Genomic DNA, 139313 nt, shown 5'->3' on the forward strand with positions numbered 1-139313 from the left:
AACCAGTCCTGTTTTGGGGGTTGTCTCATTGTTACTCCTCTAGTGCGTCTGTTGTTAATTTTATGAACACCAAAGCAGCTGAAACTGACTAAAAAGCCCCTCAGTTACTTACTTGACCAGATCAGTATCCCACATGTTTCACTGATTTGATGCAATACTTAGATTAAAAAGTGTTCCTTTATTTTTTTGAGCAGTGTAGTATCATGTATGTATACACACACACACACACACACACACACACACACACACACACACACACACACACACATTATATGGATTAATACTTTGGAGGTGAAAATAAGACATCCACAACGTATTGCACATGTAAATTATGTGTTATATGAAGATATTAAACTGAAAAACTATTTGGGTTAGTATATTAAATAGAAAACATGTTCTTTGTTTCTGGTGTTGGTTTGTTCCTGTGATTGGTGTAAGTTGTAAGAGACCCCAACCCAATTCCAGGTTGAAGTCTTTTCAAAAGCTTCTTTTGATATTGCTATAAAGAATTACACTCTCATTTCCTTTCAAGGATCTTTGGTTCTGAAATAGACCTCTCATAGGAGCTGGTCACGTGGCATTTAGTTGGCCTAATATCTACTTGGTGTCTTGGGATGAGGTATGATCTCTGCCTTATTATGGTCTGCTGCCAAGGGCAGAAACTTCACTTGTCTTTGAATTGTAGTCATTCAATGCCCTAATGAATACTGTCAATCACACATGTGATAAAAGATTAATATGACAAAAACATTTCTTTATTGCATAAATGTTCTGTACTATTTACAGAAAACAAAATAAACTGATATTGAAAATGTACTTATTTGTTACAGAATACCATATTGAGGGCATTCCAAGGGCAGTTCACTCAATGGATGAATGCAAAATCCATACTAGGTCACGCTAGTAAACAAGTTAGTTTAAAATTTCATGACTTGACCACTCCTCGACCCATGATTGCTTTCTTTGTGTTCCTCTCTGGTCTCAGCAGAATTATGTAACATTTGGGTCCAAACAGGGCTACCAGGAGGCCAAAACTGGAGGCCAGGATGGCAAATACTTCCACTGCATCTGAATATTTTCCTGGGGAGTTGACATAAGCAGGAACAAAGGCCACCCACACAGCACAGAAGATCAGCATGCTGAAAGTGATGAGCTTGGCCTCATTGAAGTTGTCGGGAAGATTCCTGGCCAGAAATGCTAACAGGAAGCTAATGATGGCCAGAAATCCAATATAACCCAATAGCACAGCAAAACCAACAGTGGAACCAACCACACACTCATAAACTATCTTGTCACTGTGATACTGAGTGTTTTTGTGAGGCAGTGGTGATGCCGAGACAATCCACACAACACAGATGGCTGCCTGAATGCAAGTAAGAACTAAAACTGTTCCTCTCTGCTGCACAGCACCAAACCACTTGAGACTGGCTCCACCTCCTGGCTTGGAGGCCTTGAAAACAGCCAGAACCACCATGGTCTTGACCAGGATGCATGAGACACAAAGCACAAAGCTGATCCCAAACGCTGCATGTCTCAGTTGGCATGTCCACAGTCTGGGTCGTCCAATGAACAGCAGCGAACACAGGAAGCATAGTTTCAGTGACACCAAAATCAGAAAGCTCAGTTCTGAGTTGTTGGCACGTACCACAGGTGTGCTGCGATGATGGATGAAAATACCCAGGACAACAGCACAAATAAATGTGCCCAATAATGAGGTACTTGTCAGGCAGACACCCAGAGGCTCATGGTAGGAGAGGAACTCGATTTTCTTCGGAACACAGTGGTCACGCTGAGGACTGGATGCAAAATCCTCTGGACAACTGGTGCACTTCATGGAGTCTAAGACAAAGAGTTGAAGAAAGTGTGAGGCATTCTTTCTATTCAGAATAAAATCTGTGCGCCACACGCTCGTCCCGTCTGGGCTACCTGGTTGATCGTGCCAGTAGCATATGCTTGTCTCAAAGATTAAGCCATGCAAGTCTAAGTGCACAGGGCCGGTACAGTGAAACTGCGAATGGCTCATTAAATTACCTACTGGTCTTATTGCTGATCTCTCCGTCAGAACAAGGGATGCAGTCAAAACAGCATTCAGGTTTCCCCTTCTTTCTGACCATACGGGTACCTGGAGGACAGCTCTCACTGCACACTGATCGAGGTGGCTGTAGGAAAAACTGCATATTGTTATACACTGTCAAGATGCTTATATCCAACCAAGAAAGAGGTGTCGAAAAAGTATAAACAACCTCTCCAAAGCTCCAGAAGATTTTGTCCTCAAAAAGTGTGAGTTCTTCCCCTTTGGAGGCTGACCTCTTGACCTCACCCACATTCTGAACTTTAGCTCGTCCATCAGGGAGCCACAACCAGTTCATGATGTCATATATTGGCAGGGCATCACCATTCTCATCAAATATCACTTGATCACCAAATGACGTGGTGAAGTTGACCATTTGCAAATAATGTACGAGCTACAGATAGGTGATAGAAAAAAAAGAATGTGACAGACTAGAAGTTTATGTTGTTAATAAAATCAGGGCTATTTTGCTTTTTGCACTCTGTAACTGTGAACACATTAAAAACAAGTGTGTGAACAGCTTCAAATGATGAGTCAAATGGCGATAAAATGCCTTGAAGTCCAACTTGTCTTTATCCAAGTTGATATCACACCTGCCATAACATGAACAGATGGAGTATAAACTGATATCACACCTGCCAGGGCTCCATTGTTTGTAAAGTGGCACAGCTGTGCTCACTGAAAGGCCCTCTCCCTGGTGTGCACTGCAGCATGTCATCAAGGGCATATGCCAGAGCATACACAGCCTTGTAGATATTGTACTCAGGCCTGAGGTTAGAAAGGTCCAAGAACTCCGTCTCCACATTTTCAATATTTTCTTCTCCAGTGCAAAGTGATCCTCCAGCTTCCATCCAACCTGCTGGAGGTGGAGCAAATCTACACAGAAATATGAACTCCCAATACTGTCTCACCTGAAACATTAAAAAGCAAAAAGCATCCAGTGATTACAATGCATTTTTATGTATCACTCATGCAAATGACTGTCAGGTTGAAGTCCTACCATGTTATTTTCATAGTTGTTACTTTGGTCGGGACGTATTTGTAAGAGGAACTCCCTGAGTCCTGGCATTTCTCCTCGACGGATGGCGATTCCCAGTGTGCCGCTGAGGTACGGCATCAGACGAGGAGTTTGGAGCACAGCAGCTGCAGTCCAGGCTTCACTAGCAATCCACTGCAGGCCTGTTGCATTCTGTTTCACCACCTGTGTATTGCATTACATATTACATATTTGTTGACAAAACTATAGTTTAATTTGCTGCAAATATTTATTTTTCTGCAACATTTCTGTTCTCTGTAATGTGTTTTTTGGCACATAGGTACAGAAAAAAGAAAAGAGAAAGAGAACTTTTGCAAGACACAACATTTATGAGTTGTAGAAATGCAAAAATCTAAATTACAACAAGATAAAGTTTATTGCAAGCTTTTCTGTGTAAACTAATCAATTGAATGCAATTATTAGAATAGTTTCATCATATACTCTATTTTTGGGAATGATGATTTTTTGTTCACACACTGCTTGAACACTATATATACAGAGGATTACATGTGATAATTATCAACAGGGAACAGAAACTTGTTTCTGAAAACTGATATGACATGATTTTAGTCAGAGAAATTTGACTAATACAAATACATAAACAAAATACATTAGTTGTACATCTCAAAATCCCTTGATTGTATATAATATTTTATTTGAACTCTAACCTCTTCCATTAGTGGTATCATTTGGCCCTCATGTACAAATGCCATGACCACACGAGCTGTTGATGTCTTTATCAAATGCACAATCTTCCTGAGTTCATTTGGGTCACTGTCCCAGGGCAAAACCTGCAGGTAGGCCAGACAACCTCCACCAGACTGAGCCAGGTCAGACTGGAAGGACTGGGCAACATGAAGTCCATAATCATCATCAGTGACCAGCAGCCCTACCCACGTCCAGTGAAAGTGTTTTAGAATCTGAATCATAGCACGGACCTGAGGAGACAAATTGGCATGTAGGGATGAGTGTGTAGGTTAGAATAGTCTTTAAATATACAACTGGGTTCAATGATGGTAAAATACACATTCATTCTGTAAATGCTCTAAGTAAATCAGTCTCAATTAAGCTTACTGATCAGAAAAAGCAAAGAAAACTTAACTAAAACAGATGTATTTACCAAATCTCAACAAGTGTTTCACCTGGAAAGCATCACTCGGGATGGTTCTAAAGAAAGACGGAAACCGCTGTCGATCACTTAGACAGGAACAAGTGGCAAAATAACTCACCTGTAAACAAACTTAGAGTCAGAACGGTTTCATATTTCAACAACATATCACATTTAAAGATAGATAAAATAAAATGCAACACTAACAAGATTGATGAAACTCACAATAGGCATTTTGAATAAACCCAGCACATTAGAGGTGGCAATTGTAAATGTGGAGAAGGAGTCACCCACTATCCCTAGGACTGGATGTGTCCCTAAACACTTGTCCTGAAGTGGAAACTGCTCTTCTTGACCGCTTGCCAGTGACAAAGCACCGCTGAACCCGATGACAAGTGCACCACAGTTATCGTACATACTGTATCCCAGAGTCACATTAGGCAGCAGGTTGGAGTTCTTGTTGATCTCATCAACAGCAAAGGCCATGGTCATTGCTTGCCTGAACCCTAAAATATCAAAGCTAACACACAAAATGCCACTATCAACTATTGAAAAGTAACATGTCATAATCATTTCGAAAAAAGACAATAATAATACATCACACAATATACATATGCAGCTGTATTATAATATTTAATATTAAGAGAATTGCTAAAACATTCACAATTTCCAGATAATATTCATATTTCAGCTTCACTTCTTCATCTGCACAGTGTGCTGCACTCTGAATGCTCTGAGCATTAACCCTAGTCTGCACACATCCATGCTGTGTGCTGCTTGTGTCAGATACTCACCCTTTGCAGCGGGGATCTTCTGCCTCTGAGGAAAATGTCAGCTCAGGAAAAACAGAGGTGAAGTGGACTTCAAACAGCCCACCCAGAACCACATCACCGGCCTTGTGCACTTCATTAAGATAAAACTTTCTCCGTAATTTACAAAATGAGGCAAAAGAACAAGGCACAGAACAGACAAGAGAGACACTCAACAGCAAATATGTATGAAGTAAAGAACCCATAACTGTCCTCCTCCCTTTGCACATGTTTTTATTCTTCACTTCAGGTTGCTTAATTTTATATGCACGACTACGTCATCACATTCATGCACGTTTTCCATCAGTGCTTATTCTTTCACGCAGCCAATCAGGGCAAGAGCTGTGAGGGAAGGACACAATGCATCCAATAACTTTATTATCTTAATATTCAACATAATCAAATATAAAGATTCTAAATATTACTATGTTGTGTAATTACTTGTAATTGTAATTATCCCTTGTTTGCATCTTGTAAAATTAAAGCCCATATTAGGCGTATTTGGATATATTTTAGAAATGGCCAAAAGATTGAAAACAATATAACCTTGATAATACTGAAGCTGATTTTGAGCTGATTCAATTTAAAAATAATCCTCTCTGTCGATTTTAAAATATGAGTGAAGGGAATGTGTTTTTAAGTTTTCCTGCAGGCTTTTAAAATTATGAGTCATTTTGACTGAGTTAGTACACAGACAATACTAGCTCCCAAATATTTTTAGCTTTAAGCAACAAAAGTTGTCTTGTTATGGTGCAGTGCTTCCAGTAGAAAACACAGCTAGAAAAGCTTTGCACAATTGTTACAATGAATGCATGGGATTCAAGCTGCTTTTCTGATGTCACAGACTGATGGAAACTGAGAAAAAGCTTTTCAAATTTTATCACGAGGCACAAAAGGTAGAGATAAAGCAAGAAACCCTTTATTACAAACATTTCTCCATTTCTTTCACTCACTCCCAGATGTATTCTTTGTAGACAGACATTTTGAAACTTGGTAAAAATATTACTAATTGTTGTACATTGATGAATGGACAGGACTCAACTGAAATAATTCAAACTACATCTACCATTTAACTGCTACTGCTACTTCATGACTGAGAGGTGGCTCGACCCATGATTGCTTTCTTTGTGTTCCTCTCTGGTCTCAGCAGAATTATGTAACATTTGGGTCCAAACAGGGCCACCAGGAGGCCAAAACTGGAGGCCAGGATGGCAAATACTTCCACTGCATCTGCATATTTTCCTGGGGAGTTGACATAAGCAGGAACAAAGGCCACCCACACAGCACAGAAGATCAGCATGCTGAAAGTGATGAGCTTGGCCTCATTGAAGTTGTCGGGAAGATTCCTGGCCAGAAATGCTAACAGGAAGCTGAGGATGGCCAGAAATCCAATATAACCCAATAACACAGCAAAACCAACAGTGGAACCAACCACACACTCATAAACTATCTTGTCACTGTGATACTGAGTGTTTTTGTGAGGCAGTGGAGATGCCGAGACAATCCACACAACACAGATGGCTGCCTGAATGCAAGTAAGAACTAAAACTGTTCCTCTCTGCTGCACAGCACCAAACCACTTGAGACTGGCTCCACCTCCTGGCTTGGAGGCCTTGAAAACAGCCAGAACCACCATGGTCTTGACCAGGATGCATGAGACACAAAGCACAAAGCTGATCCCAAACGCTGCATGTCTCAGTTGGCATGTCCACAGTCTGGGTCGTCCAATGAACAGCAGCGAGCACAGGAAGCATAGTTTCAGTGACACCAAAATCAGAAAGCTCAGTTCTGAGTTGTTGGCGCGTACCACAGGTGTGCTGCGATGATGGATGAAAATACCCAGGACAACAGCACAAATAAATGTGCCCAATAATGAGGTACTTGTCAGGCAGACACCCAGAGGCTCATGGTAGGAGAGGAACTCGATTTTCTTCGGAACACAGTGGTCACGCTGAGGACTGGATGCAAAATCCTCTGGACAACTGGTGCACTTCATGGAGTCTAAGACAAAGAGTTGAAGACAATGAGATCCATTCTTGTTATTCAGAATTCACTCTATCTTAAAGAAAATGTAAAACAGTGAATCATGACCACCCACTGGTCTTATTGCTGATCTCTCCGTCAGAACAAGGGATGCAGTCAAAACAGCATTCAGGTTTCCCCTTCTTTCTGACCATACGGGTACCTGGAGGACAGCTCTCACTGCACACTGATCGAGGTGGCTGTAGGAAAAACTGCATATTGTTATACACTGTCAAGATGCTTATATCCAACCAAGAAAGAGGTGTCGAAAAAGTATAAACAACCTCTCCAAAGCTCCAGAAGATTTTGTCCTCAAAAGTGTGAGTTCTTCCCCTTTGGAGGCTGACCTCTTGACCTCACCCACATTCTGAACTTTAGTTCGTCCATCAGGGAGCCACAACCAGTTCATGATGTCATATATTGGCAGGGCATCACCATTCTCATCAAATATCACTTGATCACCAAATGATGTGGTGAAATTGACCATTTGCAAATAATGTACGAGCTACAAATAGGTGATTGAAAACAAATCAGAAAACAAATGTGACTAAACCCATCCAAAAACAAATTTATGTGACTGTCAATGAAATCATGATTTGCTCTCTCTGTCACATTCTGAACACATTAAAAGAACACTTGAACAACTTGACATGATGTGTAAATGGTGTTAAAATGGCTCGAAGTCCAACTTGTCTTCATCCAAGTTGATATCACACCTGCCATAACATGAACAGATGGAGTATAAACTGATATCACACCTGCCAGGGCTCCATTGTTTGTAAAGTGGCACAGCTGTGCTCACTGAAAGGCCCTCTCCCTGGTGTGCACTGCAGCATGTCATCAAGGGCATATGCCAGAGCATACACAGCCTTGTAGACATTATACTCAGCACTGAGGTTGGAAAGATCCAAGAACTCCGTCTCCACATTTTCAATATTTTCTTCTCCAGTGCAAAGTGATCCTCCAGCTTCCATCCAACCTGCTGGAGGTGGAGCAAATCTACACTGAAATGTGAACTCCCAATACTGTCTCACCTGAAACATTAAAAAGCAAAAAGCATCCAGGAATTACAATGTATTTTTATGTATCACTCATGCAAATGACTGTCAGGTTGAAGTCCTACCATGTTATTTTCATAGTTGTTACTTTGGTCGGGACGTATTTGTAAGAGGAACTCCCTGAGTCCTGGCATTTCTCCTCGACGGATGGCGATTCCCAGTGTGCCGCTGAGGTACGGCATCAGACGAGGAGTTTGGAGCACAGCAGCTGCAGTCCAGGCTTCACTAGCAATCCACTGCAGGCCTGTTACATTCTGTTTCACCACCTGCTGATCACAAGACAAAACATATATGTATCAATTATACATTTGTTTAAAAAACTATAGTTTATAGCATATATTAAATTGTCTGACACATTTCTGCTCTCTGTAATGTGTTTTTTTTTACAGATGTCTCCCCCTTTCTTTTGTTTTAAGAGAATATCTTTCCAAGACAGAATATTTTACAAACCTAATCTGAATCTATATTTTAAGAAAGTGATCAATGTAAAATGAATTAAATAAGAGACACTTTTTTGTGTGCATTAAATTATGCATAATTTATGAGTTGTAGAAATGCAAAACTAAAAATTAAAAGATGTTTGTGATAAAAGTCTTAAATCTTTATTCTTGAACCAACATGATTTTAGTCTGTGAAAATTGATTTACACAAATACAGTGCCTATCATAAGTATTCAGCCCCTTGATGTTTTACCCTTTTATTGCTTTCATAAATCAATCATAGTCAATGAAATTTAGCTTTTTTAACAAAAAAAACATTGTAAAAACTCTTTAATGTCAAAGTGAAAACAGATTTCTATAAAGTAATGTTAATGAAAGAAGATTATATAAATAAAAATAATTGTTTGCATAATTATTCACCCCCTTTTTAATGTAATGGTCTAATTCAATAGAGGTCCATCAAATTGTTGCCAGTAGTCTCACAATTAGTGAAATGAAGATCACCTGAGTGGTGTGGGTGTGTTTCAAGTGATTGAGTTGTAAAACATCTGTGTCTGAAGGGTCCAGAGAGTGGTTGGTCAGTATTCCTGGCTACCATTACACCATGAAGACAGAAGAACACTCTAAGCAACTCAGGGAAAGGGTTATTGAGAAGTACAATTCAGGGGATGGTTACAAAAAAATTTCCAAGGCACTGAACATCCCCCAGAGTTCAGTGAAATCAATTATCAAGAAATGGAAGGAATATGGCACTTGTGTGAATCTGCCTAGATCAGGCCGCCCTCGTAAACTGAGTGACCGTGCAAGTAGGAGACTAGCGAGAGAAGCCACCAAGACCCCTACAACTACTCTGAAGGAGTTACAAGCTTCAGCTGCTGAGATGGGAGAGACTGTACATTTAGCAACTGCTGTCCGGGTTCTTCACTGGTCAAAGCTTTATGGGAGAGTGGCAATGAGAAAGCCACTGTTGAAGAAAGTCATATTGGATCTCGACTAGAGTTTGCCAAAAAAGCACGTGGAAGACTCCATGGTCAAGTGGAAGAAGATTCTTTGGTCTGATGAGACCAAAATTGAGCTTTATGGCCATCAGACAAGACGTCACATTTGGCGGAAACCAAACACTGCACATCACCAAAAACACACCATCCCCACTGTGCAGCATGGTGGTGGCAGCATCATGCTGTGGGGATGTTTCTCAGCAACTGGACCTGGAAGGCTTGTAAAGATAGAGGGCAGAATGAATGCTGCAAAATACACTGAAATCCTGGGGGACAATCTTTTTCAGTCTGCAAGAGAACTACATCTTGGGAGAAGATTTATTTTCCAGCAAGACAATGATCCAAAACATACTGCAAAAGCTACACAGGAATGGTTAAAAAAGACCCAGGTAAATGTTCTGGAGTGGCCCAGTCAAAGCCCAGACCTCAATCCTATAGAGAATTTGTGGCTGGACTTGAAAAGGGCTGGTCATGCTCGATACCCGCGCAACCTGACAGAGCTGGAGCAGTTTTGCAAAGACGAATGGAGCAAAATTGCAGTGGGCAGATGTGCAAGACTGATTGAGACCAATCCACACAGACTCACTGCTGTGATTGCAGCCAAAGGTGCATCTACTAAATACTGACTTGAAGAGGGTGAGTAATTATGCAAACAATTATTTTAATTTATATAATTTTCTTTCATTAACATTACGTTATAGAAATCTGTTTTCACTTTGACATTAAAGAGGGTTTCTTTTTTTACAATAAAATTCTTTGTTTAAAAAGCTAAATTTTATTGACCATGATTGATTTATGAAAGCAATAAAAGGGTAAAACATCAAAGGGGGTGAATACATATGATAGGCACTGTATATGAACAAAATAATGTTTGTTGTACAGCTCAACATCCTTGATTTGTATATGATATTATATATATTTTTTAAAGTTATTTGTTGGCCTTTGTAGCTTTATTTGATTGGTCAGTGAAGAGACAGACAGGAAAGTGGGGAGAAGACATGCAATAAAGGGCCATGAGCAGGAATCAAATCCAGGCCAATGCATGAGAAACTATAGCCCCTATTCATTGGTCACCTGCTCAACCAGTTGAGCTATCTGGATGCCAAGTAAATGATATTTCATTTTAACTCGAACCTCTTCCATTAGTGGTATCATTTGGCCCTCGTGTACAAATGCTATGACCACACGAGCTGTTGATGTCTTTATCAAATGCACAATCTTCCTGAGTTCATTTGGGTCACCGTCCCAGGGCAAAACCTGCAGGTAGGCCAGACAACCTCCACCAGATTGAGCCAGGTCAGACTGGAAGGACTGGGCAGCGTGGAATCCATAATCATCATCCGAGACCAGCAGCCCTACCCACGTCCAGTGAAAGTGTTTTAGAATCTGAATCATAGCACGGACCTGAGGAGACAAATTGGCATGTAGGGATGAGTGTGTAGGTTAGAATAGTCTTTAAATATACAACTGGGTTCAATGATGGTAAAATACACATTCATTCTGTAGATGCTCTCAGTAAATCAGTCTTAATTAAGCTTACTGATCAGAAAAAGCAAAGAAAACTTAACTAAAACAGATGCATTTACCAAATCTCAACAAGTGTTTCACCTGGAAAGCATCACTCGGGATGGTTCTAAAGAAAGACGGAAACCGCTGTCGATCACTTAGACAGGAACAAGTGGCAAAATAACTCACCTGTAAACAAACTTAGAGTCAGACTCAATCAGAACGGTTTTATATTTCAACAACATATCACGTTTGAGGACATACAAAATAAAATACAACAATACACAAGATTGATGAAACTCACAATAGGCATTTTGAATAAACCCAGCACATTAGAGGTGGCAATTGTAAATGTGGAGAAGGGGTCACCCACTATCCCCAGCACTGGAAGTGTCCCTAAACACTTGTCCTGAAGTGGAAACTGCTCCTCTTGACCGCTTGCCAGTGACAAAGCACCGCTGAACCCGATGACAAGTGCACCACAGTTATCGTACATACTGTATCCCAGAGTCACATTAGGCAGCAGGTTGGAGTTCTTGTTGATCTCATCAACAGCAAAGGCCATGGTCATTGCTTGCCTGAACCCTAAAATATCAAAGCTAACACACAAAATGCCACTATCAACTATTGAAAAGTAACATGTCAATCATTTAGGAAAAAAAGACAATAATAATACATCACACAATATACATATGCAGCTGTATTATAATATTTAATATTAAGAGAATTGCTAAAACATTCACAATTTCCAGATAATATTCATATTTCAGCTTCACTTCTTCATCTGCACAGTGTGCTGCACTCTGAACGCTCTGAGCATTAACCCTAGTCTGCACACATCCATGCTGTGTGCTGCTTGTGTCAGATACTCACCCTTTGCAGCGGGGATCTTCTGCCTCTGAGGAAAATGTCAGCTCAGGAAAAACAGAGGTGAAGTGGACTTCAAACAGCCCACCCAGAACCACATCACCGGCCTTGTGCACTTCATTAAGATAAAACTTTCTCCGTAATTTACAAAATGAGGCAAAAGAACAAGGCACAGAACAGACAAGAGAGACACTCAACAGCAAATATGTATGAAGTAAAGAACCCATAACTGTCCTCCTCCCTTTGCACATGTTTTTATTCTTCACTTCAGGTTGCTTAATTTTATATGCACGACTACGTCATCACATTCATGCACGTTTTCCATCAGTGCTTATTCTTTCACGCAGCCAATCAGGGCAAGAGCTGTGAGGGAAGGACACAATGCATCCAATAACTTTATTATCTTAATATTCAACATAATCAAATATAAAGATTCTAAATATTACTATGTTGTGTAATTACTTGTAATTGTAATTATCCCTTGTTTGCATCTTGTAAAATTAAAGCCCTTATTAGGCGTATTTGGATATATTTTAGAAATGGCCAAAAGATTGAAAACAATATAACCTTGATAATACTGAAGCTGATTTTGAGCTGATTCAATTTAAAAATATAATCCTCTCTATCGATTTTAAAATGTGAGTGAAGGGAATGTGTTTTTAAGTTTTCCTGCAGGCTTTTCAAATTATGAGTCATTTTTGACTGAGTTAGTACACAGACAATACTAGCTCCCAAATATCTTTAGCTTTAAGCAACAAAAGTTGTCTTGTTATGGTGCAGTGCTTCCAGTAGAAAACACAGCTAGAAAGCTTTGCACAATTGTTACAATGAATGCATGGGATTCAAGCTGCTTTTCTGATGTCACAGACTGATGGAAACTGAGAAAAAGCTTTTCAAATTTTATCACGAGGCACAAAAGGTAGAGATAAAGCAAGAAACCCTTTATTACAAACATTTCTCCATTTCTTTCACTCACTCCCAGATGTATTCTTTGTAGACAGACATTTTGAAACTTGATAAAAAAGATTACTAATTGTTGTACATTGATGAATGGACAGGTCTCAACTGAAATAATTCAAACTACATCTACCATTTAACTGCTACTGCTACTTCATGACTGAGAGGTGGCTCGACCCATGATTGCTTTCTTTGTGTTCCTCTCTGGTCTCAGCAGAATTATGTAACATTTGGGTCCAAACAGGGCCACCAGGAGGCCAAAACTGGAGGCCAGGATGGCAAATACTTCCACTGCATCTGCATATTTTCCTGGGGAGTTGACATAAGCAGGAACAAAGGCCACCCACACAGCACAGAAGATCAGCATGCTGAAAGTGATGAGCTTGGCCTCATTGAAGTTGTCGGGAAGATTCCTGGCCAGAAATGCTAACAGGAAGCTGAGGATGGCCAGGAATCCAATATAACCCAATAGCACAGCAAAACCAACAGTGGAACCAACCACACACTCATAAACTATCTTGTCATTGTGGTACTGAGTGTTTTTGTGAGGCAGTGGAGATGCCGAGACAATCCACACAACACAGATGGCTGCCTGAATGCAAGTAAGAACTAAAACTGTTCCTCTCTGCTGCACAGCACCAAACCACTTGAGACTGGCTTCACCTCCTGGTTTGGAGGCCTTGAAAACAGCCAGAACCACCATGGTCTTGACCAGGATGCATGAGACACAAAGCACAAAGCTGATCCCAAACACTGCATGTCTCAGTTGGCATGTCCACAGTCTGGGTCGTCCAATGAACAGCAGCGAGCACAGGAAGCATAGTTTCAGCGACACCAAAATCAGAAAGCTCAGTTCTGAGTTGTTGGCGCGTACCACAGGTGTGCTGCGATAATAACTGAAGACCCCCAGGACAACAGCACAGATAAATGTGCCCAGCAATGAAGCACTTGTCAAACAGATACCCAGAGGATCATGGTAGGAGAGGAACTCTGTCTTCTTCGGAACACAGTGGTCACGCTGAGGACTGGACCAGAAGTCCTCTGGACAACTGATGCACTCCATGGAGTCTAAGATATATAGGAAAATACTGTTTGTTTTTGCAATCATTAACCATTTTTTAAATCTGTAATGACAGTTTTGCATGGCACATGTTCCTCTTTTTGCTACTAAAATGTAATCTTGGACTGGAGAAAATGTACACAAGCAGCACAGAGATTCATACTGTTACTGAACATCAATTTCACACAGCCACCCAGCCAGCCATATTGATTGTTTGTGCAGTTCCAAGGAACTTGTCTTTTAAGTCTGAATATATTCATGTCTTAGAGGCCACTGATTCCTGATATCACTCATGATTCTGCAGTGGTGGCCACCAACGCCTGTATACAAATGTGATGATGAAAAATATGCTATTATACCAACCTGGCTTGTTGCTGAACTTTCCTTCAGAACAGGGGACACAGTCAAAACAGCACACAGGTTCTCCATTTTTTCTGGCCAGGCGGGTACCTGGAGGGCAGCTCTCACTGCACACAGACCGTGGTGCCTGCAGGGATGCAAATTATTCAACAACACTTCGTGCTATTCATGTTTGTCATAGACAACCAACACCAAACGACAAATATAAGCAACCTGTTTGGAGTCAAAGTTCCAGAAGATTTTTCCTTCATCAAGTGTGAGTTCTTCACCTGCGAAAGTGGTCTTTTTAACAACTCCCACATTCTGAACTTTTGTTCGTCCATCAGGGAGCCACAGCCAGTTCATGACATCGTAGATTGGTAAGGCATCACCATTCTCATCAAATGACACCTGATCACCAAAGGGTGTGGTGAAGTTGACCTTTTCCAAGTAATACAAAAACTACAAAGGGACGAGATGAATTAACAGGTAAATATTGGGACAGGGAAAATCCCAAGATGAACTTTTCTTGATTAGATATATGCTTTCAGATGCTTCTGTATTTGGTCAAGCTAATGCTCAAATTCTGTTCACTGACATTTAAATCAAGTCTCTCTAAATGTGATCAATCCCTGTTGCTCTTAATTCATTGTCACAGCAGGGGTTTTGTCTTGGATTAAAAGTTTCATATTCTGCTCATATTCATTCAGGAGAATCTGGTGCATGTTATGCCTAATGATGTCTCATTTTCCAAAACCTATTTTAACATCACCTCAAGACATTATGGCTGATTTAATCAACAGTGCAAACAGCGGTCATGTGAAAACTGATATCACACCTGCCAGGGCTCCATTGTTGGCAAAGTGGCACAGCTGTGCTCACTGAAAGGCCCTCTGCCTGGAACACACTGCAGCATGTCATCAAGGGCATATGCCAGAGCATACACAGCCTTGTAAATATTGTACTCAGGCCTGAGATTGGAAACATCCAAAAACTCTGTCTCCACAGTCTCCAGATCTTCTTCTCCAGTGCATATTGCTCCTCCATCATCCACCCAGCCTGCCGGAGGTGGAGCAAATCTACACTGAAATGTGTGTTCCCAAAACATCCTTACCTGAAATGTATATCAAACAAAATCTTCACAAAGATGACAAGATTTCATGTTGCAATCACAGATCTGACTTAGGTTACATTATAGCTTACCATGCTATTTCCATGGTTATTGTTGTCATATAGGTCAGGATGTGTTCTTAGCAGAAAATCCCTGAGTCCTGGGATTTCTCCTCGACGGATGGCAATGCCCAGTGTGCCACCCAGATATGGCATGAGGTGGGGAGTTTGGAGCACCGCTGCTGTTGTCCAGGCTTCACTGGCCATCCACTGCAGGCCCGTCACATTCTGCCTCACCACCTGTTGATTGCATTTTATTAAAAATTTATTATACAGTATTTCTTATTTTGTGACATGTTGTAACAATTATAGTCACCGGTGTATAACTGATCCAATATAAAATGTAAAACTAAAATAATAATCCTCCAGCCCACGCAATTCAGGCATCAAAAAACAATAATTCAGAAAAATATGTGTTACCATTCAAGTTTTTGTTCTAATCATCTGAGTTGTAGTGACAGATAGATACCTCCTTCATTAGCTGAATCATGGTAATCTGATGTGCAAACACGATAACCACACGAGCTGTGGATTTCTTCATCACTTCCACAATCCTCCGTAGTTCAGCTGTGTTTTTGCCCCAGGGCAAAATCTCTGTGTACGCCAGACAACCTCCACCAGACTGAACCAGCTCAGTTTGAAAGGACTGGGCAGCGTGGTGTCCATAATCATCATCACTGATCAACAGACCTGCCCATGTCCAACTGAAGTGCTTTAGAATCTCAATCATTGCATGCACCTAATACAGATTAGAGGGATTAGTGCACAGGCTAGAATTACATTTCAGCAGCATGTACACCTTTTCATGTCTCACAATAAAGTCACGGTTATTTGAGCCAGTCATTATCTTTCTTCAAAGTCTATATACAGTACTACGTGAGCCACAAAGCCAATGCAGCACTTCGTTTGACTGGAGGACTGTACACCTTTAGATATTGCATTTGTTGTCTTCAGAACAGAATTTCACCTGGAAAGCATCACTCGGGATGGTTCTAAAGAAGGATGGAAACCTGTGACGGTCACTCAGGCAAGAACATGTGGCATAATAACTCACCTACCAAGAAACACACAGTTAAAATCTAAAACAAAGGGTTTTCAAGAAGATGAACCTAACATGAAATGCATATTTTCAATCCTGTCATCTAAAAATATGTCACATCAAAAGCACAATGAAGATTGAGGAAATGAAACTTACAATGGGCAGGTTGAATAAACCTATTACATCAGAGGTGGCAATAGAAAATGTGGAGAAGGAATCACCAACAATCCCCAGCACTGGAGGGGTCCCCGAACAGTTCTCTTGACGTAGAAACTGCTCCTCTCGACCGCTGACCAAAGACAACGCAGCACTGAACCCAATTACAAGTGTAGCACAGTTGTCATACAGACTGTATCCCAGAGTCACATTAGGCAGCAGGTTGGAGTTTCTGTTGATCTTATCAATGGCAAAGGCCATGGTCATTGCATGCCTGAACCCTGGAGGGTCAAAGCTAACACATACATGCCACAATTAAACACTAAATGCAACAAACTGTGTGAGCAATCTGCTGCATGAATGCCACACTTACCCCTGGCAGCTGAGCTTATTTGGTTCTGAGGTGAACGTTAGCTCAGGGAAGATGGAGGTGTAATGGACTTCAAACAGCCCACCTAAAATCACATCACCAGGCTTGTGCATCCCATTGAGATAAAACTGTCTTCTTAACCTGCATGACGAGAGAACAGAAGAAGGCTCTGACAAGAAACATGCGGAAAAGAATAAAACTAGGATCAAGTCAACATACAAAAGCATAAAAGTGTCAAGAAATGTCCCCATAACTGAACCTCCTCCTGATTTACTGTCTTGATGAATGGCCAATTCATTTTATAAGCAGGGTGATGTCCTTTGATGTTTTTCAGAGTTTCACACCACCCACTGACACATTAAGGGGCAGGGCACAAACATGCCAAATTAGCTCTGTAGAAACACAATAATATAATTACATCACCCATGTATTTCCTGTTCAACTTACTCCTCACATTAAGATCTTAAGTCTTTTGCTTTTGTAAAGCTAAAGCTCATCTTGATTATTGTCTCTTTCAGTTTTTCTCAGTCGCTTTGGTACATTTCTCAGATCAGAATTGAAATTCTCAAAGCTACTTGTTCAATCTTCACATCACTGTGTCACTTGTGCACATCAAAAAAGCAGTTTCTCATTTCTTTGAACAAGTTGCAAATGCTTTGGTACATCCATGCAAATGATGATGTACAATTCTCTGCTCTTTCCTACATTATCAACTGCTTATGTCATGTTGATTAAAATGTGTTATAATGGGTCTCTGTGGAATAGTCCAACACGGTCTCACGGGGATTCGTGAAACTGTCACGTCAGTTTTTGTTTCGGTTTCGTGCGCACCAACACGATGTCGTCATGTTTTTCGTGCAGCTCACCACGAGCGAAACCCGCTGTGGTAATCACATCTGAAAGTGGTTTATACCGGCGGATTCATGACGATCTAAGCTGTCCATCGGCGTTTGCGGCCGCCGGACATCTGGCCTCAACAGCGGCCGCAACAGAGGCCGGATCACATCTGAAAGTGGTTTATACCGGCGGATTCATGACGATTTAAGCTGTCCATCGGCGTTTGCGGCCGCCGCCGCGGCCGCTGCTGTGGCCGGATGTCTGGCGGCCGCAAACGCCGATGGACAGCTTAAATCATCATGAATCCGCCGAATTTGCATAGGAATTTAAAGAATGTCCGGCGGCCGAAGCGGCGGCCGCAAACGCCGATGGACAGCTTAGATCGTCATGAATCCGCCGGTATAAACCACTTTCAGATGTGATTACCACAGCGGGTTTCGCTCGTGGTGAGCGGCACGAAAAACATGACGACATCGTGTTGGTGCGCACGAAACCGAAACAAAAACTGACGTGACAGTTTCACGAATCCCCGTGAGACCGGGCTGAATAGTCTCACCCCCAACAGCATTTAGGCATTAGTTCATCACATAAGTTTTTACATGCAAAATAGTTGAACAACTTGTCATAATATGTCAAGGATATTTCTACACATTTCCATTAGACTCTTTTTTCTAAATCTGTCTTGAATTGGTAAATTGCTTCCAGGTGAATCGCGACTTTCTCTATGGAGGGAAATGTGTGAAGGGTTAGGGTTTTCTGAACTCAAAGACACAAAAGAAGATATTCATGATGTGGATGAGAATTTGTGACCCAACAGACAGGAACGCCAGGAGGCGTAAGGAGACTGCACTGTAAATACTACAGCACTGCATGTACAGTTTTCCCTAAGGAGATTGTCCTATGTTCACCTTTCTACTTTTGCTTTTTATCGCCGTTTTCCTTTCTGTATCACAATGATGTGGTCTATCAACAAGTTACTGTCACGAACTGAGCTGGTGGACCCGAGCAGAGAGCCACACTACCAAGGCTGGTTGAAATGAAAGTGTTTAATTGTTAGGGGTGAAATGGTGGCGAGGTGGGGGAAAACCAGGGTACAGGAGCGGGGGGTTCCAGGCAGGAGTGGGGTTCCAGGCAGGAGTGGGGGTCCAGGCAGGAGTGGGGGTCCAGGCAGGAGTGGGGGTCCAGGTAGAACCGGGGGGTTTGGGCCGGGCACGGGGGGAGTCCAGGCAGGGAAGAACCAGTGATAAGAGGTCTGGGGAGAGCCGGAGGGGAAGGAGGATGGCGGAGATCCCGGACAGCTGAATCTGAGGGGAAGCAGGAGAAAACAAAGTAAGAGAAACAAGGCAGGAACTGAAACTGGTTGTACTCGAGGCTAGAGAGCAAACTGAACTGTGTGGTTCTGGTTCAACACTCTGGCAGGGAGTGGAAGGCTGAGCCGGTACTTATTGTTGAGGTGAGTCATTAGTGAGATGATCGTCAGCTGTCCGGGAGCCGTGGAGGTGGTTGATTGCCTGAGTGGAGTCAGCTGAGAAGCGAGACTCCACTCAAGCATCGAGCTGTAAGGGAAGATACAGGGCAGAGGAGTGGATGGGAGACAGGCAAGACAGACAGGGCAGAGGAGCGGATGGGAGACAGGCAAGGCAGAGGAGAAGGGAGCTGTGACAGTTACAGTACAAACAGTAAAAATGTCAATTTGAATCTTGGCCAGTGTCTTGCAATCAATCTCCCACATACACTAAGGTGTAACTTACAATTTACAATAGTTGTCATCAAAATTTTAGCCATAGTTTCCATCAGAACATCCCTCCAGAGTACACTGCAGGGTTCTCGCCAGCGCATTTCACGGCCCGTAACACTGTCTAACGGGCCGTTACGCAGTCTTAACGGCCCGTTACGTTCAGTTTAAAAGATTACGCTGTGATTAGGGCCGCTACGCCAGCGCATTTCAAAGATTACGCTGTTATGAGAGTGTGGGGCTCCGTCATGAGAGTGGGAGAGAGAGCAGCATGTGTGTGTGGGAGGGAGGGGGAGGGAGGGGGAGAGCGAGTGAGAGAGACGGGCAGTCGGTGCAGTCGGTAGAGGTGGAGAGGTGTGTAGTTGCTGGGTTGGAGGTACTGTGCGGTTCAGCCACTGTTTATACACAATAAAGGCTGCAGTGTTCTTCGATGCGACTGGGCTCCTGTGTCTTTGCCACTACAGCTGCTGATGAAGTGAAGGGGGTTAACCCCGGGCTTCCTGACCATGGTCGGGGCCGAACAGGAAGGGTTAACACTGTGATTAGGGCCGCTGCGCTGTTATTTTGACAGATAAACGCCATGTGCGTTTGTTTTTATCAAGTGGGTGCCTATCTAGGTTAATTTATGTCTCCCCACCTCAGCCGTACTTTCCTGTCGATTGACCCGTTCCCGTCTATTGCGCATGTGCGCATGCGCGTTCTCGTTTATTGCGTGCGCGTTCATTTGGGTCACCGTCCCAGGGCAAAACCTGCAGGTAGGCCAGACAACCTCCACCAGACTGAGCCAGGTCAAACTGGAAGGACTGGGCAGCATGGAATCCATAATCATCATCCGATACTAGCAGTCCTACCCACGTCCAGTGAAAGTGTTTCAGAATCTGAATCATAGCACGGACCTGAGGAGACAAATTGACATGTAAGAATTAGTGTGTAGGTTAGAATAGTCTTTAAACATACAACTGGGTTCAATGATGGTAAAATACACATTCATTCTGTAGATGCTCTCAGTAAATCAGTCTCAATTAAGCTTACTGATCAGAAAAAGCAAAGAAAACTTAACTAAAACAGATGCATTTATCAAATCTCAACAAGTGTTTCACCTGGAAAGCATCACTCGGGATGGTTCTAAAGAAAGACGGAAACCGCTGTCGATCACTTAGACAGGAACAAGTGGCAAAATAACTCACCTGTAAACAAACTTAGAGTCATTCAGAATGGTTTACATATCACATTTAAGGATATATCAAATAAAATACAACAAAGCACAAGATTGATGAAACTCACAATAGGCATTTTGAATAAACCCAGCACATCAGAGGTGGCAATCAAAAATGTGGAGAAGGAGTCACCCACTATCCCCAGCACTGGAAGTGTTCTTAAACACTTGTCCTGGAGTGGAAACTGCTCTTCTTGACCGCTTGCCAGTGACAAAGCACCGCTGAACCCGATGACAAGTGCACCACAGTTATCGTACATACTGTATCCCAGAGTCACATTAGGCAGCAGGTTGGAGTTCTTGTTGATCTCATCAACAGCAAAGGCCATGGTCATTGCTTGCCTGAACCCTAAAATATCAAAGCTAACACACAAAATGCCACTATCAACTATTGAAAAGTAACATGTCAATCATTTAGGAAAAAAAGACAATAATAATACATCACACAATATACATATGCAGCTGTATTATAATATTTAATATTAAGAGAATTGCTAAAACATTCACAATTTCCAGATAATATTCATATTTCAGCTTCACTTCTTCATCTGCACAGTGTGCTGCACTCTGAACGCTCTGAGCATTAACCCTAGTCTGCACACATCCATGCTGTGTGCTGCTTGTGTCAGATACTCACCCTTTGCAGCGGGGATCTTCTGCCTCTGAGGAAAATGTCAGCTCAGGAAAAACAGAGGTGAAGTGGACTTCAAACAGCCCACCCAGAACCACATCACCGGCCTTGTGCACTTCATTAAGATAAAACTTTCTCCGCAATTTACAAAATGAGGCAAGAGAACAAGGCACAGAACAGACAAGAGAGACACTCAACAGCAAATATGTATGAAGTAAAGAACCCATAACTGTCCTCCTCCCTTTGCACATGTTTTTATTCTTCACTTCAGATTACTTAATTTTATATGCACGACTACGTCATCACATTCATGCACGTTTTCCATCAGTGCTTATTCTTTCACGCAGCCAATCAGGGCAAGAGCTGTGAGGGAAGGACACAATGCATCCAATAACTTTATTATCTTAATATTCAACATAATCAAATATAAAGATTCTAAATATTACTATGTTGTGTAATTACTTGTAATTGTAATTATCCCTTGTTTGCATCTTGTAAAATTAAAGCCCTTATTAGGCGTATTTGGATATATTTTAGAAATGGCCAAAAGATTGAAAACAATATAACCTTGATAATACTGAAGCTGATTTTGAGCTGATTCAATTTAAAAATAATCCTCTCTGTCGATTTTAAAATATGAGTGAAGGGAATGTGTTTTTAAGTTTTCCTGCAGGCTTTTAAAATTATGAGTCATTTTTGACTGAGTTAGTACACAGACAATACGAGCTCCCAAATATTTTTAGCTTTAAGCAACAAAAGTTGTCTTGTTATGGTGCAGTGCTTCCAGTAGAAAACACAGCTAGAAAAGCTTTGCACAATTGTTACAATGAATGCATGGGATTCAAGCTGCTTTTCTGATGTCACAGACTGATGGAAACTGAGAAAAAGCTTTTCAAATTTTATCACGAGGCACAAAAGGTAGAGATAAAGCAAGAAACCCTTTATTACAAACATTTCTCCATTTCTTTCACTCACTCCCAGATGTATTCTTTGTAGACAGACATTTTGAAACTTGGTAAAAATATTACTAATTGTTGTACATTGATGAATGGACAGGACTCAACTGAAATAATTCAAACTACATCTACCATTTAACTGCTACTGCTACTTCATGACTGAGAGGTGGCTCGACCCATGATTGCTTTCTTTGTGTTCCTCTCTGGTCTCAGCAGAATTATGTAACATTTGGGTCCAAACAGGGCCACCAGGAGGCCAAAACTGGAGGCCAGGATGGCAAATACTTCCACTGCATCTGCATATTTTCCTGGGGAGTTGACATAAGCAGGAACAAAGGCCACCCACACAGCACAGAAGATCAGCATGCTGAAAGTGATGAGCTTGGCCTCATTGAAGTTGTCGGGAAGATTCCTGGCCAGAAATGCTAACAGGAAGCTGAGGATGGCCAGAAATCCAATATAACCCAATAGCACAGCAAAACCAACAGTGGAACCAACCACACACTCATAAACTATCTTGTCACTGTGATACTGAGTGTTTTTGTGAGGCAGTGGAGATGCCGAGACAATCCACACAACACAGATGGCTGCCTGAATGCAAGTAAGAACTAAAACTGTTCCTCTCTGCTGCACAGCACCAAACCACTTGAGACTGGCTCCACCTCCTGGCTTGGAGGCCTTGAAAACAGCCAGAACCACCATGGTCTTGACCAGGATGCATGAGACACAAAGCACAAAGCTGATCCCAAACGCTGCATGTCTCAGTTGGCATGTCCACAGTCTGGGTCGTCCAATGAACAGCAGCGAACACAGGAAGCATAGTTTCAGTGACACCAAAATCAGAAAGCTCAGTTCTGAGTTGTTGGCACGTACCACAGGTGTGCTGCGATGATGGATGAAAATACCCAGGACAGCAGCACAGATAAATGTGCCCAATAATGAGGTACTTGTCAGGCAGATACCCAGAGGCTCATGGTAGGAGAGGAACTCGATTTTCTTCGGAACACAGTGGTCACGCTGAGGACTGGATGCAAAATCCTCTGGACAACTGGTGCACTTCATGGAGTCTAAGGCAAAGAGTTGAAGACAATGAGATCCATTCTTGTTATTCAGAATTCACTCTATCTTAAAGAAAATGTAAAACAGTGAATCATGACCACTTACTGGTCTTATTGCTGATCTCTCCGTCAGAACAAGGGATGCAGTCAAAACAGCATTCAGGTTTCCCCTTCTTTCTGACCGTACGGGTACCTGGAGGACAGCTCTCACTGCACACTGATCGAGGTGGCTGTAGGAAAAACTGCATATTGTTATACACTGTCAAGATGCTTATATCCAACCAAGAAAGAGATGTCGAAAAAGTATAAACAACCTCTCCAAAGCTCCAGAAGATTTTGTCCTCAAAAAGTGTGAGTTCTTCCCCTTTGGAGGCTGACCTCTTGACCTCACCCACATTCTGAACTTTAGCTCGTCCATCAGGGAGCCACAACCAGTTCATGATGTCATATATTGGCAGGGCATCACCATTCTCATCAAATATCACTTGATCACCAAATGATGTGGTGAAATTGACCATTTGCAAATAATGTACGAGCTACAGATAGGTGATTGAAAAAAAAAGAATGTGACAGACTAGAAGTTTATGTCGTGAATGAAATCATTTTTCTTTTTGCACTGTGTGTAACTCTGAATACATTAAAAACAAGTGTGTGAACAGCTTCAAATGATGTGTCAGTGGCGATAAAATGCCCCGAACTCTAACTTGTCTTTATCCAAGTTGATATCACACCTGACGTAACATGAACAGATGGAGTATAAACTGATATCACACCTGCCAGGGCTCCATTGTTTGTAAAGTGGCACAGCTGTGCTCACTGAAAGGCCCTCTCCCTGGTGTGCACTGCAGCATGTCATCAAGGGCATATGCCAGAGCATACACAGCCTTGTAGATATTGTACTCAGGCCTGAGGTTGGAAAGATCCAAGAACTCCGTCTCCACATTTTCAATATTTTCTTCTCCAGTGCAAAGTGATCCTCCAGCTTCCATCCAACCTGCTGGAGGTGGAGCAAATCTACACTGAAATATGAACTCCCAATACTGTCTCACCTGAAACATTAAAAAGCAAAAAGCATCCAGTAATTACAATGCATTTTTATGTATCACTCATGCAAATGACTGTCAGGTTGAAGTCCTACCATGTTATTTTCATAGTTGTTACTTTGGTCGGGACGTATTTGTAAGAGGAACTCCCTGAGTCCTGGCATTTCTCCTCGACGAATGGCGATTCCCAGTGTGCCGCTGAGGTACGGCATCAGACGAGGAGTTTGGAGCACAGCAGCTGCAGTCCAGGCTTCACTAGCAATCCACTGCAGGCCTGTTACATTCTGTTTCACCACCTGTGTATTGCATTACATATTACATATATCTATTACATATTTGTTGACAGAGCTATAGTTCAATTTGCTGCAAAAATTGATTTATCTGCAACATTTCTACTCTCTTTAATGTGTTCTTTTCATATGCATACCCATTTTTTTGACGAGAGTATCTTTCCAAGACACATCATTTTACAAAAGTACATCTGAATCTATATTTCAAAAAAGTGATCACTGTAAAATGAATTAAATAAGAGACACTGTTTTTGTGTGAATGATTTATCAGTGGTAGAAATGCAAAACTCAACGTGAAAACAAGATTAAAGGGGAACTTCATTTTTTTTCAACCTGGGGTCTGTTTTCATATGTCATTTCATACATGTGAGTGATGGACAAATGAATTTTTGACATAGCTCCAGTATTTAGCCAGGCAGGCAGCTTCGCATCTTATCAACCTTGATTTGTGTATGATATTATATTTCAACTCTAACCTCTTCCATTAGTGGTATCATTTGGCTCTCATGTACAAATGCTATGACCACACGAGCTGTTGATGTCTTTATCAAATGCACAATCTTCCTGAGTTCATTTGGGTCACCGTCCCAGGGCAAAACCTGCAGGTAGGCCAGACAACCTCCACCAGACTGAGCCAGGTCAGACTGGAAGGACTGGGCAGCATGGAATCCATAATCATCATCCGATACTAGCAGTCCTACCCACGTCCAGTGAAAGTGTTTCAGAATCTGAATCATAGCACGGACCTGAGGAGACAAATTGACATGTAAGAATTAGTGTGTAGGTTAGAATAGTCTTTAAATATACAACTGGGTTCAATGATGGTAAAATACACATTCATTCTGTAGATGCTCTCAGTAAATCAGTCTCAATTAAGCTTACTGATCAGAAAAAGCAAAGAAAACTTAAGTAAAACAGATGTATTTATCAAATCTCAACAAGTGTTTCACCTGGAAAGCATCACTCGGGATGGTTCTAAAGAAAGACGGAAACCGCTGTCGATCACTTAGACAGGAACAAGTGGCAAAATAACTCACCTGTAAACAAACTTAGAGTCATTCAGAATGGTTTACATATCACATTTAAGGATATATCAAACAAAATACAACAAAGCACAAGATTGATGAAACTCACAATAGGCATTTTGAATAAACCCAGCACATCAGAGGTGGCAATCGAAAATGTGGAGAAGGAGTCACCCACTATCCCCAGGACTGGAAGTGTCCCTAAACACTTGTCCTGGAGTGGAAACTGCTCCTCTTGACCGCTTGCCAGTGACAAAGCACCGCTGAACCCGATGACAAGTGCACCACAGTTATCGTACATACTGTATCCCAGAGTCACATTAGGCAGCAGGTTGGAGTTCTTGTTGATCTCATCAACAGCAAAGGCCATGGTCATTGCTTGCCTGAACCCTAAAATATCAAAGCTAACACACAAAATGCCACTATCAACTATTGAAAAGTAACATATCAATCAATTAGAAAAAAAGACAATAATAATACATCACACAATATACATATGCAGCTGTATTATAATATTTAATATTAAGAGAATTGCTAAAACATTCACAATTTCCAGATAATATTCATATTTCAGCTTCACTTCTTCATCTGCACAGTGTGCTGCACTCTGAATGCTCTGAGCATTAACCCTAGTCTGCACACATCCATGCTGTGTGCTGCTTGTGTCAGATACTCACCCTTTGCAGCGGGGATCTTCTGCCTCTGAGGAAAATGTCAGCTCAGGAAAAACAGAGGTGAAGTGGACTTCAAACAGCCCACCCAGAACCACATCACCGGCCTTGTGCACTTCATTAAGATAAAACTTTCTCCGTAATTTACAAAATGAGGCAAGAGAACAAGGCACAGAACAGACAAGAGAGACACTCAACAGCAAATATGTATGAAGTAAAGAACCCATAACTGTTCTCCTCCCTTTGTACATGTTTATATCCTTCTCTTGAGGTTACTTAATTTTATATGCACGACTACGTCATCACATTCATGCACGTTTTCCATCAGTGCTTATTCTTTCACGCAGCCAATCAGGGCAAGAGCTGGGAGGGAAGGACATTATGTTCTTAATTTTATTTTTACTCACATACCAAAATGTTTGCACTCTCCCCTTCACTGCTATCATAATGTATATTCCCTTTTTTGGGATTAATAAATGTTTATCTTATCATTAAATGCACTAAGCATTACCTGGTCCATTTTTTTTTTTCAGAAATCAAGCATTTGACTGAACCACCTGCCTATCAAGTATGAGATTTAATGGGCCTTTCAGACATTTATATTTACCTTCAGGTGGTTGTAAATAGTATATTTTCAGAAGCTGGAGAGATGATCTTGATGAGGTTGGAACATCTATCCTGTTTGTTCATGAAAATTAGCCATTTACAACAGCTTGAACCCTCAACAGCAAATCAAAGCTCCCTGTATCAATCCAGCAGCAATTTCACGATATAACATTGTACTGTTTGTTTCAAATCAAAAGCTTTGCACAATATTTTTCAATAAATGTTTGAGGTTCAAGCTGCTTTTTCAGTGTCACAGACTGGTAGAAACTGAGAAAAAACTTTTCAAAAATTATCATCAGTCACAATTGCTGATAATAAAACAAGAAAGCCTTTGACACAAACATTTATTTATTGCTATTACTTACTCCCAGATGTATTCTTTGTAGACAGACATTTTGAAACTTGATAAAAAAGATTACTAATTGTTGTACATTGATGAATGGACAGGACTCAACTGAAATAATAACTACATCTACCATTTAACTGCTACTGCTACTTCATGACTGAGAGGTGACTCGACCCATGATTGCTTTCTTTGTGTTCCTCTCTGGCCTCAGCAGAATTATGTAACATTTGGGTCCAAACAGGGCCACCAGGAGGCCAAAACTGGAGGCCAGGATGGCAAATACTTCCACTGCATCTGCATATTTTCCTGGGGAGTTGACATAAGCAGGAACAAAGGCCACCCACACAGCACAGAAGATCAGCATGCTGAAAGTGATGAGCTTGGCCTCATTGAAGTTGTCGGGAAGATTCCTGGCCAGAAATGCTAACAGGAAGCTGAGGATGGCCAGGAATCCAATATAACCCAATAGCACAGCAAAACCAACAGTGGAACCAACCACACACTCATAAACTATCTTGTCATTGTGGTACTGAGTGTTTTTGTGAGGCAGTGGAGATGCCGAGACAATCCACACAACACAGATGGCTGCCTGAATGCAAGTAAGAACTAAAACTGTTCCTCTCTGCTGCACAGCACCAAACCACTTGAGACTGGCTTCACCTCCTGGTTTGGAGGCCTTGAAAACAGCCAGAACCACCATGGTCTTGACCAGGATGCATGAGACACAAAGCACAAAGCTGATCCCAAACGCTGCATGTCTCAGTTGGCATGTCCACACTCTGGGTCGTCCAATGAACAGCAGCGAACACAGGAAGCATAGTTTCAGCGACACCAAAATCAGAAAGCTCAGTTCTGAGTTGTTGGCGCGTACCACAGGTGTGCTGCGATAATAACTGAAGACCCCCAGGACAACAGCACAGATAAATGTGCCCAATAATGAAGCACTTGTCAAACAGATACCCAGAGGATCATGGTAGGAGAGGAACTCTGTCTTCTTCGGAACACAGTGGTCACGCTGAGGACTGGACCAGAAGTCCTCTGGACAACTGATGCACTCCATGGAGTCTAAGATATATAGGAAAATACTGTTTGTTTTTGCAATCATTAACCATTTTTTAAATCTGTAATGACAGTTTTGCATGGCACATGTTCCTCTTTTTGCTACTAAAATGTAATCTTGGACTGGAGAAAATGTACACAAGCAGCACAGAGATTCATACTGTTACTGAACATCATTTTCACACAGCCACCCAGCCAGCCATATTGATTGTTTGTGCAGTTCCAAGGAACTTGTCTTTTAAGTCTGAATATATTCATGTCTTAGAGGCCACTGATTCCTGATATCACTCATGATTCTGCAGTGGTGGCCACCAACGCCTGTATACAAATGTGATGATGAAAAATATGCTATTTTACCAACCTGGCTTGTTGCTGAACTTTCCTTCAGAACAGGGGACACAGTCAAAACAGCACACAGGTTCTCCATTTTTTCTGGCCAGGCGGGTACCTGGAGGGCAGCTCTCACTGCACACAGACCGTGGTGCCTGCAGGGATGCAAATTATTCAACAACACTTCGTGCTATTCATGTTTGTCATAGACAACCAACACCAAACGACAAATATAAGCAACCTGTTTGGAGTCAAAGTTCCAGAAGATTTTTCCTTCATCAAGTGTGAGTTCTTCACCTGCGAAAGTGGTCTTTTTAACAACTCCCACATTCTGAACTTTTGTTCGTCCATCAGGGAGCCACTGCCAGTTCATGACATCGTAGATTGGTAAGGCATCACCATTCTCATCAAATGACACCTGATCACCAAAGGGTGTGGTGAAGTTGACCTTTTCCAAGTAATACAAAAACTACAAAGGGACGAGATGAATTAACAGGTAAATATTGGGACAGGGAAAATCCGAAGATGAACTTTTCTTGATTAGATATATGCTTTCAGATGCTTCTGTATTTGGTCAAGCTAATGCTCAAATTCTGTTCACTGACATTTAAATCAAGTCTCTCTAAATGTGATCAATCCCTGTTGCTCTTAATTCATTGTCACAGCAGGGGTTTTGTCTTGGATTAAAAGTTTCATATTCTGCTCATATTCATTCAGGAGAATCTGGTGCATGTTATACCTAATGATGTCTCATTTTCCAAAACCTATTTTAACATCACCTCAAGACATTATGGCTGATTTCATCAACAGTGCAAACAGCGGTCATGTGAAAACTGATATCACACCTGCCAGGGCTCCATTGTTGGCAAAGTGGCACAGCTGTGCTCACTGAAAGGCCCTCTGCCTGGAACACACTGCAGCATGTCATCAAGGGCATATGCCAGAGCATACACAGCCTTGTAGATATTGTACTCAGGCCTGAGATTGGAAACATCCAAAAACTCTGTCTCCACAGTCTCCAGATCTTCTTCTCCAGTGCATATTGCTCCTCCATCATCCACCCAGCCTGCCGGAGGTGGAGCAAATCTACACTGAAATGTGTGTTCCCAAAACATCCTTACCTGAAATGTATATCAAACAAAATCTTCACAAAGATGACAAGATTTCATGTTGCAATCACAGATCTGACTTAGGTTACATTATAGCTTACCATGCTATTTCCATGGTTATTGTTGTCATATAGGTCAGGATGTGTTCTTAGCAGAAAATCCCTGAGTCCTGGGATTTCTCCTCGACGGATGGCAATGCCCAGTGTGCCACCCAGATATGGCATGAGGTGGGGAGTTTGGAGCACCGCTGCTGTTGTCCAGGCTTCACTGGCCATCCACTGCAGGCCCGTCACATTCTGCCTCACCACCTGTTGATTGCATTTTATTAAAATTTATTATACAGTATTTCTTATTTTGTGACATGTTGTAACAATTATAGTCACCGGTGTATAACTGACCCAATATATAATGTAAAACTAAAATAATAATCCTCCAGCCCACGCAATTCAGGTATCAAAAAAACAATAATTCAGAAAATATGTGTTACCATTCAAGTTTTTGTTCTAATCATCTGAGTTGTAGTGACAGATAGATACCTCCTTCATTAGCTGAATCATGGTAATCCGATGTGCAAACACGATAACCACACGAGCTGTGGATTTCTTCATCACTTCCACAATCCTCCGTAGTTCAGCTGTGTTTTTGCCCCAGGACAAAATCTCTGTGTACGCCAGACAACCTCCACCAGACTGAACCAGCTCAGTTTGAAAGGACTGGGCAGCGTGGTGTCCATAATCATCATCACTGATCAACAGACCTGCCCATGTCCAACTGAAGTGCTTTAGAATCTGAATCATTGCATGCACCTAATACAGATTAGAGGGATTAGTGCACAGGCTAGAATTACATTTCAGCAGCATGTACACCTTTTCATGTCTCACAATAAAGTCACGGTTATTTGAGCCAGTCATTATCTTTCTTCAAAGTCTATATAAAGTACTACGTGAGCCACAAAGCCAATGCAGCACTTCGTTTGACTGGAGGACTGTACACCTTTAGACATTGCATTTGTTGTCTTCAGAACAGAATTTCACCTGGAAAGCATCACTCGGGATGGTTCTAAAGAAGGATGGAAACCTGTGACGGTCACTCAGGCAAGAACATGTGGCATAATAACTCACCTACCAAGAAACACACAGTTAAAATCTAAAACAAAGGGTTTTCAAGAAGATGAACCTAACATGAAATGCATATTTTCAATCCTGTCATCTAAAAATATGTCACATCAAAAGCACAATGAAGATTGAGGAAATGAAACTTACAATGGGCAGGTTGAATAAACCTATTACATCAGAGGTGGCAATAGAAAATGTGGAGAAGGAATCACCAACAATCCCCAGCACTGGAGGGGTCCCCGAACAGTTCTCTTGACGTAGAAACTGCTCCTCTCGACCGCTGACCAAAGACAACGCAGCACTGAACCCAATTACAAGTGTAGCACAGTTGTCATACAGACTGTATCCCAGAGTCACATTAGGCAGCAGGTTGGAGTTTCTGTTGATCTTATCAATGGCAAAGGCCATGGTCAATGCATGCCTGAACCCTGGAGGGTCAAAGCTAACACATACATGCCACAATTAAACACTAAATGCAACAAACTGTGTGAGCAATCTGCTGCATGAATGCCACACTTACCCCTGGCAGCTGAGCTTATTTGGTTCTGAGGTGAACGTTAGCTCAGGGAAGATGGAGGTGTAATGGACTTCAAACAGCCCACCTAAAATCACATCACCAGGCTTGTGCATCCCATTGAGATAAAACTGTCTTCTTAACCTGCATGACGAGAGAACAGAAGAAGGCTCTGACAAGAAACATGCGGAAAAGAATAAAACTAGGATCAAGTCAACATACAAAAGCATGAAAGTGTCAAGAAATGTCCCCATAACTGAACCTCCTCCTGATTTACTGACTTGATGAATGGCCAATTCATTTTATAAGCAGGGTGATGTCCTTTGATGTTTTTCAGAGTTTCACACCACCCACTGACACATTAAGGGGCAGGGCACAAACATGCCAAATTAGCTCTGTAGAAACACAATAATATAATTACATCACCCATGTATTTCCTGTTCAACTTACTCCGCACATTAAGATCTTAAGTCTTTTGCTTTTGTAAAGCTAAAGCTCATCTTGATTGTCTCTTTCAGTTTTTCTCAGTCGCTTTGGTACATTTCTCAGATCAGAATTGAAATTCTCAAAGCTACTTGTTCAATCTTCACATCACTGTGTCACTTGTGCACATCAAAAAAGCAGTTTCTCATTTCTTTGAACAAGTTGCAAATGCTTTGGTACATCCATGCAAATGATGATGTACAATTCTCTGCTCTTTCCTACATTATCAACTGCTTATGTCATGTTGATTAAAATGTGTTATAATGGATCTCTGTGGAATAGTCTCACCCCAACAGCATTTAGGCATTAGTTCATCACATAAGTTTTTACATGCAAAATAGTTGAACAACTTGTCATAATATGTCAAGGATATTTCTACACATTTCCATTAGACTCTTTTTTCTAAATCTGTCTTGAATTGGTAAATTGCTTCCAGGTGAATCGCGACTTTCTCTATGGAGGGAAATGTGTGAAGGGTTAGGGTTTTCTGAACTCACTCAAAGACACAAGAGAAGATATTCATGATGTGGATGAGAATTTGTGACCCAACAGACAGGAACGCCAGGAGGCGTAAGAAGACTGCACTGTAAATACTACAGCACTGCATGTACAGTTTTCCCTAAGGAGATTGTCCTATGTTCACATTTCTACTTTTGCTTTTTGCTTTGCACCACCGTTTTCCTTTCTGTATCACAATGATGTGGTCTATCAACAAGTTACAGTACAAACAGTAAAAATGTCAATTTGAATCTTGGCCAGTGTCTTGCAATCAATCTCCCACATACACTAAGGTGTAACTTACAATTTATAATAGTTGTCATCAAAATTTTAGCCATAGTTTCCATCAGAACATCCCTCCAGAGTACACCGTTATAATGACAACATGACTAAGCTATTTGACTGTCTTATCCATACACAATGACACAAAGACTTGTCATTCTGATGGCACTGACATGTTCTGTGAAGCAGATAATTTACTTTTGAGAGATAAACTCAGGATTTTGAACAAGAGACTGGCTTTTGCAGGTAATCCATGGTGTTTTGCACTTACTGTTTTGCAAATGTCGAAGATGATTCAAGGAATGCCCCAAAGCGACTGAAAACAACAACAACATAACACTGTGTAGAAAAACAAACAAAAAAAACTTCTGATGAGAGAAACCCATGTAAACCAAGCAATACAGCAGAGATAGCAATTATCTTTACACTGTGCACACCTTTTGTAAAATTAAATGAATTGTTAATTTACATTCAGTGTTAAATTTGCTTAACGGATTTATTCAGGCTGTAGAAAACGCTGCACTTTGAATATCAATGCCTGTGATTTGATGTGAGTAAAGTTACCTGCTTTGGAATGCATTTACATATTTTTAGCTCTCATCTTTAACAGAATGAGTGGTGTACAGTGCCTAAATGTGATATACTGCCACTGAAACTGAAAATTTCCAGGATTATGGTACAAAAAAAATACAAGAGCTGGTTTAATAGATTAGGGTATGTCAAAAAAAAAAGTAGAAAAATGACGAAAGACTCTTGTGGAAAAATTTTGTTTCCTCTCATTTTGTTACGCTTGTGTCATACATTTAATGCTAAAAGAATTGAACTTTAGTGGATCAATTGGGAGCTGATCAATCTTGAATGAACGTAAAGTAGGACAGTATGTGATGCTTAATGACTTAGAGGTGCCTCAGCAACGATTACTTTCTGTTTTCTTTTCTATTTTGTCTTACTCACTGGCCTTAGCAGAATGACGTAACATTTGGGTCTGAACAGGGCCACCAACAGGCCAAAACTGGAGGCCAGAATGGCGAATACCTCCACAGCATCTGCATAAGCATGAACAAAGGCCATTCACACAGCACAGAAGATCAGCATGTAGAAAGCGGTGAGCTTGTCGCAAATGTTCCTCACCAGAAATGCTAAAAGGAAGCCAAGGATGGCCAGTAATCCAATATAACCCAGTAACACAGGAAAAAAACAAAAAAAAACAATTGCAGAATCAGCAACACACTCATGAACTAGCTTGTCACTGTGGAAGTATTTTATGAGGAACTGCTGAGGAGGAATGAAGCCTGGCACTTCAGATGGCTACCCGAAAGGTAGTGACAATCATAACTAATCCTATCTGCAGTGCAGCAACAAATTACTACATTGGTATTACCTCCTAGAAGCTTCGGAAATTATCAGAATCACTGGGGTTTTCACAAAGTTCAAAGCTGATCTCAAATGCTGCATGCCTCAATTGGTATGTCCACAGCTTGGGTCAACCAATAAGCAGGAAGAAGGAAACTCAGTTCTGAATTTATTGGGCATATCACGTATGTGCTGTGATGGTAGGCAAAGGCCCCCAGGACAGCAGTACAGATAAATGTGTCCAGCAGTGAGGCAGTTGAGGCAACAGATACCCAGAGGCTCATGGTAGGAGAGGAACTCTGTTTTGTTAGGAACGCAGTGGTCATGCTGGGGGCTGGAGCAGAAGCCCTCTGGACAACTGATGCATTCCATGGAGTATGAAAAAAATGAAGAAAATCAGTAAACTTTTTTTTAACAGAAATTCATGGACAAAATTGTGGGTTAAATACAAGCTCCTGCATTAGTTGTTAAATGTGGATTTTATGTGCAAACATAACGACCATGCTAGACAACCCACGGCAATGAATTTAATTCTCTGCCAGGGTGGGTCTCGTGACTGCCTCCAAGTGAATCAGGTAAAGCAACCTTAAAGTTCATTTTTATGTACTTCTGAAATACGCTGAGGGGAAATAAAGCCCAAGTAGTTACAACAAAAGGAATTAGAGAAAATTATAATCCAATTTTGTTCAAATTTAAACCAGTACATCGATTTCTGTCAAATATTTTCTAAAGGAGACCAAAGTGTGTTCTATGGATCAGTGCAGAGATGTAAAATAAATGTAAAAATGCTAAAAAATAAAAGCGTCTGAACGTGTACAAGTTGTGACGGCAGCATTTTAATAAAATAATCACTAAAAACAGCTCCTGCAACTCCATGTGGCGCTATTTCTTGAGGTCAGGTGCAAATTCTGAGAGCAGCTCCTCTCCTTTGTGTCAAGGATGATTCCTGTTTAGTGGATTGGTTTGCCAGTATGTGGGTCATGCAAACTTTAACTATTCATTTCCAATGAATGGATTTGTGAGCAGGAGAAGTCATTCTGAACAACAAAGCAATTTTTTAAAACATGATTCATTTTAAATATCTGATCAAAAGTATAGAACTCAGCCACATGCAATTACCTAGATGGTAACTGCAGGCTATTAGGGATCTCCATTTGGGAATATTCTGACTAAATCATCCTGCAAATACTTCAATTTGGTGGTTGGGCATATTCGTTGAACTTGAGTAGAAAGGAGAGGAGTGAAATCCAATGGAAGAGACACAGAGGATAAAGGCAGAGGCAGAAAAACATCACACGATGGGAAACTAATGGTGTTTCTGTGGACACTGCTCTGCTATACTGACTGTGGAGGACAACTTTTGCTGAAAAGATGTAAACATAGACTTTGAATATGTTGTGTCAGTTTGATCAGAATAGTCTAAAGTGTGTAACGACACTGTCCTAGAGATTGTGTTTGATCTCTCCAAATATCAGGTGGGAGAAAAGTCCAATTAAATCCATTTCCTGATTATCTTGTTTGTTGCAACCTCTCCAGCATGAACGCACACATGTAGAACGCTATCAATAGCCTCAGACATGTAAACAAAGCAGCATCTGTGGATGAATGTGCAGCACGATAATTTTCTGTTTAATTTCAATCAGAAATGAAAATGGTTCACGTAAAAATGAGGTTTCTTGGTGAAGCTGCAGGAAGCTCACACCTTTAACATGAGCCTTCCTCTCCTATCTCTACAACAGAGATGGAGAGTACAAACTTAGTGGGACTCATAGACTCATTTTTTTCTTTTCATTACATATACTAATGACTGTGTTTTGTTATGTTTACGAAGTATGTGAGACTGTCATGTTTCTCTATGGTATGATACTGCTACTGTTATGAAGACGATATGCTAATTTTTCATACCTTATTAGTTACATCATTTTAAAACACACCACACATAAAATAAAGCCCAGCTCTCAACTGCCACACATTTTCTGAGTTTGACTGATGTCCACTAGGTGGTGGTAGCAGAGTAAGTCTTTGCATTCGGTTCTTTGTAGATTGTCAGTATTCCTGTATTGGAACTTTGTGTTTGGATAAAGGTAGCCAGAATGATCGGCCACGACAGATGAAGTGAAAAACACTGACCATCTTGCTACAATGCAATAACCTGTTGGAAACCTAGACTTCTGACATTCATGTGGATGTCAGTTTGAGATGCATCACGGACCTGAATGGTGCTGCAGAACAAGCACACACATCCCAGACAGCAGTGGCCTCCCACCAGGGAATTGCATCAGAATGGTGGTTTAATACAAAAATATCTTACAACAAACTGTTAAAGAGACATTCGATAAGTATCAAACCAAAGTGTACTAAAAGTAAGCAAACTTTCTAAACAACCAGGAAATAAAGGAAGGCTGTATTGTCAACTTTAGCACAACTTTGCATCGGCTCATCATGGACAGGGCTTTAGATTATGTTTTATTATTTTTTTAATCTAATCAAATTCACCTGAGAGGCAAAATATCCAATCCTCTGTTGCTTGGTCTTAGATAAATGTAATCTAGCAAATGAGGGGTTGTTGAAAAATGCAAATATATCTCAGCAAAAGTAATTATTTGCAGTTAAACCAGATTATTGAGCAGCTGAGCTAAAAGGGAACTCCAGGGCAAGATTTATTATAACATTAGATTTCACACAATATGACCTTTAAATATGGTGTATTGAAACAATAAATCATGTGATTTATTTATCTTACAAACACCTAATTATAGCTACATTTGGAATGCTAAAGAAGAAGTGCAGTATTTTCAGTGGTAACTTCAGAGAAAGGAGACAGATAATGGAAATTATACACAACACAGATCTAAAAGACTTAAAGATCTCTGGGTAAGAGCATCTCCTTTCTGACGTCTAGTAAGCTGACGTCTGAGGCCCTATATAAACCAGTAAAGACACACTCAGGTCCACATACATACACTCTAGAGATGGAAGTCTCAGCTCTCTGTGTTGGCCTGAGATTGGTTATGGGTTTGTTTGAGCTGAGCTCAGCTCTTGTCTTAGGTGGGTCTCTGAATGAGACTAATAATGGGGTCAGCGCTGAGGCTTCATCTGTGCAATGTAAGCTGCAGGGCACGCTTCGTCCACCTGCATTCTCAGCGGATGGTGACTACATCATTGGGGGTGTTTTCTCCATGCATTTATACATGCACACAGTGAAGCACAACTACACTGCCTTGCCTGAGCCTCTAAAATGTGCAGGGAGGTTAGTAAGAGGGTGCTGTGGGAGAGTAAAAATGTTAAAATGCGTGGAAACAGTGGAAATGGTTTGATTCTGTATTGCAATGTTGACTTCTAGAAAAAGAAAGTGATTATGTGCAACTGTATGAAAAATGTGAATTTTTCTGTCTGGTGTTCAGTAAGTGATTTACATGCATCAAACCGAAAATATGAAGAAAAATAATCCAGATTTCATATTTAACTGGCTCGCTGTTGTACTGATGTTTAACTCTGTGCTTTCGCTTTAACCTTTAACACATTTGGTTCACAGATGAGTTGCAGCCAGATGTCTGTTGCGCATAACTTTAAAGTGCAGATTGTTTTTACTGAATGTAAATTTCAACAGTGACAGGAGTGTCTGTGTGCAGCGTTGACTCCCGAGAGCTGCGCTTTTCACGTGCAATGATCTTTGCCATCGAGGAGATTAACAACAGCCCGGAGCTGCTGCCGGGAATCACGCTCGGTTATCAGATCTACGACTCGTGCGCTTCAGTGCCCGGGACGATTAAGGTGGCATTTCAGCTCACAAACGGCCTGGATGTCGTGTTTCACCCCTCTGATAACTGCTCCCAGTCTGGCATGGTTTTGGCCATCATTGGCGATTCTGGATCCACTCTGTCCATCAGCATATCGCGCCTCGTTGGGCCCTTTAACATTCCTCAGGTAAATATCTGGAATTTCTGGCAAATTGGGGATTTAAATTACACATGTGCTGTTTTAAACTGAGGGGTTACTCTCTCTTGCTTTGATTTAGGTGAGCTACTATTCCACTTGTGAATGTCTGTCCGATAAGCAGCAGTACCCGAGTTTCTTCAGAACCATCCCCAGTGACCGGTTCCAAGCTGACGCGCTCGCCAAGCTTGTGAAGCACTTCGGCTGGACTTGGATCGGTGCTGTTCGGTCCGATTCGGACTATGGAAACAATGGAATGGCATCTTTTCTGGATGCAGCGCGCAAAGAGGGCATCTGTGTGGAATACTCTGAATCTTTCTACCGGGCCCACCCACGGAGCAGGGTCCGGAGAGTAGCTGATGTGATCCGCAGGTTTCTACATTACATCAACAAACTTGATACGAATTGAAGAGGTTATTTGCAAAAACAGATAACTCCGTTTTGATAAATTTTCAGAAAACTTATTCTTGTATTGTTTACTTCAGATAATATCAATCAAACTGAAGTTGAGTGGATTTGACTCAGTAGAAAAATACATGACAAAATAGAGAAAAAAATAAATTATTATTGTTATTAGTACTATTATCTCAAGCAAACAATAAAAAAAAAAAGTTTTGTGAAAGTTTCTAAAATGGAGTTATCTGTTTTTGCAAATAAACTCTTCAATTGAAAAAAAAAGTCTTTTGTATATACTGATATTATAGAATACGCTAATGTCTTCCCAGGTCCACAGCTGTGGTTATTGTGGCGTTTTTAGCCACTGGAGAAATGAAGCTGTTGTTGGAGGAGCTGGAGAAGGAGCCTTCACCACCTCGCCAGTGGATAGGCAGTGAGACCTGGGTGACCGACCCACAAATGCTGAGGTTCAGCTTCTGTGCCGGGGCCATCGGGTTTGGCATCCAACAGTCTGTCATTCCAGGTCTGAGAGAGTTTTTGTTGGATCTCCCTCCCTCTAAAGTAGCTGCCTCCACATTGCTCACTGAGTTTTGGGAGGACTCATTCAACTGCAGACTGGCAGAAAGTGAGAAAATGGTCTTGATTTTTTACATTAACATATGTGATTTCCACCTGAATGGTCTCTTTTGATCTTCTGTGTTACATTGTTTGTTGATGCATACCGGGGCCTTTTTAGTCAGACAGTCCACAACAAGTTTCAGTTTAGAAACTTGCTGATGAACACAGTGGAAGTGGATGCAGGCCACATTTCTGCAGATACTCTTGATGTGATCAGGTTAAATTTCACTCTTAACCATCTTGGAGAAGATTTTCTATGAACCTGACAGCAGTGGAACACAATATAAGAACTGTATTCACTTATATGTGTCAGTGACAGTAAATGTAGATTTGTTTGTACTATTTGGACAGTGATTTCCCACTGCAACAGGCCAAGTCAGTTGGTGATTGAAGCTTTTAGAAATGTGTCTGTTTGATGTATGTTAACGAGACTTCATATACATACAGGTGCAAAAACAGAAGGATATTTATGTAATTAAAGCCTGCAGGATAAAAATGTCTGCATCTGTCTTTGTGTGTTTTAGGTGCTGCTTCAGACAAAAGTGTGTGCGATGGAAGTGAAGACCTGCAGAAGCTCCAGAGTCCGTACACAGACACATCTCAGCTTAGAGTTACTAACATGGTGTACAAGGCTGTTTATGCATTAGCTCATGCCATTCACAGTGCAGTGTGTCAGGAAACAAATTTCACAACTCAATGTGAAAAACTGACAAAACTAGAGTCCAAACAGGTCAGTTGAAACAAATGTGTAAATCCCAGTGTCCTTCTCCAGCTGTAATGTACTTTTAAAGGAATTTAATTATTTTGTTTCTGTCTAATTTTATTACATCCTCATAGATTTTAACCCATCTGAAGAAAGTAAATTTTTCCCAGAATGGTTATGATGTGTCATTTGATGCTAATGGGGATCCTGTGGCTACTTATGAACTGGTTAACTGGCAGAAAAGTGAGACTGGAAAGCTTGAGATGGTAACAGTGGGGCACTATGACGCATCGCTGCCGGTGGGTCAGGAGTTTCATTTAAGCAGCAACATAACCTGGATGGAGGGTCGCACTCGAGTAATGAGCCAAATGACAGTGATTTATCAAATTAAACTTAGCAAGCTGTGGAGTGTGGCATTCATTCTTTTGCTTGTATCTGTGTGACAGGTGCCTGTGTCGGTGTGCAGCGACAGTTGTCTTCCAGGAACTCGTAAAGTGCTGCAGAAAGGAAAACCCAGCTGTTGCTATGATTGTCTACCATGTCCTGAAGGAGAGATCAGTAATCAGACAGGTAACAAAAATGTTTTTCTGTGTATATCTGCAACACTGAATATATCACTGCTAAAATGTTTGTCTTTTTTTTTCCCTCCCTCAGATTCCAATGACTGCTTCCCTTGCCCCAGTGAATTCTGGCCTAATTCAGAGAGAAACACTTGTTTACTGAAGCCTGTGGAGTTTCTTTCTTACAATGACATCTTAGGAATCATCCTGGCTGCGTTCTCAGTTGGTGGCGCCTGTCTGGCCATTATAACAGCGGCTGTATTCTTTAGTCACAGGGCATCTCCTATTGTCAGGGCTAACAACTCTGAGCTCAGCTTCCTGCTGCTCTTCTCCCTGACCCTCTGTTTCTTATGTTCATTAACTTTTATCGGAGCCCCCTCTGACTGGTCCTGCATGCTGCGACACACAGCGTTTGGCATCACATTTGTTCTCTGCATCTCCTGTGTCCTGGGGAAAACTATAGTGGTTTTAATGGCCTTTAAAGCTACACTTCCAGGCAGTAATGTGATGAAATGGTTTGGTCCTCCACAGCAAAGAATGACCGTAGTGTCTTTCACGTTTATCCAAGTCTTAATATGTACCATTTGGTTGGTTCTTAGTCCTCCATTCCCAATGAAAAATCTAAACACATACAAGGAGAAAATCATCCTGGAATGTGCATTAGGTTCAGCTATTGGGTTCTGGGCTGTACTTGGGTACATCGGCCTGCTGGCTGCCTTTTGCTTCATTTTAGCCGTCCTGGCCCGGAAATTACCGGATAATTTTAACGAAGCCAAGCTCATCACCTTCAGCATGCTGATATTCTGTGCAGTCTGGATCACATTCATCCCAGCGTATGTCAGCTCTCCTGGGAAATTAACTGTGGCTGTGGAGATATTTGCCATGCTGGCCTCCAGTTTTGGGTTAATATTGTGTATATTTGCTCCAAAGTGTTTTATCATCTTGTTTCAGCCGGAGAAGAACACCAAGAAAAATTTAATGAACAAAAATGAATCCTAGTAAATCAGAGGTTTGCAAATATCAACAGCTTACACTAAGTTAATATCATGCAAACAATGAAATTCTATATTCTCAATTGTTTGTTGAATTAAATGTTTAGTCTTTTACGCTAAATATTGGGCTACTTATATGTCTACTTGGAATGCTATTTTGACCTAATGTCACACAAGTAATTTCTAATGTGCTGAGCATATGAAATAAAGTCTAATTTCACAATAAAAAAGTGTGCATGGTTCTTAGTTTTTTGTCAAGATTTGATATTACTACCTGAATAAAATTTTGATTCAAATCAAGAAATAAATAAAATTTAGATACAAAGCTGATATGGAATGACGTAGCACAATCAAATCATATACAAACAGTACAATACAAAGAAAAACAATGCCATCAACTGTATTGCCATGTTTGCAAATTCCAGTCACCAAAATATACCTTCATAAGAGATGAACTGCAGCAAATGTAAAATATGAGGATGTGAGGTTCCATTGTCACTTGGAAACATAAAACATGTTCGTTTTTTTTTTTTTTTTCCTCACTGCGCTAATTATTCTCATTAACAACTTCAATGTGTATAAAACAATGCTTATCACGGCTGGATGAAGAGTGATGGTCTGTAGACTGAGATACTGACACAAGTACGGTCTGTCCAACAGTATGCAATAATACACTTGTTAATAGAAATTAAATGACATAGATGCACAAATAACTGGCAAGAGATCTAACCCGATTTGTACGGTGACAGCTCAGCGGCCAACAAAATGTGATCCTAGTGTCCCACAACAATGTGCAAAGACAAGAGTGTATCACAAGTGTATTTCACATTTAAGATACTTTCAGAGATCCTTTGGCATAGCACCTTTAAATATTATTACATCTCACAAACCCTGTGTGGAATTTAGCTCTGACATTTAGTTGAATCGGACAACCAGTACTGTTTTTATTGCACTGATTTACAATCAATCAATCAATCAATCAATCAATCAATCAATCAATCAATCAATCAATCAAAAGATGCTTCTTGAAATTGTTCTGAAATATAATTTTAAGCAGTGATTACCCACAGACAAAAATCTATGGAGGACAACAGAATTTAACAGCACATAGACTGTAGATTAAATGCACGAGTCATGAATATTCAGGAAACAAAAGGCATTTTGAAATCAGCTTGAGAATCTATTTGCAGTCACATAAGAAAAAAAGATGTTTCTTCTAAACAGCTCTTTGGTCAGTGTTTCTGTCTAGCTGTGGAGATCCTTTCAGTTTAGTTACTCTTCTGGAAACCGAAGAACTGGGAACTTGCTAATGAGTGCTTGATGGACAGACTGGCTCCCCAAAAGATGACATGGGCCTTTTACACTGTCAGCCTACTACCTCCATGGATGGGTGTAAGGGAGTGTGTTGACAGCTGACAGTCAAAGAATGGTGCCTTTTATGCCGAACCCAGGTCACAATAATTGGCTCCATAGTGGAGCCAGATCACTTCCAAATATTGTTATGTTCGTATATGCACATTATGCATAGCTCTGGCTCTGAAACCGAACTCCCGAATAAGGACTTAACTTTCTTCTCCTCTGGACAGGGTGAAAAATGCCGGGCATCTTTAAAGTTCACAAGTTCCCAGCAGAGTGCAATTGCACTGAATTTTTTATTGAAAATAAGAGGAGGATGTTTGAGAGGGCAGTCTGAGTGTTGCCTCTGGTTTTGCCGGCCTTTTTAGACTTTCTCAGTAGGGTCGTGGAGAACAAGCCTCTTTTGAATTCTGTCGTTCTACTTGGGGACCACAATGAGGAAGAAACACTGAAATGTGTGATTAGGGGGAAAAGGGGTGTCATGCAGTCTGACTTTTGTGTAAATCATGATTTGTCCATAACTAACAGCATGTTCAAGCATTAAGCTGTTTATGAAGAGAGCATCTTAGGCCAATGGTCAGTTACTGATCATATTTTTATCAAAACAACAGTAACAGGTCTTGAATCAGGTGGTGGGTTGCACTGCTGGTTAACCTGAGCATGCATGAAATTGAATAGGAGCTATATATTTGTGAGTGTAAGAGCTAGGGGAAAATATGAATGAAAATACCTAGAAATAACTAGCCTTGAAAGGTAATCTGAGAAATGCTTGTGTGGCAAGGAAAGGAGTAGGTGGCATTGCAAGGCATGTGGAGGACAAATAAACTGGCACAGAAAATTTTCTGGAAAAACAGGAGGCTTTTGATTTGCAGCTTACAAAAGGAAGAAATAACAAGGGAGCGCTTTCAAACAATTACTTACTCACAGTGCAGCATTGTGTCACCTTCAGACCAAACCATTCCTTGCTTCCCTCTGTGTACTCATATATATATATGTAGGGCGTTGTCCTCTCAGTTCAAACTGACCAATCAGCTCAGAGCTTCAGAAGGGAATGACAAAGTTAACACAAACTACACATTGTGTTCTGAAGATTCTCCTGACAAAAATGCCTCCTTCATGGAGTACACTCAGTCATTACTACTGAACATTTGACAAAAGCAATGCATTTGTGCTCCCTTCAGTATTTACAATAATTACTTAGAATTTCTCTACACATCTATTATCCAATCAGATTTGATGCCCTGCCTACTAATTCAACATCCTGGTTTAGGATGTGACTCTTTTTAAAGCCCCAGCACAAGATGGACCACAGAAGGGGCAAAACTCTGATAGGTGAAAACTTTTAAAACTTAAGGTCTGTCAAACAGGCTGCTTGTTGTATTCAGACTTCAAGAAGAAGTACTGTCTGTAGCCACTGGAATTGTATAATTAAATATGAAGAAAACAGAAAAGTTAGAGAGCTAGTACTTCCTAACAATATGCTCCTTTATGTTAAGACTGGTATAAGACTGCAATGATTGTTTGTGTTGGTTCGACCCATTATGACTTTTGTCTTCTGGCCCGCTCTCAGCAGGATTAGGTCACATTTGGGTCCGGTCAAAGTCACCAAGATGCCAAAACTGGACACCTAATCCCTGCAACTGGGGAGTTGACATACGATGTGACAAAACTTAAACAAAAAAAGAAAAAGAAAAGAAAGAAACACTTCACACTGGAACCACCTCCTGCCTTGGAGGACTTGAACACCGCCAGACACAAAGCTGATCCTTAATGCTGCATGTCTGCCGCCTCGGGAAAGAAGCATCGCCTTAAAAGACATTAAGATGTTGGTGTGCATCATGGGTTTACCTTGATAATAAGTGAAGATGCCTAGAAGAATAGCACAGACAAATGTGCTCAGTGGTAAGGTTGTTAACAGATCCCCATAGGTTCTTAGAAACTCAGCTGTAAACTTTTAAGTACAGAAAAAGGGCTTCTTGCGCGAGTCTCATCCAAAAGAAACTGCTTCTCCAGACCAGTGGACAGTATCGATCAACCATAAAACCTAATTCCATGTCCAGTAAAGTCATGATACAGACCGTAGCCCTGAGTTACAGTGTGTAGCAGGTTGGATGTAATTTCAGCAGCAGCTAATGCCATTATCTAAGTATGCTTGAGTCCTAGAATATCAGTGCCAACACACAAAATGTCTTCATCACCATTTAATAGAAAGTGTCAACTTTAAGAACTTGCCAGAAATATACAACAAAAGCCACAAATGTTGTTCTAAAAAATATCTAGCTAGAGTTCATATGGTAATATTTAATAAACCTTTCATTTATATCAAATATAAAATATCTCGACTACTGACATTAAAACACTAGCAACATTCTCACCAAATGTTGTTTCGAACACTGAAGAATCGTCATGGTATTCTGGTGTGTATCAAACTCACATCTGGACACTTGGCTGATTTAACTCTGAGGCAACTATCAGCTTGGGGTGACAGATAAGTAGCAGACTTTAAAGACTCTCCCAGAACCACACCACCAGCTTTGTGCATTAAATGAGGATGACCTGTTCTCACCTAATTTTATATGCAGTCGTATGTCAGCCCCTTCTCTAATGGCAACGTGTAATCATTTAAACTCATTATTATTTTAGGTAATGTAGAGGCAGAGTCTAAGACACATGATGAAGACACGATCTATAGGATTTTTAGCAATTAGCTTTTTTGTTTTTACCAATTAATTGATTGACTTATAATGGTATGAAATCAGTGAAACCAGTTCCTATCTGCACATTTGAATGAGTCAAGCAAATTGCACATTGTAACAAGTTTTAAAACTGTATGTCAGCCATAAACATACTGCAATTTTATAATGTGCATTCTAGTTTGAGGCTGCACAGTGGAGTACTGGTTAGCACTTTCGCCTTGCAGCAAGAAGATCCCTGGTTCAAATCCCGGCCTGGGCCTGGGATCTTTCTGCATGGAGTTTGCATGTTCTCTCTGTGCATGCGTGGGTTTTCTCCAGGCACTCCGGCTTCCTCCCACAGTCCAAAAATATGCTGAGGTTAACTGGTTACTCTAAATTGCCCGTAGGTGTGAATGTGAGTGTGATTGTTTGTCTGTATATGTAGCCCTGTGACAGACTGGCGACCTGTCCAGGGTGTCCCCTGCCTTCGCTCAAGTCAGCTGGGATAGGCTCCAGCACCCCCCGCGACCCTGGTGAGGATAAAGCGGTGTATAGAGAATGGATGGATGAATGGATTCAAGTTTGGCAGTATGAAGTCCAGTAGGTGGCAGCAGCTTATCAAGACATTCTTTGAGGCCTCTAAATTAAGGATGAGTTTAAACCACTTAACTGAAAAATAATTCCACCTACATTGAGACTCTACCATCATTTCAAACATTAAGGTTTATTATTGCCAGTGCTACTCCTCAGTTTTGGTTGTGGTATTTGTTTTTCCACAATCTGAAAATAAAACACCATTTTAAACTTAAAATTTCATTGTTCAAATCTATTTAAATAAATATGACCATTTTGTTGTGGCTTTAAAGTCCTGAAATATATATCAGATGGCTCCTCTTTTATTATCGTCATCTGTAGAGAGAGACAAATAGTAAAAACAAACTTCCAATAGTATGTCTCATGGTTCATATGATCCTGATCGGCCCTCTCTTCAGTTTGGTTGCTTCTCACCATGATTGGTTGATCTGGTGATGACTCATGGTGTACGAAATCATCACCGTTTTTAACAGTCTACCTTAATAATCCTGTCACAGACCATGTTGGAGAAACCAATGCGTCCAGCAAACAGTCTTTATGGGGTCAGTATGGGTAAAGTACCCAACTCTGATTGGGACTAATTATTGGCTGCTTTATTGCGTCTTCTTTAAATTATTTTTTATAGTGTTCACTGGTATAGCTGATGCTGTAGATGACAGTGTGGAGGGAGGTGTTGTGAAAAAAATAGAGAGTGTAGAAAAGAAAATGAATTCTTTTGGCATAAAGGAAGTGAGTGCTGTTGATCCTAGTTTATCTCAGTGTGTAAAGCTGTTCGACAGCGAGCCTCTGGCCCTGCACTCGGACGGGGATGTTGTGATCGGAGGGGTTTTCCCTCTGCATTATGTCGCCTCTCATCCACAGCACAGCTACCACGCCAAACCCCAAATTACACTTTGCAGTGGGTGAGTGTGAAGTTACTGTTGCTATCTGCTACTTTTTCATTTTGGTTTGCTTTTTCTTCACAACATATTAAAAAAACCTCACATTTATAAATTTGTCGTCACCTTGTTTTCTCCTATACTATCTATATGTTCTGGTTTTTATTGTTGTGATACTGCGATTTCTGTTTCACAAGCAATTACATTGAACATATTTCTTGAATTTTCTGCAGCTTTGACCACAGAGCCTTCCGCTGGATGATGACTATGGTGTTTGCAATCGAGGAAATTAATCGTAATTCGACCTTGTTGCCAGATGTTACACTAGGCTACCGGATCATGGACAGCTGTGATCACATCCACACCAGCCTGCGAGCTCTTTTTCTTTAGTCAGCCACTCCAAAGCTGTGATGAGTGAGGCCAAACAAGCAGGAGATGCTGAAAACAAATCAAATATGAAAAAGGATAGAGGTATTGGAATGGAAGGGTTAAAGATGTTAGAAAAAGGAAGAAGGCAGATGAAGGTCTCCACAGTGAAAAAGAGAGGCGGGGAAGTTCACACAGCAATGCCTCGCAATCTTAAAATTGCACTGGAGGAGATAAGGACATCGCAATCTGAAAGTTCCTCATGTCTGTCTGGTTCTCCTGTGCCGGCTGTGATTGGTCTCGCATCCTCTTCTCCTACAAGAGCTGTGGCACACACTCTGGGCCCTTTTAACATCCCGCTGGTAAGAAATGAACAAAAAGTAAAAGATCATGCATAATATTTCATTCACACAGAGAATGTGCTTGCTTTCTTCCCTCTTCTTGGTTTTTCTAATAAATCACATCAGTGCTTGAAATGTTACATAAAGTTCTATTTTAGTGTCATTAGTAAAGTAAAATGAACTGTGTCTCTTTTTAGGTGAGTTATTTTGCCACTTGTATGTGTCTTACGGACAAACATATGTATCCATCATTCCTGCGTACTGTGCCGAGTGATTTCTTTCAAGTCAGAGGTCTTGTGCAGCTGGTCACATTCTTAGGTTGGCTCTGGGTGGGCACGATAGGTACCACGGTGAGATAAAACCTCTTTTTCTTAATGCCACAATTAGTCATTTACGCACACCGACTTGATTTACAAAACATTTCTGTATATATTCCAGGATGACTACAGTCATTATGGCATCCAAGCGTTCTCTAGTCAATTTAGGCAACAAGGTGGGTGTGTGGCATTTCATCTCACTATCCCCAAATCACCCACAGCGGAGGAGATACAAGACATGGCAGACAAGCTGCAGAGTTCAACTGCACATGTCGTGGTTGTCTTTGCCACAGAGGGACAGCTCCTGGATCTGCTGTTAGAGGTAAGCGCCTCAGTTGATATCACCAAATTGATGTTCACGGTAAACATTGATTTTGTTTATCTGTCTTTCCAGCTCGCTCAGAGAAACGTGACAGGGATACAGTGGGTAGCCAGTGAAGCCTGGGTGACGGCGAACCTGCTGACCTCACCCCACTTCCACCCTCTCCTGGAGGGAACACTGGGCTTCTCCTTCCCTGGAGTTTGGATTCCTGGCTTGAAGGACTTCCTTTTGAATGTCCGCCCCTCTCCCAAACCAGGGATGGAATTTGTCAACATGTTCTGGGAGGAGCAGTTTGATTGTAAGCTAGAGTTTGGAAGAAACCGATCTAAAGAAAATGAAGCAGACATGGAACAACCGAGTGATTTGAATGCTTTTGCTCACAAATCATACTCTGAAATCAATTCAAGCTTTTTTGTAGTTCCTACTCCAGCACAAAAACGCTCATTTAATGCTCATGGAGAAGATGAAGGTGCTGCTGAAAAGCTTCTGTGCACGGGCTCAGAAGATCTAAGATACACAGACAGCAGTTACACTGATGTGTCTCAGGTCAGAATATCCTATAATGTGTATAAAGCTGTATATGCCATCGCACATGCTCTGCACACGTTATTGAACTGTGATTCTGCAGGACTTGGCAAAAAATGTGGGAAACACAAATCGTTCACTTCTGAGCAGGTAGGTGAAAAAAAATACAAATCAATCTTTATGTGATTTTTTTTTAAATTATTGAGTTTTTCACCTTAATTCTTAAGTTTTTTGGTCTTCTCATATAGTTGCTGCATCATCTGAAGTCAGTGAATTTCACAAACCAGTTTGATGAGAAAGTATATTTTGACTCCAGCGGTGAGCCAGTCCCTCTCTATGACATTATTAACTGGCAGAAGGACAGCAAGGATGGAATTAGGTGGAATATTACTAAATATTAACAAGCTCTGCATGCATTTCCTGCGGCTATCTGAGCATTCAGAAGAGTTATGGTGCAAAACTGACTCATTTTGTTTCTGGTTCTTTAGATTTACTAAAGTGGGAAGCTATGACAGTTCAGCTCCATTGGGGCAACAACTGAACATAGAGCAGAGCACCATTGTATGGACAAAAGGACAGTCACGGGTGTGTCACATGTATCCTAAACTGATTTCATATGCAGATCTGTTACATTGCAGAGGGAGACTTGTGTTGCTCACTACACTCGTCTGGTCATTTCTCAGGTGCCTGTATCTCAGTGTAGTGCTCCATGTCCCCCCGGCAGCAGGCAGGCCAGACGTCCCAGAGAGCCTCGCTGCTGCTTTGACTGTTTGCCCTGTGCAGATGGAGAGATCAGCAACCAGACTGGTTTGTTTTGTTTTCTCAAATATTTTACAGAATGGGATTTCCACATGCTACACATCCCACACTGTCATCAATCCACAACGCGTGTCTGCTTTATGTGTCCCCAAAGGCTCCACCGAGTGCACAAAATGTCCAGAGTACTACTGGTCAGACACAGAGAAGGTGAAATGTGTCGCAGGGGTTGAAGAATTCCTGTCTTTCTACGAGACCATGGGCATCATCCTGGTTGCACTCACAATTCTCGGTGTCATCCTGACAGCCATCACCGCTATTGTCTTTCACCGTTTCCGCTCTACACCCATCGTCAGGGCCAACAACTCAGAAATAAGCTTCCTCCTTCTCCTCTCCCTCAAGCTCTGCTTCCTGTGTTCGCTGGTGTTCATCGGCCAGCCGTCTGTGTGGACGTGCAGACTCCGCCAGGCAGCATTTGGGATCAGCTTTGTTCTCTGTCTGTCCTGCCTCCTTGTTAAAACCATTGTGGTTCTCTTGGCTTTCCGAACGAATTTACCAGGTTCCAGAAGTCTGAAGCTGTTTGGTCCCTCTCAACAAAGGACTCTTATCCTTTGTACTACAGCTCCTCAGGTAGAAGGGACATAGAACTGTCATTACCCTGAATTTGTGGTTGTTATTATTTAGTTTTTTTTTTGTTAAAGATCTTTCTATCTTGCCCTCAGATTTGTCTCTGTGCTGGCTGGCTGTTGGGTGCACCTCCATTCCCATTCAGGAACCCAACCTATCAAGCCTCAACTGGAAAAGTAGGAATTCCATGTTTTGATGTTTCTCACAGCATTATGTCACTAATATACTTCCATTAACAGTGCATGTAGAGGCTGTAATGTACATAATCATATTTAACTAATGTTCTCTATGTCAAATACATTGAGTGATCTGTTTTAATGTGTTGTTCTACTTAATTAGATCGTTGTGGAATGTAAGGAGCCGTGGCCGCCTGGATTCTACCTGGTCCTCGGTTACATTGGCCTGCTAGCGTTCATCTGTCTCCTTCTGGCTTTCCTCGGACGGAAGTTACCAGATACGTTTAACGAGGCGAGGCTCATCACGTTCAGCATGCTGATTTTCTGGGCCGTGTGGATCTCCTTCATACCCGCTTATGTCAGCTCTCCTGGGAAGTTCTCGGTGGCTGTGGAGATATTTGCAATATTGGCCTCCAGCTTTGGGCTGCTACTGTGTATTTTTCTGCCTAAATGTTACATCATTTTAATGCGGCCTGAGAAGAATGTTAAGAAATCCATCACTGGAAAGTATCCCAGATGAATTCATGTATGCTTTAGGTATACGTCAAGCTGGCCTAAACAAATGCTTTTTTCATTTGAAATCATGAATCATGTAGAAATGGAACATTTGTGTATTTGAATGTGACAAAATAAAATGTATTTTAAACACGTTTCCATTTTTTTTTAAGTATAATGCTTTAAAAATTACTTTATTGTTTGTCATTGCTGGAGTGTGGGTATATGTTTTTTCTATTACTTTTCCAAACATTCCAAAACAATGCTTTCTACTTTCTCGATGCAGTGTAGACTAGATGTCAGTATATGCTGTGGACTTCAAGGGCCTTTGTCAGGATATTTGAGTACTAAAGCCTGAGAAGTATTGAGCCACATATCATGGACCTTATTCCAAACGCTGCATCTTTGAAAATGGGTTATCTGATTCATTTGGTGACAATTCAGTGATTTTAACTGTGGCATAGTTTACTGGATCCTTTCAGATACAGTTGCTCCTTCAATAAAAAGCAGAATGAGATGCCTACTGACATCACAGAAACACCTGTCAACTTCTGCATATGTGACTGAATAACTTCGTTTTTTAATGTGAAAAGAATAATCTGCAATTTACATGACCTTAGCATATGAAAGAAGAGTGCAACGAAGGCTCCTAAATAAGTCACGATCACTCTACATGAGCACAGCATGTTATCTGATCTGTTGCAATTGACCTGTAGAAGAATCAGCTGAACATCTTGGTATAAGAAGCGTTCATTTTAGGCAGTTCAATCTTTAATCAAGCTCATATTTGTGCACAATTTTGCACACTTATTTTCTGGCTCTTGCCCTGATGTCTGTCATGCTATCCCTCCTTTTGCATTTCATTCTCAAAATCATGGCTTAAAAACCTTGTTTACTATTTACAAAAATCCGCTTTCTCTACAAACATATAAAGAATGTGGGCATACTGGACTTTACAATGAAGTTTCTTGTGTATTTGTGTACATAAAACACAAAATGCTGTTATCTCTGTGTAGTGCAAATAAAAAATAATTATAAAAATTACAACTAAGAAACAGTGGTTAAAAACGAACAACTCTTTCTGATTAAAACATTTTAATCAATAATTAATATGCTATACTATAAGTGATTTTCTTATCCAATGTGTGCACTGTGTGTGCATGTGTGCACACTCACAGATATAGGATCAGTATTAAAGTAAAGTTTATAGGTGTAGCAGGGTAGTAGATCAGCAGAAAGTTTTTTTCCAACAAACTGAGACTCCAAAACTGAACATTTTTATTCTTTAAGATATGCAATTAATGGACACACTACTTTTAATTGCTCATAAATATTTCAAGGTACACTGTAATAAAACTACTGTGGTGTAACATCAGTTACCTGCATGTCACTGCACAGCCAGTACAAATCTAAAATAAATAAGCATTTGTGAAGATGCAATATTGAACATAAATAGAAATTCCAGATATTTTTCTAAAGGTAAACCTATGACATGCTATTTCTTTTCTTTTCCCATGAGGTGCTGTTTTGTATTTTTTTTTCTGGTTTTAGTAAAATAATGTAACACTTTGGAGCAAACAGGCAGAACAACAGGCCAAAGCTGGAGGCCAGAATAGCAAACGACTCCACTGCATCTGCGTAGTTTCCAGGCGAGCTGATGTAAGCGGGGATGAATGCCAGCCACACAGCGCAGAAGATTAGCATGCTAAAAGTGATGAACTTGGCCTCATTGAAGTTGCCTGGCAACTTCCGGGCCAGAAACGCCAGCACAAAGCAGAGACAAGCCGAATGTCCGAATATTCGTTCGCTACGGCACTATCCGGATATTAATTTGGCATCCGAATATTCGCCCCCCCCCCCGCCGCCGCCGCCGTCGCCGCCGTCGGACATCACCGGGCAGAAAGAATATGCAGCGTTACTGTCTTTCCTCCGCCTTCGGCCCACATCGGCTCATCTCGTCCTGTGATCACACAAACATATACACATATGTCTATAACATATACACATATGTTGATGTGATCACCCCCTCCTCCCCCCAGACGAAAATATTCGGAGCTGGTCTCTTCCCTGCGCCTTTGGCCCACTTCGGCTCATTCCGCCGGGTTCTTCGGCTCATTTCGGCTCCTCCATTCGTGTTTGTAAACACCACCCGAATGGCCGGGTGGCTGCCGACTCTGAAGTCAAGCTTCACTTCGTTCAATAAACACAAGACAAGATGCTGAAGACCGGTGTTTGGGAATTCTTCAGTTTAACTAAAGACTAAACGAGGGCAAAATGTGGACCCGGGAGACCAGACGAACGGATCCGAATATTCGGGCCGTCTCCGCCCCCCGCCCGGTCGGACGTTACGGGGGGTGGGGTGGGGATATCCGGATATTCGTCTTTAATAGAGCCCGAATATTCGGAGGCCAGAAACCACTATTCGGGCCAGCCCTAGTGATTACCCACAGATGAAAATCTAAGGAGAGCAACAGAGTTTAACAGCACATAGACTGTAGGTTAAATGCACGAGTCATGAATATTCAGGAAACAAAAGGCATTTTGAAATCAGCTTGAGAATCTATTTGCAGTCACATAAGAAAAAAAGATGTTTCTTCTAAACAGCTCTTTGGTCAGTGTTTCTGTCTAGCTGTGGAGGTCCTTTCAGTTTAGTTACTAAACCTAAGAACTGGGAACTTGCTAATGAGTGCTTGATGGACAGACTGGCTCCCCAAAAGATGACATGGGCCTTTTACACTGTCAGCCTACTACCTCTATGGATAGGTGTAAGGGAATGTGTTGACAGCTGACAGTCAAAGAATGGTGCCTTTTATGCCGAACCCAGGTCACAATAATTGGCTCCATAGTGGAGCCAGATCACTTCCAAATATTGTTATGTTCATATATGCACATTATGCATAGCTCTGGCTCTGAAACCGAACTCCCGAATAAGGACTTAACTTTCTTCTCCTCTGGACAGGGTGAAAAATGCCGGGCATCTTTAAAGTTCACAAGTTCCCAGCAAAGTGCAGTTGCACTGAATTTTTTTATTGAAAATAAGAGGAGGATGTTTGAGAGGGCAGTCTGAGTGTTGCCTCTGGTTTTGCCGGCCTTTTTAGACTTTCTCAGTAGGGTTGTGGAGAACAAGCCTCTTTTGAATTCTGTCGTTCTACTTGGGGACCACAATGAAGAAGAAACACTGAAATGTGTGATTAGGGGGAAAAGGGGTGTCATGCAGTCTGACTTTTGTGTAAATCATGATTTGTCCATAACTAACAGCATGTTCAAGCATTAAGCTGTTTATGAAGAGAGCATCTTAGGCCAATGGTCAGTTACTGATCATATTTTTATCAAAACAACAGTAACAGGTCTTGAATCAGGTGGTGGGTTGCACTGCTGGTTAACCTTAGCATGCATGAAATTGAATAGGAGCTATATATTTGTGAGTGTAAGAGCTAGGGGAAAGTATGAATGAAAATACCTAGAAATAACTAGCCTTGAAAGGTAATTTGAGAAATGCTTGTATGGCAAGGAAAGGAGTAGGTGGCATTGCAAGGCGAGTCCAAAAATATGCTGAGGTTAATTGGTTACTCTAAATTGCCCGTAGGTGTGAATGTGAGTGTGATTGTTTGTCTGTATATGTAGCCCTGTGACAGACTGGCGACCTGTCCAGGGTGTCCCCTGCCTTCGCTCAAGTCAGCTGGGATAGGCTCCAGCACCCCCCGCGACCCTGGTGAGGATAAAGCGGTGTATAGAAAATGGATGGATGAATGGATTCAAGTTTGACAGTATGAAGTCCAGTAGGTGGCAGCAGCTTATCAAGACATTCTTTGAGGCCTCTAAATTAAGGATGAGTTTAAACCACTTAACTGAAAAATAATTCCACCTACATTGAGACTCTACCATCATTTCAAACATTAAGGTTTATTATTGCCAGTGCTACTCCTCAGTTTTGGTTGTGGTATTTGTTTTTCCACAATCTGAAAATAAAACACCATTTTAAACTTAAAATTTCATTGTTCAAATCTATTTAAATAAATATGACCATTTTGTTGTGGCTTTAAAGTCCTGAAATATATGTCAGATGGCTCCTCTTTTATTATCGTCATCTGTAGAGAGAGACAAATAGTAAAAACAAACTTCCAATAGTATATCTCATGGTTCATATGATCCTGATCAGCCCTCTCTTCAGTTTGGTTGCTTCTCACCATGATTGGTTGATCTGGTGATGACTCATGGTGTACGAAATCATCACCGTTTTTAACAGTCTACCTTAATAATCCTATCACAGACCATGTTGGAGAAACCAATGCGTCCAGCAAACAGTCTTTATGGGGTCAGTATGGGTAAAGTACCCAACTCTGATTGGGACTAATTATTGGCTGCTTTATTGCGTCTTCTTTAAATTATTTTTTATAGTGTTCACTGGTATAGCTGATGCTGTAGATGACAGTGTGGAGGGAGGTGTTGTGAAAAAAATAGAGAGTGTAGAAAAGAAAATGAATTCTTTTGGCATAAAGGAAGTGAGTGCTGTTGATCCTAGTTTATCTCAGTGTGTAAAGCTGTTCGACAGCGAGCCTCTGGCCCTGCACTCGGACGGGGATGTTGTGATCGGAGGGGTTTTCCCTCTGCATTATGTCGCCTCTCATCCACAGCACAGCTACCACGCCAAACCCCAAATTACACTTTGCAGTGGGTGAGTGTGAAGTTACTGTTGCTATCTGCTACTTTTTCATTTTGGTTTGCTTTTTCTTCACAACATATTAAAAAACCTCCCATTTATAAATTTGTCTTCACCTTGTTTTCTCCTATACTATCTATATGTTCTGGTTTTTATTGTTGTGATACTGCGATTTCTGTTTCACAAGCAATTACATTGAACATATTTCTTGAATTTTCTGCAGCTTTGACCACAGAGCCTTCCGCTGGATGATGACTATGGTGTTTGCAATCGAGGAAATTAATCGTAATTCGACCTTGTTGCCAGATGTTACACTAGGCTACCGGATCATGGACAGCTGTGATCACATCCACACCAGCCTGCGAGCTCTTTTTTCTTTAGTCAGCCACTCCAAAGCTGTGATGAGTGAGGCCAAACAAGCAGGAGATGCTGAAAACAAATCAAATATGAAAAAGGATAGAGGTATTGGAATGGAAGGGTTAAAGATGTTAGAAAAAGGAAGAAGGCAGATGAAGGTCTCCACAGTGAAAAAGAGAGGCGGGGAAGTTCACACAGCAATGCCTCGCAATCTTGAAATTGCACTGGAGGAGATAAGGACATCGCAATCTGAAAGTTCCTCATGTCTGTCTGGTTCTCCTGTGCCGGCTGTGATTGGTCTCGCATCCTCTTCTCCTACAAGAGCTGTGGCACACACTCTGGGCCCTTTTAACATCCCGCTGGTAAGAAATGAACAAAAAGTAAAAGATCATGCATAATATTTCATTCACACAGAGAATGTGCTTGCTTTCTTCCCTCTTCTACACTTGGTTTTTCTAATAAATCACACATCAGTGCTTAAAATGTTACATAAAGTTCTATTTTAGTGTCATTAGTAAAGTAAAATGAACTGTGTCTCTTTTTAGGTGAGTTATTTTGCCACTTGTATGTGTCTTGCGGACAAACATATGTATCCATCATTCCTGCGTACTGTGCCGAGTGATTTCTTTCAAGTCAGAGGTCTTGTGCAGCTGGTCACATTCTTAGGTTGGCTCTGGGTGGGCACGATAGGTACCACGGTGAGATAAAACCTCTTTATCTTAATGCCACAATTAGTCATTTACGCACACCAACTTGATTTACAAAACATTTCTGTATATATTCCAGGATGACTACAGTCATTATGGCATCCAAGCGTTCTCTAATCAATTTAGGCAACAAGGTGGGTGTGTGGCATTTCATCTCACTATCCCCAAATCACCCACAGCGGAGGAGATACAAGACATGGCAGACAAGCTGCAGAGTTCAACTGCACATGTCGTGGTTGTCTTTGCCGCAGAGGGACAGCTCCTGGATCTGCTGTTAGAGGTAAGCGCCTCAGTTGATATCACCAAATTGATGTTCACGGTAAACATTGATTTTGTTTATCTGTCTTTCCAGCTCGCTCAGAGAAACGTGACAGGGATACAGTGGGTAGCCAGTGAATCCTGGGTGACGGCGAACCTGCTGACCTCACCCCACTTCCACCCTCTCCTGGAGGGAACACTGGGCTTCTCCTTCCCTGGAGTTTGGATTCCTGGCTTGAAGGACTTCCTTTTGAATGTCCGCCCCTCTCCCAAACCAGGGATGGAATTTGTCAACATGTTCTGGGAGGAGCAGTTTGATTGTAAGCTAGAGTTTGGAAGAAACAGATCCAAAGAAAATGAAGCAGACATGGAACAACCGAGTGATTTGAATGCTTTAGCTCACAAATCATACTCTGAAATCAATTCAAGCTTTTTTGTAGGACCTACTCCAGCACAAAAACGCTCATTTAATGCTCATGGAGAAGATGAAGGTGCTGCTGAAAAGCTTCTGTGCACGGGCTCAGAAGATCTAAGAGACAGCAGTTACACTGATGTGTCTCAGGTCAGAATATCCTATAATGTGTATAAAGCTGTATATGCCATCGCACATGCTCTGCACACGTTATTGAACTGTGATTCTGCAGGACTTGGCAAAAAATGTGGGAAACACAAATCGTTCACTTCTGAGCAGGTAGGTGAAAAAAATACAAATCAATCTTTATGTGATTTTTTTTTTAATTATTGAGTTTTTCACCTTAATTCTTAAGTTTTTTTGGTCTTCTCATATAGTTGCTGCATCATCTGAAGTCAGTGAATTTCACAAACCAGTTTGATGAGAAAGTATATTTTGACTCCAGCGGTGAGCCAGTCCCTCTCTATGACATTATTAACTGGCAGAAGGACAGCAAGGATGGAATTAGGTGGAATATTACTAAATATTAACAAGCTCTGCATGCATTTCCTGCGGCTATCTGAGCATTCAGAAGAGTTATGGTGCAAAACTGACTCATTTTGTTTCTGGTTCTTTAGATTTACTAAAGTGGGAAGCTATGACAGTTCAGCTCCATTGGGGCAACAACTGAACATAGAGCAGAGCACCATTGTATGGACAAAAGGACAGTCACGGGTGTGTCACATGTATCCTAAACTGATTTCATATGCAGATCTGTTACATTGCAGAGGGAGACTCGTGTTGCTCACTACACTCGTCTGGTGATTTCTCAGGTGCCTGTATCTCAGTGTAGTGCTCCATGTCCCCCCGGCAGCAGGCAGGCCAGACGTCCCAGAGAGCCTCGCTGCTGCTTTGACTGTTTGCCCTGTGCAGATGGAGAGATCAGCAACCAGACTGGTTTGTTTTGTTTTCTCAAATATTTTACAGAATGGGATTTCCACATGCTACACATCCCACACTGTCATCAATCCACAACGCGTGTCTGCTTTATGTGTCCCCAAAGGCTCCACCGAGTGCACAAAATGTCCAGAGTACTACTGGTCAGACACAGAGAAGGTGAAATGTGTCGCAGGGGTTGAAGAATTCCTGTCTTTCTACGAGACCATGGGCATCATCCTGGTTGCACTCACAATTCTCGGTGTCGTCCTGACAGCCATCACCGCTATTGTCTTTCACCGTTTCCGCTCTACACCCATCGTCAGGGCCAACAACTCAGAAATAAGCTTCCTCCTTCTCCTCTCCCTCAAGCTCTGCTTCCTGTGTTCGCTGGTGTTCATCGGCCAGCCGTCTGTGTGGACGTGCAGACTCCGCCAGGCAGCATTTGGGATCAGCTTTGTTCTCTGTCTGTCCTGCCTCCTTGTTAAAACCATTGTGGTTCTCTTGGCTTTCCGAACGAATTTACCAGGTTCCAGAAGTCTGAAGCTGTTTGGTCCCTCTCAACAAAGGACTCTTATCCTTTGTACTACAGCTCCTCAGGTAGAAGGGACATAGAACTGTCATTACCCTGAATTTGTGGTTGTTATTATTTAGTTTTTTTTTGTTAAAGATCTTTCTATCTTGCCCTCAGATTTGTCTCTGTGCTGGCTGGCTGTTGGGTGCACCTCCATTCCCATTCAGGAACCCAACCTATCAAGCCTCAACTGGAAAAGTAGGAATTCCATGTTTTGATGTTTCTCACAGCATTATGTCACTAATATACTTCCATTAACAGTGCATGTAGAGGCTGTAATGTACATAATCATATTTAACTAATGTTCTCTATGTCAAATACATTGAGTGATCTGTTTTAATGTGTTGTTCTACTTAATTAGATCGTTGTGGAATGTAAGGAGCCGTGGCCGCCTGGATTCTACCTGGTCCTCGGTTACATTGGCCTGCTAGCGTTCATCTGTCTCCTTCTGGCTTTCCTCGGACGGAAGTTACCAGATACGTTTAACGAGGCGAGGCTCATCACGTTCAGCATGCTGATTTTCTGGGCCGTGTGGATCTCCTTCATACCCGCTTATGTCAGCTCTCCTGGGAAGTTCTCGGTGGCTGTGGAGATATTTGCAATACTGGCCTCCAGCTTTGGGCTGCTACTGTGTATTTTTCTGCCTAAATGTTACATCATTTTAATGCGGCCTGAGAAGAATGTTAAGAAATCCATCACTGCAAAGTATCCCAGATGAATTCATGTATGCTTTAGGTATACGTCAAGCTGGCCTAAACAAATGCTTTTTATTCATTTGAAATCATGAATTATGTAGAAATGGAACGTTTGTGTATTTGAATGTGACAAAATAAAATGTATTTTAAACACGTTTCCATTTTTTTTTAAGTATAATGCTTTAAAAATTACTTTATTGTTTGTCATTGCTGGAGTGTGGGTATATGTTTTTTTCTATTACTTTTCCAAACATTCCAAAACAATGCTTTCTACTTTCTCGATGCAGTGTAGACTAGATGTCAGTATATGCTGTGGACTTCAAGGGCCTTTGTCAGGATATTTGAGTACTAAAGCCTGAGAAGTATTGAGCCACATATCATGGACCTTATTCCAAACACTGCATCTTTGAAAATGGGTTATCTGATTCATTTGGTGACAATTCAGTGATTTTAACTGTGGCATAGTTTACTGGATCCTTTCAGATACAGTTGCTCCTTCAATAAAAAGCAGAATGAGATGCCTACTGACATCACAGAAACACCTGTCAACTTCTGCATATATGACTAAATAACTTCATTTTTTAATGTGAAAAGAATAATCTGCAATTTACATGACCTTAGCATATGAAAGAAGAGTGCAACGAAGGCTCCTAAATAAGTCACGATCACTCTACATGAGCACAGCATGTTATCTGATCTGTCGCAATTGACCTGTAGAAGAATCAGCTGAACATCTTGGTATAAGAAGCGTTCATTTTAGGCAGTTCAATCTTTAATCAAGCTCATATTTGTGCACAATTTTGCACACTTATTTTCTGGATCTTGCCCTGATGTCTGTCATGCTATCCCTCCTTTTGCATTTCATTCTCAAAATCATGGCTTAAAAACCTTGTTTACTATTTACAAAAATCCGTTTTTTCTACAAACATATAAAAAACGTGGACATACTGGACTTTACAATGAAGTTTCTTGTGTATTTGTGTACATAAAACACAAAATGTTGTTCTCTCTGTATAGTGCAAATGAAGTGCTACCAAAAATAATTATAAAAATTACAACTAAGAAACAGTGGTTAAAAACGAACAACTCTTTCTGATTAAAACATTTTAATCAATAATTAGCATGCTATACTATAAGTGATTTTCTTATCCAATGTGTGCACTGTGTGTGCAAGTGTGCAAACTCACAGATATAGGATCAATATTAAAGTAAAGGTTATAGGTGTAGCAGGGTAGTAGATCAGCAGAAAGTTTTTTTCCAACAAACTGAGACTCCAAAACTGAACATTTTTATTCTTTAAAATATGCAATTAATGGACACACTACTTTTAATTGCTCATAAATATTTCAAGGTACACTGTAATAAAACTACTGTGGTGTAACATCAGTTACCTGCATGTCACTGCACAGCCAGTACAAATCTAAAATAAATAAGCATTTGTGAAGATGCAATATTGAACATTAAATAGAAATTCCAGATATTTTTCTAAAGGTAAACCTATGACATGCTATTTCTTTTCTTTTCCCATTAGGTGCTGTTTTGTATTTTTTTCTGGTTTTAGTAAAATAATGTAACACTTTGGAGCAAACAGGCAGAACAACAGGCCAAAGCTGGAGGCCAGAATAGCAAACGACTCCACTGCGTCTGCGTAATTTCCAGGCGAGCTGATGTAAGCGGGGATGAATGCCAGCCACACAGCGCAGAAGATCAGCATGCTAAAAGTGATGAACTTGGCCTCATTGAAGTTGCCTGGCAACTTCCGGGCCAGAAACGCCAGCACAAAGCAGAGACAAGCCTGCAGACCAATATATCCCAGAACACACCAGAATGCAAGACTAGATCCTACACTGCACTCCAGTATGATCTTTGAGCGCTCATATTTAGTATTCCGGGATGGATAAGGGGGAGCATCAATTAGCCAGGCGGCACAGATGACTACATGAAACAGAGTGCAGCTGAAGATAATGGTCCTCTGCTGCTTGGGACCGAGCCACTTCATGATATTGTTGCCTGGCCTGGTGGCAGTAAAAGCAGCCAAAACTACCAAAGTCTTCCCCAGAATGCAAGAGATACAAAGTGAAAATGTGATGCTGAAGGCAGTGTGGCGGAGCATGCAGGACCAGACTGTTGGCTCTCCAATGAAGACCAGAGAACAGAGGAAACACAGCATCAGAGCAAAGAGGATGAAGAAGCTTAGTTCGGAGTTATTAACTCGGACGATGGCTGTGTTTCTGTGGTGGAAAAAAACTGCAAAAACAGCTATAGTGAAGCAGGCACCCACTGCAGAGATCACCGTCAGGGTGATACCCAAAGAATCATAGGCCAAGAACTCCACCTTCTTGGGGATGCAGGATGTTCTGTCTTCGTTTGACCAGAAGTTCTCTGGACAAAATGTGCATTCTATTGAATCTAAAAGAAAAATGGGGCACAAAAAGAAAAGCTCATTTAAACTTACTGGTTTCAATCAGAATAGACTAATAAATATGAAGTGTTGTGATTTTTATTGAAGCTCACTTGTCTCATTGCTAATTTTGCCACTGTCACATGGTACACAGTCAAAGCAGCAGACAGGCTCCCCACGACGGACAGCCTTCCTGGACCCTGAAGGACAGCTGGCACTGCACACAGACACCGGCACCTAGAGAGACAGAAAACATCATGGCTTCTAGCACGTATTATAATGCAGTCAGTAACTGATTTTCTTAGTACAGTGTACATATTTATGTTTTATGCTTATACTTTTCTACTTATGCTCATTTTTTTAGGATATTGTTCTACTCACGTTTCTCCTATATTGTTTTCCGCTGCTTAAATTTCAAAGACATTCTATGAGAGCAACTGTAGCCTAAGTAATTTTCCCTCTAGAATCAATAAAGTATTTCTGATTCTGATATTAATTTTAAAAAGAAAATCATAGTTAACTGGCAAGTTCAGTGATCAACTTTTAGAACATTTCACAACTGCAGTATTTGGTCGGAAAACACAGCCCAGCTAGAATTGTTTTGATCTAAAAATGTTCTGAGAAAATAATGTTTCTGGCAAGAAATGTTCTTATATTTCTCAGAATGTATTCCTTAAAGTTCTTTAAAAAATGTCAAAAGTGTTCCTAAAACATTTCCCAAAGTTGTAGTGAGAATTTCCTTTTGTTGTTATTTTGTTACATAGTGGGAACATTCAGTAAAAGAATGTTTCAGCAACAACATCTCCCAAACATTCTCGGAACATTGCAGGCAAAATTATGCACTTTTTAAAATGTCCCACATTAAAGGAACATTTTCTGAAGAAAATTCTATCATCTGACGCCTTGATAACATTTTGAAAACATTTTCATACTCTCTCATTTTCTGAATTTTAGAGTCCTAGTCATTTTCAACCTCATAGGAATGTGATCTGAAATGATAAATATCCTTAAAACATCCTTTGAACATTAAATTAAAAATACTTTCTTTTAAAACATTTAAATTTGTAGGAATGTTGTGGGAAACAGGCAGAAAATGGTGGCGATGCAATTGTATTGCTGCAATTATCTACTGTTTATTAAATCATTGCTAATTCTCTCACATTAGATCCAGACTGTCTTGCCCACCTGACTTACCTCCACCTCAACCTACAGAACTTCAACAGTTGGCATCTGATGAAGGTAAAAACACAGTGTGAGCAGCTTGCCTCACTCTGATGCCCTGCCCACATTATCCTGTCGTCCTCGATCACCAGCTCGTCTCCAGCAGGTTTGGTTCCATCAAACAACCCCACGTTGATAAAGTCAATGTTCCCGCTTGTGCCTCTTTGCCAGTTGATGACATCATAATAAGGTATGGAGTCGCCCTTCAAGTCAAAGTTCACCTCCTCCCCGGCAATTGTAAATTTGACTTCCTGGAGGTAATGCTGCAGCTTCAAAAGCCAATGTAAAACAATAAATACATTAAAATAGCTTAAAAAATGCAAAACTGAAACAGTACGAATACTGGATTATACCTGCCAGGGGGAAACACTGTTGGTTTGAGCACATGAGCTGTTTTCAAAAGGTCCACTTCCTGGTTGACAGCGAAGAAGGTTGTGCAGGGAATGAGCAACTGCATAGACAGCTTTATAGGCATTATAGGCCACTCTGGGGCTGGATGTATTCATGTAGGCCGAATGCTGCTCCAACAGTGACTCCTGCCCCGAACAAAGCGGGATCTGGGAGGCAGAAGACAGAGAAGGACTGCAGCCGTACAGAGCCTCCCACAGCTCCTGCACCAGAGGATTGTTGGGATATTTCTGAGGGTTTACTGTCTGCAGATAATCGCTGAGTCTGGAGATGTGACCTTTCCTGATGCCGAACCCAATGGTGCCTCCCAGGTAGGGGTAATACTCGCTGCCCGTGAAGACAGATGCTGTGACCCAGGCCTCGCTGGCCACCCACTGGATCCCAGTGATGTTTTGTGCCATGTAGTCTCTCAGGAAAGGTGTCATTTCCCCCTCAGCTGAAAATACAACCACCACTTTTGCCAAAGAGCTTCGCATCAGCTTTACAGAGAAACACATGAAGGCGGAAAGAAAAAGAAAACAGGAAGCAGATTAAAACTTAATGACATTGAACAAGACTCCGGGGTGCAGAATAATATGGAATCAGTCAATTCTTTAAAATCCTGACATTTAGGGCTCGAAAATGTCCAAATCTGACGAGCTGATACCACGCCTTTTGCAAAAAAAGTGCCAATGCATGTTAATAACTGAATTTCCCTTCGGGGATGAATAAAGTGATTCTGATTCTGATTCTAATACCCTCTTTATTGTCTGTGGCTCCGACACTGAGATGAATGGGATAAAAATCTATTATCTCAGTGCAACAATTTTCACTAGAATTGTCAATTTTTTGGACACAATAGCATAAAAATTCACACACAAGGGTTTCAATAGCACAAATCTTCAGCTGCTATATTTGGGATATGAGGTTAAAAAAATAGTCTCTCTAATGCTATAAAAACTGAAATCAGTGTTTCTTTGTATCCACCTGCATGATCTCCAGGGCCCTCTGCTGATTGTAGAGCAGAGGGATCATTTCTTGGTACGCCACACACACTTTAGTCCCCTGTAATTCCCTCAGTAAACCCTGCACAGCGAAGCGGCCGTATTCATGGTCGCCTCGCACCAGCCCCACCCAGGTCCAGTTGAAGCGCACCAACAGCTGAGCGATGGCCTTTACCTGGATTCACCAGAAAAGAACAGGTTTGGTCCCAAAACAAAAGTTGCCTGACATTACTTTAATATTAAGTGTTAATTCTTTGCTTTTGATTTCGTATTCCAATGCAAAGTATTACAAAGTGCCATTACTGTTTAGTAAGAAGATAGTAATTCTAAATATTTGTATTGCCTGCTGAGTTAATCTCAAAATACAGATTGTAGATAAACATTGCAGAGATCTTAGTGAATTTTTAGGATCAAGCTTAATGCCTTGAGAGGATTTTTATACAAAAAAAAATACAAATGTAACCAAATTAGAATTAATTATAAGTTATTGTAAAATTACAAACACATAAAATGAAGTGTCACATGTTGTATATCAACTTTGTTCAGACCTTCATCTGATCAGGTCAGAAAATAATTGAATGAGCATTTTGTTTTGTTAAACTATCATGTGAAATCAACACTCGAATTTTGAATACTGGAAAACATACATAAAATACACAAAATCACATCATTTAGCTGGAAACACTAAATTAAACACTCTGGCAAGCTCACTTGTTGCACACCCATCCTAATGCGTTATATTGTAGATAAACAATAGCAGTGATCTTAGTGGATTTTTACTATCTAGGTCTGGATTATATGTTTGGTTTTTTTTTTACTGAAAAATACATGTAGCTGTAACTTTTTCAATATTGTCCTTTGTCAAACTCCTTTTAATATGATTTCAAACTCTTACCTGGTAGTCATCATTGGGGATTACTCTGAAAAATGTTGGATATTTTCTTCTGTCTGTTAAACATGCACACGAAGAAAAGTAACTGATCTGTGTAAAAAAAAGGAAAAACAACAAGGTATAGATCATAGAATACAATTAAAGCTTCCAGGGTTACAGAGGAAAAGAATCAATATTACCATCGGGATTCTGAATGGCTGCAGGATTCTTGACACCACGATGGACTGAGCAGAACCAGACTCTCCGATCATAGCAAGGAGTGGAGATGAGCTGCTGCACATGGGAGATTCATCCTCACTCAGTCCGTTCAACACAGCCAGAGCAGCCCTCTGGCCGGTCAGTGGATATGCACATGAATCAAAGATTTTGTACCCCAGGGTGTAATTGGGCAGCAGCTCTGGACTCTGGTTTATCTCCTCCACTGCCAGCCTCATGGTCTGAGCCCAGCGGAAAGCCCTGGGATCAAATCTGCAGCTCAGCAGATGCATGGATGCAACATACGCACATCAAACACAGCAATAGTGGAGGAAAAGTAAAATTAGAAACAGACATGCTGCTATGATTTGAAGAATGAATGCATTTTCACTTGTAACCTCTCCCCCCTTTTCTCATTTCCTTATGGGACATTCTATCTGAAATCATCATGTTTTTTAGAACAATTGCTACTTGACTGTCTTTGATTTGATTAAATTTTCTGGAACATCATATATAGAAATTTCTTAAGATATTCATGATATTTCTGTTTGATACCTAAAGCACTTTCCAAGATAGCATGATTTTTAAATAGCCTCTTTCAGCACATTTCATTTTGAAGCTATGTTTGGATGAGAACATCTCAGAAAGTATTGAACATAACAGCCTGAAATAATCACTGTTATTTCTCATTGTGCCATTGATTTAAAAATCTGCAATACTGGACAAGTAGATTTTTAAAAAAATCTTATTATGGGTGATAAATGTGAAAAAAAAGAAAATGTTTAGGAAAAGTCCCACCTTTAAGCACACATTAACAAAGAAAGATAATACAGAAGTCAGCTAGTTATATTTTCTGAACCATATGTAGTTCCATGTCACAATAATATACAAGAACATTTTTTTAAAAGTGCATTTGTGAAAGTACTGAATACACCAAGCTAAAATTTCACAGATAAATTTTTAATTTGCATAGTTTCACACAAATCAGAGATGGTCAAGCAGAGGTCCTCTGATTATTTGAGAGGGAAGAATATATGTTTGTGAGTTATATTTTATGTCTTTATTTGACAGGTCTTCAACTTTCATATGATTTTCAAATAATTTTCTGAGATTTTATGCTGCAAGGCCAGTGTAATTTGGTAATGATTTCAGAGAAAATACATGCATTTTTAAACTGCTACCAAATTAGAGACTTTATGTCACAAAACCAAATTGATATTACTTGTAAGTTATTTGGGAAGTATCAGTTGTCTTTTTGTGTCTCTTACTGACATATTCTTTTTACTCAGACCTGAATCTTAAACACAAAGTGCAGATCAGGTCTGGACATCACTGAATATAAGTTTTCTAATTAACAGCGAACACTGGGAACCATACATACATGTCACATATGCAAGTCTATAGAGAATTGTATACGTCTATGCAACAAAATCGCACATAATTTTGCTGGAAATAGTAAGTTAAACACTCCGCTGAGCTCACCCATTGCACTTCACTGGTGGTGGTCTGTAGGTGCAGTTTAGATCAGGCATTTCTTGGTTATAGTGGAGGGGAAAGATCCCTCCAATGACAAAGTCACCCTGGGCTACAAAACTTGGCTCAAAGCTGTTTTGAAGAGTGCATATTGTCCCTCCAGATGTGGAGGCAAAACTGGAAACTGAGTTGTATGTTAAGGTAATAACATTTGCAGTGTAAAGTGAGAGAGATAATGCAAGCAAAGACATATTGTTACACATCCCCAAAGAGAGAGAGAGAGGAAGAGAGAGAGAAGGCAATAATGAGGCAAGTTTTATACAGCGTGAGACCTTCTCCTTATTGATGACAGAGACCCTCTGGATTGGACATCAACAGCTCCACCTATTTTCTAAAATAGGTTAATGCTTACTGATGAAAATAAGTGTAACTGGAGATAGAATGAAAACAATATTTTAAACAGATTTTACCATTCACTTTATGATGCCAAGATTAATGCAATCTACTGATATAAATTTTACCTTATTTTAGGTTCTATTCTGGAAAATACTGCTTGAAAGAGATGATAAATCAATGTTTTTTCATACATGCGGCAAGTATTGGTTCATTTAGTCAGCATTTATCAGAACAATTTCTAAAGTCTTTAATACCAGAAAAAATAGATCAATAACACTCATGTCATGGTTAAAACACAGTCTGAACTGCATGACAACACCAGCTGGTTCTTATTTGTGTGTGTGAGTTGATTTAAAAAATGTACGTGATTTATTTGATTTTTATGTGTTTTGTTTTGTTACAAGCCTCTTCTTTTGTTTTTATTACTATACACCACACATCACTTTTACACAGAAATATTTCTTTTTAACTATCAAGCAACTGGTGGAGAAAATTGTATTTGACTTTATGTACATGTAGAGTACATCTGACACTGCTTTTGAAAGTGTTTATCTGTGCTTATGAGAAAACTACAGAAAGCAAACAACCAAAACAATAAAATGAATGCTTCCTAATGATTAGCAAATTAGATATGCTAGTCAGTGTTACATTGAGAGATGTCCATTGGCAATCCGGCGGGACACAGACAAATGTTTACTGTTGCAGAAGAGTGAGCACTAATAATAATTTATTCTTTTTGCTTGCACGTGGCAGCGCCTCACGGGGTTTCACCCCCCCATCAGCGATAGGTACAGATACCTGATGGTTACAGTAAAGATCTGTTCTGATGAGCGATTCTTCATATAATAATCATGTTTATTTTGCTGTAGTGAAGCCATGATAATTTTTTTTTTTTTGTAAAAAACGTTTGGTCTGGATTGTATTCAGACCAAACGTTGACATGTAAGCAAGCAACCTAGGAGCCTCTAGAGGCAGGGAAGACTAATGACAAAACAAACCCAAAAGCTAAGGTTAACCCACTGTTTGTAACACCAAGGCAGGAGAACAAAATAACAAGGGAAATCTAACTAACAGAAAGTAAGCAACCAGAACTCTGCACTGAAACCCAACAGCTCAATCCAAACTGCTCTTGACTATAGGGAGCTAACACAGCCGCTATGCTAACCTAGGGAGGTTAGTATAACCTGCATCTGATGACACCAGGGCTGGGGGACCTTGCTGCCTCTAGGGGGGGTGCTGACAAAAGATGATTTTCCTTGACCCAGCAGAATCCACAGAGGACCATGAGCAGACTAAGGAGCCAGAGGAGTGAGGAGACTTTTGACCAATAGCAGCGAGTTAACACAGCGTTGGCTTTCATTTATTTCGTTCTTGTAAGTGATTGACAGGTGTCATGTCCCGCCCCCGTGATTTACTGAACATTTGGGCTAACTTCGGTCAGCCCACAGGCCTTTGACGCAGCGAGAAAAGGTTAAGGTATGGCGGGCGTTAGCATGAATGAGGTGGATTATTTGCTTTCATGTCCATTTTCCTCAATGTCTTTGGAGGAAAAGCTGGAAGTTAAGAGACTGGGATCACATCAGCTGTCGATGTGAGCTTCTTTTCAAATAAGGAAGGCCCATGTTGACCTGTTAAAGGACTGTGACACCTTGTTTTTGCTGAGGTCATCTGTTGTACTGAAGGTGTGTTTTGCACTACATGTCGCCAAACAGTTGTAATAGGACAGTTGCAGCAGGCTATCTGTGGGCAGTCGTTGCAGTTGGAACATGTTTTGTAGTGGTGTGTGTGTGTGTGTGTGTGTGTGTGTGTGTGTGTGTGTGTGTGTGTGTGTGTGTGTGTGTGTGAGTGTGAGTGAGAGAGAGAGTGAGTGACCTTTCAGCTTCCTTATCAAACCTCAAGGCCTCAAACAGAAAACCTACAAACAATAAAAAACATGACAAATGGTTTGATAATGAATGCAAAAATATGAGAAAACAATTAAGGAACCTGTCAAACCTAAAACACAGAGAACCAGATAACCCAAACACACGCCGGCAATATAATGAAACATTAAAACAGTATAAAAACACAGTAAGAAAAAAGAGAGACCAACATGTTAAAGACCAGCTCCATGCCATTGAGGTGTCCATAAATACAAATAAATTCTGGGATAATTGGAACACATTAAATAAACAGAAACAAGATGATCTACCCATTCAAAATGGTGACGTGTGGGTAACTCATTTCACAAATCTATTTGGACCAATAGAAACAAATGAAGACCAAAAACACATTATCAATAAACTGCACAGTTTAGAATCAGCTATAAAGGATTGCCAAAAACCCATTAGACTCCCCCATCACACTAAAAGAGCTACAAGACAAGATAAATTCTCTAGAAACCAAGAAAGCATGTGGCACTGATGGCATCCTAAACGAAATGATTAAATTCACAGACCACAAATTCCAGCTAGCCATACTGAAACTTTTCAACACTGTCCTCAACGCCGGGATCTTCCCGGACGTTTGGAACAAAGGACTAATAACACCACTTCACAAGAGCGGAGACAAAATGGACCCCAACAACTACCGTGGAATCTGTGTCAACAGCAACCTCGGTAAAATCCTCTGCATGATTATAAACCACCGGTTCCTTCACCTCCTCACACAAAATAATGTCCTGAGCAAATCTCAAATTGGCTTTTTACCAAATTACCGCACAACTGATCACATTTTTACCCTCAGCACCCTGATAGAAAAACAAACAAGTAAAAAGAAAGGCAAACTATTCTCCTGTTTCGTAGACTTCAAAAAAGCATTCGATTCAATCTGGCACCAGGGTCTGCTGTACAAATTACTACAAAGTGGAATAGGAGGGAAAACCTATGACATTATAAAGTCAATGTACACACACAACAAGTGTGCCGTTAAGATCGGCAACAAACACACAGGCTTCTTCCCTCAGAGAAGGGGGGTCAGACAGGGATGCAGTCTGAGCCCAACCCTCTTCAACATTTACATCAATGAACTGGCAGAAGCTCTGGAGCAATCTGCAGCACCGGGCATCACACTGGCAGACACAGAGGTCAAATGCCTGCTGTTTGCTGATGACCTGGTGCTGCTGTCACCAACTAAAGAAGGGTTACAACAACACCTCAATCTTCTGCACAAGTTCTCCCAGACATGGGCCCTGACAGTAAACCAGGCCAAAACAAAAATAATGATATTCCAAAAAGGACCCACTGCATTCCAAACACACATTTCTCCTAGATAAAAAGGTCCTAGAACACACTAAAAACTACACATATCTTGGCCTAAACATCAGTTACACTGGAAATTTAAACAAAGCTGTGAACGATCTGAGGGACAAGGCGAGAAGAGCTTTCTATGCCATCAAAAAGAACATTAAATTAGACATCCCAATTCTAATCTGGCTCAAAATTCTGAATTCAGTTATAGAACCAATTTCTCTCTATGGTTGTGAAATCTGGGGACCAATTGCCAACCAAATGGGCCAAACAGAAAACCACAAAATGGGACAAACACCAAATTGAGACTCTGCATGCAGAACTCTGCAAATCTATTCTTCACGTTCAGCGCAAAACACCAAACAATGCATGCAGGGCAGAATTAGGACAATACCCTCTAATTATTAACATCCAGAAGAGAGCTCTAAAATTCTATGAGCACCTTCAGGAGAGTGAGCCCAGCACTCTCCACTACAAAGCCCTCACCCACAGACGGGCTGTAAACACATGCCCCCTCAGCCAGCTGCTTCTAGGACTCTGCCCACAAACACAAGCAGAGCCACCAAACAGACAGCCAATCAGACCCAACCAAATTGTAAAGAAACAGAAAGAGAAATACCTCAACCACTGGACAGAATCCATTAAACACCAGAGCAAACTGGAAACATATTCGGCCCTAAACAGAAAATACATGGTGGCAGAATACCTGAGCACCGTGACCGACCCACAGCTCAGGAGATCCTTGACCAGGTACAGGCTCAGCGAGCACAACCTGGCCATCGAGAGAGGCCGGCACAGACAGACCTGGACCCCCCGAGAGGACAGACTGTGCCCCCACTGCACACAGGGTCAGGTGGAGACCGAACTGCACTTCCTGACCGCCTGCCTCCTGTACCAGGACCTCAGGGACACCTACTTCCCCCTCATCACACACACACACACCGACTTTCAGAGCATACCTAACATGCTCAAACTGCCATACCTGCTCGGGGAAGTACGGCAGTGTGCAAACACGGCAGCCAGATTCGTACACGGCTGTGACAGAAAAAGGACTGAAAAACTCAAACCTCCATGAACACTTTACAGCCCTACTGTACACTTGTACTCTCAGCACTTAGAAAGTACAGAGACTATATATTTTTATTCTTTTTAATTTTATTCTTACTTTATAGTATTTGCACTACTGTCTTGCACTGTTTTGCACCCCAGTGAAGTGTGTTAAGCTGTTTATTTTGTGTGCTTATTTTATGTAATGCTTTGGCAATGCGAATGTGTGTTTGTCATGCCAATAAAGCTTCTTTGAATTGAATTGAATTGTGAGTGAGAGAGAGTTGATGTGGAGCACTAAAAAGTATAGTGTACCTGTAATTGATGTAACTGTGTGTATCATAGGTGATGTTGCTTTTGCAGCTGTGTTAACCATTTAATCGGTATTATGCATTTGTTAGCCCACCCAACATACTTCACCACCAGCCACCACTGTATGTAATGTTTCAGGCAGATCAGAACATGTACAGGCTAGTTACAGAGGTTTTCCTTCCATCCAGCAGGTGGCGCTACAACTCAGGCTGTATTTCTGCATGTGAATGTCATCAGGGCAGGACACTGATCATACATGTAAAGTTTTGAGGCAGATCGCAGCATGTTTAGGGCAGTTACACAGTATTTGTCGTTTCATGGCGGATTGTCAAAATCCAGGGGTCGCCATTTCCATGCCTTCAGACTTTTGTGGAGCATTTTGATAACTTTTGATCACCCATGTCTGCTGTGCATCCTGGCCTAATTTCAGAGCTCTTTTGATGTTACCCTGTTTGAGTATATAGCTTTTGAAAATGGTCAAAAATGACCCCGAATCGTCAAAAATATGACACATAACTGAAAATGACCGACTTCCTGTTGGACTTTGATTATGGGTGTAAATTACATTTTTGTGTGTCTTTAAGAGTTACATATGCCTACCAAATGTCATGCCTGTAGGTGACACATACTGGACATAGTAAATGTTTGAAATTTTCCAGGTGGCGCTATGAAGCCATTTTGCCACAATCAGGTGAAATTCCGCTAAAACCTCAATTGCTTTGCCAATCTAGATATGTGCGGAAATTTTGGCGAGCATTTGAGCCTTTGTAACCTGTGAAAATGTACTTTGTTTGTCACAGCAATGATACGTTGCCATGGCAACAGCGTTTTATGAATCGTCAAAATCTTCACAATGTGGCCTCATCAAGGCATGAACACTGAACTGTCTAATTTGTAGAATGATTTGAGAAAGTATCAGGCAATAGTACGTGCAAATGTAATGACCAAAAGTCCTTATTGTCAATAGGTGACGCTATGACAATTTCTAAATTCATGAGTGTACATGTGTTCAGACATGGACTGATGTCTATCACATGAATTTTGGTCCAGATTGGACCATGTCCAGCTAAGATATACATAATTCAATTTTCATGGCGAGAAATCGAAATTCGCCGCACCACCAAAGACACGCCCTTTGATGACTAGTCACCATTTTCTCTGGGAATCATCAACGTGTTTGGACTTATGTCACCTAATTTGAAGTAAATCTGATCAACCTGCTGACAATAGTACATCAAAGTGTTAAAAAAATGGCTATTTCCTGATACCACAAGGTAGCGCTATGACTGTCAATGTATATAACTACATGGATGTTGTCAGGGCGGGACTCTGATCATACATGTAAAGTTTCAGGCAGATTGGAGCATGTTCAGCAGAGTTAGACACCACTTCCTGTTTTATGGCGAAGGATCAATATTTTGGGGAGTCACCATTGCCACGCCTTTTGATTTTTGTGGAGCATCAGGAAGATGTGTTGCATATACTGGCAAAATTTGAGGTCTCTCGGACTTACCTCCGATGAGTTATTAATCTCAAAAAATTTACAGCAAATTCAAGATGGCCGACTTCCTGTTGGGTTTACAGTATGGTCGTGATTGACTTTTTCGTGTGTCCTGATTTGCTACACATACCCACCAAATATTGCAACTGTAGATGAAATATCGTGGAAGTTAGCCTAATGAGCACATTGTTCAATTTTGCAGGGGGCGCTATGGAGCCATTTTTCGACACACATGAGCAACTCCCATAAAACATCAATATATTATATTTTGGCATATATAAAATGCCAAATTTGACGCATTTTGGGGTATGATAAGGCCGTCAAAAATGCAATTTCCCCAGCAGACGTAGAAAGTAAAATAATCATAAATCCTAGGGTTTCAATAGGGTCCAAGGCACCGCAGTCCCCTGGCACCGCCAGTCATCGGCACCGTTGGTGCTCGGACCCTAAAAATGTGACAATGACAACAATAACAATAGCAAAAATAATAACAATGACTTTAAAAACAACCACAACAACAATAGAAACAAAATACAGACAATGGCAGTAAAACAATAACAACAGTAACATTGACAATGACAACAATAACAACAACAATAATAATAATAATAGGCAATTGAAATACCAAACATGTCATATATCAGTAACAAATTGCTTTTTTTTCTTTTTAACTAGAGAGATTACTGTAATTAAATTTGTATTTAATTTACTATACATCAGAAGATTGGGTGTTACCTTGAATGATGTCACAGCTACTGTGTCTGGGCGGTCCCCTCAGATTTGTAGGATATAAATCAGCAGTGCCCCAAAATATAAGTCTCTGTATGTGAGGCTGTTAATTATTTTATATTAAGCCACTGAAATATCTGAGCTTTTCTGTAAACTCAGGCCAGTCATGGCACTGCTGGCTGCAAAGCTTCTTATGTTTCTTTTTGTTATTAGTGGCAGATCTGGCTCAGCTGATGCTCTGGATAACTGTGTTTTCTTAGGGGAAGAGGAGAAAAACAGTCTGTATGAAGATGGCGATGTCGTTGTAGGGGGTTTATTCCCTCTGCATTACAGCCCTATTTCCTCTGTTACGGGATATAGAGCAAAACCAACACCTACTATGTATAAGTAGTAAGTTTTCAGTGATTATTCTGACAGTGGTTTACATATGTAGCACATACAGATTTTTTTCGATGTATTTACGGTGTGTGATGAAATGCCTTTCCATTTCTGTACAGCTTCAGCTCTCGTGCTTTGCGCTGGATGCAGACCATGACTTTTGCAATCAAAGAGATCAACCAGCGCAGTGATCTCCTGCCTCAGATAAAGCTGGGTTTCCACATCCGTGACAGCTGTGATGACATACCTGTATCTCTGAGAGCATCTTTGCTGTTGGTGAACGGCCAGCCAGAGAGTGTGAATGGAGTTGAAAGTCTGGGAAAACACAACGGTTGTGCTGCCATAAATAGGACTGTGTCCTCCATAATCATAGGAGATGCTGCATCTGGAGTGTCTATGGCTCTGCTGCGAAGTCTGGGTTCTTTCCACATCCCACTTGTGAGACTGTCTGAGCTCTTTTGTTGTGATAATGCCATTAATGAGTAGTTTTGCCATGTTAATTCAGCCTTTTATGATTTCACACATCAGTGAAACACCATTTGGTTGCAACTATTCATAAGTTGCAGTGTTTTAAAATGTGATGTTGCATTTTTGAGGTGATCCAATGGATTTAAAAAATTTGGTGAAATATGATTTAAATAAAGAAATTTATAAATGTAAAATAGAACAAGTTAATGGATAGTGGAACATTATTTTCAGTGGAAATAAAATTTTTGCAGCCGTTAACTAGAGTTAAAATTGCAGAATGTTGTGTTTTGATTGTACTATTCTGCTCAGGATGTAGAAAATGACAAACTCTATCTTTGAGGCTTCAGTTTTCATCTGAAAACCCCCGACTCCCTCATTCCTTCTAAGTGCAGGTGAAAGCTTGTCATGACAGCGGTATTGTTTGGTGAAATCTGATTCTTGTCCAACAGTCTTTTCAGCAAGCCAGAGAGCAAAAGGTTAACTACTGTTTTCTATAATTCTAGGTGAGCTATTTTGCATCCTGCAGCTGTCTGAGCAACCAAAGGGAATTCCCCACCTTCATGCGCACCATGCCCAGTGACACCTTCCAGATCAGGGCTCTGGCTCGGCTGGTCAGCTACTTCAGCTGGACGTGGGTCGGAGTTATCGGTGTGGAATCTGATTACGCCCGTTTTGCCATCCAGCTCTTCCTGCAGGAGTCAGTGCAGTATGGTGTCTGTGCTGCCTACACTTATTTCTACCCTGTAGTGCTCAGTCAACATGCTCTAGATGAGCTCATGGACGTTATTCAGGTACCTCTGAATCTCTACAAATTTCTCATATGAGGGGTAAACCTATATAGAGAGACAGCATAATATAGCCACCTGTAGCAAATTGTTTAATTAAGAAAAGGTGCACATCTACTGTAAAAGTCACATGAAGCTTCGATTTGTATCTGGATTGCTTTAACCAGACCAAAATAACCCTCAGTGATGTTGTTCTTAATGTTATGTTATTATACCCCTGAAACCATTTGTGATAATACTACTGTTGCTCCTGCTGCTGCTACTACTACTCATAATACTAATGCTAATAATAATAATAATTGTTTGATTGCTGTCTTGACTTTAATTGTCGTGCTATTGCAGTCTTTAACCAACTAAAAATGTGCTGTTATACACAATGTTAATATGGATGCTTGAATATTGATTGTATTTCATAAAAAGTAAACAATGTTCAACAAATAACATAATTTAATAAAGTTCAAAGGTCATGACACTGTTTTAAAAAATCTAGGAAAAAAATTTAACTGTCTCTTCCTTTTCACTCATTAGATGTCATCATCAAAGGTCATCATGAACTTTTCCAGTGAGTCAGAGATGCAGGGAATTCTCAGAGAGGTCCAACGTCGAAACATTTCTGGTCTGCAGTGGATCGCCAGTGAGGCCTGGGCCACCGCCAAATCTCTCTGGGAAAAGTCTGCAGATCTCCTGATGGGGACACTAGGATTTGCCATCCGGAGAGCAGTCATGATTCCAGGGCTGAAGCAGCATCTCACCAGTCTCTCTCCATCCCACATTCATGAATCAGCTTTCTTGGCAGAATTTTGGGAAGAGACGTTCAAGTGTCGACTTAATGGATCAGTGAACAGCCACTCTCATGGGGTCGACAGCTACCTCGACAGACCGCTTTGTGAGGGGACTGAGGATTTAGGTGATGTTTACTCTCCTTATTCCGATGTGACACAGCTCAGAGTGTCCTATAATGTCTACAAGGCTGTGTATCTGGTGGCTCACGCCTTGCAGGACATGAGTAATTGCAATGTTGGAAAGGGGCCATTCTTAAATGGCACCTGTGCAGACCCAAAGAATTTTAAACCTTGGCAGGTGAGACTCATCATAGGTTAAAAATACCATCTATCTTAAAAATAGCCATATTGCATGTTTAAATAACCTGTTTTCCTTCGTCTTTTAGCTTATCCACTACATGAAGCGTGCTAACTTTTCTTCACTGGGGGAGAAAATCAATTTTGATCAAAACGGGGACCCCATTGCTTATTATGACCTCTTGAACTGGCAAAAGAGACCCGATGGCTCTTTACATTTGGTTAAAGTAGGCTTCTATGACGCCTCAATGCTCGCTGGACGCAGCCTAGTCATAAATGACTCAGCAATCCAGTGGCCTGCAGGGAAGCAGGTGTGTTCACTGCAAAAAGGCTTGAGGCCTTGTTCACCTCTCAGACTCTTGTATGCACTGTTGATCAAAACATCAGTTCATTTGTTCTTATTTGTGTGTAATATACTTCAGTGTCACCTCGAAATGTAATCTACTCAGTCTAAGATCAATTACTAAGTATATAATACAACTACTAATAATGTTAGTGTTGCAAAAATGAATCCCATTAATGACCCAATATTGTAAGAACTTGAACTTTAATACAATTACCATGGTAATGTAGTGAGTCAATAGAGACTGAATAGAGATACGATTGTAGTAATGAAAGTGTTATATGTCTATTGTGCCTCTTATTTTTACTAAAAAAAAAAGAAATATATAAATAAATAGTAAAATGTAGTTCTTGATATTATGCTATTGGTATTTTATAATTATAATTGCAGCATTACATCTGATGAACATCTAATTGCATGATTGTTACACTATCACTTACTCGCTGTAGTAGTTTTTTTTTATTGTCAGTTATATTCAGATTTATCTGTGACATCCTTTAACAATCACAAGAGATTGAATTTGCAAAACTGTCTTCACTTTGGTAAATATACACAATGGAGTGTATTAATTGAAACCAGTGTGTTTCTGAGTGGCTGCACTTTGCCTCTCAGGCTTTCCGGTCTGTATGCAGCGACAGTTGTCCTCCAGGTTCTCGCATCGTCAGGAGAAAAGGGGAACCCATCTGCTGTTTTGACTGCGTCCCATGTGCTGAGGGAGAAGTTAGTTATATGACTGGTGTGTTCTATTACATCCAATTATTATTAGTCATCCAATCATAAACTGACCTTGCGTTTAAACGTCTTCTCTCTCCATTCACCAGATTCTTTCGAGTGCTTGCGCTGCTCAGAGGACACATGGCCCAACAATGCCAGAAATCTCTGCATCCCAAAAACTATCGAGTACCTATCCTACCATGAGTTCATGGGGATTCTGCTGTGTGTTGCATCTCTCCTCGGTGCTTGTCTTTCCATTTCCATCATTGCCACATTCTACACATATAAAGACACACCACTGGTTCGGGCCAACAACATGGAGTTGAGCTTCCTGCTCTTGGTGTTCCTTGTCGTCTGTTTCCTCGTTGGCCTGTTGTTCATTGGGAGGCCGTCAGACTGGCTTTGCCGCATCAGGTACCCAGCATTTGGGATCAGTTTTGCCCTCTGCATTTCCTGCCTGCTGGCCAAGACAGCGGTGGTCCTAATGGCTTTTCGGGCCACACTGCCAGGAAGTAATGTCATGAAGTGGTTTGGAGCCAAGCAGCAGAGAGCCAGTGTGCTTTTAGGAACCGCTATCCAGGTAGAAAAACTTCCCAGGTTGGCTAATGAAATATGTTTTTACATGTCTGAGTTGAATATCTGTTGCTTTTCCCTCCACTCAGGTACTAATCTGCCTTATCTGGCTGCTCACCAGTCCACCTCAAGCCACCGGTAACACACATTACCACAGTGCCACCATCATTATTGAGTGTGTTACTGGTTCAGAGGTTGGTTTCTGGTGTGTTCTTGGATACATCGGCATTCTAGCCTGCATGTGCTTTGTAATGGCTTTTCTGGCTCGAAAGCTGCCTGATAATTTTAATGAGGCGAAGTTCATCACCTTCAGCATGCTGATATTCTTTGCAGTGTGGGTTACTTTTATCCCAGTTTATGTGAGCACAGCTGGGAAATATACCGTGGCTGTTCATATTTTTGCTATTTTGGCCTCGGCCTTTGGACTTCTTTTTTGCATTTTTGCTCCAAAGTGCTACATCCTAATGCTGAAACCAGAAAAGAACAGCAAGAAACATATTATGCAAAGGGGAAAATGAAAGTACATTTTGCGAAAAATTCTGTGGATTAACCAGATATTTTATTGACATATCTTTGTGTAGTTCATGCCGGAAACACAATAAAGACAACTCCTTTGAAATAATGTCGTGTCAATTATTTCAAACCTAATAAACTTTATTTCTAACCCATAAGAACCCAGACCCATTTTTCCTGAAAGGACTTAAAGCTGCTGTCCGGAGTTTGAATCGCAGCGTCTCCCAAAACACTGGTGGTCCCACCCTCCCTCCCTCTGATTTCGCCCCTTTATTTGTGCACGCGCGCAGTACATGAGAGAAGTGCCCGGAGTGCTGCAGCATCTTGTCTGTTTTGCTGTTTCCCCCTCTTCTACATTTAGTACATTTAGTAAATAATAAAGGAATTACGTTAGAATGCTGTATTGAGTCTAACTTGTCCTAATACCAAAATAACATGAATCTGCTAGGACGAACGGGTAAAGTTTTAATATGTGATTACACTCGTGTATCCCTCTCGATGACGTTGTTTATCAAACTTAGTGCATTTACGCGTGTATATGTGTTACATTGTTTATTTCTATCTAGAGTTCAGAATTACATGACTCCTCTGACGAAGAGTATGTCCCAGACGCCCCAACATCTTCCTCCAGAGGTCGGGCATCTAAACGAAGCCGTCAGCCGGGCTATGGAGGCCGTGGTCGGGGAGCGACGCGAGCACCCCGACCACGGCATCTAAACGAAGCCGTCAGCCGGGCTATGGAGGCCGTGGTCGGGGAGCGATGCGAGCACCCCGAGCCAAAAAACGTCCTGCAGTCTCTTGGCCTGACAAGCCGTGGGATTGGTAACTTTTCTGGAAGTTGCTGAGCCCTGATGCTCTCTCCTCCACAAGCAAAACAAGTGTGCGCGCGGTTGCGTAGTGCGTAGCTCGCCCACCTCTGCATGGGCTTGCTTGCTGTGCGCGTAACCGTTGATTGACAGCATGACAAAGCTGAAGCTCGAACTTGATTGGTTGGCAGCAGTGGTGTAGTGGTCCCTGGAGAAGTGGGTATACTCTTAATTTTCACCTTTTTTAAAAAAAAATTAGTCCAGAAAACCGCCCTGTTTTAGAAACAGTGACATAGAAGACTACTCTATTCAATTTATTCAGTCATTTCTACTTGCCCACTATTATAAAATTATCATGACTTGATTAGGAGCAGTTTGTAGTTATTACTGGTCACACAAGCAAACTGGATTTATGTAACATGTATTTATCATGAGGCAAACATGGTGTTTCAGTTACTTTTGAACATTTATTTAAATAAAATACTTCAAATATGAAGTTGACAGTGCATCCTTGTTCATATTTCATCATGAATAAAACCTCAATATTGTTTTAGGTCGAATCTTAAACTACCTGTCCCCATTCTTGTGTTTTTACTTACTTTAAAATCAACTACCAGCCTAGAGGTTTTCCCACATTATCCCAATGTAGCTAGCTTCAGACTTACGTTAGAATAACGTTAGCCTTTCAAAACGTTAAGACTTGGCCTGACACTCAGTTTAACCCGTTGCGCTTCAGTTGCGCTTCAGTGTCCCGCCCGCAGTACACTTTGAGATCTGCATAAGCAATTTGCTAAATGTCTGAAACTGCAAACGCCATTATACAAACACTATACGCCGATGGAAAGCTTAGATTCTCAGGAATCCGCCGGTATAAACCACTTTCAGATGTGATTACCACAGCGGGTAATATAAACACATTTGTCCGACAAACAACGAACATCCATCCATCCGTTCTCTGTACACGGCTTCAACGTACACAGCGCAACTCGCATTTCCGGGTTCATTATTACACACAGATGAAAATATTCCACAAAAAACGGCCATAATCCAACCTTGGACATCCAGACGACACAAGCCTGTAAAGTATTTTGTCCAAAACATGTCCTGAAGACGGTATATGATCCACGAATAGGTCGTTTTCGAGGAAATGCACCTCGCGAAGCGCGTCCAATATTCCCTGTATTTCTCGTCATATTTTTATTTACAAATAGAATATTAGCGATTTTTTTGTACTGAAAATGGCTGGAATTGACTGCAGCTTTAACCACTGGCGACAAAATATCCTCTCCTTGAAATGTGCAGTCATGTTGCCAGTAGTTTAAAACAATGATTCATTTGGAAACCACCCTAAAACTTACCTGAGAATTATATCGTCCATGAAAGTAGGTTCGCTCGATACGTGTCACTCACTTGAAAGGTGTTTATTCTGACTTTCTCGCATTTCCGCGCATCTTTCAAGCAGACCTGTCAATCAACTGGAGTGCCACAGAGGTGTGAGCAAAATTTTCCTCTGTATGACCCGCCCTACTCTGCCTCTGATTGGCTCATCCCTAAAGTTAACCAATCGAATCAGTGAAGGTAGCATGTAACAGCCAATTACATGCAGAGGAGGGTTGTTCATGGCTTCATCAACCCAAAGGAAAAGAGGGCTGCCTGGCACACAGATATTACTGAATGATGCGCACCAGGGAGCATTAGAAGTGGGTATACGCAAAGCTAATTGAAAAATAAGTGGGTATACGCCGTATACCGCCGTATACCCTGGACTACACCACTGGTTGGCAGCAACCGGCGCTTTTTGGAATAACATGGGGGTCTATGAGAGGAAGGCGGAGCTCAGGAATAAATTTTCCTATCGCGTTATACTAACTTTATATTATAGTATCGAACTAGACTAACACATTTAAGCTTTGTTAAACAATGATACATAGATTGAAAACAAACGGAAACTCCGGACAGCAGCTTTAATAAGTTAAGGTCAGACATAAAGCCTTACAAGGAAGAGACTGGGGCACTCAAAGTGCTGGTGTCACTGTGGGTTCTTATGGGCTAATGAAGCCACTATTTGACATGTCACAATTAAATATTTTAAACTATACAGGTACCATGCACTATGATTTCATTTAAACTTCTGCCAGGGAATTCATTTTAAATTTTTGGATTCCAAAATTTTTGTGACACAGAATACTAAACAAGATGAACAGATGTTGGTTACTTTCTTCATATATTCATTTAAATTGTATTATTTAGAATATGTCATAATCAAATAATGAATATCGAGACACCAAGACAGTTTTTGTAACTTTTATTTTGATTAATGATTTATGACTATAATACATCTCAAACTGTTAATACATTACAGGAATACAGACTTTTTTCTGATTCTGAAAAAGTTTAGAGATAAAACAGTTTCATGTAAAACAATAACAAGAAAAGATATCAGCTGCCAATGGCAATTTTGGACTATATTCAGTACAGCTTAATAGGGGATTGCAAAACTTTTGTGTGCATGTTAAACGCACACATTTCAATATGCTGTATCCATTTAACCATAATACATTGGATAAAAGTATTTTAACAGAAGACGATCCATTAAAATAAAGAAATCATATCTTTTTGTTGCTATTTATTCCCATGACATGTTTCTTGGTATTTTTCTCTGGCTTCACCAATATTATGTAACATTTAGGTGCAAAGATGCTACTTAACAAGCCAAACGCTGAGGACAAAATTGCAAAGATTTCCACAGCTACAGTGAACTTCCCAGGAGAGCTGATGTATGCTGGGATAAATGTGATCCAGACGGCACAGAATATCAACATGCTGAATGTGATAAATTTGGCTTCATTAAAGTTATCAGGCAACTTTCTTGCCAGAAATGCCAGAACCAAACAAACTACTGCAAGGATTCCTATGTAGCCCAGCACTGCATAGAAAGCAGCCTCAGAGCCTGTGTTGCATTCTAAAACAATCTTCTTGTTACTGTATCTGAAAACCATGTTAGGGAAAGGTGGCTTTAACTTCAGCCACAATACACATATCACTATTTGAATCATGGTGCAGGAGCAAACGATGATCCTTTGCTGTGCAGGACCAAACTTTCCTGCAACTTTGTTGCCAGGAATTGTGGCTTTGAAAGCTGTAACAACAACAATAGTTTTCCCCAAGACACAGGAAATACAAAGAGCAAATGTCACACCAAAAGCTGTGTGTCGCAGCATGCAGGTCCACACTGTGGGTCTGCCCATGAAAGTGAGAGGACAGAGAAAACAGAGGAAGAGAGAAAACAGCAAGAAACAGCTGAGCTCTGAGTTGCTGGCCTTTACTACAGGAGTTTCTCTGTAGTGGATGAAAACCATCATGGTGACCAGTGACAGGGAGGCTCCCAGCAGAGAAACAACTGTGAGAGCTATTCCCATGGGCTCATGGTACGTCAGGAACTCAGTTGTTTTGGGAATGCACTCGTCTTTCCTCTCATTGGACCAGTATTCCTGTGGACAGGGTGTGCAGTCTGCTGCACCTGCAGAGAGAAACACAGAGTGAGAGTTACAATATCTGGATATCATGTTTGCAGAACATGACAACATATATCAGTAAAAAATGCAATGATGTAAAGTGAGAACATTCAATATGGGAACAAAAACAGTGAAATTTTGAATATGAAACATGTGAAAACACTAAATGCATGACATTTGGTTTAACATGGTAGAATAATGACTTTGTTACAATAAATCCTTTTGTAAAACTTGACTTTCTACCTGTTGAATTGGCTATAGTTCCATCAGCACACGGGATACAGTCAAAACAACATGTAGGTTTCCCCTTAATCTGAGCTCTCCTGGTTCCCACAGGACAAACATTTGAGCACACTGATGTGGGAACCTGAGGGAGAAATGTTTAAACTGTGTAACAATATCACTGACATATTTAGTCAATTGTAACAATCTCATACAGAACATGGTGTGGAACTTAATCAGTAAAGAAAAATCATCATTATTACCCTTTTCCCCGTCCTCCACACTATCTTTTCCTCCTGGATGTTGAGCCGAAAATCACCGTTTGCAGCAGAAGCAAAATGACCCAGAGTCACATGCTGCACCTGCCCGTTTCTCAGCTGCCAGTTAATAATATCATAAGAAGCAGGAGGGTCTCCATTCTCATCAAAAAACACATCATCTCCAAACTGATTCCTGAAATTCAGCCTTTGGAGGTAATCAGTGACCTGAGAAAAGGAATAGTGTAAATTGCTTATTTATTGTTTGCTGTCAGACAGTTTAAGGTATTTTTGCTCTTTCTTTATACCTCTTTTGGCTGAATTTGTGATACATTCAAGCATGGCCTCATAGGTTTTTCTCCAGCTGGTGTGCAGAATATCAGCTGATGAAGGGCATGTGCAATGGCATACACTGCTTTGTACACATTGTAAGTAACTCTGAGCTGTGTGACATCGAAAAACGCATGCTGGGAATTCATTAATGTCTCATTGCCTGTGCATATTTTATCCATTTTCTCAGTATTTCTGTGTACTCCTGGTAAAACAGGTCTACAGCCCACCATAATCTCCCAGAAATCCTTCGCAAAGGCTGCACTTGGGTCTGTATAAGGACTGATATTTGTAAGAAATGGTTTTAGTTTAGGGATTGCCATCTTTTGCACCACAAATCCCAGAGCTCCACCAAAAGCTTGATAGATTTCAGGTGTGGAGGGTCGAGCAGCTGTTATCCAAGCCTCACTACCAATCCACTGAATTCCTGTAATGTTCTGTTTCAGCACCTCTTTCATCAACGGATAAAAGTCACCCTCAGGAACAAAAGCCAAAATGACTTTAACAGTTGATCTTTTGATCATTTCCACAACATCCAGGATTTTATCCATAGCGTACGTGCGCAGAATTGTCCCAACAAAAGCAACACAAACTCCTAACTTTTTGACTTCTTCAGTGAAAGACAGGATCCCATTTCTCCCATAATCATTGTCTGACTGTATGGCTCCAATCCACTGCCAACCAAAATGTTTAACCAACGCTGCCAAAGCTTTTGCCTGGAAGTAGTCGCTGGGGATGGTCCGAAAAAAGGTGGGATATTTGGTTCTGTCACTCAGACAGGCACATGTTGAGAAGTAACTTACCTAGAAATGAAGAAGAAAAGAAAAGAGTCTGAACACAAAGACAGAAAACAGTTACTATGAAGTATCAAATATCAGAGTCCATAAAATGTTAATTTATATCTTACTACTGGCACTTGAAATGGTCCAAGAGTTCCAGCCACAGCTAAGGACTGAGATGATCCTGACTCGGCTATCAAGGCTGACATAGCTGGAGGGCAAGGAGAATTAAACTCTGTCTCCTCTGGTCTACTGGCCAGTGTTAGAGCAGCACGCAAAACATTAGTAGGAGATGCACAAGAGTTAAGGATCCTGTAGCCGAGAGATATGTTTGGAAGGAGAGCAGGATCTTTGTTGATTTCTTCAATTGCAAATATCATCACTTGGGTCCATCGAAAAGCTCGGAGGTCAAATCTAAAGAGGTTTATGAAGTTACAGAGCTGCTGCTGCTGCACATGTACATACACTGACAGGTTTATAAGATGAGAATAAACATGCAAGCATGAACAATAAAAATAGATACATCAAATCTTACCCTGCACACTTCACTCCAGGAGGCTCCCTCTCGAATGTAGAAGTGCTGCTTACCTCTTTGTTGAAAACCGGAAAAATCCCCCCTATCATTATGTCACCCTGGTGAAATAAACTCGGCATGTCAAACCTGCCAAACAGCTCACAGCCAGAAACTGTGTTCAGGTGGAGAACACACAGAAATATGAAAGTAGCTCTTGCCATGTTTGTGCTCGACTATCAAATGCACATGAGGACACAGCTCTTATAACAAACTGTGCTGCATGGAGGCAGACATTCTACCATCATGAAAGGCTGATTTATCTCCCACAGGACAGAGGGAACTCTTATTGATAGGGTTTGCACAACAGAGAAAATTGAATGCAACATTATATATATATATATATATATATATATATATATGTCTATAAATCAGTACACTATGAGGGCTAATGTACAGGTACACACACATAAATCCCCTACAAAATGTAGAATTTAGGAAACTGACTGACTTTTCATGTAAAATCAAATTTCAGAAATTTACTGAGCATAGTAAAGTGAAGTAAACTATAGCAGTAACTTCCATTAACAAAGAAAATCTTTCACAATTTTCACCCACAGTAACTTACAGTAAATGCATTCAAACCCCAAAAGTAACTGATATAATCAAAAAGCAGAATTAGTGCAGCAGAAGACATGTTTTTAATTTTGGACAAGGGAATAATTTTGAAGACGCTGAATAATGTAGAGTGTGAGTGGATAAATACCTTTTTTCAAATTAAAAGACAGAATAATCGAAATTTGTTATTGTGTGCACATTTACATGCTTGTCATTTGCTTATCGTATAGACAAAAGTCGAAGGAATCTTCTATATAAATTAGTGGGCAACATAGAAACCACTGTTAAATCAAGCCTGCACACTTTATCCACTGTTGAAATATGGTGATTTTGGGGCAAGAATCTGCGTGAGCTTTTTGAGAACAGGTAGTAATAATTTTATCTTTTTAAATGAGAATAATAACATTATAATAATATTTCTATTTTTCATGTAGTGCCTGTAATAAGTATTCAACCATGGTAAAAGTGAGTCACCTAATTGAATTCTAGTAAAATCATTTGGTGCGACAAGTCACGCATGTTGTGGAATCTGAGGGCAGTGAATGTGTCTTAAGTGACATAGCATAAAAAAACCTGCATCTGGAAGGATTAGTCCCTGGTGAATCAGTACTTCTGGCTAGATGGACACCATGAAGATAAAATAACATTCTAAGCAACTCTGTGACAAAGTTATTGAAAGCCTTAAGTCAGGGGATGGCTACAAGAAAATGTTCAAGTCATTGAGTATCCATTGGAGTACAGTTAAATCCATCAGTAGCAAGTGGAAGTGATAGGGCACATGCAAAAACTGTCTGGTACAGGCCATCATCAGAAAGTGAGTGACTGTGCAAGAAACAAACAAGTGAGGGAGGCCACCAAGAAACCTATGACTCCTCTGAAAGAGTTACAATCTTCAGGAACTGAGATGGGAGGGGCTTAGTTGGGTTCTTCACCAGGCAAAACTTTCTGGGAGAATGTTGACGAGCAAACCCCAAATTAAATATCAACTAGAATTCACCAGAAGGCCATTGAGAGACTCTGAAGTCAACGGGAATAAGGTTCTTTGTACTGATGAGATTAAAATGTAGCTTTTGACCATCAGACTAGATGCTATGTTTGACTGACATCAAACACCGCACATAATCATAAATACACCAATTCCCACTGTGAAGCATGGCGGTTGCAGCATTATAATGTGGAGATGCTTTCTGGCAGTACGTCCTGGAAAGCTTGTAAGGGTAGATGCTAAAATGTTTCCAACAACATGCAGAAGAAATCCTCGAGGACAGCCTCCTGCAGTGATGACAATTGTGATTTGGGATCATATTTGTTTTCCAGCAAGACAATGGCCTGAAACATGCAGTCAAAGCTACACAGAAAGAGTTTGTCATGAGCTAGGCGGTGTTCGAACCCAAAAAGCAGGCAATCAGGCAGGCAGGTGAATTAATAAGGGATTTAATGCGTGTAAATACTAAATGAACAGAAAACACTCCATGAGGGAGGCACAGGAAATCAAACAGAACAGGGAAACTAAAACTAAAGAGAACGGCTCTCGGCCGCGGCGGGGGCTAAACTAAAACTAAGTAACAGGTGAGCGATGACTCACGGAGTAGTCCAGGGGAATCGGGAGACGAGGTGGGGGGCAAGGCTGAGGGAGCCGGTGGAGGGATTGTGGCGAGGACTGAGGAGCATGAAGACTGGGAGCAGACGGAGGGGTGCAGAGCGGAGGAGCGGTGATGAGCAGACGAGGGTTTCCGGGGTGAGGAGAGGAAGGCAGAGCAGGCGAGGTAGTCCAGGGGCTGACGGAATCCGAATGGCGATGTGGACATGACGAGGGATCGGCGGCAATGATCCAGCATGGAGCTGAGTGGAGAGCCAGGCTTTATGCTGAGCTGATTGCTCATTGAAGCCAGCTGCGTTCCTCCGCAGCCGCTTCTGATTGCCCAGCAAGTGGAGCAGGAGAGGGAGGGGCCATGACATTATTGACAACAAGTTGAATGTTTTGGAGTGACCAATCCCAGACCTCAGTCCAACTCAGAAATTAAAGAGGTGATCACTCATGATGCCTGTGTCACGTTTATAGAGCTTGATCTTCCTTGCAGTTTTACAAGGAAGAGAAAGGTAGAACTGCATCGTCTAGATGTGCAAGGTTGACTGAGACTTACCTGATTAGTCACTTGAAGCAGGTGAATACTAACACAATCAAATATTTTACATTTGTATTTTAATGAATTGACATTGGTTTGGAGAAATCTGTTTTCACTTTGACATGAAATACCAAGTTTTTGTAAATTCTTGTCAACAAGCCAAATTAATTTGACCATGATTCAGTGTTCAAAAGCAACACAACTGAAAAACTTCCAAGGGGGGCGAATACTTCTTATACACACTGCACGGGATAAGACAGAGGTCCGGTCGAGCCAAGGAACTGTATGGAAAATGTCATTTTAGGACTGCTAGTTAGTTAGAGTGAGAGAGAGCTTTGTAAGTAACAGGTGGTTTTTTTCATTAGTGTATTCCCCAGAGCAAAGCTTACTGTGGAAACTGTGAGGGTTAGGTGCTATTCACAGGAAAACACTTTGAAGAATTGTCTCATCATTAAAACGGGCAACAATTCATAAAGGATTAACACTTATTAGTAATTTGGGAGAGGTTTGTGAAGTCAGCATCTCGTGTTCATTGCTGACGTTACATTTTATGATGCCTTGCATTTTTTTCAACCTCAAGCCATGGTATCTGCTTTTTTACTACATTACTGTAATGTGACTGAACATATCCACAGCAGACAGTAATGGAGGACAAAAGCTGATATGCTGCCAAAGTGCTACTTTGGCTACATGGTCACTACAGACGATATGGAAGGCTAAAGCTTTCACTGTGTGACTTTGACAATATGCAGTTGCACAGTTATACAAGAACAGGCTTCTATGGCTACAGTACCATTTCTGCTTTAAAATTAAACATTTAAATTAAATGTCATACCACTTGACTATCTTGATGAAACAAACTGAACAAACAGAGAGACAAAGAGAAACTCCCCTTTTCCAATTTAGGTCAAAAAGGATCCTTTATTCATTAGAAGTACAATTTCAGTTCTGTATGAACAATACTGGTCATCAAGATGAAGGAAAGCTATTTAAATGCCTTCATAATAATAACTACAAACAATTCCAACTTGAAATGGAGTGCTGTGATTCGAATTATGAGTGTCTAGTCAAAAAAGAAAAAACATCAAAATAACCGAACTGACAATATTTTCAACAGGCAATTGCTTTGAAATTTTGTTTCAGTTTGCTGTTTCTTAACCCAAGTAATGTAATGAAGTGGTTTGGACAAAACCAGCAGAGATCCAGTGTGCCAGTGTGGCACCTGTGAAAAAATCGTATCATAATTTGATATATATTGCCCAACACCTTATTGCTATTTTTGTGCCATAATTTACTGTAGCATTTAGTTTCTTGGTTCAGTTTTGCATCACACCATTTGCCAGCAGGTGGCAGGATAATATGTCGAGGACAGGGGTCGGCAACCCGCGGCTCCGGAGCCGCATGCGGCTCCCTGTAACTTTGGAAAATACATTGTTCTGCCTTTCAGGCGCGTTTCAATGCATTTTAATATAGAGAATTTTATTGTGAAATTACCGCTCTTACTTTGACGTATCACTCCACCGGATGTGCTGTGCCTGTGACATGAGAGCGCAAAGCTGATTAAGAGAGACAACACGGAGCTTCCGATTCCCACACGTTTCATGCCTTTTTTTTTTAAATTTTACTCCTGGAGAAGCAACGCCTGTAGTTTCACATCGTTTTGTACTCAAGAATGGCAAGGCTGCATATTAAAGCTCCACTCCAAGACAGACACGTCTTTGAGTCAAAAGTACTCATGATAGGGTAATACACGTTACTCGTAAGAACACGGCTCGATGTCACATCCAGGTGAGTGTCGTCTTGGAAAAATAGGGCAGCGACTTACCGGAGAAAAGTTATTAGCTTAAGATAAATAGATAAATAGATTTTACAAGTTAAATAGACATTCGCAAAATATTGATTTCCAGCTAACATTATGTAAGGAGCAAAAATGACATTAACCAAGTAAGATACATATTAGTGGAAGGACACAATTTAAAAAAAATGAATCTATCTAATTAGAGCCTTTGTAATTAAGTAATCACGACTGATTAATAAGGGAATAGAGGTAAAAAAAAAACAAAAAAAAAACGATATATGCAGCGTTGTCTTCATTTTAAATGCCAAAAGGATTTTGCGGCTCCCGGTGTTTTCTTTTCTGTGTAAAATGGGTCAAAATGGCTCTTTGAGTGTTAAAGGTTGCCGACCCCTGGTCTAGGACATTGTCAGCAGATCATCTGCCGGGATTGAATGTGTTTGATATCAGCACAGTAACACCTATGTGCAAATTATGGGAATGTCTTGTTATGTAATGATAGTCAATGCATTCTGGGGTATCATTTAATTATGTTGCAACTAAAATTCAAAATACAATGTACAATGCAATTTTTAAGTATTTAAATTCATCATTTGTCCACAGTACATCTTGAGGAAGTTTATCGTCACAGTATGTACAGAACATTTATTAATTCAATATCACATTTATAGACACTAACTTAAATAAAGTGTTACAAAACACTGCTTTACTCATAAACAGTATGATACAATGAATCATTACTTTTTGTTCATCTTTTTTCCCATGACATGTTTCTTGGTATTTTTCTCTGGCTTCACCAATATTATGTAACATTTAGGTGCAAAGATGCTACTTAACAAGCCAAACGCTGAGGACAAAATTGCAAAGATTTCCACAGCTACAGTGAACTTCCCAGGAGAGCTGATGTATGCTGGGATAAATGTGATCCAGACGGCACAGAATATCAACATGCTGAATGTGATAAATTTGGCTTCATTAAAGTTATCAGGCAACTTTCTTGCCAGAAATGCCAGAACCAAACAAACTACTGCAAGGATTCCTATGTAGCCCAGCACTGCATAGAAAGCAGCCTCAGAGCCTGTGTTGCATTCTAAAACAATCTTCTTGTTACTGTATCTGAAAACCATGTTAGGGAAAGGTGGCTTTAACTTCAGCCACAATACACATATCACTATTTGAATCATGGTGCAGGAGCAAACGATGATCCTTTGCTGTGCAGGACCAAACTTTCCTGCAACTTTGTTGCCAGGAATTGTGGCTTTGAAAGCTGTAACAACAACAATAGTTTTCCCCAAGACACAGGAAATACAAAGAGCAAATGTCACACCAAAAGCTGTGTGTCGCAGCATGCAGGTCCACACTGTGGGTCTGCCCATGAAAGTGAGAGGACAGAGAAAACAGAGGAAGAGAGAAAACAGCAAGAAACAGCTGAGCTCTGAGTTGCTGGCCTTTATTACAGGAGTTTCTCTGTAGTGGATGAAAACCATCATGGTGACCAGTGACAGGGAGGCTCCCAGCAGAGAAACAACTGTGAGAGCTATTCCCATGGGCTCATGGTACGTCAGGAACTCAGTTGTTTTGGGAATGCACTCGTCTTTCCTCTCATTGGACCAGTATTCCTGTGGACAGGGTGTGCAGTCTGCTGCACCTGCAGAGAGAAACACAGAGTGAGAGTTACAATATCTGGATATCATGTTTGCAGAATATGACAACATATATCAGTAAAAAATGCAATGATGTAAAGTGAGAACATTCAATATGGGAACAAAAACAGTGACATCTCGAATATGAAACATGTGTAAACACTAAATGCATGACATTTGGTTTAACATGGTAGAACAATGACTTTGTTACAATAAATCCTTTTGTAAAACTTGACGGTCTACCTGTTGAATTGGCTATAGTTCCATCAGCACACGGGATACAGTCAAAACAACATGTAGGTTTTCCCTTAATCTGAGCTCTCCTGGTTCCCACAGGACAAACATTTGAGCACACTGATGTGGGAACCTGAGGGAGAAATGTTTAAACTGTGTAACAATATCACTGACATATTTAGTTAATTGTAACAATCTCATACAGAACATGGTGTGGAACTTAATCAGTAAAGAAAAAAATCATCATTATTACCCTTTTCCCCGTCCTCCACACTATCTTTTCCTCCTGGATGTTGAGCCTAAAATCACCGTTTGCAGCAGAAGCAAAATGACCCAGAGTCACATGCTGCACCTGCCCGTTTCTCAGCTGCCAGTTAATAATATCATAAGAAGCAGGAGGGTCTCCATTCTCATCAAAAAACACATCATCTCCAAACTGATTCCTGAAATTCACCCTTTGGAGATGATCAGTGACCTGAAAAGAGAGACACATTATCTGGTAGATATGCACAAGTCCTTATTTATTCTCAATTTTCAGACAGTTGAAGGTATTGTGAAATATTGCTGCACTATTTCTCACCTTCTTGGGCTGAATTTCTGACATATTCAAACATAACTTTACTGTTTTTTCTCCAACTGGTTTGCAGAATATCAGCTGATGAAGGGCATGTGCAATGGCATAAACTGCTTTGTACACATTGTAAGTAACTCTGAGCTGTGTGACATCGAAAAAGGCATGCTGGGAATTCATTAATGTCTCATTGCCTGTGCATACTTTATCTCTTCTGTGTTCTTCAGGCAAAACAGGTCTACATCCCACCAAAATCTCCCAGAAATCCTTCACAAAGGCTGCACTTGGGTCTGTATAAGGACTGATATTTGTAAGAAATGGTTTTAGTTTAGGGATTGCCATTTTCTGCATCACAAATCCCAGAGCTCCACCAAAAGCTTGGTAGATTTCAGGTGTGGACAGTCTAGCAGCTGTTATCCAAGCTTCACTGGCAATCCACTGAATTCCTGTAATATTCTGTTTCACCACCTCTTTCATCAACGGATAAAAATCACCGTCAGGAACAAAAGCCAAAATGACTTTAACAGTTGATCTTTTGATCATTTCCACAACATCCAGGATTTTATCCATAGAGTATGTACGTGCAACGGTCCCAACAAAAGCAACACAAACTCCTAACTTTTTGACCTCTTCAGTGAAAGACAGGATCCCATTTCTCCCATAATCATTGTCTGACTGTATGGCTCCAATCCACTGCCAACCAAAATGTTTAACCAACGCTGCCAAAGCTTTTGCCTGGAAGTAGTCGCTGGGGATGGTCCGAAAAAAGGTGGGATATTTGGTTCTGTCACTCAGACAGGCACATGTTGAGAAGTAACTTACCTAGAAAAGAAGAACAAAAGAAAAGAGTTTGAAAAAAAAGACAGAAAGCAGTTACTACGAAGCATCAAATATGACAGAGTCCATAAAGTGTTAATTTATATCTTACTACTGGCACTTGAAAAGGTCCAAGAGTTCCAGCCACAGCTAAGGACTGAGATGATCCGGCTTCTGCTATGACAGCAGATATTGTTGGAGGACAAGGAGAATTAAACTCTGTCTCCTCTGGTCTACTGGCCAGTGTTAGAGCAGCACGTAAAGTATTAGTAGGAGATGCACATGAGTTAAGGATCCTGTAGCCGAGAGATATGTTTGGAAGGAGAGCAGGATCTTTGTTGATTTCTTCAATTGCAAATATCATCACTTGGGTCCATCGAAAAGCTCGCAGGTAAAATCTAAAGAGGTTGATGAAGTTACAGAGCTGCTGCTGTTGCACATGTACATACACTGGCAGGTTTATAAGAATAAACATGCAAGCATGAACAATAAAAATAGATACGTCAAATCTTACCCTGCACAGTTCACTCCAGGAGGCTCCCTCTTGAATGTAGATGTGCTTCTTATCTCTTTGTTGAAAACTGGAAAAATCCCCCCAATCATTATGTCACCCTGGTGAAATAAACTCGGCATGTCAAACCTGCCAAGCAGCTCACAGCCAGAAACTGTGTTCAGATGGAGAACACACAGAAATATGAAAGTAGCTCTTGCCATGTTTGTGCTCGACTATCAAATGCACATGAGGACGCAGCTCTTATAACAAACTGTGCTGCATGGAGGCAGAGATGCTACCATCATGAAAGGCTGATTTATCTCCCACAGGACAGAGGGATCTCTGATTGATAGGGTTTGCAAAACAGGGAAACATGAATGCTATATTATATGTAAGTATATGAATTCAGTGCAGTATAAGAGCTAATGTACAGGTACACACTTCCAAAACTCCTACAAAATGTAGAATTTAGGCAACTGACTGACTGACTCACCATGTTGAGCCAAAGGCCAGAAATCTACTGAGTACAGCAACATGCATCAAACTACTTTGGTAATATGGACTGATAAAGAAAATCTTTGACATTTTTCACCCACATAACTTATGATAATGTCATTTAAACCACAGAGGTGATAGATAAAATCCAAACAAGCAAAGTGAATGCTCCAGAAAAAATACTTTAAGACATGTTTTTCTTTTTGCAAAAGGTGATGGTTTTGATGGTTAAATAATGTAGGACCAAGACAGCTGATAAGAAGAGCAGTATAAGGAGAAAAATACTGCAGCTTTTATCATAACCTACAGAGTATGAAGAATTTAGTGCTTCATGCTTGTCATTTGCATATCATAGAAACAAAAACCTAAAGACTATTCTGTAAAAACTCGTGGGCAATATAGAAACCACTGTTAAATCTAGCCTGCACACCTTATAGTGCACTACAGCAGGTCCACAGTTTACAACGTCCTCCACCTACGACTTTTTGTGGTCGTCATCTCTCATAATTTTATGAAGAAAGTATTTAACAACGCCAGACGTGTAAGTCAGCGGGGTTACTGCATTCGCTTCGGTATCTGGCTGGCTGGCTGGGTAAGTATGTATGTCCATTCAGATATCTCTGCAAGTGCTGAAGTCAGGATAATCAAACTTGGCACTGAAGATCGGTCTAAGGTCCCCTGCTCAGTTGTGGAGTTAGAGGTCAGCAGATCAAGGTCAAGGTCACAGGGGTCACTAAAAGCTACATGTGTGACAGTAGGGGCTGCACAGTGGCAGCCAGTAGATGGCGTGGTTCTGCCATCTACTGAGGGCTTGTCGAGTTTATCATCATTCCGACGTACTAGTCTATGGACGTACAAAGTTTGTGACATTAAAAGAAATTTAGCGCGGGAACAAGTTTGCCAGCAGAGCGGACAAATATGTCATCACGTGGCTCTAATATGAGGAAGATGGCTTTGTTCACCGGTTGAGAGTCATGTTGGATTGTGCTACATTTGCTTTCTTTCGTTTGTGTTATTTTCTGGAAACTTTTTGCCCTTCATTGTGGCTCCTAAGTATAAGTCAGACTCTTCTGATGGCAGTGCTTTGAAAAAAGGAAAGCCATCTCCATAGAAGTGAAATTAGATATAATAAATGGCTCGGAAAAGGGCAAAACACCAACGGATGATCGTTTATGATTTTACCACTGTGTTAGTATAAGTGAGTGACATAGTGGTACTCATGTGCATTATGTGAGTTACAACATATGGTGAAAATCGCGTTCCGTTGTACCGTAGGAACGGAGTTCCTATGAAAGTCAAGGATCCCCCTGTGTTGAAATACACAGAAAACAGTGATGAAGGACTAAAGCTGAAGTGTTGCTTTTACTGCACAGCCATGACAGTGTCAGAGGGTAAAGTTTTATTATATAACTTTGCTTGGAAAAATGTCGTCAGATAATGATAACAGAAATGGTCCAGTGGCCATAGAAGCCTGTTGTGCTGTAAAGTTAAGTATTTACTTAAAATTTTGCACTACGCAAACAGACCGAAAAAAAAATATTTGAACAAAGAGATTGACAAAGAGAGAGTCCCCTCTTCCAGTTTAGGTGAAAGGCATCCTTGATTCTATCAATGTGCAAAATCAGTTCTGTATCAACAATCGTGATGATCAGGATTAAGGTAAGTGCCAGATTTAAATGACTACATAATAATCCCTACAAACTATTCCAGCTTGAAATCTCTTGTTATGCTATGAAAATCAAAGCATCCTGGTGTATCATTTAATTATTCTGCAATAAAAATTCAAAAAGCAGTGTACAATTCAATTTTGTTAGCATTTACTTACATACATGATTTGCCCACAGTACATCTTGAGGAAATTCACTGTCATACTATGTACAGAACATTTAACAACTCAACATCAGATTTATAGACACTAACGTAAATAAAGTGTTACAAAACACTGCTTTACTCATAAACAGTATGATATAATGAATCATTACTTTTTGTTCATCTTTTTTCCCATGACATGTTTCTTGGTATTTTTCTCTGGCTTCACTAATATTATGTAACATTTAGGTGCAAAGATGCTACTTAACAAGCCAAACGCTGAGGACACAATTGCAAAGATTTCCGCAGCTACAGTGAACTTCCCAGGAGAGCTGATGTACGCTGGGATAAATGTGATCCAGACGGCACAGAATATCAACATGCTGAATGTGATAAATTTGGCTTCATTAAAGTTATCAGGCAACTTTCTTGCCAGAAATGCCAGAACCAAACAAACTACTGCAAGGATTCCTATGTAGCCCAGCACTGCATAGAAAGCAGCCTCAGAGCCTGTGTTGCATTCTAAAACAATCTTCTTGTTACTGTATCTGAAAACCATGTTAGGGAAAGGTGGCTTTAACATCAGCCACAATACACATATCACTATTTGAATCATGGTGCAGGAGCAAACGATGATCCTTTGCTGTGCAGGACCAAACTTTCCTGCAACTTTGTTGCCAGGAATTGTGGCTTTGAAAGCTGTAACAACAACAATAGTTTTCATCAAGACACAGGAAATACAAAGAGCAAATGTCACACCAAAAGTTGTGTGTCGCAGCATGCAGGTCCACACTGTGGGTCTGCCCATGAAAGTGAGAGGACAGAGAAAACAGAGGAAGAGAGAAAACAGCAAGAAACAGCTGAGCTCTGAGTTGCTGGCCTTTATTACAGGAGTTTCTCTGTAGTGGATGAAAACCATCATGGTGACCAGTGACAGGGAGGCTCCCAGCAGAGAAACAACTGTGAGAGCTATTCCCATGGGCTCATGGTACGTCAGGAACTCAGTTGTTTTGGGAATGCACTCGTCTTTCCTCTCATTGGACCAGTATTCCTGTGGACAGGGTGTGCAGTCTGCTGCACCTGCAGAGAGAAACACAGAGTGAGAGTTACAATATCTGGATATCATGTTTGCAGAACATTAAATTATATGTGAATAAAAATTGTGCAAGATATTTAAATGATAATATTTAATATGGTTCATTAACATAGACAGTAACATCTCAAATATTTGAAAACATTAGATACACGATAAATGATTCGGTTTAACATGACTTTTGCAAAACTTGAGTGTCTACCTGTTGAATTGGCTATAGTTCCATCAGCACACGGGATACAGTCAAAGCAACATGTAGGTTTTCCCTTAATCTGAGCTCTCCTGGTTCCCACAGGACAAACATTTGAGCACACTGATGTGGGAACCTGAGGGAGAAATGTTTAAACTGTGTAACAATATCACTGACATATTTAGTTAATTGTAACAATCTCATACAGAACATGGTGTGGAACTTAATCAGTAAAGAAAAATCATCATTGTTACCCTTTTCCCCGTCCTCCACACTATCTTTTCCTCCTGGATGTTGAGCCTAAAATCACCGTTTGCAGCAGAAGCAAAATGACCCAGAGTCACATGCTGCACCTGCCCATTTCTCAGCTGCCAGTTAATAATATCATAAGAAGCAGGAGGGTCTCCATTCTCATCAAAAACACATCATCTCCAAACTGATTCCTGAAATTCACCCTTTGGAGATGATCAGTGACCTGAAAAGAGAGACACATTATCTGTTAGATATGCACGAGTCCTTATTTATTCTCAATTTTCAGACAGTTGAAGGTATTGTGAAATATTGCTGCACTATTTCTCACCTGTTTGGGCTGAATTTCTGACAAATTCAAACATAACTTTGCTGGTTTTTCTCCAGCTGGTTTGCAGAATATCAGCTGATGAAGGGCATGTGCAATGGCATAAACTGCTTTGTACACATTGTAAGTAACTCTGAGCTGTGTGACATCGAAAAACGCATGCTGGGAATTCATTAATGTCTCATTGCCTGTGCATATTTGATCCATTTTCTCAGTATTTCTGTGTACTCCTGGTAAAACAGGTCGACAGCCCACCATAATCTCCCAGAAATCCTTCACAAAGGCTGCACTTGGGTCTGTATAAGGACTGATATTTGTAAGAAATGGTTTTAGTTTAGGGATTGCCATTTTCTGCATCACAAATCCCAGAGCTCCACCAAAAGCTTGGTAGATTTCAGGTGTGGACAGTCTCGCAGCTGTTATCCAAGCTTCACTGGCAATCCACTGAGTTCCTGTAATGTTCTGTTTCACCACCTCTTTCATCAATGGATAAAAGTCACTCTCATCAACAAAGGCCAAAATGACTTTAACAGTTGATCTTTTGATCATTTCCACAACATCCAGGATTTTATCCATAGAGTATGTACGTGAAATTGTGCCAACAAAAGCAACACAAACTCCTAACTTTTTGACTTCTTCAGTGAAAGACAGGATCCCATTTCTCCCATAATCATTGTCTGACTGTATGGCTCCAATCCACTGCCAACCAAAATGTTTAACCAACGCTGCCAAAGCTTTTGCCTGGAAGTAGTCGCTGGGGATGGTCCGAAAAAAGGTGGGATATTTGGTTCTGTCACTCAGACAGGCACATGTTGAGAAGTAACTTACCTAGAAATGAAGAAGAAAAGAAAAGAGTCTGAAAACAAGGACACGATACAGTTTCTATGAAACATCAAATATGACAGAGTCCATAAAATGTTAATTTATATCTTACTACTGGCACTTGAAAAGGTCCAAGAGTTCCAGCCACAGCTACGGACTGAGATGACCCATCTTCTGCTATGACAGCAGATATTGTTGGAGGACAAGGAGAATTAAATCCTATCTCCTCTGGTCTACTGGCCAGTGTTAGAGCAGCACGTAAAACATTAGAAGGAGTTGCACAAGAGTTAAGGATCCTGTAGCCGAGAGATATGTTTGGAAGGAGAACAGGATCTTTGTTGATTTCTTCAATTGCAAATATCATCACTTGGGTCCATCGAAAAGCTCGCAGGTAAAATCTAAAGAGGTTTATGAAGTTACAGAGCTGCTGCTGCTGCACATGTACATACACTGGCAGGTTTATAAGATGAGAATAAACATGCAAGCATGAACAATAAAAACAGATACATCAAATCTTACCCTGCACACTTCACTCCAGGAGGCTCCCTCTTGAATGTAGATGTGCTTCTTATCTCTTTGTTGAAAACTGGAAAAATCCCCCCAATCATTATGTCACCCTGATTAAATAAACTTGGAATGTCAAACCTGCCAAGCAGCTCACAGCCAGAAACTGTGTTCAGATGGAGAACACACAGAAATATGAAAGTAGCTCTTGCCATGTTTGTGCTCGACTATCAAATGCACATGAGGACGCAGCTCTTATAACAAACTGTGCTGCATGGAGGCAGACATTCTACCATCATGAAAGGCTGATTTATCTCCCACAGGACAGAGGGATCTCTGATTGATAGGGTTTGCACAACAGTAAAAAGTGAATGCTATATTATATATATATAAGTCTATAAATCAGTACACTATGAGGGCTAACGTACAGGTACACACACATAAATCATCTACAAAATGTAGAATTTAGGAAACTAACTGACTTTTCACATCAAATCAAATTCCAGAAATTTACTGAGCATAGTAATGTGCCCTAAACTATAATAGTAATTTCCTTAAACAAAGAAAATCTTTCACAATTTTCACCCACAGTAACTTACAGTAAATGCATTCAAACCACAAAAGTAACTGATATAATCAAAAAGCAGAATTAGTGCAGCAGAAGACATGTTTTTAATTTTGGAAAAGGGAATAATTTTGAAGATGCTGAATAATGTAGAGTGTCAGTGGATAAATATCTTTTTTCAAATTAAATGACAGAATAATCGAAATTTTGTCAGGGCTCCCTCCTCACCCCCGTCCTTCCCACCTGACATCCTAAATACCCCTTTTCCTCATCTGTTTCCTCTCTTCCTCTCCCTCTTCCTCTCCTGCTCCCCTCTCTCTTTCTATCCCTCGGTTTCTGTCTCTGTGTCTCTCTTCAGTCTCCCATCCGCTCCTCTACCCCTGTCTCCCTCTCTCTCCCATCCGCTCCTCTACCCCTGTCTCTCCTCTGTCTCCCATCCGCTCCTCTACCCCTGTCTCTCCCTCTGTCTCCCATCCGCTCCTCTACCCCTGTCTCTCCCTCTATCTCCTCCTGGTCTCCCATCCTCTCCTCTGTCTCTGCTTCCTTCCCCAATGCAATACCTGAGTGGAGCGTTGAATCACACCTGCCTCCACTCAGGTAATCAGCCTTCTCCTCGGGTCCCGGACAGCTGAAGGACATCGACCTGATTACTCTCCACTGCAATAAGAACCGGCTCATCCTTTCACTCCCTGCCAGATTGTTGAACAAGATTTCACAACCCAACTGTCCGGGACCTCTGACGCCCAGAACCCTCGTCCGCCTTCCCTAACCCATTCGGCACCGGTTTACCCCCATCTGGATCCCCCCTTCTGCCTGGACCCCTCCCTGGAACCCCGACCTGCTTCCCTCCCCGATCGCTGGAACCCGCAGCAGAACCGGCTGCTCCTTACCTCCCGGAACCTCCTAGAACACCACAGGTGAGACATCCTCCTCTGCCCGGCCAACCTAACACCTCGGCCCCCGGTTCATCAGAGCCTGACGTTCCGCCTCCTCCGAACCCCTCGCCACCTGCTGGACACCTTGCCCCCACCAACGTCTGGCCGCCAGGGAACCCCTGCTCCAGACCCACCTGGCCAAGCCCCTACTACATCAGCCGCTCCCTGCTCTTGCATCCTGGTTTCCCCCCACCGAGCCACTATTCATCCCTTTACAATAAAACTCCTCAGTTCCACCGGCTTTGGTAGTGTGGCTTTCTGTTCAGGTTCGCCCTCTGAGATCGTGACAAAATTGTTATTGTGTGCACATTTACATTCTTGTCATTTGCTTATCGTATAGACAAAAGTCGAAGGCATAGTCTGAATAAATTAGTGGGCAATATAGAAACCACTGTTCAATCGAGCCTCCACACTTTATAGTCCACTGTTGAAATATGGTGATTTTGGGGCAAGAATCTGCGTGAGCTTTTTGAGAACAGGTAGTAATAATTTTATTTTTACTAATAAGAATAATAGCATTATCATAATATTTCTGTTTTTGTATATATACGGTGCCCTTAATAAGTATTCAACCGTACTAGAAGTGAGTCATCTGACTGAATTCAGGACAAATCAGTTGGTGCTAGAAGTCACAAAATTAGTGAAATGAAGATCATCTGAGAGCAGTGAATGTGTCTTAAGTGATTGAAGTATCAAGAAACCTGCAACTGGAGAGGTATAGTCACTGCTAAATCAGTATTTATGGCTGGATGGAAGCCATGAAGATAAAATAACATTCAAAGCAACTCTGTGACAAAGTTATTGAAAGCCTTCAGTGAGGGGATGACTGGTGTTCATCAGAAGGCCTTTGAGAGACTCTGAAGTCAACTGAAGAAGGTTCTCTGTGCTGATGATACCAAAATGTAGCTTTTGACCATCAGGCTAGATGCAATAGAGTGGTGCCTCGTATATCGGCAGGGTTTACATTCCAGACCCTCCCACAATAGACGAAAATCCGCGATATAGGGACCATATTGTACCCCTTAAATATTGGTCGACTCACCCATCTCCAGGGCTGTAGGTCAGGCAGGTTTTTATGCTCATGTCTTTTGCTGTCTTCCATGCAAAACATCTGCAGCAGGACAGGACAGTTTTCTGCAGGTTTTATTCACCGCTCAGCACAACAAACACAGATCGCTCTCACCAGCACAACGTAAATAAAAACAAGAATAATTTTAAAAAATAAAATAAATGCAAATGAACACAGCCATACACAAATTCGATGCTTTTTGTAAATTCCTGTCAAAAAGCCAAATTAATTTGACCATGATTCAGTGTTGAAAATAATACAACTAGGAAACTTCCAAGGGGGGCGAATATTTTTTATAGACACTGTATGGGATAAGACAGAGGTCCGGTCGAGCCAAGGAACTGTATGGAAAATGTCATTTTAGGACTGCTGGTTGGTTAGAGGACCACGATGAAAACAGAAAAAGGTGAAGCCGCTACCTCGCCCGGGTTAGGGAAACCGGGGCCTTCCCCTGGAGCCAGGCCTGGGGGGGGAGCTCGCAAGAGAGCGTCTGGTGGCCGAGTCTTGGGGTCCCGTGGGGCTCGGTCGGGCATAGCCCGAAGAAGTAACACGGGGCCACCGCCCAATAGGCCCACCACCTATAGGGCAGGAAGTCGGGGTCGGGTGCTATGTACACCATGCAGTAGGCAGGAGCGGGTGCCTAGGCGTGCCGCCCCCTGGTGGCGTAGACTAGCTCTGGGGATGTGGAACATCACCTCACTGGCGGGGAAGGAACCTGAGCTGGTTCGGGAGGTGGAGCGATACCGGCTAGATATAGCTGGGCTCACCTCCACGCACAGCAAGGGTTCTGGAACCAGAATCCTGGAGAGGGGTTGAACTTTCTCCTACTCTGGAGTTGCCCAAAGTGAGAGGCGCCGGCGGGTGTGGGGATACTCACAAGCCCCCGGCTGAGTGCCGCTTTGTTGGAGTTCTCCCCGGAGAACGAGAGGGTCGCCTCTCTGCGACTTCATGTTGCAGAGGGGAAAACTCTGACTGTTGTCTGTGCTTATGCGCCGAATAGCAGTTCGGAGTACTCTGCCTTTTTGGAGTCTCTGGGTGGTGTCCTGGAAGGGGTACCGCCTGGGGATTCCATATTTCTCCTGGGAGACTTCAACGCTCACGTGGGCAACGATGGAGAAACCTGGAGGGGGGTGATTGGGAGGAACGGCCTGCCCGATCTGAACCCGAGTGGTGTTTTGTTATTGGACTTCTGTGCTAGTCATGGATTGTCCATAACGAACACCATGTTCGAGCATAAGGTTGCTCATAAGTGTACTTGGTACCAGAGCACCTTAGGCCAAAGGTCGATGATCGACTTTATAGTTGCATCGTCAGATCTGCGGCCGTATGTTTTGGACACTCGGGTGAAGAGAGGTGCAGAGCTGTCAACTGATCACCACCTGGTGGTGAGTTGGATCCGATGGCAGGGAAGACTGCCGGACAGACCTGGTAAACCCAAACGTGTAGTGCGGGTGAACTCAGAACATCTGGCGGAGGACCCTGTCCGTAGGGTTTTCAACTCCCACCTCCGGAAGAGTTTCTCCTGCATCCCGGGGGAGGTTGGGGACATGGATTCTGAGTGGTCCATGTTCAAAGCCTCCATTGCAGAAGCAGCTGCTAGGAGCTGTGGTCTGAAGGTCACTGGTGCCTGTCGCGGCGGGAATCCAAGGACCTGCTGGTGGACTCCAGAGGTGAGGGAGGCCGTCAGGCTGAAAAAGGAGACTTTTCAAGCCTGGTTGGCTCGGGGTCTCCCGAAACAGCTGACAGGTACCGGTTGGCCAAAAGGGCGGCAGCTGTGGTGGTTGTGGAAGCTAAACCTCGGGTGTGGGAGGAGTTCGGGGAGGCCATGGAGAAGGACTTTCGGTCGGCCTCGGGGAAGTTCTGGCAAACCGTTCGACGCCTCAGGAAGGGGAGGCAGGGCTTCACTCAGGCTCTGTACAGTCGGAGTGGAGAACTGTTGACCTGTACTGGGGATATTGTCGGACGGTGGAAAGAGCACTTCGAGGAACTCCTGAACCCGGTAAACACGTCCTCTATGGAGGAGGCAGAGCCTGAAGACTTGGGGGGGATCTTCGTCCATATCCGTGGCAGAGGTCGCCGAGGTAGTTAAGAAGCTCCTCGGTGGCAAGGCGCCAGGTGTGGACGAGATTCGCCCTGAGATGCTGAAGGCTCTGGACATTGTTGGACTGGCCTGTTTGACACGTCTATACAATGTTGCGTGGGCATCGGGTACAGTACCTGTGGAGTGGCAGACCGGGGTGGTGGTCCCTATTTTCAAAAAGGGGGACCGGAGAGTGTGTGCCAGCTACCGCGGTATCACACTTCTCAGCCTCCCCGGGAAAGTTTACTCTAGGGTGCTGGAAGGGAGGATCCGACCGATAGTCGAACCTCGGATTCAGGAGGAGCAATGCGGATTCCGTCCCGGTCGTGGAGCAGCGGACCAGCTCTTTACCCTTGCGGAGCTGCTGAGGGGGTCATGGGAGTATGACCTGCCAGTCTACATGTGTTTTGTGGATCTGGAGAAGGCCTATGACCGTGTCCCCCGAGGGGCTTTGTGGGGTGCACTGCGGGAGTATGGGGTCGCGGGCTCGTTGTTACGAGCCGTTCGGTCCCTGTACAACCAAAGTGAGAGCTGTGTCCGCATACTCAGCATTAAGTCAGGCACGTTTCCGGTGGGTGTTGGACTCCGCCAGGGCTGCCCCTTGTCTCCAATCCTGTTTGTGGTTTCGTGGACAGGATTTCAAGGTGCAGTCGTGATGAGGAGGATTTCGGTTTGGGGGCCTTGGGATCGCATCTCTGCTTCTTGCGGATGATGTGGTTTTGTTGGCGTCCTCAGACCGTGACCTCCGGCACGCACTGGAGCGGTTTGCAGCCGAGTGTGAAGCGGCAGGGATGCGGATCAGCACTTCCAAGTCCGAGGCCATGGTTCTCTGCCGGAACCGGTGGATTGCTCCCTCCGGGTTGAGGGGGAGTTGCTTCCCCAAGCGAAGGAGTTTAAGTATCTCGGGATCTTGTTCACGAGTGATGGGAAAATGGAGCGGGAGATGGACAGGCGGATTGGTGCGGCGTCAGCAGTAATGCAGGCGTTGTACCGAACCGTCGTGATGAAGAGGGAGCTGAGCCGTAAAGCGAAGCTCTCGATTTACCAGTCCATCTACGTTCCAACCCTCACCTATGGTCATGAGCTTTGGGTAGTGACCGAAAGAACAAGATCGCGGATACAAGCGGCCGAAATGGGCTTCCTCCGTAGGGTGGCTGGGCTCAGCCTTAGAGATAGGGTGAGGAGCTCAGACATCCGGAGGGAGCTCGGAGTAGCGTCGCTGCTCCTTCGCATCGAAAGGAGCCAGTTGAGGTGGTTTGGCCATCTGATACAGATGCCTCCAGGGAGACTTCCTTTGGAGGTTTTCTGAGCATGTCCGTCTGGGAGGAGACCCTGGGTAGACCCAGAATTCGTTGGAGGGATTACTTATCTCGTCTGGCCTGGGAACGCCTCGGGATCCCCCAGGAAGAGCTGGAAAGCGTTGCTGGGGGGAGGGATGTCTGGAACAACCTGCTTCGCCTGCTGCCTCCGCGACCCGGCTCCGGATAAGAGGAGGAAAATGGATGGATGGATGGATGGTTGGTTAGAGTGAGAGAAAGCTTGGTATATACACCCCCTGTCAAAAGTTTTGAGATGGGTCTAATTTATTTGAATGGGAAAGTGTCTCAAAATATTTGACAGGGGGTGTAACAAGTGGTTTTGCATGAGTGTATTCCCCAGAGGCAAAGCCTACTGTAGAAACTGTCAGGGTTTAGGTGCTATTCACAGGAAAACACTTTTAAGAATTGTCTCATCATTAAAACGGGCAACAATTCATAAAGGATGAACACACTGATTCAGGAATAGATTAATGAACTTCAAAGTGTTTCTGCTCATACAACTATGACGCCCGCAATAATTATTTTATAGATTGTTCAGATAATATATACACCTGGAGAATAGGCAGGACGGGCACCTGGAAAGCACACTCGTAAAAGAAGTCATTTAGAAGAGGTTTGTGAGGTCAGCATCTAGTGTTCATTGCTGGCCAGTGTTGGGCACGTTACTTTAAAAAAGTAATAGTTATAGTTACTCGTTACTTCACACACACACACACACACACACACACACACACACACACACACACACACACACACACACACACGCACACACAGGTTCTGTGGAGCTGGGGCAGAAAAATCCAGCTTTGGCTGCTTGGACGGCGTGGCTTCGTGTCCTTCGTTGGCGGAGCTCACGTTAACAGCACCTGGATGCCATCATTAGCGGGGTCAACGGTGTTTTTAGCTACTAGCGTAGTAGAAGCGTGTGCAGTCGAGAGGTGCTTCATTAATTTGAGTTGCTTGTATTGGACGTTGACAAACTCTTTACTCTGAGACGACATAATGTACACTCAACATGAACATTTTTGCCTTTTACCTCGATGAGGTTGAAGTAGTGTCTGTATTTCCATCTTGAAAACGCCGTCTTTCCTCTCAACTCCGGACTTGCCATCTCATCATAGTTTGTGTGTGTATGTGTGCTGCTATGTGCTGCTGGGTTTGTGTGTAAAGCAGCACCTTGCCCACCTGGTGTCTCTGGTTGGCTGAACATGAAATCTTACTGTACCTTAGCCAATCATCATTACGGAGGCAGTTATCGCGCCCCTCCCTTCCTACCATCACCAAAGGAAGAAAAAAGAAAGATAAGTCGGATGACAGCTTCAATAAAGTACCGCATAAACGGCATGTTCGTAACAGTAACAGTAACAGTACAGCGTTGTAACGGTAGAGAAAGTAATCAGTTAGATTACCCGTTGCTGAAAAAGTAACTCTGTTAGTAACGGCGTTTATTTTAACGCCGTTATTCCCATCACTGTTGCTAACATTACATTTTAAGGCACCTTGCATTTTTATTCTACCTCAAGCCATGGTATCTGCTTTTTACTACATCTGCAATGTGACTGAACATGTCCACAGCAGAGAGTAATGGAGGACAAAGCTTGATGAAATTCGTTAGATGGCTTCATAATATCTACAAACAATTACAATTTGAAATGGAGTGCTGTGATATGCATTATTAGTGTCTGGTCAAAAAAGAAAAAAATATCAAACTAACGAGCGTTTAAATTCTTTCTCTATAGCCCAACTGACAATATTTTCAAAAGACAACTGCTTTGACACTGTGCTCCAGTTTGCTGCTTCCTAACGCAGATAATTTAATAAAGTGTTTGGACAAAACCAACAGAGAGATCCAGTGTACCACTGGCACCTGTAAAATATTAAGGGAATGGTTTGTGTTATATTCCCAAACACTTAATTGTTACTAATGTGTCATAATTTACTGTAGCATTTAGTTTCTTGGTTCAGTTTTGCATCACACCTTTTTCCAGCAGGTAGCAGGAATAATATGTCTAGGACATTGTCAGCAGATCATCTGCTCGGATTTGAATGTGTTTGACATCAGCACAGTAACACCTATGTACAAATTATGGGAATCTCTTGTTATGTAATGATAGTCAATGTATCCTGGGGTATCATTTAATTATGTTGGAACCATAATTCAAAATAAGTGTACAATGCAATTTTAAGTAATTATTTACATTCATGATTTGCCCACAGTACATCTTGAGGAAATTCACTGTCACAGTATGTACAGCACATTTATCAACTCAATATCAGATTATTAGACACTCAGGTAAGTGTTAAAAAATAATGACTTACTTCATATACAGTACACTATGACAAATCATTAGTTTTCATTCATCTCTTTTCCCCATGACATGTTTCTTGGTATTTTTCTCTGGCTTCACCAATATTATGTAACATTTAGGGCAAAGATGCTACTTAACAAGCCAACGCTGGAGGACAAAATTGCAAAGATTTCACAGCTACAGTGAACTTCCCAGGAGAGCTGATGTATGCTGGGATAAATGTATCCAGACGCACAGAATATCAAACATGCTGAATGTGATAAATTTGGCTTCATTAAAGTTATCAGGCAACTTTCTTGCCAGAAATGCCAGAACCAAACAAATTACTGCAAGGATCCCTATGGTAGCCCAGCACTGCATAGAAAGCAGCCTCAGAGCCTGTGTTGCATTCTAAAACAATCTTCTTGTTACTGTATCTGAAAACCATGTCAGGGAAAGGTGGCTTTAACTTCAGCCACAATACACATATCACTATTTGAATCATGGTGCAGGAGCAAACGATGATCCTTTTGCTGTGCAGGACCAAACTTTCCTGCAACTTTGTTGCCAGGAATTGTTGGCTTTGAAAGCTGTAACAACAAACAATAGTTTTCATCAAGACACAGGAAATACAAGAGGCAAATGTCACACCAAATGCTGTGTGTCGCAGCATGCAGGTCCACACTGTGCGGTCTGCCCTATGAAAGTGAGAGGACAGAGAAAACAGAGAAGAGAGAAACAGCAAGAAACAGCTGAGCTCTGAGTTGCTGGCCTTTAATTACCAGGAGTTTCTCTGTAGGTGGATGAAAACCATCATGTGGACCAGTGAACAGGGAGGCTCCCAGCAGAGAAACAAACCTGTGGAGAGCTTTCCCAATGGGCTCATGGTACGTCAGGAACTCAGTTGTTTGGGAATGCACTCGTCTTCCTCTCATTGGACCAGTATTCCTGTGGCAGGGTGTGCAGGTCTGCTGCCGACTGCAGAGAGAAACACAGAGTGAAGAGTTTAACAATATCCTGGATATCATGTTTTGCCCCAGAACAATAAATTATCAAAGTCATTGTAAAAAAAATTGGTGGTAAGAGAAATTCGAAATGAATTAAGTTAAATGAGAATAAAAACTAGTGGTCTTCCAGTAAACATGTTAGTAAACACTTAAATATTTTGAAAACACTTTAGATACACGATTAAAGGATCAGTTTAACATGACTTTTTTGTAAAACTTGAGTGTCTACCTGTTTGAATTGGCTATAGTTCCATCAGCACACGGGATACAGTCAAAACAACATGTAGGTTTTCCCTTAATCTGAGCTCTCCTGGTTCCCACAGGACAAACATTTGAGCACACTGATGTGGGAACCTGAGGGAGAAATGTTTTAAACTGTGTAACAATATCAATGACATATTTAGTTGATTGTAACAATCTCATACAGAACATGGTGTGGAACTTAATCAGTAAAGAAAAATCATTCATTCTTACCCTTTTCCCCGTCCTCCACACTATCTTTTCCTCCTTGGATGTTGAGCCCTAAAATCACCGTTTGCAGCAGAAGCAAAATGACCCAGAGTCACATGCTGCACCTGCCCGTTTCTCAGCTGCCAGTTAATAATATCATAAGAAGCAGGAGGGTCTCCATTCTCATCAAAAAAACACATCTCCCAAACTGATTCCTGAAATTCACCCTTTGGAGATGATCAGTGACCTGAAAAGAGAGACACATTATCTGTTAGATATGCACAAGTCCTTATTTATTCTCAATTTCAGACAGTTGAAGGTATTGTGAAATATTGCTGCACTATTTCTCACCTGTTTGGGCTGAATTTCTGAAATATTCAGACATAACTTTACTGTTTTTTCTCCAGCTGGTTTTGCAGAATATCAGCCTGATGAAGGCATGTGCAATGGCATAAACTGCTTTGTACACATTGTAAGTAACTCTGAGATGTTGTGACATCGAAAACGCATGCTGGGAATTCATTAATGTCTCATTGCCTGTGCATATTCTATCCATTTTCTCAGTATTTGTGTGTACTTCCTGGTAAAACAGGTCTGCAGCCCACCATAATCTCCCAGAAATCCTTCACAAAGGCTGCACTTGGGTCTGTATAAGGACTGATATTTGTAAGAAATGGTTTTAGTTTAGGGATTGCCATTTTCTGCATCACAAATCCCAGAGCTCCACCAAAAGCTTGATAGATTTCAGGTGTGGACAGTCTAGCAGCTGTTATCCCAAGCTTCACTAGCAATCACTGAGTTCCTGTAATGTTCTGTTTCACCACCTCTTTCATCAACGGATAAAAGTCACTCTCCGGAGCAAAAGCCAAAATGACTTTAACAGTTGATCTTTTGATCATTTCCACAACATCCAGGATTTTATCCATAGAGTATTACGTGAAATTGTCCCAACAAAAGCAACACAAACTCCTAACTTTTTGACCTGTTCAGTGAAAGAGAGGATCCCATTTCTCCCATAATCATTGTCTGACTGTATGGCTCCAATCCACTGCCAACCAAAATGTTTAACCAACGCTGCCAAAGCTTTTGCCTGGAAGTAGTCGCTGGGATGGTCCGAAAAAAGGTGGGATATTTGGCTCTGTCACTCAGACAGGCACATGTTGAGAAGTAAACTTACCTAGAAATGAAGAAGAGAAAAGAGTCTGAAAACAAAGACACGATACAGTTTCTATGAAACATCAAATATGGACAGAAGTCCATAAAATGTTAATTTATATCTTACTACTGGCACTTGAAAAGGTCCAAGAGTTCCAGCCACAGCTATGGACTGAGATGATGCTGTCGCTGCTATGACTGCAGAAATTGTTGGAGGGCAAGGAGAATTAACTCTGTCTCCTCTGGTCTACTGGCCAGTGTTAGAGCAGCACGTAAAACATTAGAAGGAGTTGCACAAGAGTTAAGGATCCTGTAGCCGAGAGATATGTTGGAAGGAGAGCAGGATCTTTGTTGATTTCTTCAATTGCAAATATCATCCACTTGGGTCCATCGAAAACCTCGGAAAGTAAAATCTAAAGAGGTTTATGAAGTTACAGAGCTGCTGCTCCACATGTACATACACTGACAGGTTTATAAGATAAAATAAACATGCAAGCATGAATAATAAAAACAGATACATCAAATCATACCTGCACACTTCACTCCAGGAGGCTCCCTCTTGAATGTAAACGTGCTCCTTATCTCTTTTGTTGAAAACTGGAAAATTCCCCAATCATTATGATCACCCTGATTAAATAAACTTGGAATGTCAACCTGCCAAGCAGCTCACAGCCAGAAACCTGTGTTCAGATGGAGAACACACAGAAATATGAAAGTAGCTCTTGCCATGTTTGTGCTCGACTATCAAATGCACATGAGGACGCAGCTCTTATAACAAACTGTGCTGCATGGAGGCAGACATTCTACCATCATGAAAGGCTGATTTATCTCCCACAGGACAGAGGGATCTCTGATTGATAGGGTTTGCACAACAGTGAAAAGTGAATGCTATATTATATAGAAGTATATGAATTCAGTGCAGTGTAAGAGCTAATGTACAGGTACACACACTCCAAACTCCGACAAAATGTAGAATTTAGGCAACTGACTGACTGACTCACCATGTTGAACCAAATGCCAGAAATCTACTGAGTACAGCAACATGCATCCAAACTACTTTGGTAATATGGACTGATAAAGAAAATCTTTGACATTTTTCACCCACAGTAACTTATGATAATGGCATTTAAACCACAGAGGTGATAGACAAAATCCAAACAAGCAAAGTGAATGCCTCCAGAAATGAACTTCAAGACAATGTTTTTCTTTTTGCAACAGATGATGGTTTTAAGGATGTTAAATAATGTAGGACCAAACCAGTTGATTACCAGAGCAGTATAGGTGGATAAATACTGCAGGTTTTATATAACTGACATTGTCTGAAGAATTTGTTACTGCATGCTTGTCATTTGCATATCATAGAAACAACAGACGAAAGACTGTTCTGTATAAATTAGTGGGCAATATGGAAACTAATGTTTAATCTAGCCTTCAAACCTCATAGTCCACTACAGCAGATCCTCTCTTTACGACGTCCTCGACCTACGGCGTTTCGTGGTCGTCATCCCCCATAAATTTATTGAGAAAGTCTTGTTCATACAGTCCATGGTCTTGTTCCATCATTTCGACGTAAGGCGTTTACGACATTAAAATAAAAGTTTGTGCAGGAACTAGTTGGTGAGCGCAGCTGACGAAGACATCGTCACGTCGCTGAAATGCGAGGAAGACGGCTTTGTTTACATTCGGTTGAACGCTATGTCAGATTGTGCTACAATCGCTTTCTTTCGTTTGTGTTGTTTTTCGAAACCTTTTAGCTCTTCATTATGACTCCCACATTCCAGTCAGACTCGTCTGATGACAGTGCTTTGAAGAAAAGGAAAGCCATCTCCATGGAAGTGAAGTTAGATATAAAATGCTCGGAAAACACAGGGCACAGCACCAATGGACGAATGATTAGGATTTTATTTAGCTTGAAAAGGAGTGCATAACAACCAAAAAATCTCTCCAAATCATTTCAGTATTTAAATCCATCTCTATAGTTGATTGACAACAATTTTAAAAAACAACAGTTTGAAATTTTGTTTCAGTTCGCTGCTTCTTAACGCAAGTAATGTAATGAAATGGACTGGACAAAACCAGCAGAGATCCAGTGTGCCAGGTTGCCACCTGTGAAATATATTAATATCTTAATTTGGTAAATGTTCGCCAACACCTTATTGCGATATCTGTTTCCTGATTTATTGTAACATTTAATTATTTGGTTCAGTTTTGCATCACACCATTTGCCCGCAGAAGTCAGAGTAATATGTCTAGGACATTGTCAGCAGATCATCTGCTAGGATTGAATGTGTTTGACATCAGCACAGTAACACCTATGTACAAATAATAGGAATGTTGTTATGCAACGACAACCAATGTAACTTGGTGTATCATTGAACTATTTTACAGCTAAAATTCAAAATACAATATACAATACAATTTTTTTTTGTAATTACTTACATTCATGATTTGCTCACAGCACATCTTAGAGAAGTTTATCGTCACAGTATTTACAGAACATTTATCAATTCAACATCAGATTTATAGACACTAACATATAAAGTGTTACAAAACACTGCTTTACTCATAAACAGAATGATACAATGAATAATTACTTTTTGTTTATCTTTTTTCCCATGACATGTTTCTTGGTATTTTTCTCTGGCTTCACCAATATTATGTAACATTTAGGTGCAAAGATGCTACTTAACAAGCCAAACGCTGAGGACAAAATTGCAAAGATTTCCACAGCTACAGTGAACTTCCCAGGAGAGCTGATGTATGCTGGGATAAATGTGATCCAGACGGCACAGAATATCAACATGCTGAATGTGATAAATTTGGCTTCATTAAAGTTATCAGGCAACTTTCTTGCCAGAAATGCCAGAACCAAACAAACTACTGCAAGGATTCCTATGTAGCCCAGCACTGCATAGAAAGCGGCCTCAGAGCCTGTGTTGCATTCTAAAACAATCTTCTTGTTACTGTATCTGAAAACCATGTCAGGGAAAGGTGGCTTTAACTTCAGCCACAATACACATATCACTATTTGAATCATGGTGCAGGAGCAAACGATGATCCTTTGCTGTGCAGGACCAAACTTTCCTGCAACTTTGTTGCCAGGAATTGTGGCTTTGAAAGCTGTAACAACAACAATAGTTTTCATCAAGACACAGGAAATACAAAGAGCAAATGTCACACCAAAAGCTGTGTGTCGCAGCATGCAGGTCCACACTGTGGGTCTGCCCATGAAAGTGAGAGGACAGAGAAAACAGAGGAAGAGAGAAAACAGCAAGAAACAGCTGAGCTCTGAGTTGCTGGCCTTTATTACAGGAGTTTCTCTGTAGTGGATGAAAACCATCATGGTGACCAGTGACAGGGAGGCTCCCAGCAGAGAAACAACTGCGAGAGCTATTCCCATGGGCTCATGGTACGTCAGGAACTCAGTTGTTTTGGGAATGCACTCGTCTCTCCTCTCATTGGACCAGTATTCCTGTGGACAGGGTGTGCAGTCTGTTTGCACCTGCAGAGAGAAACACAGAGTGAGAGTTACAATATCTGGATACCATGTTTGCAGAACATGACAACATATATAAGTAAAAAATGCTATGATGTAAAGTGAGAACATTCAGTATGTTAACAAAAACAGTGACATCTTGAATATGAAACGTGTGAAAACACTAAATGCATGACATTTGATTTAACATGGTAGAATAATGACTTTGTTACAATACACACGTGGACAAAATTGTTGGTACCCCCCAGTTAAAGAAGGAAAAACCCACAATTCTCACTGAAATCACTTGAAACTCACAAAAGTAACAATAAATAAAAAATTATTGAAAATTAAATAATCAAAAACAGCCATTACTTTTGAATTGTTGATTAACATAATTATTTAAAAAAACAAACTAATGAAACAGGCCTGGACAAAAATGATGGTACCTCTATAAAAGATTGAAAACTATTTGACCAGAGTGACATGATTAACTCAGGTGTGTCATTTAATTGACATCACAGGTGTTTCCAAACTCATAATCAGTCAGTCTGCCTATTTAAAGGGAGACAAGTAGTCACCCTGCTGTTTGGTGAAAAGGTGTGTACCACACTGAACATGGACAACAGAAAGCGAAGGAGAGAATTGTCCCAGGACATCCGAAAAAAAATTATAGACAAACATCTTAAAGGTAAAGGCTATAAGACCATCTCTAAACAGCTTGAAGTTCCTGTGACAACAGTGGCTCATATTATTCAGAAGTTCAAGACCCACGGGACAGTAGCCAACCTCCCTGGACGTGGCCGCAAGAGGAAAATTGAAGACAAATTGAAGAGACGGATCGTTGGAATTGTATCCAAAGAGCCCAGAGCAACCTCCAAAGAAATTAAAGGTGAACTCCAAGGCCAAGGTACATCAGTGTCAGATCGCACCATTCGTCGTTGTTTGAGCCAAAGTGGACTTCATGGGAGACGACCAAGGAGGACACCACTGCTGAAAAAAACTCATAAAAAAGCGAGACTGGAATTTGCAAAAATGCATGTTGACAAGCCACAAAGCTTCTGGGAGAATGTCCTTTGGACAGATGAGACCAAACTGGAGCTTTTTGGTAAGGCACATCAACTCTATGTTCATAGACTCAAAAACCAAGCATACGAAGAAAAGAACACTGTCCCTACGGTGAAACATGGAGGAGGCTCAGTAATGTTTTGGGGCTGCTTTGCTGCATCTGGCACAGGGTGTCTTGAAAGTGTGCAAGGTACGATGAAATCTGAAGACTATCAAGACATTCTGGAGAGAAATGTGCTGCCTAGTGTCAGAAAGCTTGGTCTCAGTCGCAGGTCACGGGTCTTCCAACAGGACAACGATCCAAAACACACAGCCAAAAACACCCAAGAATGGCTGAGAGAAAAGCGTTGGACTATTCTAAAGTGGCCTTCTATGAGCCCAGATCTGAATCCCATTGAACATATGTGGAAGGAGCTGAAACATGCCATTTGGAGAAGACACCCATCAAACCTGAGACAACTGGAGCTGTTTGCTCATGAGCAGTGGGCCAAAATACCTGTTGACAGCTGCAGAACGCTCATTGACAAATACAGATATCGTTTAATTGCAGTGATTGCCTCAAAAGGTTGTGCAACAAAATATTAAGTTATGGGTACCATCATTTTTGTCCAGCCCTATTTCATTAGTTTGTTTTTTTAAATAATTATGTTAATCAACAATTCAAAAGTGATGGCTGATTTTGATTATTTAATTTTCAATAAATTTTTATTTATTGTTACTTTTGTGAGTTTCAAGTGATTTCAGTGAGAATTGTGGGTTTTTCCTTCTTTAACTGAGGGGTACCAACAATTTTGTCCACGTGTGTAAATGCTTTTGTAAAACTTGAGTGTCTACCTGTTGAATTGGCTATAGTTCCATCAGCACACGGGATACAGTCAAAGCAACATTTAGGTTTTCCCTTAATCTGAGCTCTCCTGGTTCCCACAGGACAAACATTTGAGCACACTGATGTGGGAACCTGAGGGAGAAATGTTTAAACTGTGTAACAATATCACTGACATATTTAGTTAATTGTAACAATCTCATACAGAACATGGTGTGGAACTTAATCAGTAAAGAAAAATCATCATTATTACCCTTTTCCCCGTCCTCCACACTATCTTTTCCTCCTGGATGTTGAGCCTAAAATCACCGTTTGCAGCAGAAGCAAAATGACCCAGAGTCACATGCTGCACCTGCCCGTTTCTCAGCTGCCAGTTAATAATATCATAAGAAGCAGGAGGGTCTCCATTCTCATCAAAAAACACATCATCTCCAAACTGATTCCTGAAATTCACCCTTTGGAGATGATCAGTGACCTGAAAAGAGAGACACATTATCTGTTAGATATGCACAAGTCCTTATTTATTCTCAATTTTCAGACAGTTGAAGGTATTGTGAAATATTGCTGCACTATTTCTCACCTTTTTGGGCTGAATTTCTGACATATTCAGACATAACTTTACTGTTTTTTCTCCAGCTGGTTTGCAGAATATCAGCTGATGAAGGGCATGTGCAATGGCATACACTGCTTTGTACACATTGTAAGTAACTCTGAGCTGTGTGACATCGAAAAACGCATGCTGGGAATTCATTAATGTCTCATTGCCTGTGCATATTTTATCCATTTTCTCAGTATTTGTGTGTACTCCTGGTAAAACAGGTCTACAGCCCACCATAATCTCCCAGAAATCCTTCACAAAGGCTGCACTTGGGTCTGTATAAGGACTGATATTTGTAAGAAATGGTTTTAGTTTAGGGATTTCCATCTTTTGCACCACAAATCCCAGAGCTCCACCAAAAGCTTGGTAGAATTCAGGTGTGGAGGGTCGAGCAGCTGTTATCCAAGCTTCACTACCAATCCACTGAATTCCTGTAATGTTCTGTTTCACCACCTCTTTCATCAATGGATAAAAGTCACTCTCCGGAGCAAAAGCCAAAATGACTTTAACAGTTGATCTTTTGATCATTTCCACAACATCCAGGATTTTATCCATAGAGTATGTACGTGAAATTGTGCCAGCAAAAGCAACACAAACTCCTAACTTTTTGACCTGTTCAGTGAAAGACAGGATCCCATTTCTCCCATAATCATTGTCTGACTGTATGGCTCCAATCCACTGCCAACCAAAATGTTTAACCAACGCTGCCAAAGCTTTTGCCTGGAAGTAGTCGCTGGGAATGGTCCGAAAAAAGGTGGGATATTTGGTTCTGTCACTCAGACAGGCACATGTTGAGAAGTAACTTACCTAGAAAAGAAGAAGAAAAGAAAAGAGTCTGAAAACAAAGACAGAAAACAGTTACTATGAAGTATCAAAAATGACAGAGTCCATAAAATGTTAATTTATATCTTACTACTGGCACTTGAAATGGTCCAAGAGTTCCAGCAACAGCTATGGACTGAGATGATCCTGACGCTGCTATGACAGCAGATATTGTTGGAGGACAAGGAGAATTAAACTCTGTCTCCTCTGGTCTACTGGCCAGTGTTAGAGCAGCACGTAGATCACTAGTAGGAGATATACAAGAGTTAAGGATCCTGTAGCCGAGAGATATGTTTGGAAGGAGAGCAGGATCTTTGTTGATTTCTTCAATTGCAAATATCATCACTTGGGTCCATCGAAAACCTCGGAAGTAAAATCTAAAGAGGTTTATGAAGTTACAGAGCTGCTGCTCCACATGTACATACACTGACAGGTTTATAAGATAAAAATAAACATGCAAGCATGAATAATAAAAACAGATACATCAAATCATACCCTGCACACTTCACTCCAGGAGGCTCCCTCTTGAATGTAAACGTGCTCCTTATCTCTTTGTTGAAAACTGGAAAAATTCCCCCAATCATTATGTCACCCTGATTAAATAAACTTGGAATGTCAAACCTGCCAAGCAGCTCACAGCCAGAAACTGTGTTCAGGTGGAGAACACACAGAAATATGAAAGTAGCTCTTGCCATGTTTGTGCTCGACTATCAAATGCACATGAGGACGCAGCTCTTATAACAAACTGTGCTGCATGGAGGCAGACATTCTACCATCATGAAAGGCTGATTTATCTCCCACAGGACAGAGGGATCTCTGATTGATAGGGTTTGCACAACAGTGAAAAGTGAATGCTATATTATATAGAAGTATATGAATTCAGTGCAGTATAAGAGCTAATGTACAGGTACACACACTCCAAACTCCGACAAAATGTAGAATTTAGGCAACTGACTGACTGACTCACCATGTTGAACCAAATGCCAGAAATCTACTGAGTACAGCAACATGCATCAAACTACTTTGGTAATATGGACTGATAAAGAAAATCTTTGACATTTTTCACCCACAGTAACTTATGATAATGGCATTTAAACCACAGAGGTGATAGACAAAATCCAAACAAGCAAAGTGAATGCTCCAGAAAATGAACTTCAAGACAATGTTTTTCTTTTTGCAACAGATGATGGTTTTAAGGATGTTAAATAATGTAGGACCAAACCAGTTGATTACCAGAGCAGTATAGGTGGATAAATACTGCAGGTTTTATAATAACTGACATTGTCTGAAGAATTTGTTACTGCATGCTTGTCATTTGCATATCATAGAAACAACAGTTGAAAGACTGTTCTGTATAAATTAGTGGGCAATATGGAAACTAATGTTTAATCTAGCCTTCAAACCTCATAGTCCACTACAGCAGATCCTCTCTTTACGACGTCCTCGACCTACGGCGTTTCGTGGTCGTCATCCCCCATAAATTTATTGAGAAAGTCTTGTTCATACAGTCCATGGTCTTGTTCCATCATTTCGACGTAAGGCGTTTACGACATTAAAATAAAAGTTTGTGCAGGAACTAGTTGGTGAGCGCAGCTGACGAAGACATCGTCACGTCGCTGAAATGCGAGGAAGACGGCTTTGTTTACATTCGGTTGAACGCTATGTCAGATTGTGCTACAATCGCTTTCTTTCGTTTGTGTTGTTTTTCGAAACCTTTTAGCTCTTCATTATGACTCCCACATTCCAGTCAGACTCGTCTGATGGCAGTGCTTTGAAGAAAAGGAAAGCCATCTCCATGGAAGTGAAGTTAGATATAAAATGCTCGGAAAACACAGGGCACAGCACCAATGGACGAATGATTAGGATTTTATTTAGCTTGAAAAGGAGTGCATAACAACCAAAAAATCTCTCCAAATCATTTCAGTATTTAAATCCATCTCTATAGTTGATTGACAACAATTTTAAAAAACAACAGTTTGAAATTTTGTTTCAGTTCGCTGCTTCTTAACGCAAGTAATGTAATGAAATGGACTGGACAAAACCAGCAGAGATCCAGTGTGCCAGGTTGCCACCTGTGAAAATATATTAATATCTTAATTTGGTAAATGTTCGCCAACACCTTATTGCGATATCTGTTTCCTGATTTATTGTAACATTTAATTATTTGGTTCAGTTTTGCATCACACCATTTGCCCGCAGAAGTCAGAGTAATATGTCTAGGACATTGTCAGCAGATCATCTGCTAGGATTGAATGTGTTTGACATCAGCACAGTAACACCTATGTACAAATAATAGGAATGTTGTTATGCAACGACAACCAATGTAACTTGGTGTATCATTGAACTATTTTACAGCTAAAATTCAAAATACAATATACAATACAATTTTTTTTTGTAATTACTTACATTCATGATTTGCTCACAGCACATCTTAGAGAAGTTTATCGTCACAGTATTTACAGAACATTTATCAATTCAACATCAGATTTATAGACACTAACATATAAAGTGTTACAAAACACTGCTTTACTCATAAACAGAATGATACAATGAATAATTACTTTTTGTTTATCTTTTTTCCCATGACATGTTTCTTGGTATTTTTCTCTGGCTTCACCAATATTATGTAACATTTAGGTGCAAAGATGCTACTTAACAAGCCAAACGCTGAGGACAAAATTGCAAAGATTTCCACAGCTACAGTGAACTTCCCAGGAGAGCTGATGTATGCTGGGAAAAATGTGATCCAGACGGCACAGAATATCAACATGCTGAATGTGATAAATTTGGCTTCATTAAAGTTATCAGGCAACTTTCTTGCCAGAAATGCCAGAACCAAACAAACTACTGCAAGTATTCCTATGTAGCCCAGCACTGCATAGAAAGCGGCCTCAGAGCCTGTGTTGCATTCTAAAACAATCTTCTTGTTACTGTATCTGAAAACCATGTCAGGGAAAGGTGGCTTTAACTTCAGCCACAATACACATATCACTATTTGAATCATGGTGCAGGAGCAAACGATGATCCTTTGCTGTGCAGGACCAAACTTTCCTGCAACTTTGTTGCCAGGAATTGTGGCTTTGAAAGCTGTAACAACAACAATAGTTTTCATCAAGACACAGGAAATACAAAGAGCAAATGTCACACCAAAAGCTGTGTGTCGCAGCATGCAGGTCCACACTGTGGGTCTGCCCATGAAAGTGAGAGGACAGAGAAAACAGAGGAAGAGAGAAAACAGCAAGAAACAGCTGAGCTCTGAGTTGCTGGCCTTTATTACAGGAGTTTCTCTGTAGTGGATGAAAACCATCATGGTGACCAGTGACAGGGAGGCTCCCAGCAGAGAAACAACTGTGAGAGCTATTCCCATGGGCTCATGGTACGTCAGGAACTCAGTTGTTTTGGGAATGCACTCGTCTTTCTTCTCATTGGACCAGTATTCCTGTGGACAGGGTGTGCAGTCTGCTGCACCTGCAGAGAGAAACACAGAGTGAGAGTTACAATATCTGGATATCATGTTTGAAGAACATAACAACATATATCAGTAAAAAATGCAATGATGTAAAGTGAGAACATTCACTATGGGAACAAAAACAGTGACGTCTTGAACCTGAAACGTGGAAACATTAAATGCATGAGATTTGATTTAACATGGGAGAATAATGACTTTGTTAAAATATGTGCTTTTGAAACTTGAGTGTCTACCTGTTGAATTGGCTATAGTTCCATCAGCACACGGGATACAGTCAAAACAACATTTAGGTTTTCCCTTAATCTGAGCTCTCCTGGTTCCCACAGGACAAACATTTGAGCACACTGATGTGGGAACCTGAGGGAGAAATGTTTAAACTGTGTAACAATATCACTGACATATTTAGTTGATTGTAACAATCTCATGCAGAACATGGTGTGGAACTTAATCAGTAAAGAAAAATCATCATTCTTACCCTTTTCCCCGTCCTCCACACTATCTTTTCCTCCTGGATGTTGAGCCTAAAATCACCGTTTGCAGCAGAAGCAAAATGACCCAGAGTCACATGCTGCACCTGCCCGTTTCTCAGCTGCCAGTTAATAATATCATAAGAAGCAGGAGGGTCTCCATTCTCATCAAAAAACACATCATCTCCAAACTGATTCTTGAAATTCACCCTTTGGAGATGATCAGTGACCTGAAAAGAGAGACACATTATCTGTTAGATATGCACAAGTCCTTATTTATTCTCAATTTTCAGACAGTTGAACGTATTGTGAAATATTGCTGCACTATTTCTCACCTGTTTGGGCTGAATTTCTGACATATTCAGACATAACTTTGCTGTTTTTTCTCCAGCTGGTTTGCAGAATATCAGCTGGTGAAGGGCATGTGCAATGGCATAAACTGCTTTGTACACATTGTACGTAACTCTGAGCTGTGTGACATCGAAAAACGCATGCTGGGAATTCATTAATGTCTCATTGCCTGTGCATATTTTATCCATTTTCTCAGTATTTCTGTGTACTCCTGGTAAAACAGGTCTACATCCCACCATAATCTCCCAGAAATCCTTCACAAAGGCTGCACTTGGGTCTGTATAAGGACTGATATTTGTAAGAAATGGTTTTAGTTTAGGAATTGCCATTTTCTGCATCACAAATCCCAGAGTTCCACCAAAAGCTTGGTAGAATTCAGGTGTGGACAGTCTAGCAGCTGTTATCCAAGCTTCACTGGCAATCCACTGAATTCCTGTAATGTTCTGTTTCACCACCTCTTTCATCAACGGATAAAAGTCACTCTCCGGAGCAAAAGCCAAAATGACTTTAACAGTTGATTTTTTGATCATTTCCACAACATCCAGGATTTTATCCATAGAGTATGTACGTGAAATTGTGCCACCAAAAGCAACACAAACTCCTAACTTTTTGACCTCTTTAGTGAAAGACAGGATCCCATTTCTCCCATAATCATTGTCTGACTGTATGGCTCCAATCCACTGCCAACCAAAATGTTTAACCAACGCTGCCAAAGCTTTTGCCTGGAAGTAGTCGCTGGGGATGGTCCGAAAAAAGGTGGGATATTTGGTTCTGTCACTCAGACAGGCACATGTTGAGAAGTAACTTACCTAGAAATGAAGAAGAAAAGAAATGAGTCTGAAAACAAAGACACAAAACAGTTGCTATCAAGTATCAAAAATGACAAAGTCCATAAAATGTTAATTTATATCTTACGACTGGCACTTGAAATGGTCCAAGAGTTCCAGCCACAGCTAAGGACTGAGATGATCCTGACGCTGCTATGACAGCAGATATTGTTGGAGGACAAGAAGAATTAAACTCTGTCTCCTCTGGTCTACTGGCCAGTGTTAGAGCAGCACGTAGATCACTAGTAGGAGATACACAAGAGTTAAGGATCCTGTAGCCGAGAGATATGTTTGGAAGGAGAGCAGGATCTTTGTTGATTTCTTCAATTGCAAATATCATCACTTGGGTCCATCGAAAACCTCGGAGGTGAAATCTAAAGAGGTTTATGAAGTTACAGAGCTGCTGCTGCTCCACATGTACATACACTGACAGGTTTATAAGATAAGAATAAACATGCAAGCATGAATAATAAAAATAGATACATTAAATCATACCCTGCACACTTCACTCCAGGAGGCTCCCTCTTGAATGCAGACGTGCTCCTTATCTCTTTGTAGAAAACTGGAAAAATTCCCCCAATCATTATGTCACCCTGATTAAATAAACTTGGAATGTCAAACCTGCCAAACAGCTCACAGCCAGAAACTGTGTTCAGGTGGAGAACACACAGAAATATGAAAGTAGCTCTTGCCATGTTTGTGCTCGACTATCAAATGCACATGAGGACGCAGCTCTTATAACAAACTGTGCTGCATGGAGGCAGACATTCTACCATCATGAAAGGCTGATTTATCTCCCACAGGACAGAGGGATCTCTGATTGATAGGGTTTGCACAACAGTGAAAAGTGAATGCTATATTATATAGAAGTATATGAATTCAGTGCAGTATAAGAGCTAATGTACAGGTACACACACTCCAAACTCCGACAAAATGTAGAATTTAGGCAACTGACTGACTGACTCACCATGTTGAACCAAATGCCAGAAATCTACTGAGTACAGCAACATGCATCAAACTACTTTGGTAATATGGACTGATAAAGAAAATCTTTGACATTTTTCACCCACAGTAACTTATGATAATGGCATTTAAACCACAGAGGTGATAGACAAAATCCAAACAAGCAAAGTGAATGCTCCAGAAAATGAACTTCAAGACAATGTTTTTCTTTTTGCAACAGATGATGGTTTTAAGGATGTTAAATAATGTAGGACCAAACCAGTTGATTACCAGAGCAGTATAGGTGGATAAATACTGCAGGTTTTATAATAACTGACATTGTCTGAAGAATTTGTTACTGCATGCTTGTCATTTGCATATCATAGAAACAACAGTTGAAAGACAGTTCTGTATAAATTAGTGGGCAATATGGAAACCACTGTTAAATCTAGCCTTCACATCTTATAGTCCACTACAGCAGATCCTCTCTTTACGACGTCCTCGACCTACGGCGTTTCGTGGTCGTCATCCCCCATAAATTTATTGAGAAAGTCTTGTTCATACAGTCCATGGTCTTGTTCCATCATTTCGACGTAAGGCGTTTACGACATTAAAATAAAAGTTTGTGCAGGAACTAGTTGGTGAGCGCAGCTGACGAAGACATCGTCACGTCGCTGAAATGCGAAGAAGACGGCTTTGTTTACATTCGGTTGAACGCTATGTCAGATTGTGCTACAATCGCTTTCTTTCGTTTGTGTTGTTTTTCGAAACCTTTTAGCTCTTCATTAAGACTCCCACATTCCAGTCAGACTCGTCTGATGGCAGTGCTTTGAAGAAAAGGAAAGCCATCTCCATGGAAGTGAAGTTAGATATAAAATGCTCGGAAAACACAGGGCACAGCACCAATGGACGAATGATTAGGATTTTATTTAGCTTGAAAAGGAGTGCATAACAACCACAAAATCTCTCCAAATCATTTCAGTATTTAAATCCATCTCTATAGTTGATTGACAACAATTTTAAAAAACAACAGTTTGAAATTTTGTTTCAGTTCGCTGCTTCTTAACGCAAGTAATGTAATGAAGTGGACTGGACAAAACCAGCAGAGATCCAGTGTGCCAGATTGCCACCTGTGAAAATATAATAATATCATAATTTGATAAATGTTCGCCAACACCTTATTGCGATATCTGTTTCCTGATTTATTGTAACATTTAATTATTTGGTTCAGTTTTGCATCACACCATTTGCCCGCAGAAGTCAGAGTAATATGTCTAGGACATTGTCAGCAGATCATCTGCGAGGATTGAATGTGTTTGACATCAGCACAGTAACACCTATGTACAAATAATAGGAATGTTGTTATGCAACGACAACCAATGTAACTTGGTGTATCATTGAACTATTTTACAGCTAAAATTCAAAATACAATGTACAATACAATTTTTTTGTAATTACTTACATTCATGATTTGCTCACAGCACATCTTAGAGAAGTTTATCGTCACAGTATTTACAGAACATTTATCAATTCAACATCAGATTTATAGACACTAACTTAAAGTGTTACAAAACACTGCTTTACTCATATACAGTATGATATAATGAATCATTACTTTTTGTTCATCTTTTTCCCCATGACATGTTTCTTGGTATTTTTCTCTGGCTTCACTAATATTATGTAACATTTAGGTGCAAAGATGCTACTTAACAAGCCAAACGCTGAGGACAAAATTGCAAAGATTTCCACAGCTACAGTGAACTTCCCAGGAGAGCTGATGTACGCTGGGATAAATGTGATCCAGACGGCACAGAATATCAACATGCTGAATGTGATAAATTTGGCTTCATTAAAGTTATCAGGCAACTTTCTTGCCAGAAATGCCAGAACCAAACAAACTACTGCAAGGATTCCTATGTAGCCCAGCACTGCATAGAAAGCGGCCTCAGAGCCTGTGTTGCATTCTAAAACAATCTTCTTGTTACTGTATCTGAAAACCATGTCAGGGAAAGGTGGCTTTAACTTCAGCCACAATACACATATCACTATTTGAATCATGGTGCAGGAGCAAACGATGATCCTTTGCTGTGCAGGACCAAACTTTCCTGCAACTTTGTTGCCAGGAATTGTGGCTTTGAAAGCTGTAACAACAACAATAGTTTTCATCAAGACACAGGAAATACAAAGAGCAAATGTCACACCAAAAGCTGTGTGTCGCAGCATGCAGGTCCACACTGTGGGTCTGCCCATGAAAGTGAGAGGACAGAGAAAACAGAGGAAGAGAGAAAACAGCAAGAAACAGCTGAGCTCTGAGTTGCTGGCCTTTATTACAGGAGTTTCTCTGTAGTGGATGAAAACCATCATGGTGACCAGTGACAGGGAGGCTCCCAGCAGAGAAACAACTGCGAGAGCTATTCCCATGGGCTCATGGTACGTCAGGAACTCAGTTGTTTTGGGAATGCACTCGTCTCTCCTCTCATTGGACCAGTATTCCTGTGGACAGGGTGTGCAGTCTGTTGCACCTGCAGAGAGAAACACAGAGTGAGAGTTACAATATCTGGATACCATGTTTGCAGAACATGACAACATATATAAGTAAAAAATGCAATGATGTAAAGTGAGAACATTCAGTATGTTAACAAAAACAGTGACATCTTGAATATGAAACGTGTAAAAACTAAATGCATGACATTTGATTTAACATGGTAGAATAATGACTTTGTTACAATACACACGTGGACAAAATTGTTGGTACCCCTCAGTTAAAGAAGGAAAAACCCACAATTCTCACTGAAATCACTTGAAACTCACAAAAGTAACAATAAATAAAAAATTATTGAAAATTAAATAATCAAAAACAGCCATTACTTTTGAATTGTTGATTAACATAATTATTTAAAAAAACAAACTAATGAAACAGGCCTGGACAAAAATGATGGTACCTCTATAAAAGATTGAAAACTATTTGACCAGAGTGACATGATTAACTCAGGTGTGTCATTTAATTGACATCACAGGTGTTTCCAAACTCATAATCAGTCAGTCTGCCTATTTAAAGGGAGACAAGTAGTCACCCTGCTGTTTGGTGAAAAGGTGTGTACCACACTGAACATGGACAACAGAAAGCGAAGGAGAGAATTGTCCCAGGACATCCGAAAAAAAAATGATAGACAAACATCTTAAAGGTAAAGGCTATAAGACCATCTCTAAACAGCTTGAAGTTCCTGTGACAACAGTGGCTCATATTATTCAGAAGTTCAAGACCCACGGGACAGTAGCCAACCTCCCTGGACGTGGCCGCAAGAGGAAAATTGATGACAAATTGAAGAGACGGATCGTTGGAATTGTATCCAAAGAGCCCAGAGCAACCTCCAAAGAAATTAAAGGTGAACTCCAAGGCCAAGGTACATCAGTGTCAGATCGCACCATTCGTCGTTGTTTGAGCCAAAGTGGACTTCATGGGAGACGACCAAGGAGGACACCACTGCTGAAAAAAACTCATAAAAAAGCCAGACTGGAATTTGCAAAAATGCATGTTGACAAGCCACAAAGCTTCTGGGAGAATGTCCTTTGGACAGATGAGACCAAACTGGAGCTTTTTGGTAAGGCACATCAACTCTATGTTCATAGACTCAAAAACCAAGCATACGAAGAAAAGAACACTGTCCCTACGGTGAAACATGGAGGAGGCTCAGTAATGTTTTGGGGCTGCTTTGCTGCATCTGGCACAGGGTGTCTTGAAAGTGTGCAAGGTACGATGAAATCTGAAGACTATCAAGACATTCTGGAGAGAAATGTGCTGCCTAGTGTCAGAAAGCTTGGTCTCAGTCGCAGGTCACGGGTCTTCCAACAGGACAACGATCCAAAACACACAGCCAAAAACACCCAAGAATGGCTGAGAGAAAAGCGTTGGACTATTCTAAAGTGGCCTTCTGTGAGCCCAGATCTGAATCCCATTGAACATATGTGGAAGGAGCTGAAACATGCCATTTGGAGAAGACACCCATCAAACCAGAGACAACTGGAGCTGTTTGCTCATGAGGAGTGGGCCAAAATACCTGTTGACAGCTGCAGAACGCTCATTGACAAATACAGATATCGTTTAATTGCAGTGATTGCCTCAAAAGGTTGTGCAACAAAATATTAAGTTATGGGTACCATCATTTTTGTCCAGCCCTATTTCATTAGTTTGTTTTTTTAAATAATTATGTTAATCAACAATTCAAAAGTGATGGCTGATTTTGATTATTTAATTTTCAATAAATTTTTATTTATTGTTACTTTTGTGAGTTTCAAGTGATTTCAGTGAGAATTGTGGGTTTTTCCTTCTTTAACTGAGGGGTACCAACAATTTTGTCCACGTGTGTAAATGCTTTTGTAAAACTTGAGTGTCTACCTGTTGAATTGGCTATAGTTCCATCAGCACACGGGATACAGTCAAAGCAACATTTAGGTTTTCCCTTAATCTGAGCTCTCCTGGTTCCCACAGGACAAACATTTGAGCACACTGATGTGGGAACCTGAGGGAGAAATGTTTAAACTGTGTAACAATATCACTGACATATTTAGTTAATTGTAACAATCTCATACAGAACATGGTGTGGAACTTAATCAGTAAAGAAAAATCATCATTATTACCCTTTTCCCCGTCCTCCACACTATCTTTTCCTCCTGGATGTTGAGCCTAAAATCACCGTTTGCAGCAGAAGCAAAATGACCCAGAGTCACATGCTGCACCTGCCCGTTTCTCAGCTGCCAGTTAATAATATCATAAGAAGCAGGAGGGTCTCCATTCTCATCAAAAAACACATCATCCCCAAACTGATTCCTGAAATTCACCCTTTGGAGATGATCAGTGACCTGAAAAGAGAGACACATTATCTGTTAGATATGCACAAGTCCTTATTTATTCTCAATTTTCAGACAGTTGAAGGTATTGTGAAATATTGCTGCACTATTTCTCACCTTTTTGGGCTGAATTTCTGACATATTCAGACATAACTTTACTGTTTTTTCTCCAGCTGGTTTGCAGAATATCAGCTGATGAAGGGCATGTGCAATGGCATACACTGCTTTGTACACATTGTAAGTAACTCTGAGCTGTGTGACATCAAAAAACGCATGCTGGGAATTCATTAATGTCTCATTGCCTGTGCATATTTTATCCATTTTCTCAGTATTTCTGTGTACTCCAGGTAAAACAGGTCTGCAGCCCACCATAATCTCCCAGAAATCCTTCACAAAGGCTGCACTTGGGTCTGTATAAGGACTGATATTTGTAAGAAATGGTTTTAGTTTAGGGATTTCCATCTTTTGCACCACAAATCCCAGAGCTCCACCAAAAGCTTGGTAGAATTCAGGTGTGGAGGGTCGAGCAGCTGTTATCCAAGCTTCACTACCAATCCACTGAATTCCTGTAATGTTCTGTTTCACCACCTCTTTCATCAATGGATAAAAGTCACTCTCCGGAGCAAAAGCCAAAATGACTTTAACAGTTGATCTTTTGATCATTTCCACAACATCCAGGATTTTATCCATAGAGTATCTACGTGAAATTGTGCCAGCAAAAGCAACACAAACTCCTAACTTTTTGACCTGTTCAGTGAAAGACAGGATCCCATTTCTCCCATAATCATTGTCTGACTGTATGGCTCCAATCCACTGCCAACCAAAATGTTTAACCAACGCTGCCAAAGCTTTTGCCTGGAAGTAGTCGCTGGGGATGGTCCGAAAAAAGGTGGGATATTTGGTTCTGTCACTCAGACAGGCACATGTTGAGAAGTAACTTACCTAGAAAAGAAGAAGAAAAGAAAAGAGTCTGAAAACAAAGACAGAAAACAGTTACTATGAAGTATCAAAAATGACAGAGTCCATAAAATGTTAATTTATATCTTACTACTGGCACTTGAAATGGTCCAAGAGTTCCAGCCACAGCTATGGACTGAGATGATCCTGACGCTGCTATGACAGCAGATATTGTTGGAGGACAAGGAGAATTAAACTCTGTCTCCTCTGGTCTACTGGCCAGTGTTAGAGCAGCACGTAGATCACTAGTAGGAGATATACAAGAGTTAAGGATCCTGTAGCCGAGAGATATGTTTGGAAGGAGACCAGGATCTTTGTTGATTTCTTCAATTGCAAATATCATCACTTGGGTCCATCGAAAACCTCGGAGGTGAAATCTAAAGAGGTTTATGAAGTTACAGAGCTGCTGCTCCACATGTACATACACTGACAGGTTTATAAGATAAGAATAAACATGCAAGCATGAATAATAAAAATAGATACATTAAATCATACCCTGAACACTTCACTCCAGGAGGCTCCCTCTTGAATGTAGACGTGCTCCTTATATCTTTGTAGAAAACCGGAAAAATTCCCCCAATCATTATGTCACCCTGATTAAATAAACTTGGAATGTCAAACCTGCCAAACAGCTCACAGCCAGAAACTGTGTTCAGGTGGAGAACACACAGAAATATGAAAGTAGCTCTTGCCATGTTTGTGCTCGACTATCAAATGCACATGAGGACGCAGCTCTTATAACAAACTGTGCTGCATGGAGGCAGACATTCTACCACCATGAAAGGCTGATTTATCTCCCACAGGACAGAGGGATCTCTGATTGATAGGGTTTGCACAACAGTGAAAAGTGAATGCTATATTATATAGAAGTATATGAATTCAGTGCAGTATAAGAGCTAATGTACAGGTACACACACTCCAAACTCCGACAAAATGTAGAATTTAGGCAACTGACTGACTGACTCACCATGTTGAACCAAATGCCAGAAATCTACTGAGTACAGCAACATGCATCAAACTACTTTGGTAATATGGACTGATAAAGAAAATCTTTGACATTTTTCACCCACAGTAACTTATGATAATGGCATTTAAACCACAGAGGTGATAGACAAAATCCAAACAAGCAAAGTGAATGCTCCAGAAAATGAACTTCAAGACAATGTTTTTCTTTTTGCAACAGATGATGGTTTTAAGGATGTTAAATAATGTAGGACCAAACCAGTTGATTACCAGAGCAGTATAGGTGGATAAATACTGCAGGTTTTATAATAACTGACATTGTCTGAAGAATTTGTTACTGCATGCTTGTCATTTGCATATCATAGAAACAACAGTTGAAAGACAGTTCTGTATAAATTAGTGGGCAATATGGAAACCACTGTTAAATCTAGCCTTCACATCTTATAGTCCACTACAGCAGATCCTCTCTTTACGACGTCCTCGACCTACGGCGTTTCGTGGTCGTCACCCTCCATAAATTTATTGAGAAAGTCTTGTTCATACAGTCCATGGTCTTGTTCCATCATTTCGACGTAAGGCGTTTATGACATTAAAATAAAAGTTTGTGCAGGAACTAGTTGGTGAGCGGAGCGGACGAAGACATCATCACGTCGCTGAAATGCGAGGAAGACGGCTTTGTTTACATTCGGTTGAACGCTATGTCAGATTGTGCTACAATCGCTTTCTTTCGTTTGTGTTTTTCGAAAACTTTTAGCTCTTCATTATGACTCCCACACACCAGTCAGACTCGTCTAATGACAGTGCTTTGAAGAAAAGGAAAGCCATTTCCATGGAAGTGAAGTTAGATATAAAATGCTCGGAAAACACAGGGCACAGCACCAATGGACGAATGATTAGGATTTTATTTAGCTTGAAAAGGAGTGCATAACAACCAAAAAATCTCTCCAAATCATTTCAGTATTTAAATCCATCTCTATAGTTGATTGACAACAATTTTAAAAAAACAACAGTTTGAAACTTTGTTTCAGTTCGCTGCTTCTTAACGCAAGTAATGTAATGAAGTGGACTGGACAAAACCAGCAGAGATCCAGTGTGCCAGGTTGCCACCTGTGAAAATATATTAATATCATAATTTGATAAATGTTCGCCAACACCTTATTGCGATATCCGTTTCCTGATTTATTGTAACATTTAAATACTTGGTTCAGTTTTGCATCACACCATTTGTCGCAGAGGTCAGAGTAATATGTCTAGGACATTGTCAGCAGATCATCTGCTCGGATTGAATGTGTTTGACATCAGCACAGTAACACCTATATACAAATAATAGGAATGTTGTTATGCAACGACAACCAATGTAACTTGGTGTATCATTGAACTATTTTACAGCTAAAATTCAAAACACAATATACAATACAATTTTTTTGTAATTATTTACATTCATGATTTGCTCACAGCACATCTTAGAGAAGTTTATCATCACAGTATTTACAGAACATTTATCAATTCAACAGCAGATTTATAGACACTAACTTAAATAAAATGTTACAAAACACTGCTTTACTCATAAAGAGTATGATACAATGAATCATTACTTTTTGTTCATCTTTTTTCCCATGACATGTTTCTTGGTATTTTTCTCTGGCTTCACTAATATTATGTAACATTTAGGTGCAAAGATGCTACTTAACAAGCCAAACGCTGAGGACAAAATTGCAAAGATTTCCACAGCTACAGTGAACTTCCCAGGAGAGCTGATGTATGCTGGGATAAATGTGATCCAGACGGCACAGAATATCAACATGCTGAATGTGATAAATTTGGCTTCATTAAAGTTATCAGGCAACTTTCTTGCCAGAAATGCCAGAACCAAACAAACTACTGCAAGGATTCCTATGTAGCCCAGCACTGCATAGAAAGCAGCCTCAGAGCCTGTGTTGCATTCTAAAACAATCTTCTTGTTACTGTATCTGAAAACCATGTCAGGGAAAGGTGGCTTTAACTTCAGCCACAATACACATATCACTATTTGAATCATGGTGCAGGAGCAAACGATGATCCTTTGCTGTGCAGGACCAAACTTTCCTGCAACTTTGTTGCCAGGAATTGTGGCTTTGAAAGCTGTAACAACAACAATAGTTTTCATCAAGACACAGGAAATACAAAGAGCAAATGTCACACCAAAAGCTGTATGTCGCAGCATGCAGGTCCACACTGTGGGTCTGCCCATGAAAGTGAGAGGACAGAGAAAACAGAGGAAGAGAGAAAACAGCAAGAAACAGCTGAGCTCTGAGTTGCTGGCCTTTATTACAGGAGTTTCTCTGTAGTGGATGAAAACCATCATGGTGACCAGTGACAGGGAGGCTCCCAGCAGAGAAACAACTGCGAGAGCTATTCCCATAGACTCATGGTACGTCAGGAACTCAGTTGTTTTGGGAATGCACTCGTCTTTCCTCTCATTGGACCAGTATTCCTGTGGACAGGGTGTGCAGTCTGCTGCACCTGCAGAGAGAAACACAGAGTGAGAGTTACAATATCTGGATATCATGTTTGCAGAACATGACAACATATATCAGTAAAAAATGCAATGATGTAAAGTGAGAACATTCAATAGACCCTTTAATGACCCACGTCACAAATGACGTCACAGCTTTAGCTGGAGGCAAAAAGAGAAACCCGCGGCCGTGACCTAAAGGCGAAAAACTGAGGGACAAGGCTCTATCAACTTTTCTAAAATGTCGTCCTGCTGTGTTTTTGGATGCCAGAATAGGAGGAATGACATTGGCGACCGCAAATTAAAGTTTTATAGGATTCCACCGCACTCGTGCTCAGAGGGAACGATGACAGTTGTGGTTAAATGCACTGAGGGGAAAAGACTGGACAGAGACGATCAGCTGCAGTCAATTCCAGCCATTTTCAGTACAAAAAATCGCTAATATTCTATTTGTAAATAAAAAATATGACAAGAAATACAGGGAATATTGGACGCGCATCGCGAGGTGCATTTCCTTGAAAACGACCGATTCGTGGATTATATACCGACTTCAAGACATGTTTTGGACCAAATAATTTACTGGCTTGTGTCGTCTGGATGTCCAAGGTTAGATTATGGCCATTTTTTGTGGAATATTTTCATCTGTGTGTAATAATGAACCCGGAAATGTGAGTCGCACTGTGTACGTTAAAGCCGTGTACAGAGAAAGGATGGATGGATATTCGTTGTTTGTCGGACAAATGTGTTTTTCTCACCCGCTGTGGTAATCACATCTGAAAGTGGTTTATACCAGCGGATTCATGAGAATCTAAGCTTTTCATCGGCGTATAGTGTTTATATAATCGCGTTTGCAGCCTTCGGACATTCTTTAAATTCCTATGCAAATTAGGAAGTGTACCGCCGGCGGTACACTGAAGTTTAACGGGTTAAAAATGCTCAAGTTTGCAGAGCAAACTCCCAGCGCAAACTATGGGTATTCTTATCTTATTTTTAATGTTTTAAAATGTTGTACAGCACTTTGCGCTGCTTTTTTTGTATGAAAAGTGTTTTATAAATAAAGTTTGATTTGATTTGATTTGATATACTCCCAGTCCCGCTTGACTTCTCGCTCCGCTTTTGCCTCCAGCATAAGCCCCGCCCACAAAAAACGTCACAATGTTTGTAAACAAATAAAGGGTCTATATGGGAACAAAACAGTGACATCATGAATATGAAACGTGTAAAAACTAAATGCATGACATTTGATTTAACATGGTATAATAATGACTTTGTTACAATATATACTTATGAAATTTGACTGTCTACCTGTTGAATTGGCTATAGTTCCATCAGCACATGGGATACAGTCAAAACAACATGTAGGTTTTCCCTTAATCTGAGCTCTCCTGGTTCCCACAGGACAAACATTTGAGCACACTGATGTGGGAACCTGAGGGAGAAATGTTTAAACTGTGTAACAATATCACTGACATATTTAGTTGATTGTAACAATCTCATACAGAACATGGTGTGGAACTTAATCAGTAAAGAAAAATCATCATTATTACCCTTTTCCCCGTCCTCCACACTATCTTTTCCTCCTGGATGTTGAGCCTAAAATCACCGTTTGCAGCAGAAGCAAAATGACCCAGAGTCACATGCTGCACCTGCCCGTTTCTCAGCTGCCAGTTAATAATATCATAAGAAGCAGGAGGATCTCCATTCTCATCAAAAAACACATCATCTCCAAACTGATTCCTGAAATTCACCCTTTGGAGATAATCAGTGACCTGAAAAGAGAGACACATTATCTGTTAGATATGCACAAGTCCTTATTTATTCTCAATTTTCAGACAGTTGAAGGTATTGTGAAATATTGCTGCACTATTTCTCACCTGTTTGGGCTGAATTTCTGACAAATTCAAACATAACTTTACTGGTTTTTCTCCAGCTGGTTTGCAGAATATCAGCTGGTGAAGGGCATGTGCAATGGCATAAACTGCTTTGTACACATTGTAAGTAACTCTGAGCTGTGTGACATCGAAAAACGCATGCTGGGAATTCATTAATGTCTCATTGCCTGTGCATATTTTATCCATTTTTTCAGTATTTCTGTGTACTCCTGGTAAAACAGGTCTGCAGCCCACCATAATCTCCCAGAAATCCTTCACAAAGGCTGCACTTGGGTCTGTATAAGGACTGATATTTGTAAGAAATGGTTTTAGTTTAGGGATTGCCATTTTCTGCATCACAAATCCCAGAGCTCCACCAAAAGCTCGGTAGATTTCAGGTGTGGACAGTCTAGTAGCTGTTATCCAAGCTTCACTGGCAATCCACTGAATTCCTGTAATGTTCTGTTTCACCACCTCTTTCATCAACGGATAAAAGTCACTCTCAGGAGCAAAAGCCAAAATGACTTTAACAGTTGATCTTTTGATCATTTCCACAACATCCAGGATTTTATCCATAGAGTATCTACGTGAAATTGTGCCAACAAAAGCAACACAAACCCCTAACTTTTTGACCTCTTCAGTGAAAGACAGGATCCCATTTCTCCCATAATCATTGTCTGACTGTATGGCTCCAATCCACTGCCAACCAAAATGTTTAACCAACGCTGCCAAAGCTTTTGCCTGGAAGTAGTCGCTGGGGATGGTCCGAAAAAAGGTGGGATATTTGGTTCTGTCACTCAGACAGGCACATGTTGAGAAGTAACTTACCTAGAAATGAAGAAGAAAAGAAAAGAGTCTGAAAACAAAGACACGATACAGTTTCTATGAAGCATCAAATATGACAGAGTCCATAAAATGTTAATTTATATCTTACTACTGGCACTTGAAAAGGTCCAAGAGTTCCAGCCACAGCTACGGACTGAGATGATCCTGACTCAGCTATGACAGCAGATATTGTTGGAGGGCAAGAAGAATTAAACTCTGTCTCCTCTGGTCTACTGACCAGTGTTAGAGCAGCACGTAAAACATTAGTAGGAGTTGCACAAGAGTTAAGGATCCTGTAGCCGAGAGATATGTTTGGAAGGAGAGCAGGATCTTTGTTGATTTCTTCAATTGCAAATATCATCACTTGGGTCCATCGAAAACCTTGGAAGTAAAATCTGAAACAGTTTTAGCAATTGAAACGAGTTGCAAAAGTACAGAGCTGCTGCTGCACATGTACATACACTGGCAGGTTTATAAGAAAATAATAAACATGCAAGCATGAATAATAAAAATAGATACATTAAATCATACCCTGAACACTTCACTCCAGGAGGCTCCCTCTTGAATGTAGACGTGCTCCTTATCTCTTTGTAGGAAACCGGAAAAATTCCCCCAATCATTATGTCACCCTGGTGAAATAAACTCGGCATGTCAAACCTGCCAAGCAGCTCACAGCCAGAAACTGTGTTGAGGTGGAGAACACACAGAAATATGAAAGTAGCTCTTGCCATGTTTGTGCTCGACTATCAAATGCACATGAGGACACAGCTCTTATAACAAACTGTGCTGTATGGAGGCAGACATTCTACCATCATGAAAGGCTGATTTATCTCCCACAGGACAGAGGGATCTCTGATTGATAGGGTTTGCAAAACAGTGGAAAGTGAATGCTATATTATATAGAAGTATATGAATTCAGTGCAGTATAAGAGCTAATGTACAGGTACACACACTCCAAACTCCTACAAAATGTAGAATTTAGGCAACTGACTGACTGACTCACCATGTTGAGCCAAATGCCAGAATTTAATGAGTCCAGTAACATGTATCAAACTACTTTCCTAATTGGATTGTTAAATAAAATCTTTGACATTTTTCACCCACAGTAACTCATGATTATGGCATTTAAACCACAGAGGGGATCGATAAAACCCAAACAAGCTCAATGAATGCTACAAAGAATGCAGTTAAAGTACGCCGGCCCGCGGGCGGGCCGTTTTTATATCGGTATACGCTTTTTTTTTTAAATAGAAGGACACTGCAAACACGATTATACAAACACTATACACACATAGAAAGCTGAGATTCTCATGAATCCGCCGGTATAAACCACTTTCAGATGTGATTACCACAGCGGGTAATATAAACACATTTATCCAACAAACAACAAGTCATGTAAACGTGCACAGCTCACCTGTCGACGCAGTTTGGACGCTCGTTTCTGGTCATAAAAGAAGATAATCCACAAAAACCGGCCAGAACCCAAGCTTAGCCATCCAGAGGAAACAATCCAGTATAATACTTTGGCCAAAACATGTCTCGAAATAAGTAAAAAATCCAGAAAACGATCGGCTCCGTGCGCGTGCACGCGGCGCGTGGTGGCGCTGTGCGTTTCATATTCACTGCATCTTTCTATTATAACTTTATCATACACGATCGTATTTCCTTTGTTCGCGATTCAAAATGGATACTGGAGGCTTCTCTACCGCTTCAAACCGAACTTCAACCAATCAGGTGACTCGTTTCCGCCTACTACCGCGATACAGCCAACCATGGCCGAGTCTGACAGATATCGATTACATCACTTGATTGACTTATTTCTCAGCAAATCACGCCGGAGGAAACGTTAGATTGACAGGCCTGGTAGCCAATGAGCTTGCTGAATGGCTTGAATATAAATCCCGCCTCTGCCAGCGGGTTTATATGATATTTCATTCGTGAGCTCCGGGCTCCACCTGCTGTTTCTCTGTATTCCTCTCAATCTGTGTGTGTGATCGACACTGAAGCCTATCTGAAGTGATTTTTTGAGTTCTTTATGAGTTTTTGGAGTGAAAATAATGTGAAAATGAAGTGAAAATGAAGTTATACCATTCTGTAGAGAGTGTGTACAGGGTATAAAGATTGTATCCAACATTGACAGGGGCGGGGCATATCAGTATAAATACATGTGTGAAACACTCATTTCTTGTAGTATTGCTCTGAAATTTTGACCTGAACTATGTAAGACCCCAGGCTTTTGCAATATTGTGTTTTCAAGCTCTTACAGTGCTGCCACACTGATTTTCAGGTGTTTTATTAGGGAAAAAATGTAGGCGAGAAAAAAATTCATCCTAATTCAGTGTGTGCCAACATGAAATACTCTGTGCCAGTAGCACCGAGAGTAATTCTGACTGCACTGGGTGAAAATTCAGGTTGTCAGCTTTCAAATGAGACCCCAACCATGCATGTACTCCAAACAGTTCAAGAACAGCATTCAATATACTTTCTGTACATCTCAGTAGAAATTTCGGGCGGAAATTGCCTGGACATTAAAGGGTTAAGACATGAGTGACCGGCTGATTAGCCGTCATGCCCCACAGCTGTGGGGGGAGGGAAATAATGATTGGCTTGGCCGTTGCAGCCTGGGTTCAAATTGATCAGCGGACGCACCTCCAGTGCACTGCTGGACAGACCAGTGTCCTGTGGCTGTGGTACGGTGTCCGCCAATGGTGTCCCGCCTTTGCGGCGATGTCATGAGTTTGTCGGGTCGGACAGCTGATTTTTGCATCCGTTGCATTGTCTTTTTGCTTTGCTTTCCTTTCATGTCGAGTCTTTTTTTTCCCCTAGTTTTGCATCGTTTTGCTTGGTAAGTGTTTAGTTTTGTTTTCTCCCAGTGTGTTTTGTCTCTTTTAGTTTGCCTTAGCTGTGTTCTCTGGCTCTTTTTGTCAAGTTTCCTCCATCCATAGCTCTGCAACTCATGTGTGACCTCCAGTTTTAACAACTGCATTTATATTTGTGGTATTTTTTTTTATTATAAAAGCATATGTGAACAATAGCCACATAAGAGAAAAGGGATCCCAATGGGCCAATCAGTGGTTCATTGCAGCTCAGTTAAAAGATAGAAAATAAAAACTGTACTTGAACAAATTAGATACAGCACTCAGGCACTGGAACAATTCAAGTGAACACAGAACATAGAGACATAGAGACTAATGACCTCCATGACATATATATGATCATAAAGATGGTGAATGAAAGTCCTTGACTGGACATTTTTCAAAGAGCCCTTGGACTAAGGTCTAACCCTACCGGAAGAAGCCAGCACCTGGTGTAACCGCACTGTTCTCCAGCAATTTAAGGAGCACGTCCTGCCGGAACATGACTCACAAGTGCTCTTGAAAGCCAGGCATTAATCCCTACCTAGCAACAAACATGTCCAGTCAAAAAGTATGCCAGTTATGGAGGCACTAGTAACACATGCTGGTGGATCTGGCACTTGAAATTCTGGATTCCTTTAATGGAAATGGTCCCAACTGCAGCATCTGGTAGACTGTTCCATACTCTAATGGCTGAATGAAGGAAGCTACGGTCCAAGGTGAAAGTCTTGGCAGCAGGCATGGATAAGGCATGGGTAGGCATGGAGGTGCTTGATCTTGTATTGCGCCGTCTAATATATTGTGGAGGTAACAAAGCTCTCAGGTCTGCAGGGCTGTGGCTGGTATGCATCTTATAAAGGAGCGTTGTTGCTGCTACCTGCTTCCTGTGATGTAGACTATCTATAGCTAACTTTTCAGCAGCATCAGCTTCATTAACACCAATGATCCGAAGTGCTTCTTTTTGGATACAGTCAAGTTGGCTGAGGACAGTCTATGAAGCACTCATCCAAGACATGCAAGCATATTCCATGATGCTTCGCACTTCAGCCTTGTAAATGGTTGCTCTCCCCTTCAAGTCCAGTTTGTCTGCCACCTTACGCATGGCACCAAGTTGTTGCCCGGCTTTTTTACTGACTGATGAGATGTGTTCTGCCCAGACTAGCTTGCTGTCAAAGGTGACACCAAGGATCTCAAGTTCACTCTTTATTGTTAGTTCACAGTTACCAAAGAATAATCTGATGGTTGATGGCTTTCTTTTCCTTGAAATCATCATGGCTTTGCACTTTGATGGTTCAAAGGTCACCTTCCATTTATCAGCCCAAGCTTTCATCTTGTTGAGATCTCGGTTCAGACTGGCAGCTACTGCATCTCTTTCACTTGCAGATCTTATTGGAGCAAAAAGTGTAGAGTCATCAGCATATAGGTACAGCTCATTTTCGCAGCAATCAACAAGGTCATTGATGAAAACAGAGAACAACAGCGGACCAAGAATGGATCCCTGGGGTAATGATGCATTGATAGGCGATGCATCTGATGACTGTCCTGATAACACCACTTTGATTGATCTCCCAC

The 139313-nt window shown here is 41.1% G+C and overlaps 17 protein-coding genes and 3 pseudogenes across 18 annotated transcripts; 4 read left to right on the forward strand and 16 right to left on the reverse strand.

Annotated features, from left to right (window-relative positions):
* Window positions 1-925: 925 nt before the first annotated feature.
* On the reverse strand, window positions 926-4716 carry LOC127536770 (extracellular calcium-sensing receptor-like). Its single transcript, XM_051957998.1, has 8 exons — window positions 4441-4716; window positions 4250-4336; window positions 3776-4045; window positions 3072-3272; window positions 2707-2982; window positions 2244-2465; window positions 2036-2159; window positions 926-1839 (listed from the first exon to the last, which is right to left on the reverse strand). Exons 1-8 carry the CDS (start codon window positions 4705-4707, stop codon window positions 926-928), a joined length of 2361 nt encoding a protein of 786 aa, XP_051813958.1. The 5' UTR covers window positions 4708-4716.
* A 1395-nt stretch (window positions 4717-6111) lies between these two features.
* On the reverse strand, window positions 6112-11628 carry LOC127536885 (extracellular calcium-sensing receptor-like; annotated as a pseudogene).
* A 1398-nt stretch (window positions 11629-13026) lies between these two features.
* On the reverse strand, window positions 13027-21123 carry LOC127536886 (extracellular calcium-sensing receptor-like). Its single transcript, XM_051958287.1, has 4 exons — window positions 21057-21123; window positions 20328-20425; window positions 14533-14733; window positions 13027-13938 (listed from the first exon to the last, which is right to left on the reverse strand). Exons 1-4 carry the CDS (start codon window positions 21121-21123, stop codon window positions 13027-13029), a joined length of 1278 nt encoding a protein of 425 aa, XP_051814247.1.
* Window positions 21124-22534: 1411 nt separating this feature from the next.
* On the reverse strand, window positions 22535-23957 carry LOC127536887 (extracellular calcium-sensing receptor-like). The gene is made up of 3 exons (XM_051958288.1): window positions 23754-23957; window positions 23546-23681; window positions 22535-23448 (listed from the first exon to the last, which is right to left on the reverse strand). Exons 1-3 carry the CDS (start codon window positions 23955-23957, stop codon window positions 22535-22537), a joined length of 1254 nt encoding a protein of 417 aa, XP_051814248.1.
* Window positions 23958-27571: 3614 nt separating this feature from the next.
* Window positions 27572-31441, reverse strand: LOC127536888 (extracellular calcium-sensing receptor-like). Its single transcript, XM_051958289.1, has 3 exons — window positions 31349-31441; window positions 29078-29278; window positions 27572-28483 (listed from the first exon to the last, which is right to left on the reverse strand). Exons 1-3 carry the CDS (start codon window positions 31439-31441, stop codon window positions 27572-27574), a joined length of 1206 nt encoding a protein of 401 aa, XP_051814249.1.
* A 2305-nt stretch (window positions 31442-33746) lies between these two features.
* On the reverse strand, window positions 33747-34447 carry LOC127536889 (vomeronasal type-2 receptor 26-like; annotated as a pseudogene).
* A 3382-nt stretch (window positions 34448-37829) lies between these two features.
* Window positions 37830-38551, forward strand: LOC127536772 (vomeronasal type-2 receptor 1-like). The gene is made up of 2 exons (XM_051958001.1): window positions 37830-38090; window positions 38182-38551. Exons 1-2 carry the CDS (start codon window positions 37830-37832, stop codon window positions 38506-38508), a joined length of 588 nt encoding a protein of 195 aa, XP_051813961.1. The 3' UTR covers window positions 38509-38551.
* A 1049-nt stretch (window positions 38552-39600) lies between these two features.
* Window positions 39601-41545, forward strand: LOC110971145 (extracellular calcium-sensing receptor-like). The gene is made up of 4 exons (XM_022221471.2): window positions 39601-39843; window positions 39951-40172; window positions 40263-40386; window positions 40471-41545. Exons 1-4 carry the CDS (start codon window positions 39733-39735, stop codon window positions 41373-41375), a joined length of 1362 nt encoding a protein of 453 aa, XP_022077163.2. The 5' UTR covers window positions 39601-39732; the 3' UTR covers window positions 41376-41545.
* Window positions 41546-48133: 6588 nt separating this feature from the next.
* Window positions 48134-59494, forward strand: LOC110971143 (extracellular calcium-sensing receptor-like). Its single transcript, XM_051958290.1, has 8 exons — window positions 48134-48217; window positions 48290-48415; window positions 48991-49121; window positions 57808-57904; window positions 58003-58126; window positions 58233-58705; window positions 58797-58877; window positions 59041-59494. Exons 1-8 carry the CDS (start codon window positions 48134-48136, stop codon window positions 59395-59397), a joined length of 1473 nt encoding a protein of 490 aa, XP_051814250.1. The 3' UTR covers window positions 59398-59494.
* Window positions 59495-60694: 1200 nt separating this feature from the next.
* LOC110971144 (extracellular calcium-sensing receptor-like) lies at window positions 60695-67021 on the reverse strand. Its single transcript, XM_022221470.2, has 8 exons — window positions 66957-67021; window positions 65459-65747; window positions 65283-65369; window positions 64371-64562; window positions 63350-63883; window positions 63041-63265; window positions 61889-62012; window positions 60695-61783 (listed from the first exon to the last, which is right to left on the reverse strand). The coding sequence occupies exons 1-8, from the start codon at window positions 67004-67006 to the stop codon at window positions 60882-60884; spliced, it is 2403 nt and encodes an 800-aa protein (XP_022077162.2). The 5' UTR covers window positions 67007-67021; the 3' UTR covers window positions 60695-60881.
* A 7635-nt stretch (window positions 67022-74656) lies between these two features.
* On the forward strand, window positions 74657-79017 carry LOC110971146 (extracellular calcium-sensing receptor-like). Its single transcript, XM_051958291.1, has 5 exons — window positions 74657-74975; window positions 75509-75796; window positions 77792-77939; window positions 78031-78506; window positions 78589-79017. Exons 1-5 carry the CDS (start codon window positions 74682-74684, stop codon window positions 79015-79017), a joined length of 1635 nt encoding a protein of 544 aa, XP_051814251.1. The 5' UTR covers window positions 74657-74681.
* A 3315-nt stretch (window positions 79018-82332) lies between these two features.
* On the reverse strand, window positions 82333-83568 carry LOC127536797 (vomeronasal type-2 receptor 26-like). Its single transcript, XM_051958062.1, has one exon. The coding sequence runs from the start codon at window positions 83403-83405 to the stop codon at window positions 82425-82427; it is 981 nt and encodes a 326-aa protein (XP_051814022.1). The 5' UTR covers window positions 83406-83568; the 3' UTR covers window positions 82333-82424.
* A 405-nt stretch (window positions 83569-83973) lies between these two features.
* LOC127536796 (extracellular calcium-sensing receptor-like) lies at window positions 83974-117683 on the reverse strand. Of its 2 annotated transcripts, XM_051958060.1 has the most exons (3): window positions 117494-117683; window positions 85050-85582; window positions 83974-84945 (listed from the first exon to the last, which is right to left on the reverse strand). In XM_051958060.1, exons 2-3 carry the CDS (start codon window positions 85299-85301, stop codon window positions 84115-84117), a joined length of 1083 nt encoding a protein of 360 aa, XP_051814020.1. In that variant the 5' UTR covers window positions 85302-85582; window positions 117494-117683; the 3' UTR covers window positions 83974-84114. The 2 variants fall into 2 exon arrangements, with proteins under 2 accessions (XP_051814020.1, XP_051814021.1); XM_051958061.1 differs by lacking the exon at window positions 117494-117683 and having other exon boundaries at window positions 85050-85677.
* LOC127536792 (extracellular calcium-sensing receptor-like) lies at window positions 90266-93627 on the reverse strand. Its single transcript, XM_051958054.1, has 5 exons — window positions 93348-93627; window positions 92429-93241; window positions 92102-92323; window positions 91858-91981; window positions 90266-91619 (listed from the first exon to the last, which is right to left on the reverse strand). Exons 1-5 carry the CDS (start codon window positions 93597-93599, stop codon window positions 90709-90711), a joined length of 2322 nt encoding a protein of 773 aa, XP_051814014.1. The 5' UTR covers window positions 93600-93627; the 3' UTR covers window positions 90266-90708.
* LOC127536891 (vomeronasal type-2 receptor 26-like) lies at window positions 95895-109131 on the reverse strand. The gene is made up of 4 exons (XM_051958292.1): window positions 109057-109131; window positions 97570-97668; window positions 97328-97451; window positions 95895-97112 (listed from the first exon to the last, which is right to left on the reverse strand). Exons 1-4 carry the CDS (start codon window positions 109129-109131, stop codon window positions 96202-96204), a joined length of 1209 nt encoding a protein of 402 aa, XP_051814252.1. The 3' UTR covers window positions 95895-96201.
* Window positions 109827-110463, reverse strand: LOC127536799 (vomeronasal type-2 receptor 1-like; annotated as a pseudogene).
* LOC127536892 (extracellular calcium-sensing receptor-like) lies at window positions 112677-122452 on the reverse strand. The gene is made up of 5 exons (XM_051958293.1): window positions 122075-122452; window positions 121144-121968; window positions 120817-121059; window positions 115464-115587; window positions 112677-113578 (listed from the first exon to the last, which is right to left on the reverse strand). The coding sequence occupies exons 1-5, from the start codon at window positions 122324-122326 to the stop codon at window positions 112677-112679; spliced, it is 2346 nt and encodes a 781-aa protein (XP_051814253.1). The 5' UTR covers window positions 122327-122452.
* A 1398-nt stretch (window positions 122453-123850) lies between these two features.
* LOC127536798 (vomeronasal type-2 receptor 26-like) lies at window positions 123851-125648 on the reverse strand. Its single transcript, XM_051958063.1, has one exon. It carries the CDS (start codon window positions 125515-125517, stop codon window positions 124540-124542), a length of 978 nt encoding a protein of 325 aa, XP_051814023.1. The 5' UTR covers window positions 125518-125648; the 3' UTR covers window positions 123851-124539.
* A 4932-nt stretch (window positions 125649-130580) lies between these two features.
* LOC127536795 (extracellular calcium-sensing receptor-like) lies at window positions 130581-133977 on the reverse strand. Its single transcript, XM_051958059.1, has 3 exons — window positions 133738-133977; window positions 133496-133619; window positions 130581-132198 (listed from the first exon to the last, which is right to left on the reverse strand). Exons 1-3 carry the CDS (start codon window positions 133975-133977, stop codon window positions 131288-131290), a joined length of 1275 nt encoding a protein of 424 aa, XP_051814019.1. The 3' UTR covers window positions 130581-131287.
* Window positions 133978-134001: 24 nt separating this feature from the next.
* On the reverse strand, window positions 134002-135506 carry LOC127536893 (vomeronasal type-2 receptor 1-like). The gene is made up of 2 exons (XM_051958294.1): window positions 135432-135506; window positions 134002-134889 (listed from the first exon to the last, which is right to left on the reverse strand). The coding sequence occupies exons 1-2, from the start codon at window positions 135504-135506 to the stop codon at window positions 134002-134004; spliced, it is 963 nt and encodes a 320-aa protein (XP_051814254.1).
* Window positions 135507-139313: the final 3807 nt, after the last annotated feature.

The sequence above is a fragment of the Acanthochromis polyacanthus genome, chromosome 13 (assembly GCF_021347895.1).
Source record: "Acanthochromis polyacanthus isolate Apoly-LR-REF ecotype Palm Island chromosome 13, KAUST_Apoly_ChrSc, whole genome shotgun sequence".
NCBI lineage: Eukaryota > Metazoa > Chordata > Actinopteri > Pomacentridae > Acanthochromis > Acanthochromis polyacanthus.

What these genes read in the sequence shown, in the direction of transcription:
- LOC127536772 (XM_051958001.1), top strand. Translation starts at nt 37,830, where the DNA reads ATGATCTTTGCCATCGAGGAGATTAACAACAGCCCGGAGCTGCTGCCG. An exon ending in GGCCCTTTAACATTCCTCAG is followed by an intron (nt 38,091 to 38,181) that starts GTAAATATCTGG and finishes GCTTTGATTTAG; the next exon opens with GTGAGCTACTATTCCACTTG.
- LOC127536887 (XM_051958288.1), bottom strand. Translation starts at nt 23,957, where the DNA reads ATGGTCAATTTCACCACATCATTTGGTGATCAAGTGATATTTGATGAG. An exon ending in TCTTCTGGAGCTTTGGAGAG is followed by an intron (nt 23,682 to 23,753) that starts GTTGTTTATACT and finishes AACAATATGCAG; the next exon opens with TTTTTCCTACAGCCACCTCG. An exon ending in AGAGATCAGCAATAAGACCA is followed by an intron (nt 23,449 to 23,545) that starts GTAAGTGGTCAT and finishes TCTTTGCCTTAG; the next exon opens with ACTCCATGAAGTGCACCAGT.
- LOC127536888 (XM_051958289.1), bottom strand. Translation starts at nt 31,441, where the DNA reads ATGGCCTTTGCCATTGATAAGATCAACAGAAACTCCAACCTGCTGCCT. An exon ending in ATGACAACTGTGCTACACTT is followed by an intron (nt 29,279 to 31,348) that starts GTAATTGGGTTC and finishes GTCCCTTTGTAG; the next exon opens with TTTTTGTATTACTTGGAAAA. An exon ending in TCACACTTGATGAAGGAAAA is followed by an intron (nt 28,484 to 29,077) that starts ATCTTCTGGAAC and finishes TATATCTTAGAC; the next exon opens with TCCATGGAGTGCATCAGTTG.
- LOC110971144 (XM_022221470.2), bottom strand. Translation starts at nt 67,006, where the DNA reads ATGCCTGATCTAAACTGCACCTACAGACCACCACCAGTGAAGTGCAAT. An exon ending in AGCCATTCAGAATCCCGATG is followed by an intron (nt 65,370 to 65,458) that starts GTAATATTGATT and finishes TTTTTTACACAG; the next exon opens with ATCAGTTACTTTTCTTCGTG. An exon ending in CAAAATTAGCAATGAGACAA is followed by an intron (nt 61,784 to 61,888) that starts GTGAGCTTCAAT and finishes TTTTTCTTTTAG; the next exon opens with ATTCAATAGAATGCACATTT.
- LOC127536797 (XM_051958062.1), bottom strand. Translation starts at nt 83,405, where the DNA reads ATGTTGTCATGTTCTGCAAACATGATATCCAGATATTGTAACTCTCAC.
- LOC127536886 (XM_051958287.1), bottom strand. Translation starts at nt 21,123, where the DNA reads ATGGCCTTTGCTGTTGATGAGATCAACAAGAACTCCAACCTGCTGCCT. An exon ending in TAATGTGACTCTGGGATACA is followed by an intron (nt 20,426 to 21,056) that starts GTATGTACGATA and finishes GGACGTGGGTAG; the next exon opens with GACTGCTAGTATCGGATGAT. An exon ending in GTTGTCTGGCCTACCTGCAG is followed by an intron (nt 14,734 to 20,327) that starts GTTTTGCCCTGG and finishes GTCCCTTTGTAG; the next exon opens with TTTTTGTATTACTTGGAAAA.
- LOC110971146 (XM_051958291.1), top strand. Translation starts at nt 74,682, where the DNA reads ATGCAGACCATGACTTTTGCAATCAAAGAGATCAACCAGCGCAGTGAT. An exon ending in GTTCTTTCCACATCCCACTT is followed by an intron (nt 74,976 to 75,508) that starts GTGAGACTGTCT and finishes CTATAATTCTAG; the next exon opens with GTGAGCTATTTTGCATCCTG. An exon ending in TTTTAGGAACCGCTATCCAG is followed by an intron (nt 78,507 to 78,588) that starts GTAGAAAAACTT and finishes CCCTCCACTCAG; the next exon opens with GTACTAATCTGCCTTATCTG.
- LOC127536798 (XM_051958063.1), bottom strand. Translation starts at nt 125,517, where the DNA reads ATGTTGTCATGTTCTGCAAACATGGTATCCAGATATTGTAACTCTCAC.
- LOC127536770 (XM_051957998.1), bottom strand. Translation starts at nt 4,707, where the DNA reads ATGACCATGGCCTTTGCTGTTGATGAGATCAACAAGAACTCCAACCTG. An exon ending in ACAACTATGAAAATAACATG is followed by an intron (nt 2,983 to 3,071) that starts GTAGGACTTCAA and finishes TTAATGTTTCAG; the next exon opens with GTGAGACAGTATTGGGAGTT. An exon ending in AAACAATGGAGCCCTGGCAG is followed by an intron (nt 2,466 to 2,706) that starts GTGTGATATCAG and finishes ACCTATCTGTAG; the next exon opens with CTCGTACATTATTTGCAAAT.
- LOC110971145 (XM_022221471.2), top strand. Translation starts at nt 39,733, where the DNA reads ATGGTGTACAAGGCTGTTTATGCATTAGCTCATGCCATTCACAGTGCA. An exon ending in GGATGGAGGGTCGCACTCGA is followed by an intron (nt 40,173 to 40,262) that starts GTAATGAGCCAA and finishes TCTGTGTGACAG; the next exon opens with GTGCCTGTGTCGGTGTGCAG. An exon ending in AGAGATCAGTAATCAGACAG is followed by an intron (nt 40,387 to 40,470) that starts GTAACAAAAATG and finishes TCCCTCCCTCAG; the next exon opens with ATTCCAATGACTGCTTCCCT.
- LOC127536792 (XM_051958054.1), bottom strand. Translation starts at nt 93,599, where the DNA reads ATGATATTTGCAATTGAAGAAATCAACAAAGATCCTGCTCTCCTTCCA. An exon ending in TGTGGAGGACGGGGAAAAGG is followed by an intron (nt 91,982 to 92,101) that starts GTAATAATGATG and finishes TTTCTCCCTCAG; the next exon opens with GTTCCCACATCAGTGTGCTC. An exon ending in AACTATAGCCAATTCAACAG is followed by an intron (nt 91,620 to 91,857) that starts GTAGACCGTCAA and finishes TTCTCTCTGCAG; the next exon opens with GTGCAGCAGACTGCACACCC.
- LOC127536796 (XM_051958060.1), bottom strand. Translation starts at nt 85,301, where the DNA reads ATGATATTTGCAATTGAAGAAATCAACAAAGATCCTGCTCTCCTTCCA. An exon ending in GACCATTTCAAGTGCCAGTA is followed by an intron (nt 84,946 to 85,049) that starts GTAAGATATAAA and finishes CTTCATTTCTAG; the next exon opens with GTAAGTTACTTCTCAACATG.
- LOC127536893 (XM_051958294.1), bottom strand. Translation starts at nt 135,506, where the DNA reads ATGATTGGGGGAATTTTTCCGGTTTCCTACAAAGAGATAAGGAGCACG. An exon ending in TCAAGAGGGAGCCTCCTGGA is followed by an intron (nt 134,890 to 135,431) that starts GTGAAGTGTTCA and finishes CTTCATTTCTAG; the next exon opens with GTAAGTTACTTCTCAACATG.
- LOC110971143 (XM_051958290.1), top strand. Translation starts at nt 48,134, where the DNA reads ATGGCAGACAAGCTGCAGAGTTCAACTGCACATGTCGTGGTTGTCTTT. An exon ending in GGACAAAAGGACAGTCACGG is followed by an intron (nt 57,905 to 58,002) that starts GTGTGTCACATG and finishes GTGATTTCTCAG; the next exon opens with GTGCCTGTATCTCAGTGTAG. An exon ending in AGAGATCAGCAACCAGACTG is followed by an intron (nt 58,127 to 58,232) that starts GTTTGTTTTGTT and finishes GTGTCCCCAAAG; the next exon opens with GCTCCACCGAGTGCACAAAA.
- LOC127536891 (XM_051958292.1), bottom strand. Translation starts at nt 109,131, where the DNA reads ATGTGTTTTTTTGATGAGAATGGAGACCCTCCTGCTTCTTATGATATT. An exon ending in GGCAGCTGAGAAACGGGCAG is followed by an intron (nt 97,669 to 109,056) that starts GTGCAGCATGTG and finishes AGAAATGGGCAG; the next exon opens with GTGCAGCATGTGACTCTGGG. An exon ending in TGTGGAGGACGGGGAAAAGG is followed by an intron (nt 97,452 to 97,569) that starts GTAACAATGATG and finishes TTTCTCCCTCAG; the next exon opens with GTTCCCACATCAGTGTGCTC.
- LOC127536795 (XM_051958059.1), bottom strand. Translation starts at nt 133,977, where the DNA reads ATGTGTCTCTCTTTTCAGGTCACTGATTATCTCCAAAGGGTGAATTTC. An exon ending in TGTGGAGGACGGGGAAAAGG is followed by an intron (nt 133,620 to 133,737) that starts GTAATAATGATG and finishes TTTCTCCCTCAG; the next exon opens with GTTCCCACATCAGTGTGCTC. An exon ending in AACTATAGCCAATTCAACAG is followed by an intron (nt 132,199 to 133,495) that starts GTAGACAGTCAA and finishes TTCTCTCTGCAG; the next exon opens with GTGCAGCAGACTGCACACCC.
- LOC127536892 (XM_051958293.1), bottom strand. Translation starts at nt 122,326, where the DNA reads ATGATATTTGCAATTGAAGAAATCAACAAAGATCCTGCTCTCCTTCCA. An exon ending in CAGAAATTCAGCCCAAACAG is followed by an intron (nt 121,060 to 121,143) that starts GTGAGAAATAGT and finishes CATATCTAACAG; the next exon opens with ATAATGTGTCTCTCTTTTCA. An exon ending in AACTATAGCCAATTCAACAG is followed by an intron (nt 113,579 to 115,463) that starts GTAGACACTCAA and finishes AGGTGCAAACAG; the next exon opens with ACTGCACACCCTGTCCACAG.